The sequence below is a fragment of the Macrotis lagotis genome, chromosome X, assembly GCF_037893015.1.
Source record: "Macrotis lagotis isolate mMagLag1 chromosome X, bilby.v1.9.chrom.fasta, whole genome shotgun sequence".
Taxonomy (NCBI): Eukaryota; Metazoa; Chordata; class Mammalia; order Peramelemorphia; family Peramelidae; genus Macrotis; species Macrotis lagotis.
Genome location: NC_133666.1, coordinates 10,639,137 through 10,783,315, shown reverse-complemented (window position 1 = coordinate 10,783,315; position 144,179 = coordinate 10,639,137). Strand labels below are relative to the sequence as shown.

Genomic DNA, 144,179 nt, shown 5'->3' with positions numbered 1-144,179 from the left:
ACTGTTTCTTCAAACTGGGTAAATCTAGGATAATGTGTAATCCTGTGTACAAAGTTATCTGGATATACATGCAACTGAATTAAGGGATTTGTAAAAAAACAATATTGATTTTTTTGGTTATAATGCTTTTTGGCTCCTCCAGAGTCACAGGAGGAAAAAGAACTTATGGGAATGCTAAAATAGATAGGGTCAGAATGGCCTTGATAGAGGCTGGGAGTATGCCAAAATCTTTGTTAGCATAGACTTCTGAGTTATGTGCTCTTAATCAGGCTCTATAATTGCTAAAACAGGGTTCATGTATTCGAAAAATTTGGGGTGACCGAGGAATGATAAAAATTATAGGTAAAGAATTAGTACATACTATGTTGATATCTCAAAATGTGGGGAATCTCCAATTCCCAGAATATTATTTTGTCAGTGAGGATAGAAAGCTCTTAAGTTAGAGCATTGAGAAATTAGAATAGCACTGATACAGATAAGAATTTGCAAACTTTTATATTTTGAAAAGGAAAATAATTTAAGTTATTTTGAATATGAGTTTTGGAATTTATGAGACTATTTAGAGCACTATAAAGAAAATCTTGTAATCATAAAAATTTTTAGAAACCTCAGGTCTTAAAAAGTTTTTTATTTCTAAGTTCTAGGGAGTAAAGGGAATATACTTTAAATTGAAAATGTGTTATGTATGATTAGTAAACTTTGTATAAAAACAGATCAAACAATTTTTTGAAAATTTAAAATTGTGTTACAATAACAAAATATGACTGAATTGAAGTATCATCCATCACATTTATAAAGATTTGTTATAAGAAAATTAGAGAATACCTTGACAACAGGTTATATCTCTCAAGGTCTTTTTTGGCCCAGAGAGTTTGTGAAAAATTTTGTTTTTCCATCTCATGTTTATGAAATTATTTATATTAGAAATTATATATGCTTTTTGTAACACTGGCTTTGGTTAAAAAAATTACATTGGATTTTTTGAAATTAATATATACATATTTAAAACTAAATTCATGGATAATCTTATTTTCCTTTTGAAAATATTAGTGTTTTTGGAATAAGAGGAAAATAAGCTTATAATACAGAGATGAGAGAGAGATTTGTGTGTGAAAGATATTCAGGTCTAAGGTTAACTTTAAGAGAACTTGTTTTGTTTTTGCTTTAAGATAATGAGATGTCAGCCTGGAGAGCTTATGTTTCATGTAGGTTAAGAGTTAAATGTTCAAATTTTAAAGAAGTGATATGGTAAACTCAAAAGAGTATATAAGAGATTGGGAAGTATATATTCATTACAATTATTTTCAATAATATTGAGCATATTTGAGGGGCTTTGAAAGATGATTGGGAAATTGAAAAATATGTAACCCATAGTTAGATGACTTGCTGATGAGCAAGATATTGAAAAAGTTATGTGATTTAGTTTCGTCTACATAAGCTATTTTACTGTAATAAAATCTAAATTTTGAATTAATAAATGATTGCTTTGTAGAGATAATGAGGGAACATATCAGAAGTTATGACACTCTGAGTTCCCTGAAATTTTTAAACAATATTATGGACCTATTCTAAACCTGTAGGTCCAAGTATATATGCAATAATATAAAAGAAATTATATGCTATATTATTGGTATTAAGAGAAGGACCACATTCCTTAATATTTTTATAGATAGTATGATTATCATGTCACCAGGTGCACAGAAACAGCCTTTATTAATCATAGCACTGATGTAGTATTATATCAACTCTTTAAAGAATTACTAGAAGTTATTAGAAATAGATACAATTCATTTTTTATTGACATATAAATTCCCACCCTGGATTGCTTGGATCTATATGTGTGTGTGTGTGTGTGTGTGTGTGTGTGTGTGTGTGTGTGTGTGTGTGTGTGTGTGTATGTGTGTGTGTGTATGAAAGAAATCATACTGCCTTTTTACTAAGGAAAGAATTTTAAATCACCAGAGAGAAACCTGGAAATACAGTAAAATCCTGTCCACAAAGGGGTATTTACCTACCCCTCCAAATTATTTTAAGAATACTAGAGACCAAACTCTTCATGAATTATGGCAGATAGATGTGACTCATTATGCATCTTTTGGAAAAATGAAATTTATTCATATTACTGTAGATACATTTAGTTCATATTCAATGGCAACAGCGCAGTTTAGAGGCTACTCAAGGTGTGAGTGATCATTTATTCTATTGTTTTGCATGGATACCAAAATCCATAAAAAAAGATAATGGCCCTGAATAGACTTCTATGGCATTTAAACAATTCTGTCTATATGACAATATAAAACATATTACAGGCATTTCTTATAATCCCATGGGTCAAGCTATAGTTGAGAGGAAGAATGGGTCATTAAAAATATTCCTACATAAACAGAAAAGGGGAATGTGGGAGAGCACATACTGGACACACCTAAATAAAGCTTTGTATTCATTAATTATTTGACTCTGGATGATAAGAATAAAACCATGGCTGAAAAACACTTTGGTTACAAAATTACCATAGATAACATAAATATATACCACTAAAGAGTAATGAGGAAGGATACAAAAAATGGACGTTGGAAAGGACTTAATCAATTACTAACCTGGGGTGGAGGGTATGCTTGCATTTTTGTCTACAGATGGAGAAACTGTCTGGATACCAGAAAGAAACATCAGACCATGCAGACCAAATGATCAAATAATACAGAAAATGAATAGCTAACACTTAAGAAATCCAAAAGGAAAGCATAAGAGGAGAAAGAAGGACAGACCACGCAAAAAAGAAAGGACAATGTAGACTATTAGAACAACTTGTGATGCTTATATTAATCATGAACAATTTGGGGACTGCAAAAGGAGCTGAATATTGGACTTATATTCAAAACTATACTATGAAGAGAAAAGTATGACTGAAGTTGTTTTGATAGGGAAAGCTGAAAATTATTTGGGATATAACAAAGTTACTATTGGAAATATCAAAGAAGAGATGCTGAGAAGTTAGGTATAATTTTTCTGGATTAAGTAGTATCACACCCCATATAGAGGAATTTATAATCATTACTGAGATAAAGAGGGGAAATAATATTAAGTCACAATTGCATTATTTGAGCATGTATATATAAAGAAGTTATGAATAAGGAAAAGAGAGAAGCAAAATATACTCAAGAATTGTCAGAAAAGGTTATTAGAGCATTAAAGGCTCGGAAGAAGACTTTATGTGAATTTTTATCATTTGATTAATGCATTACAAACTTCTGTAATGAACAATTTGTGTTAGGGAAGACTATATAGATTTGAACAAAAAATTGTATGATTGTTTGTCTTGCTTACCATGGTTACATGGTTTTATTCCTGTTTTCAGCTTTGTTGTAATTATGATATTGATCATTTGTTGTTTGTCCCAGAGTATTCTACAATTGTGTCTTATATTGACTCTCTTGATGTTTCTACTTTGCTGTTTTCCAAGTTTAATCAAAATATTTTTTTCTGTAACCAAAGCTGCTATATATGCTATCAATAGAATTCAGAATCTATAACTCAGGTTGAGCTTCAGTTGGGCAATTGTGAGCTTGTTGTGTAAACAGAAAAGAGGGAAGTATTGATCGCCATTCGAGCAAGTTTGGGTTAGAGGTCAGTTATGACTAAAAGACCTAAGCTTTGGTGACCCTCGAACTGAAGGCTTTCCACAGAACTCTGATTTGATAACACAACTGCATCATTCATGGCCTCACTTGATAGCCCTGTTCCAGAACTTCTTGACCTGAGTTACATCCTGCTAAGTTACATCCTGCCCAAAATACAGTTACGTCATTGTTTTTATCCTGTATGCTAATTTTGTGGTTTTCTTCTAAAAGAATTATTTGATACTTTCAATAAACTGGCTCTACTAGCTGTCCTTCTAGTACCCCCACCCAAGGGTATGTGTGTTTTTTTTTCTTTCCTGAGCTGAATGAATCTCCTGGTGGACAGGGGAACTCAACAGGAAAGAGTTGTCCTTCCTTGGGCCTTGTGCACATCATCATCACATTTCTACAGAGCTTTAGAGTTTAGAAAACATTTGATTAAATATTAATCATTAGATCCTCACAATAATTTTTTGTGCTATCACCCCCATTTTGTGGATGAGGAAGGTGAGGCACAAAGAAGAAAGTGATTTGCTTAGTCACTCTATGTCTGAGGAGGATTTTGAACTCAAGTCTTCCTGACTCCAAGTGCCATGCTTTGTCCACTATGCTACCTAGCAAGATGTCATGATTCTACAAGTACTCATGCAGGCTATGTTAACTCTGAGATGTTTGGGGCAAACACTAGAGGGGAACCCTATTACGAGATCTTTGGGATTTAGGGTACACAGCTATCTGGAGCTTGAAAAGTAGTTGTTGGTCTACTATTGGGCTTTAGTTGAGACAGAATGTCACAAGCAAAGCAACCTAGTTTAATTCCAACTCTCATCCCCAATAATGTTATGAATATTGAATGATTCCTCATTCAATAAATTGGGAATGACTTTGAATCTATCACTATTATGTGGGAAAAGTACATTAGTAAAATCTGGTCCCAAGAGACCTTTCAGGAGACAATTAGCAACATATATTTAGAGTTTGAAGGGACTTTAGATACCATTGAGTCCATTGACTCAATTGAAATCTGAGGTTAAATGACTTTGCTGGGTCATAAAGTTAGGCTGAAGTAGGATTGGGACCCAAGCCTCCTTGACCCCAACACTGCTTCTCTCTCCCACCAATCTTAGAAAGCAGTCGTGGATAGGACTCTAAGGGTGGTCACCCATTTAGCCCAATGGGGCTCACTATCCCCAAATCAGCAAGCCCCCATTGAGTTTATTGATGGTTTGGTTCATTATGTACAGGGATAATAAAATTAGATTTCTGTGCACTTAATATAGCAATTGGAATGGGACTTTATGACCAGGGCTCAAGGAAATGACACCAATGGACTGAACCTGGAGACTGAGATAATTGTTGTGGGACAGGTAGGGGCACAGCATATGACCAAAGCATGCATCTACACAGACACTTGGATAGCAGCTAATGGGTTAAAGTGGAAAATTCTCTAAAATGGAAGGTAGACTTGGAGCAAGAGACTTGACCTCGGAAGGAGTGTGTTGAGGTTCATGGAAGGTGCTATTATAAGACTGGATTTGAACTTAGGTCTTCTTAATTCCAAGTCCTGTACTCTCTCTGCCTAGCAGCCCTTACAAAGGTCCCACTGAGACCCAGATATACCTAAAATGGTCTTGCTGAGACCCAGATATACCTAAAATGGTCTTGCTGACACCCAGATGCCCCTATAAAGGTCCTACTGATGCCCAGGTGCCCCTATAATGGTCTCACTGATACTCAGATGCCCTACAAAGGTCCCACTGATATCCAGATGCCCCTACAGTGGTCTTGCTGATGCCCAGATGCCCTTACAATGGTCTTGTGTTTTGTGGTCAAGTTGCCAGGAAATTGCATCACCTAAAGAAAAGAAAACACAAAAGGGAGGCAAAGGTAGCTTGAGGCTTGTAGACCAGATATACCTGGTTATTGCCTCCAGCATTAGCCACCATGTGTATGGAATTGCCAAAATACTGAATGGGAGAATGACCCTATTCTTCCCCATCCCTCACTGTAGTCAGGTCTTGCTGTCCAAAGAGTCAGAGCCCAGAGGGCCAAGCAAAAATCTTTAAAAGGTCCACTGAAACTTCCAGCCAAGATGGCAGGCAGAAGAAAGGAACAGTTCTAAAGTCTCCTGATCTTTCCCCATCTATCATATGAAATAAACCTCTTAAAAGAAATTTGACCCACAAAACCCAGAAAGAAAAGCCAGGAGAAAGAACATCCACTTCAGGATTTGTCTCTGGCAGCAGCATTGGCCGAATTCTGGTGGGTGAGTCTTGGCACAGAGGGCAGATCAGCCCTGGATCAACAGATTAGCAGCTGAATTGGAGCCAGGAGTCTGAGGGCCCGAGATGGGGGGGGGGGGGCTTGAGTCAACTAGGGAGTAGAGGCACACTGACCCGCTGGAGCTTGCCAACAGGGCTAGGGGGAGAGTTCCACTGCAGGATAGCTATGGACACACCATCCCTGGGCTCCTCTGGTCTGAGGAACTTTGAATCCATGCCTCCATTGCAGCTGAGGCCTCTTCCTGGAACAAACAATTACAGACTACTTCTACCTCAGGCCCAGGTGTGTGAGCAGAAGAACCAGCCCAGCTGACAATAGGGAAAGAGATGACCTCAGGCCAGGGCAAAGCCCACCACTGATTGAAGGCAAAAGGATTCAATAGCTCCAACTCCTCCCTTCAAGCTAAGGGAGAAGGTCTCAATCAAGGTCACAGACACTCCAGAGAAAGCAACCAGCACCTCCTACTGGCCAGCCAGAAAAAATTTCACTCAGTGAGTAAAGCCTCTATTGATCCCAAGCCCCTGTGAACCTGCCCCTCCCCAACTCAAGGTCTTAGCAAAATGAAGAAGGGTCAGTGGAAAGGTGGATCCATAGAAAAATTCTTGGAAGGGAAAGACCCTAACTCAGAGAGACCTAGAACCTCTGAAGAGAATATGACCTGGTCTTCAACACAGAAAGACTTCCTTGAAGAAATAAGGAAGGAGCTTAAAAATCAACTGGAAAATTTGGGAGAGACAATTAATAACTTGCAACAAGAAAACAAATCCTTAAAAAATACAATTGGACAAATACAAAATGAGAATAAATCTCTCAGATCCTCAATTGGGCAAATGCAAAAAAGAAAATAATTCTCTCAAATGCTCAATTGATCAAATGGAAAGTTCTTTCAAAAGTAGAATGGACCAATTGGAAAAGGAGTTGCAAAAGGTTAATGAAGAAAACTCCTCCCTAAAAAAAAAGAATGGAGTCTGCAGAAACTAATGACTCCATGAGACAGCAAGAGCCAGTTAAACAAAACCAAAAAAAATAGAAAAAAATAGAAGAAAATATAAAATACCTCATCAGCAAACCACTGACCTTGAGAATAGGTCGAGAAGGGGCAACCTGAAAATTATTGGACTTCCTGAAAACATTGAAGAGAAAAAAAAGCCTGGACTTAATATTACGGGATCTAGTGATGGAAAACTGCCCTGATATCATGGAACCAGAGGGCAAAGTAATTGTTGAAAGAATACATCGATCCCCTCCAGAAAAAGATCCTAAAATGAAAACACCGTGGAATGTTGTGGCCAAACTCCAGAACTATCAGATAAAAGAGAAAATCCTGCAAGCAGCCAGAAAGAAACAATTTAAATACCAAGGAGCCACAGTGAGGATTATGTAGGACCTGGCTGCATCAACATTAAGGGATTGAAGGGCCTGGAACAAGATATTTTGAAGAGCAAGGGAGCTTAGAATGCAGCCAAGAATCCACTATCCCACAAAGCCGAGCCTTCCCTTCCAGGGAAAAAGATGGCCATTTAGCGAAATGGAAGAATTCTAAAAATTCCTGATGAAAAGACCAGAGCTAAATAGAAAATTTGGACATCAAACAGAGGTTCAAGAGACACATGAAAAGGTAAAAAAAAAAAGGGGGGGTAAAAAAATTGCTATCCAATAAGTTGAAACTGGCTATATTCCAGCATGAGGGAAAAGATTCTCATAAATCTTGAGAATTGTAATGCTAACAGAGAGAATATACCTAGCCAGAAGTGATGGGCATTCAAGACCTATCCATGAGACTGCTATCAAATGGGAGGTAACTGGCTTTAACCCCACTTGGGAGAAAGACTTTAATAACTCTCAAGAATTTTAACTCTATTAGACAGAATGTACTTAGCTAGAAGTGACAGATACTCAGAATTCTCTATGACTCAGATAGAATGATCTAAAAAACACTACCTCCTTAAAAAGGGGGACAGGAAGGAGATGGGAGGAGGGAGGGGATTGAATGGGGTAAATCTCATTACACTAAGAGGTACAAAGTACCTATGGTAATAGAGGGGAAGAAGGGAGGAGATGAGAAACACCTGAATCTTCTTCTCATCAGACTTGGCTTAAAGTCAACCTACATATACTTAGTTAACTTAAAAAACATCTAACATTTCAAGGATTAAAAGGGGAAAAGGGGAGGGGGGACAGAGAAAGGGAGGGGGAGTGGGGAAAAAAGGGGGAACTAACAAAAGGAAGGGAAGGGAAAAGGGAAAAAGAGAAAGGAGAAAAAAGGGGAGGGGGTGATATACGAGGGCAAACACACTGAAGGGGGTGGTATTCAGAAACAAAATACTGAGGAATACGGATTAAGTGGGGAAGGGGGAAAATACAAACAGAGGGAAGAAAGTATGGAGGGCAATAAAGAATTAGTAATCATAACCTTGAATGTGAATGGGATGAACTCTCCCTTAAAATGTAAGCAAATAGCAGAGTGGATTAAAAACCAGAATTCAACAATATGCTGCTTACAAGTAACTCATTTGAAGCATAGAGATACATGTAGAGTAAAGGTAAAAGGTTACAGCAAAATATATTTTGCTTCAGCTGAAGTAAAATAAGCAGAGGTAGCAATCCTTATCTCAGACAAAGCAGCAGCAAAAATAGATAGTGTTAAAAGAGATAAGGAAGGAAACTTTATCCTCCTAAAAGGTACCATAAACAATAAAGCTATTTCCATACTGAACATATATGCACCCAGTGGGACAACATCCACATTCTTAGAGGAGAAGCAGAAAGAACTACAGGAAGACATAGACAGCAAAACTCTACTGGTGGGAGACCTCAACCTCCCGCTCTCAGATCTAGATAAATCGAATCATAAAATAAATAAGAAAGAAGTTAAGGAGGTAAACAAATTGTTAGAAAAACTAGATATGGTAGACTTGTGGAGGAAATTGAATGGGGATAGAAAGGAATATACCTTTTTCTCTGCAGTACATGGAACTTATACAAAAACTGACCATGTACTAGGACATAAAAACCTAATGATCAACTGCAGAAAGGCAGAAATAGTGAATACATCTTTCTCAGATCACAATGCAATAAAAGTCATAGGCAATATTGGGCCAAGGAGATATAGACCCAGAACAAATTGGAAACTGAATAACCTCATTTTAAAGAATGAGTGGACCAAAAAACAAATTATAGAAAGAATTAACCATTTTATCCTAGATAATGATAATAATGAAACAACATACCAAAACCTATGGGATTCACTCAAAGCGGTTCTCAGGGGATATATTATAGCTTTAAATGCTTACATGAATAAATTGGAGAAAGAGGAAATCAATGAACTAAACATACAACTAAAAAAATTAGAGAAAGAACAAATTAACAATCCCCAATTAAATACCAAATTAGAAATTCTAAAAATTAAAGAAGGGGCGACTAGGTGATGTAGTGGATAAAGCACTGGCTCTGAAGTCAGGAGTACCTGAGTTCAAATCTGGTCTCAAACACTTAATAATGACCTATCTGTGTGGCCTTGGGCAAGCCACGTAACCCAATTTGCCTTGCAAAAACCTAAAAAACAAAAAATTAAAGGAGAAATTAATAAAATCGAAAGCAAAAGAACTATTGAATTAATAAATAAAGCCAAAAGTTGGTATTATGAAAAAACCAATAAAATTGATAAACCCCTGGTCAATTTGATTAAAAAAAAAGAAAGAAGAAAACCAAATTGCTAGTATCATAAATGAAAAAGGTGAACTCACCACCAATGAGGAAGAAATTAAAGTAATAATCTGAAATTATTTTGCCCAGCTCTATGCCAATAAATTTGATATTCTAAGTGAAATGGATGAATATTTACAAAAATGTAAGTTGCCCAGGTTAAATGAAGAGGAGATCAAATACCTAAACAACGCTCAGAAAAAGAAATTCAACAAGCCATCATTGAACTCCCTAAGAAAAAATCTCCAGGGCCTGATGGATTCACAAGTGAACTCTACCAAACATTTAAGGAACAATTGGTTCCAATTCTTTATAAACTCTTTGGAAAAATAGGGAAAGATGGAACTCTGCCTCTTTCTATGAAACCAATATGGTGCTGTTACCTAAACCAGGAAGAGTTAAAAACAGAGAAAGAAAATTATAGACCTATCTTCCTGATGAATATAGAGGAAAAAATCTGAAATAAAATCTTAGCAAAACAATTACAAGTTATCACTAGGATAAGACATTATGATCAAGTAGGATTTATTCCAGGAATGCAGGGTTGGTTCACTATTAGGAAAACTGTTAGTATACTCAATTATATCAACAACAAACCTATCAGAAACCATATGATCATATCAATAGATGCTGAAAAAGCTTTTGACAAAATACAGCATCCATTCCTACTAAAAACACTAGAGAATGTAGCAATAAATGGACTGTTCCTTAGAATAATTAGCAGTATCTATCTGAAACCATCAACAGCATTATATTCAATGGGCAAAGGCTAGAGGCATTCCCAATAAGATCAGGGGTGAAACAAGGGTGCCCATTATCACTACTACTATTCAATATTGTATTAGAAATGTTACCTTCAGCAATTAGGGAAGAATAAGAAATTGGAGGAATTAGAATTGGGAAGGAAGAGACAAAACTCTCACTCTCTGCAGATGACATGATGGTCTACCTAGAGAATCCCAAGGAATCATCCAAAAAACTACTGGAAACAATTAGCAATTTTAGCAAAGTTGCAGGTTATAAAATAAACCCTCATAAATCCTCAACTTTTCTATATATGTCTAGCAAGAAACAGCAGGAAGAGCTAGAAAGAGAAATCCCATTCAAAGTAACCTCAGACAATATAAAATACCTGGGAGTCTATTTGCCAAGACAGACTCAGACACTTTTTGAAAACAATTATAAAACACTTCTCACACAAATTAAATCAGATTTAAATAACTGGGCAAATATCAACTGCTCATGGATAGGTAGAGCTAATATAATAAAAATGACAATCCTACCAAAACTAAACTACCTGTTTAGTGCCCTACCAATCAAAATTCCAAAAAATTACTTTAATGAGTTAGAAAAAATTGTAAGTAAATTCATATGGAGAAATAAAAAATCAAGAATTTCCAGAAGCTTAATGAAAAAAACATGCAAAAGAAGGGTGCTTAGCCCTAACTGATCTAAAATTATATTATAAAGCATCAGTCATCAAAACTGTTTGGTACTGGCTAAGAAATAGAGAAATAATAAGAAATAATAAGTTTATGACTAAGTAAGAGACGGAGAACATCACCAAAAACCAATTAGATGATTTCAATGACATTAAATTAAAAATCTTTTGCACAGATAAAACCACTGTAACCAAGATCAAAAGAAATGTAGTAAATTGGGAAACAATCTTTACAACTAATAAATCTGACAAAGGACTCATTTCTAAAATATGCAGAGAACTGAGTCATATCTTTAAAATGAAAAGGCATTCCCCAATTGACAAATAGTCAAAGGATATGCAAAGGAAATTTACAGATGAGGAGATCAAAGCAATCCATAGCCATATGAAAAATTGCTCTAAATCATTAATTATTAGAGAAATTCAAATTAAAGCTTCTCTGAGGTACCACCTCACACCTCTCAGGCTGGCCAATATGAACAGAAAGGATAATGATCATTGTTGGAAGGGTTGTAGGAAATCTGGGACACTATGACATTGTTGGTGGAGATGTGAACTCATCCAACCTTTCTGGAGAACTATTTGGAACTACGCCCAAAGGGCAACAACAATGTGCATACCCTTTGACCCAGCAATACCACTACTGGGTCTATACCCTGAAGAGATGATGAAAAAGGGTCAAAACATTACTTGTACAAAAATATTTATAGCAGCCCTGTTTGTGGTGGCAAAGAATTGGAAATCCAGTAAATGTCCTTCAACTGGGGAATGGCTTAGCAAACTGTGGTATATGTATGTCATGGAACACTATTGTTCTATTAGAAACCAGGAGGGACGGGATTTCAGGGAAGCCTGGAGGGATTTGCATGAACTGATGCTGAGTGAGATGAGCAGAACCAGAAAAACATTGTACACCCTAACAGCACCATGGGGGTGAGGATCAACCTTGATGGACTCACTCATTCCATCATTGCAACATTCAGGGACAATTTTGGGATGTCTGCAAAGGAGAGTGCCATCTGTATCCAGATAAGGAGCTGTGGAGTTTGAACAAAGTTCAAGGACTATTCCCTTTAATTTAGGAAAAAATACAGATAGCTTATTGTCTGATCTTGTTACCTCTAATACTTTATGTTTTTTCCTTAGGGATATAATTTCTCTCTCATCACACTCAATTTGGATCAATGTACAACATGGAAACAAAGTAAAGAATGAGAGATTGCTTTCCATGGGGGAGGGAAGTAAGATTGGGGGGAAAATGTAAAACTCAAATAATATCTTTAATAAAAAAATTTTAAAGAAAGGTCCACTGAGGGGCAGCTAGGTGGCACAGTGGGTAGAGCACTGGCCCTGTAATCAGGAGGACCTGAGTTCAAATTTGACCTCAGATACTTAATAATTACCTAGCTGTGTGACCTTGGGCAAGTCACTTAACCCCATGGCCTTGAAAGAAGAAAAATAAACTAGAATGCTCATTTTAAAAAGGTCCACTGAGTCATCAGCTTTTCTATATCATCATGCAATATGGGCGAATCTTCTAGTAGTTGGCTCCCAAGCTTCTAATGTGATCTCTTTTGATCAGGAATAGTTATCAGCTTCCTCAGGAGGGGACAGGCCTATATCTGAAAAATTGTGGAAAATGGCACCAGAGAAGTTCAAATGTCACAATTTTCAAAAAAAAAAAGAAAGAGAACACAGTCTATAAATTACAGGCCAGTGAGCTTGACTTTGAGTCCTGGGAAAATCTTAGAACAGATTCTTAAGGAGATGATTAGTGAATATTTTAAAGAGGGAAGCTGAAATTGCAAAGAGTAATCAGGTCTCTGATTCAAGAACAAGTTATACCAGAATAAGCTTATTTCTTTTTTCTTTTGTGATCAGGTGACTAAACCAGAGAAATGTTGTAAATGCAATTAACCTAGATCTTAAAAAGCTTTGGAAAATGGATCTTATGAGGAAACCAGAAGCTAATGGCATCACAAGGCATTTCTTCTGACTGAGTTTCACTTCATTAAAGATGAGCACTTAGACCCAGAGAATTTAAATAGCTTGCTGAACCACAGGTTGTGAGAGGGAAAGAAAAAAATCTGGATTCAAACTCAGCTGGTACCATGGGGCTTCCTGGCTTGTTCAGCCACATCTTGATGGTGTCTTTTGCAGGCCCTGCTCTGTCTGAATGGACTGTGAGAGGAGTAGTGGGCCAATCTGTCACTTTGCCCTATACATATTCAATGCATGATGGTGTCACATCCATGTGCTGGGGTCGGGGATGGTGTCCTCTGACTAAGTGCTTGAATGAAATCATCTGGACAGATGGACACAAGATGACCTTTCAACATTCCAACCGGTACAATTTAAAGGAAAATCTTTCTGAAGGGATTGTGTCTCTGACGATAGAGAACCTGACAGAGGCAGATGCTGGGTTATATTGCTGCCGGGTGGAATTTTCTGGTTGGTTTAATGACCAGAAAGTCACAGTGAAACTGATGATTGATCAGGCCACCACTGTTACTGCTCTAACAACCCCCGCTTCTACTCACCCCACGCTGACAACCCTAACATCCTTTGCTTCTACTTGTCCAATGTTGACAACCACCAAGGATCAAAGCTCAGTTTCTTCCACTCCTGTTTTGGACATAGTGATAATCAGACCCTCAGAAACACCAGATGCAAAAAGCTGGACACAGCCTGCTATCCCAATTGGAGAGAATGACACAGTGACAGAAACTCCAGAAGACTACTTGTATGAAAACAAAACGGTCATCCTATATGAAAAACCAGTGACCACAAAGGACAAAATATTCATTGGAGTTGGTGTCTTTGCTGGAGTGCTTCTCATTCTGATTTTACTTGGCTTTGCTTTGAAAGGACATTTCTATAACAGAAAAAAGTGCCAAGTCTAAGTCTGACTTTCTTGGCAGGTAGTAGAAACGAGGTTGAAAGGACTGCCCCTGAAAATGGCAGTTATGCAGAGGCCAATGTCTACACAATTGAAGATAATGTCTCCACCGTTGAGGATAATATCTATGTGATTGAAGAGGAGAATGAGTATGTCGTACCAACATGCAATGAAAAAAAGGAACCCTCCAAAATTTGGCCATGACATCCTTAACTGACACTTCTCAATTTTTCCACGTTCACCTCCTTTCAAGCTCATGGACTATTCTTTGATGTTATCTCTACCTGACAGGAGCATTTGCAATAAAATGGTGATTCTGAAGATGATGCAACCAGCTTGATACCAAACAATGTTTCCTGTATCAGATTACAGATTGTGCTAGAAAGATGGAAATTAAATTTGGCACTGTTTCTTTTAATTTATGCCATTCTTGTCATGTGTGGACATGGAAGTTAGGATTTTTTAGAAAGTCATGCAATCACTACAGCTTTCAAAAAAACCTATAAAACAAATAAAAGGATATTGTTTTTGTTAATTCCAATTATTACATTTCTCCTTAAGTTTTCCTGTAGGCAACTAGTTTTATATCCTCCATAAATTCAATTACTTTAGCACATGCAGATCCAGTTCCCCTTCTTTGATTTTGCAAATGTGACTTGTTGCCTATTTATTTCCTGGGAACTTGGGCAGCTTATTTCCATAGTTACAAGAAACCACCAGTGCCTCTCATGGCTTATGCTACTATGTGTGCAAAGAAGTTCTATTAATAGGCAGGTGAATATTGCTCAAAACTGAGAACGTGAATCTAAGGTAGAGCAACTGCAACTATTTTGGTCTCCTGCTGCCAAGACTGACGTAAGATACTTATGTCTGAGCCATGAAAGGAAAAACTACATTGAAAAACTGCAGTGAATGAGATGTCCAATAGGACAGGTCTTTTAGAAAGAGACAGAGGCTGTTGCTGTTTGAGGGTATCACTACTTTAGAGTGGCAATCTCCTTCCATCTTTTCCCTAACAAATTCAACATTAAAATGTAATGATTAATGGGAAACGGTCAAAGTTTCTTTTTTTTTTTAATTTTAAATTTTTTTCATGATTGACATTATGGACAGCTTACTATCCTTCCTCCAAAGTTCAATTAGACTTTTTGGTTCACTGAGGGAAATTTGTACAGTTAGAAAAACTGATCCAAGAAACAGGAAAGATATTATGGCTGTTGGGAACAATGGTTTCAAATAAGAACCTTTCTTTTTTCTCTTTCAAGTATTTAGAACATTTTGAAAGCTGACATCACCTGCTAGGTACCTGGGCTGATAATAGGAAATAGAATGATTCCTGAATATAATTTTGAAATGCTTAATTGTCCGAATTTTAAACTAGAGATTTGCTCAGATTTTTGGAAGAGATTTCAGTGGTGATAGCAGCTCCATTACTAAAGGGGGCCAGCATTAAGATATAAGTGATCTGAAAATGGCACTAGTAGCAGGATTACAGGATCAGGAAATCAGACCTAAGCTAGATGACTAATTTGATACATAATCATAATATATGATATGTAAGTTAACCTATAATTCAGTCTTCTCAGTTCATAAATGGGCACTTCAGTGGCATTATCATAATCAACAGGGGATAATAAATGTGAAAACCATTTGAAAACCATTCTGTGAATACAAAGTATTGTCATCCTTATCATTATTATTTGGGGCCAAAATTACTTTTGTTACATTGATCAATAGGGAAAAAAATCTTTTGAACAACCTTGGGGGGGGTCAAAAACATGCTTCATTACTTGATCATCTTGGAATAAAACATTTGTAAAGAAGAAAATGATACATTGAGACATTTGGATTCATGACATTTCACAAACCTATAGCCTTTTTCGTTCTTTCTGAGATAGGACATTGTCTGGAGTTATTAATGCCCGTCTTTAAATTGGTGATTCTTTGAAAAGAAGCTGCTCTTGTTTTTCACTGAAAGATAGATCTAGTTGAACAATTTTTCAAAATTATGTGCTGTAACGTACTTTGAGAAGGGATATTTAAGTTCCGTTATGGTCACTAAACAAAAAATAAAAGGTTTTCCTTTGAAAAAAAGAAGAAAATGGATCTTATAATATTTTGGTGGGAAAGAAGTAAAGAAAGATAAAGGTTAGAGATAACAGAAATAGACTTAGAAGTGGTTGAGTAACAAAGATTATTTTTTAATTGAAAAGAGGTCTCTAGTACAGTGTTCCAGGGATTTGTAATTGGTCTGTGCTAATGTTTTCACTGATGACTAGATAAAGTCCCAGATGGAATGCCTATAAACTGCTATTGACACCAAGCTGGGAGGGAGAGTTAATATAGAGATGCCAAATTCAGGATCCAAAAAAAGAGCAATGGGCTGAATCTATATGAAATTCAGTAGGGATAAATGTGAAGTCTTATACTTGGGAGCAAAAAAATTAACAGTACAGAATAGAGTAGGGAACCATGTTTCATTGGGAAAAAAGTGGTTTCCTTGAAAAAAATCTGGGGGTTATAAAGGCCTGCAAACTCAACGTGAGTCAGAAGTATTGTGTGGCAGTCAGAGAAGTTCTTGGATTGCATGATGAGAGAGTTTTTTTGTTTTCTTTTTTGAATTATAAAGATCTGATTTATTTTGAGTTTTACAATTTTTCCCCGAATCTTACTTCCCTCCCTCCACCCCCCACAGAAGGCAATTTTCAATCTTTGCATTGTTTCCATGGTATTCATTGATCCAAATTGAAAGTGGTGAGAGAGAAAAATCATATCCTTAAGGAAGAAACAAAAAGTATAAGAGATAGTAAGATCAGACAATACAATATCTGGGGTTTTTTCTAAATTAAAGGTAATAATCTTTGAGCTTTGTTCAAACTCCACAATTCTTTCTTTGGATACAGATAGTATTCTCCATTGCAGACAGCCCCAAATTATCCCTGACTGTTGCACTGATTGAATGAGCAAGTCTATCAAGGGTGATCATCTTCCCCAAGATGCTGTTGTTGTGTACAATGCTTTTCTGGTTCTGCTCATCTCACTCAGCATCAGTTCACGCAAATCCCTCCAGGCTTCCCTGAATTCCTGTCCATCCTGGTTTCTAATAGAACAATAGTGCTCCGTGACATATGTATACTACAGTTTGCTAAGGTATTTCCCAATTGAATTTACTGGATTTCCAATTCTTTGCCACCACAAACAAAGCTGCTATGAATATTTTTGTACAAGTGATGTTTTTACCCTTTTTCATCATCTCTCCAGGGTATAGACCCGGTAGTGGTATTGCTGGGTCAAAGGGTATGCACATTTTTGTTGCCCTTTGGGCGTATCAGATGAGTTCACAGCTCCACCAACAATGTAATAGTGTCCCAGATGAGAAAGAGCTTTTTGGAACAAGGTGATATTCCTTTGCTCTTTTCAGTTTAGACCACACTGGGAGTCTTGCATTCAATTCTAGGATCACAATTTAATGAGAACATTGATGAACTGGAGAAAGGTCCAGAGGAGGGTGATCAAGATGGCAAATGGTCTTGAGTGAATGTGTGTGCCTTGTACAAGGGGGGTGCCTTGTACAAGACTTGTTTTGTTTGACCCCAGAAGTTGGATCCTAGAGCAATGGAGACAGGGGGTTTGGGGGGAGAGAAGTCACAGAGAGATCAATTTAGGTCCAAAGTTAGGGAAAATTTCCTAACAATTGGAGCTGTCCCCAAATGGAATGAACTTCCTTGAAAGGGAGTGGCTCCCTCTGTTGGGAAGTCTCCAGAGACTCAATGACCACAGGTACAGTTGGGTAAGGATTCTCTGTGAGGACTAGTTTGTCTGAACTACCACTGAGTTACAGCTTTCAAATTCTGTGACTCTGTTTGGTAATGCAAGCAGTAGTCTGATGGTCTGAAAGATAAAGGCTAGACCCATGACATGAAAATAAATACATAGCTCTAATTTCTTCATCTGAAAACTGCCTGTTCATTTCATTGTCCACTTACCAATTGAGGAATGACTTGCATTCTTATAAATTTGACCCAGTTTTCTATATATTTGAGAAACGAGTCCTTCATCAAAAACACTAGCTGTAAAAATTTTCCCGAGCTTTCTGCTTTCCGTCAAATCTTGATTGCATTAGCTTTGTTTGTGCAAAACCTTTTGAATTTAATATAATCAAATTTATGCATCTTGAATTTCATAATGTCTTCTCTCTCTGATGATAAATTCTTTCTTTCTCCATGTTGGCTTATGGTATCACTCCTTATGTCTAAATCCTGTACCCATTTTGACCATATCTTGGTGTAGGGCATGAAATGTGGGTCTATGTCTATTTTCTGCCACACTATTTTTCAGTTTGCCCAGCAGTTTTTGTCAGAATGAGTTCTGATCACAGAAGATGGAATCTTTGGGTATATCAAATACTACATTACTACAGTCATTTGTTACAATGTCTTATGTATCTAACCTATTCCACTGATCCACCAGTCTATTTGTTTGTTTTTTTATTTTTATTTTTGCTTTTGTAAGGTGACAGGGTTAAGTGCCTCGCCCAAGGTCACACAATTAGGTAATTATTAAGTGTCGGAGGCTGGATTTGAACTCAGGTCCTCTTGACTCCAGGGCCAGCGCTCTAGCCGCTGCACCACCTAGCTGCCCCCTACCACCCTGTTTCTTAGCCAGTACCAAACAGTTTTGATGATTACCACGTTATAATATAGTTTTAGATCTGCTATACAGTTAGGTCACCTTCCTTTGCACTTTTTTTTCATTTAATTTTCTTGATACAGAATCATATATTTTAAAAATTTCGGGGCGGCTAGGTGGCGCAGTGGATAGAGCAGTGGCCCTGGAGTCAAGAGTACCTGAGTTCAAATCCGGGCTCAGACACATAATAATAATTACCTAGCTGTGTGGCCTTGGGCAAGCCACTTAACACCATCTCCCTTGCAAAAATCTAAAAAAAAAAATTCTTATAAAAAAAATTCATAATGGAAGGAAATGCTAAATTTCAGCTAGAGGTGAATGAAAATAAAGGTATAAACTCATCCAAGTTAGTAGACTCCCCTGAAATCTCTCCTTGGACCCCAGATTCAGAACCTTGGGTCTACAGTATTGGTTGGAAGCCTCGGAGCAATTCCATGTGCCCTATGTCATACAGAGACCCAGAGGAATTCTCACAAACCCCTCCCCTCCAGGACTGAACCTTGTATCCGGAGGGAGAGGGAGAGGGCAAGTGCCCCAGGTCAGATCTCTTCTGTCCCACCCTGTCCTCCCTATCCCCCCAACCAAAGTTACTAGTCCCTCTGAAATGTCTTTCTACTTACACTGCATATGCATTTTATGTACATTTTTTTGCTTGATCGCCCCCCCCCCCACCCCCAATTAGAATGGAGGGAAGCTGTGTAGCAGCACCAGGGCTCTCCAGGAATGAGAAAGTAGCAAGGAACTGTTGGGCCAAACTGGAAACTAACGTGATATGAGCTTGCAGCAGGGCACAGCAAAGAACCAGTTCTTGGACCATTCCAAGTTCCAGGAATGAAAGCAGAGCAATCTGCACGAAGTGGGCCTCAGACCTGAGAAACCGCGTGGGATGGACTCCATGAAGTCAAAGACTGCGCCTCTGTTGGGTTCATGCACATTGAATTCTGAGGAAGGAGGTTGACATGTGACCCCCAAGCGTTTTACCCTATCCAGGGGGCCTAGCACGATAGTCTAGAAGGACCTTATAGATTCCTCAGATCCAAACATTTCAGTTGGGAAGGATCTTTAAGGTCACTTTATGCAAAAAAAGAATCTCAATTATGATTAAATATTCCTTAAGAGAAAGAATGGTAGGGCTTTCAAGACTACAATCCCAATAAACACCATTTGTGATGAGAAAGAAAGGGGATCACGGGGACGGAGAGTCCAAAGAGATCAATATGACTACTTGAGAGTTCAACTCAGATTTTAAAAGGCCACGAACAAGGAGAGACATCCGGACAGATAATTGCTGATGAGGATAAAAAGGTTATGTGGTCTCAAAGGAATGATGGGGAGTGCCAGCCCCTTCTAAGAATGATGGAGACAGGGGCAGCTAGGTGGCACAGTGGGTAGAGCACCGGCCCTGGAGTCAGGAGTACCTGAGTTCAAATCCAGCCTCACACACTTAATAATTACCTAGCTGTGTGGCCTTGGGCAAGCCACTTAACCCCATTGCCTTGCAAAAACTAAAAAAAAAAAAAAAAAAGAATGATGGAGGCAACACAAGCCAGATGCCAAGGTGGTTTGTTTTAAAGGAGGGGGGAAAGGGGCAGCTTGGTGGTACAGTGGTTAGAGCAAAAACTCTGGAGACAAGAGGAACTGAATTCAAATGTCTGAGGCTGTCAGACATTTACTAGCTATGGAACCCTGGACAATTCTGATTGCCTCCAAAAAACCAGATAAAGTAAATATCTTCACAGTGGATCAGAATGTGTAAGTGTGTGGTGGGGGAGGATGGTGTATCTCTTTTTCCTTAAATGCCAACTGGATCATGAGCAGCCTATACTTTGATATGGTGCATCTTGTCCCACAAACATGGCAGTGAGAACTGAGCCCCTGAAAAGCATTTCCTGTGACTGCCTTATTCTGTCCTGGGTTCCACATTTTAGCAAGGATGCGATGGGAAGATGGCAAGAGAAATTCTGTCTTTCTCCAGAAGGGAGAAAGAGAAAGTAAGAAAAATTAGAAGTGGGTGGAAGTTGAATCCCTACCCTCCTCCTCCATACAGACAACTAAGGTTAAGGTTAACTGCTGTTTGTGTTAGGCCCCAGGCAGGAAGCTGCTATTTGTAAATCAAGTTCATCTGAGAAAGATGCGTACAGAATAACCTTGGCATCTAGAACAGAGGCGTCCAGTGCTCCATGCCTCCTCCACCTTAGCCCAACACTCTCCAGATATGGAAGGCATGTATAATTTGTCCTGATATGGAGCTATGAAGTCCAATTACAAAGACAAACAATTATAGCAATTCCCATTTCCATGGGGTTTTCGAGTTTTGCAATGTGCTTTCTTCATGTTAACTCATAAGGTAGAGATTCCAAGGCTTACTATTTTTATTTCACAGATGAAGCAAGTGGGACAAAGGGATGAAGTGACATATAGTTATCCTGCCTTCTATCATTAGGAAGCATTTACCTGGGACCTCGATATCATATGAATAATTTACTGTTCATTTATTTACTGCTCCGATTTTTTCCAGTGATTAGAATTCATGTTCTGGTTGATAATGCATTAAACCAAAATCACTGGCTCTCACTGATGGCTCCATAATAGGTCCCAGTCCAAGGCTCACTTAGTCATTGGAACTTAATGGTTAAGAGGAATTGCAAATATGAAATGATTTCTCTCTCATCACACTCAATTTGGATCAATGCACAATACAGAAACAATGTAAGGACTCACAAATTGCTCTCTGTGGGGGATGGGGGAGGAAAGTAAGATTAGGGGAAAAATTGTAAAAGTTAAAATAAATAAAATATTTAATAAAAAAAATTTTAAAAAGAGTGATTGCAAATAGCAATTGTTTCTGTTTTGGACACCTTGGTCTTTTTAAGCTAGGTCTTGCCCAGATCACAGTTTGACTGAGGCAATGCCCGAGAGTGTTATTGCCGTTAGGTAAGACATGAGGCAAAGAGTGGCCTCTTTTACCTAATCAAAAAAAAAAATCTGTCTGGGAGGGGAAGACCCTCAGAATTTCTAGCCACAAAAGAAACAATTGCTATTTGCAATCAGTGAGAGCCAGTGATTTTGGTTTAAGGCATCATCAACCAGAAGATGAATTCTAATCCTAGTGCAAATAATTTATGACTCAATGACTCTAAAAAAGAAATCCGTTCGCTCCCTAGAGGTGTATTAGGTCTATATTTGGTTCAAGGACTGAATATTCCATAGAGGGAGAGCCTTAACAAGAATTGCACAAAACAAGAACGCAAAAGTGGGTTACATTTGTAACACATGGGCAGCTACACCTATGAATTACCTCAGTTAATGCCTTCATTTTATAGGAGCCGAACCTGAAGTCCAGGGAGGTGAAGAGACTTGCTCAGAGTTATGCAGGTGGTAAATAGGACAGAGCATGGATTTGACCCCATGACCCCAAATTCAGAACTCCAAGTTTCTAGCGATTTCTTTGAACAACAGATCACCCTCTTCTCCATGATACTCTTCTTTTTCTTCTCTCTAGGTTAAGATACCCTGTCTCCTGGTTCTTTACCTATCTGACCACTTCTCAGTCTCTTTTGCTGGGTCCTCCTCCAGATCTCACCCACTAATGTGAATGTCCTCCAAGGTTCTTTCCTGGGCTCTCTTTTCCCTCTGTGCTACTTCAGACACATACTTGTCCAGTCATAAGCTCTCTGTTGACTCTTGTCTTGAATCTCCTTTCAGACATCTCAAACTGGATCTAAAATCCAGCATGTATACAACTGAACTCATTAGCTTTCTTAATATCATCCCCTTTTCTGGACTTCCCTGTTACTGTCAGGGGGTACCACCTTTCTTCCAACCCCTCTGGCTCCTAACCTAGGTGTCATCCTAGACTCTTCACTCTCCCCAAGATCTAATATGGTGCCAAGAGCTGTTGATTTCACCTTTGCAACATTTCCTGATCATACCTCCTCTCCTCTAACATGACTAGCTAGCTAGCCCTATGGTATAGGTTCTCATCACCTCACACCTGAATTATTGCAATAACTTGCAATAATTACAAAGATGAGTCTGCCTGCCTTGATTTTCTCTCCACTCCAGTTCATCATCCATTCATCCCCTACTCAATGAACTCTACTGGCTTGCTATTGCCTCTGGGAACAAATACAAAGTGTCCTGTTTGGCATTCAAAGCCTTTCATAGTCCAACCCCTTCCTACCTTTCCAGTCTTCTCGCATCTTAGTCCCTGACTTCAGTCCAGGGATACCACCTTCTTGGCTGAACCACCACCAAGTCCCTCCATCCCTTGGCTCCTGCCATTTTCTCTGGCTGTCCCCTAGGCCAGGAATACTCTCCCTCATCTGTTTTGTCTCCAGGTTTCCTTCAAGTGTCCGTAAAAGTCCACCTTCTATAAGAAGTCTCCCCTGATTTCCCTGAAATCAAAGGCATTTTCTTTCTGTTACATTCAACTCATCCTGTCTAGATCATGCTTGTCCATAGTTGTTCTCATGTTGTCTCCCCATTCAACTGAGAGCGCCTTGAGGGCAGGAACTGGCTTTCGCCTTCTTTGTAACCCAAACGCTCAACACATTGCCTAGCAGACAGTAAGTGTATCATCAGTCTTTATTGACTTGTCAAGCTCAGGTAGCACCCTTGCCACTGAGGAAGGTTCACACGCTTGTCATTTATATATGGAACATCGTTTCTTAGTTAACAAACATAATAGCACTGGCTATTAAATCAAAAGTGCTTTACTGAGTGGAAACCTCTTTCATATAACATTTTACAAACTAGAAAACTGAGGCCCAGGGAGGGGAAGGGACATAGGGTCCTAAATCTAAACCTAGAAGAGACTTCAGATGCCCTGAAGTTCAATCTCCTCATTTAATGGGGAGAAAACTAAAGCTCAAAGAAGGGAAAGGCCTAGAAAAAGCTTATGCAAATAAGCAAATAAGCGAGTTGGAATTTGAATTTCGATCCTCTGACTCCACAGTCTCTTCTCACCGCACTAGACTGCCTCTTTACCATGACAATTTAGGTGTGTGAGGAAGGGCTAGTTATTTGGGTCTACATTTTGCTATTTTTAACAAATTCATGATTTCACCAAGTTAAGATCACTAAGGAACACCATAGCGCATAGAAAGTTGGACCTGAAGTTCAGAAGACACTTCAAATTTGAACTCAGACACTCCCTAGTTGGGTAAGTCACTTTGTCTCTGCTTGCCTCAGTGTCCTTATCTGCAAAATGAGTATCATAGTAATGCCTACCTCCCATGGTTGCTGTGAGGATCAAATGAGACAGTAATTGTTAAAAATACACACAGCACAGTGACTGGCACAAAGTTCAGTTCAGTTGTGTTTCAGTCATGTCCAAATTTCCATGACCCCATTTGGGGTTTTCTGGGCAAATATCTTCAAGTGGTTTGTCATTTCCTTCTCATTTTACAGATGAGGAAATCGAGGCAAACAGGGTGAAGGGACTTGCCCAGGGTCACACAGCTAGAAAGTGTCTGAGGTCATTCATTCTGAGATGAGCCTTCCTGACCCGAGGTCCTGCTTGATCCAGTTATCCCCATATATAAATGTTAACTATTAGTATTATTGTCTGTGTAATTAAAAAAATGTAGAAGCAATTCACATTGAGAAGGGCAGGTCCCAGCAAAGGGGATGGAGGTCGTCAAGCACAGGCCTGGATGATCATTGTGCAATAGTTCGGAGCAATATTCCATTCTCATACTCCTAGTTTTATCCCTGTGCTAGACAGGACCTAATTTCTTGGTTAATGAATCAATTAACAGACTGCTTGAGGCATTGCTGTCGTCATATCTCAAAGGTCTCCTGGCCTACACCACTGATCAACTGACTGTTGTAAATATCAATTGATCTCTCCATCTATCTCTTTCTTTCTCTATCTAGATTTACCAACAATATAGTTTATACATCTCTATTTATATGCTATAAATAGAAACACAGGAAAAAATCGGAGCAGTAAATAAATGAACAGTAAATTATTCATATGATATCGAGGTCCCAGGTAAATGCTTCCTAATGATAGAAGGCAGGATAACTATATGTCACTTCATCCCTTTGTCCCACTTGCTTCATCTGTGAAATAAAAATAGTAAGCCTTGGAATCTCTACCTTATGAGTTAACATGAAGAAAGCACATTGCAAAACTCGAAAAACCCCATGGAAATGGGAATTGCTATAATTGTTTGTCTTTGTAATTGGACTTCATAGCTCCATATCAGGACAAATTATACATGCCTTCCATATCTGGAGAGTGTTGGGCTAAGGTGGAGGAGGCATGGAGCACTGGACGCCTCTGTTCTAGATGCCAAGGTTATTCTGTACGCATCTTTCTCAGATGAACTTGATTTACAAATAGCAGCTTCCTGCCTGGGGCCTAACACAAACAGCAGTTAACCTTAACCTTAGTTGTCTGTATGGAGGAGGAGGGTAGGGATTCAACTTCCACCCACTTCTAATTTTTCTTACTTTCTCTTTCTCCCTTCTGGAGAAAGACAGAATTTCTCTTGCCATCTTCCCATCGCATCCTTGCTAAAATGTGGAACCCAGGACAGAATAAGGCAGTCACAGGAAATGCTTTTCAGGGGCTCAGTTCTCACTGCCATGTTTGTGGGACAAGATGCACCATATCAAAGTATAGGCTGCTCATGATCCAGTTGGCATTTAAGGAAAAAGAGATACACCATCCTCCCCTACCACACACTTACACATTCTGATCCACTGTGAGGATATTTACTTTATCTGGTTTTTTGGAGGCAATCAGAATTGTCCAGGGTTCCATAGCTAGTAAATGTCTGACAGCCTCAGACATTTGAATTCAGTTCCTCTTGTCTCCAGAGTTTTTGCTCTAACCACTGTACCACCAAGCTGCCCCTTTCCCCCCTCCTTTAAAACAAACCACCTTGGCATCTGGCTTGTGTTGCCTCCATCATTCTTTTTTTTTTTTTTTTTTAGTTTTTGCAAGGCAATGGGGTTAAGTGGCTTGCCCAAGGCCACACAGCTAGGTAATTATTAAGTGTGTGAGGCTGGATTTGAACTCAGGTACTCCTGACTCCAGGGCCGGTGCTCTACCCACTGTGCCACCTAGCTGCCCCTGTCTCCATCATTCTTAGAAGGGGCTGGCACTCCCCATCATTCCTTTGAGACCACATAACCTTTTTATCCTCATCAGCAATTATCTGTCCGGATGTCTCTCCTTGTTCGTGGCCTTTTAAAATCTGAGTTGAACTCTCAAGTAGTCATATTGATCTCTTTGGACTCTCCGTCCCCGTGATCCCCTTTCTTTCTCATCACAAATGGTGTTTATTGGGATTGTAGTCTTGAAAGCCCTACCATTCTTTCTCTTAAGGAATATTTAATCATAATTGAGATTCTTTTTTTGCATAAAGTGACCTTAAAGATCCTTCCCAACTGAAATGTTTGGATCTGAGGAATCTATAAGGTCCTTCTAGACTATCGTGCTAGGCCCCCTGGATAGGGTAAAACGCTTGGGGGTCACATGTCAACCTCCTTCCTCAGAATTCAATGTGCATGAACCCAACAGAGGCGCAGTCTTTGACTTCATGGAGTCCATCCCACGCGGTTTCTCAGGTCTGAGGCCCACTTCGTGCAGATTGCTCTGCTTTCATTCCTGGAACTTGGAATGGTCCAAGAACTGGTTCTTTGCTGTGCCCTGCTGCAAGCTCATATCACGTTAGTTTCCAGTTTGGCCCAACAGTTCCTTGCTACTTTCTCATTCCTGGAGAGCCCTGGTGCTGCTACACAGCTTCCCTCCATTCTAATTGGGGGTGGGGGGGGGCGATCAAGCAAAAAAATGTACATAAAATGCATATGCAGTGTAAGTAGAAAGACATTTCAGAGGGACTAGTAACTTTGGTTGGGGGGATAGGGAGGACAGGGTGGGACAGAAGAGATCTGACCTGGGGCACTTGCCCTCTCCCTCTCCCTCCGGATACAAGGTTCAGTCCTGGAGGGGAGGGGTTTGTGAGAATTCCTCTGGGTCTCTGTATGACATAGGGCACATGGAATTGCTCCGAGGCTTCCAACCAATACTGTAGACCCAAGGTTCTGAATCTGGGGTCCAAGGAGAGATTTCAGGGGAGTCTACTAACTTGGATGAGTTTATACCTTTATTTTCATTCACCTCTAGCTGAAATTTAGCATTTCCTTCCATTATGAATTTTTTAAAAATATATGATTCTGTATCAAGAAAATTAAATGAAAAAAAGTGCAAAGGAAGGTGACCTGACTGTATAGCAGAACTAAAACTATGTTATAAAGTGGTAATCATCAAAACTGTTTGGTACTGGCTAAGAAACAGGGTGGTAGGGGGCAGCTAGGTGGTGCAGCAGCTAGAGCGCTGGCCCTGGAGTCAAGAGGACCTGAGTTCAAATCCAGCCTCTGACAATAATTATCTAGCTGTGTAACCTTGGGCAAGGCACTTAAGCCTGTCACCTTACCAAAGCAAAAATAAAATAAAAAGAAACAGAAATACTGGTACTGAATGCAGATGGCGCCAGAGGAGGAAAATCCAATTCACTTGCAAGATTAGAGGGCTGCCCCATTCTAGGGTCTCTTTACATTTCCCAGATAGCAGCTGTTACCCCTCTCTCTGACTACATGACTGAACTATTTCTTTCTCCTATCATGTGTATCTCTGAGGCTGTCATCTGTGCCACCTTTCGCCCAGAAATTAACCTTGGGAACTTGATACAGTCTTGCTCACACTACCATAAGTCTCTCCTTTGCCCTCTGGGTTACTTCTGCTTCTGAAGTAGGGGGTGGGGCAGAAGGGTCCCTTAAACTCTGACATAGTATCTTTGACTTTCCTTAAGATATGCATAAAGATGTTTGCTTTTTAGAATTTTGAGGCTAATTCTTATCTGTCTTTTGGAAAAAGTGGATTAATTGAGAATGCCTGCTACAGACTATATACAATACAATACAACTTGATGCACATTCAAGCATAATTATACCCATAGTTGGGACCTTTTCCTCCTTTTTGTGCTTCCCACAGAATTCCCACAGAATATGTAGAATAATCCCCAGGACAAAACTAGAAATATCTCTATTAGAGGACATTTTATCCTCACTTGAGAGAACAGCCCAAGGCCAACCAGCTGGCATGAAGACTCAGACCCCTAGTAATTGGCTACTATCCTTTATGCCAACATAGTTTTCATTAGTTCTTGCTCTCTTTTATTGTTCATCCCTGAAACTAGCCAAAAAGCCTCTGCTTCCCCACTTGAAGGGTATCAACCAGTTAGGGTACTCAAAGAGTCCCTCCACCTGGGAATTAGTTGTTTTTGTTCCCCACCTCACCAATCGCCATCCTGGAAGGAGGCAGTATTCCTACTCATGGCACCAATGGCACTTTTCCTGTTTAAAAAAAAAAGAGAAAGGAATGGAACCACCTTTGGAGCTGATGACCACCCTCAGTTTGAAAGTCTTCCCTCTCCAGTGAGCTGGAAAATCTATCTCTCCTTTCATAGATCTCTCTTGCCCACATATATCTCTTCTGAGGATTTTCTCTTTTTTCCTTCCCAAGTGAGGATGCTGGTGTGCCCCATGGCTTATTTGGTGAGAAAGGGGAATGGCTTTTGCAGGGAGCCCTGGGCTAGAGAGAGACAACAACTTAGATGATATGTGGGCATAGGGCATTACTGAGGCCAAAGAGACATGCTCTACAAATTGGAACTATGCCCAAAGGGCAATAAAACTGGGCATACTCTTTAATCTAGAAATACCACTACTAGACCTGTCTCCCCAAAACCTACATGGACAAAATAATTATAGTAGCTCTTTTTGTAGTGAGCAAGGATTGGAAATTGAGAGGATGCCTGTCCATTGGGAAACGTCTGAGTAAGTCATGGTATATGAATGTGATGAGTACTGGTTCTCTGTAAGAAACCATGAATGGTTGCATTCCAGAGAAGCATGGAATGGATTACAGGAACTGATGCTGAGGGAAGGGAACTTCTTCCCAAGGGAACATTGCACACATTAACCACACTGTATGTAGTGCAATAATCAAAGACAATTCTAAAGGGCTTGTGATGGAAAATATCCACATTCAGAGAAGAAAAAATAGTCTGAATGCAGACCAAAGCTTACTTTTTATAATTTGCTTTATGTTTTTTCTTCTCATGCTTTTTTGTTCTATTTTGTTCTGATTATACTTTCATAACATGAGTAACATAGGAATATGTTTAACATAGTTACACATGTATAACCTGTATCAGATTACTCACTGTGAAGGGGAAGGGGGAGGGAAGGAAGGGATGGAAATGTGGAATTTAAAAGCTTACCAAAAATGAATGTTGAAAAGTATCTTTTCATGTAGTTGGAATAAGAGAGAGAGAGAGACAGACAGACAGACAGACAGACAGACGTATTCTGCTGGGAGACCATACTAGATAGAACATGCTAAATGGAAAAGACCCAAGATACAATTGGAGGTCTGAGGAAAGGAAGATCAGATCTGACTTAAAGAGACAACTTGTATTCTGGCTCTGGAGTGAGAGAACCTGAGTTAAATCTGTGCTTCTATGTGTGACCTTGACCCAGGACCTAGACCCTTGGGCCCAGCTTCTTCCTCTGTGAAATGGATTTGAGGGCATTTGACAGCCAATTCTTGTAACTTTATTACCTTTCTGGACCTATTTCCTTCTCTGAAAATTGACTTCTCTATGTTGGGCAAGATAGCCTCTGACATTCCTTCTAGCTCTAAATCTAGGACCTTGGTCATCACAACCTTTTGGGGGCTAAGTTTCTTCTTCTGTAAAATAATTAGCTGGCTAATCACAGCCCCATGCTAACTCTTCATCTGTGTTCTCCCAGACACAGAGGGCAAGTGGGCAAGTCACTTCTTCCTGGACTTGTTTTCTCTGGAAAATTACACTAGATGGCCCTGACAGCTTATCCATACCGGTGATCCACGAGCTTATAGTGAATGAAGAGAGGGAAACCCAGAAAGGTAGGTGGAGGAGCTGAGGTTTGATCTGGGTATAGACTAAGGGGTGAGATTTCTAGTAGAGATTAGCTGCAGGGCAGGTAGCGAGAAAACAAAACTGGAGCAAAAGTCTGGGAAAGGACTAGACATCCTCTGTGTCTTGGTGAGTGGGCGAGGAGGGGCAGGATTGTACCAGACTGTGGAGGGAGAAGGCAGAGCCTTACTGAAGTCCTCTGATCTAAAGGGTGGAGTAAGGAGGAACAGGTTTGGGGGGGGGGGGAAGAAAGTGAGGTTGGACAAGTAGAGGCAGGCCCAGCAGATGTTTCTCCTCTTCTAAGTGATTAGAAATGTAAAGCCTTGCTCAGGAGAAAGGTGGGGTTCAGGTAGGAGTTAGCAGATCTTAAGAGCAGAAGGATGGGACCTTCAGGAAGTCTGAAACCAACTGCCCATTCAGATCTCTGTTCCTTTTTACATAGCAGCTCATTTCCCCCAGACAGAGACTTTGGGTGACTCAGTCCTAGGGAATCCAATGCTCTTTAACATTTTCTTTAAGAATGACTTGGAATAGGGGGCGGCTAGGTGGCACAGTGGATAGAGCACCAGCCCTGGAGTCAGGAGGACCTGAGTTCAAATCCTGCCTCAGTCACATAATAATTACCTAGCTGTGTGGCCTTGGGCAAGCCACGTAACCCCCACTGCCTTGCAAAAACTAAAAAAAAAAAAAAAAGACTTGGAATGGGGGCGGCTAGGTGGCACATTGGATAGAGCACCAGCCCTGGAGTCAGGAGAGAACCAGAGTTCAAATCTGGCCTCAGACACTTAATAATTACCTAGCTGTGTGGCCTTGGGCAAGTCACTTAACCCCATTTACCTTGTAAAAACTTTAAAAAAATGACTTGGAACAAATAAGTTATCTTGATTATTATTATTAAACATAAAGGCTATATTTCTTTTTTTTGTTTTTTGTTTTTTAGGATTTTGCAAGGCAAATGGGGTTAAGTGGCTTGCCCAAGGCCACACAGCTAGGTAATTATTAAGTGTCTGAGGTCAGATTTGAACCCAGGTACTTCTGACTCCAGAACTGGTGCTCTATCCACTGTGCCACCTAGCCGCCCCCTATTCCAAGTCATTCTTAAAGACAATGTTAAAGAGCACTGGATTCCCTAGGACTGAGGTCTTGATGGATGGAACATTGGGATGGATCTAATGAGATGATGCTAAACAGAGAAAAATGTAAACTCCCAGGAGCTCTTCACATGCCCTTAATAAATGCTCGGTGATTGATTGATGAACAACTTCTCGGTGTCCACTCTCCAAGGCTATAAGTTACAAGACAACTGCATTTGGAGAAGGAATTTCCCTACTGGCAGTTCTCTACATCAAGGAAAGTATACAGCCTGTGATTCTTCAGTTCCTTTACACTCAGATTCAAAAACACAACCAGTTCAAGATGGGAGAGGCATGGTTAGGCAGCAGCTTATTTGGAAAAGAGCTGGGAGCTTTAGAAGATTATAAACTCAATGTGTCAACAGTGTGTTGGAAGAGTCAGAGAAACTACTGCTGTCTGGGGGGCTGCCCTGGCAAGGCCAGAGCTTCTAGGAATAGGGAGGCGCTTGTTCCACTGAACCATCCCCTCATCTGGAGGGCTGGGCACCAGGAGGTAAAGTTATAAGGAGGGCAGCCAGGAGTGTGAAGGAACTATCTGGAGAAGAAAAAAGAACTGGAAATAGAGCTAGGGGAGAACAGATCCAGGAATAAGATTTAGAAGATGCAAAGTACATTTGGGATCAAAGTCAGGAAAACTTCCCTAACAATTCAGATGGGAATTGGGAACTCCAGAGTAAGGAAAGCCCTAGTGTAGGTTGTTAGGTTCTTTGTAATTTATCATTTCAGAGTCTCTTGAGAGGTTAAGGGACTTGCCCAGGGTCATACAGTCAGATTAAGGTCAGATCACAGAACAATTTGGAAAGGGTTGCATCTAGAGGGAGCATCTTCTCCCCCACTGAAGGTCTTTAAGCAGTAGCTGCATACCACTAAATATATCCACTAAAGATGTTCTCTGCAGGGTTGGGCTGGATGGTCCTCTCCTAACTCTGAAATTCTGTGATTACTATGTGCAAGAAAAGTCCCAGCACTACAAAATGAAATCAGATCATCTCTGTCTCATAGGGAAAATAGACACTGGACCTGTTGTATTGGATTGGCAAAGGCTTAGCAACACTTGGAAGAGTCCACTCTGTCTACAATGCAAATTGGCTTTAACTCTACAATGTAGAATCAGAAGCAAGCCTTTCTGGACTAGGACTTCCTGGACTATCAGACACAATAAGGCACAAGGATACTGTATTAAGTTCAAATGAGATAGCTAGACAAAATGCTCTAAGAACTCTAAAGACAGATGAGTTTTCCTACCATTGGTAGGAAAAAAAAAAAGCTTCATGAAGGCAGCCTGAAGGGCTTTTCTCAATGGAGCTGATACTGACAGGGTCATTTCCATCCCCATACAAAGAAGAACTGAGAAGGGTGGGGCTCAGTAGATGCAGCACTGCAGTCAAGAAGTCCTGAGTTCAAATCCAGTCTCAGACACTTACTAGCTGGGTGACCTTGCCTAAGTCACTTAACCCCGGGTTGCCACAGAACTATCTTTGCCAAGAAAATTCAGTGGAAAGTAGTCAGATGTGACTGAACAATTATGTGTGGAACGGTTCATTCTAAACACAGGAAATGGCAGGATGAAAGTAGTATACTGAGCTAAGTCCAGTTGACCAGAGGCAGAGTACTAGATACAGTTGGTTAAATTATGGAAATATAAGTAATGGGGAAGGAAGATTTTTGTGGAAGAGGAGTGATGTAAGATCAGAGAGGCAGGAGGCTGGTGAAAGCGGAGAACTGAACTTGCGATTGCAGCAAGAGTGGAAAGGAAGACATAGGTATTGTGGAGGGGGAGACAGCCCTTGGTAACTATCTGGATGGAGAAAGAAGGTGGTGAGAGATGTCAAAGGTGATTCTGTAGCTTTCATTTTCACAGTACCAATAGTGAAAAGCTAGAGACATAGGCTTGGGAAATATTAAGTGGCTATCCAGGTGAAATTGTCCAAGATTAGATGTCACAAGAAGGTAAGAATAAAAATGGAGATGGCGGAGTCATATGCAAAGAGCTCACTGAAGCCATGGGAGTGACAGAAGAACTAAGAGAGAATGTGGGAAAAGAAGTTGTGAAATGAGGTACATGAGACAGAGCCTGGGCTCGAGTCAAAGGTACACAGTTCAAATAGTGTCTCTGTCATTTACTATCTCCTCTGGCTATGTATCATCCTGGTTGGTTGCCCTATCTCTAAGGTCCTCAGGAAATAGCTAAGGACTTAGCACCTCTGATAACTTTTCTCATGGAGTTTATACTGACAGGGTCATTTCCATCCCCACACAATGAGCTGGTATACTAGTTGGGAATACCAAGAGGTCCTCCCTTCCCTTACTACCCTGACTTGTATGGACTCCTAACAATTTCTGAGTACCAAATTGGTGCCATGTTGCTTTAGGAGGGAAGTATCCAAGGAGAAAGAGGACAAAGCAAGAAATATGCTCCAGCAGAGGGGCTAGCCGAGATCTATCAATGTCTATATAGCTCATTCCAAGAACTTTGGTGTGGGCTCAGGAAGCGGAAAACATCTCTCAATAGCTCATCTATGGACAATTTCTTCCAATTTAGGAGATATGCACATGTTCCTCATTTAATTAAAAAAAAAAAAAGCCTTGGCAACCTGTCCTTTGCATGTAGTGACAGAACTTAGACAAGAAGTCAGGCACCTTTCCTCCTAGGCCAGTGACCTTTCCCCTTGAAGCTTCAGGAATCACACCTGCATCTCTCAGTGCATTAGATCCCCTGGAATTTTCAAAGATGTATACTGTTAATGGTGATGGTGGTGGGAGTAGTGGAGCCAAAATGGTGCCAGAACAACCTCTTTTAGGTGCTCTCCAAAATATTTCAAAAAACTTAGTATTATGACTCTAACTAAATTTTCAAGAGATAGAACCCACAGAAAGATCCAGTGAGGCAATTCTCCAGTCCAAAGTAACCTGGAAAATAGTGGGAAGGCTCTGTTCCACTGGGTTGGAGGAGCAGCAGCATGCCAGAGAGAAAGAGCTTCAGCCTTCCAGGAACAGCCCCAGGGAGTTTGGGTCCCTGTAAGCCCCAACTCCTGGCAGCAGAAGCGATTTCCTGACCTGTCACCCAAGGGAGCACCAAGCACAACCTGGAAGATCAGCAGGGAGACCTCTGCCAGAACGAGCATGAAGCCCAGGCCAGTGTGGACCTCCTCAGTGTGGCTGAAGCCCTCAGCATAGCCCAGATCCCAGAAAATGGAAGCAGGCCCATGGAGCTGCCCAGCAGCTACTCCCTGAGTACTCAGCCCACCAAAGGTAAGGGAGTGGAGGCAGACTACTGAGGTTTGTCCTCTGTCCCTGGGACAGGATTCTGTGGATTTGACCATATTCAGACCCTGCTTACAGTCTGGGCCCCTCATAGAACAGTGACGCCCCCCCCTTTAGCCCTGGGACATAGGGGTGCACTTGTGGCCATTCAACAGACCAAGCAGTCAGAGCCTCACATACTGAGAGGTCCTTGTGGGGGTGGCCCAATAATAGTCAAAAGCTCAGGAAGCACCCCAAAACCAGGCAAAGGCTGGGCAAATGAGTAAACAGAAAAAAAAAGTAACCTGACCATAGACCTTGGTCCCATAGAGGACCAAAATACACAATTTGAAGATGAGAAAGTCCAAGCTTCTGCATCTAAAGACTCCAAGAAATAGAGAAGTTGGGCTTGGGCTATGATAGAGCTCAAAAAAGATTTTGAAAATCAAGTAAGGGAGATAAAAGAAAAATAGGGAAAAGAGATGAGAGAGATGAAGGAAAAAATGAAAACAAAGTCAGCAGCTTAGTCAAGGAGATCCAAAAAAAAGTGCTGAAGAAAATAACATGTTTTAACATGTAAGCAACCAGCTTAGGTCAAATGGATAAAACAGTTCAAAAAGTGAGAAGAATTCTTTAAAAAGCAGAATTGGCCAGATGGAAAAGGAGATAAGAAAGCTCTCTGAGGAAAACAAATCCTTCAGATGTAGAATGGAGCCAAAGGAAGCTGATGACTGCGAGAAATTAAGACACAATACTTCAACACCAAAAGAATAAAAAACTAGAAGAAAATGTGAAATATCTGATCTGGAAAACAGATCCAGAAAATAATTTTAAAATTATTGATCAGGAAAAGAGCCTTGACCTCATCTTTAAAGAATTTCTACAGGAAAATTGTCCTGATATCCGAAAAACAGAGGGCAAAATAGAAATTGAGAGAATCCACTGATCTCCCCTGGAAAGAGATCCAAAAAAAAAAAAAAAACCCAAACCCCAGGAACTCTCAAGTCAAAGAGAAAGTATTACAAGCAGCCAGAAGGACACAATTCAAATATTGTGGAGCTGCAGTCAGGATTACACAGGACTTAGCAGAATCCACATTAAGGGCTTGTAGGGCTTGGAATATAATATTCTGTAAGGCATAAGAACTTGGAATGCAACTGAGAATCAATTACCCAACAAAATTAAAATCCTCTTTCAGAGGAAAAGATGGACTTTCAATGAAACAAGGGAATTTCAAATGTTCCTGTTGAAACGACCAGAACTGAACAGAAAGTTCGACCTTCAAGTAAAGGACTCAGGTGAAGCATAAAATGGATGAGAAGGGTAAATTATGTGGGACTAAATGATGATGAACTGCATGTATTCCTGCATGCAAACTGTGCCACTTGGTTGCCCCACAACACATTTTAGAAGAGGGACAGAGTGAAAAGAGAAAGAAAATATAATATACGGTAGTGGGGAGAGATAGACAGAGGGAATTACAATCAGCATCAGCAACTGTGGAAAAATATGGAAGTAACTTCTATGATGGACTTATGATAAAGATTGTGATCCACCCAAGACAGAGTTTGTGAACACAGACAGAAACACATTTTCTTCTCTTTCTTTCACTTTATTTCTCAAGAGGTTTTATATTTTTGTGAGGGAGGGGGTACTATGTTTACTCTTAAACAAGAATATTTTAATAATGTGTAAATAAATTAAGAAAATTTTTTAAAAAAGTATACTATTGAATGTGTGAGTCAGATATGGTGTAGACTAAAGAGCTTCCAGGAATAAACTGATTGATCTATCTGCAGCTGGACAAAATGAATGGAAGCATACATAAACTTGAGTTTTGTGGAGTTTTAAAAAATAAGTTCTGTTTTGTTACAAAACTGCAACACAAATTCATTTGGTACTATGGATGGATTTATTTCTTAAGATTTGAGTGCAAACTTTAAAAATACAACAAAACTTTCCATTAGGAACACCACACCCAATAATGATTTTGCAATCATGCATTTTAACAGAAAATACAAATAGACGCATATTTGAAAATTAAACATTTCCCCTTAAACCAAGAAAACAACACAATCCTCTCTGTCCCTATTTTTCTAATTCAGAAACATGTTACATATTCTATGGAGACAATATCAACTAAGTAATCTAACCCTTCTCAGTGATCAAAGGAATGAACACTGACTTTGTGAACCATTTAATTATATTTAGTCTCTGGAAAAATATGCAATTATACTTTCACATATGACGAAGGTCATGACAATAAACAGTAGAAACTGAGGCAAGACCAGATATTTCAAGTGTAGAAAGCAAATATCACTAAGGTTCAGTTTAGAATCATGTTTATGGAATTGGGTTTTGTTATTTTAAATTATAGCTTTTGTGAAATGGCTGACACAAAAATCAACAGTAAGCAATTTAAACAAGTATAAAAATACGTGGGGTCAATCTCTAAGATCAAATCTCTGAAAAGCCACTATTCATATGGAAAAAGATTTTTCTGTGTATGTAAACAAATACGTATTTAGATTAAAAAAAAAGTGGGGTGTAGTGGCATCTCCCTGGTCCCTTAAAACAATATTTGGATTTTCATAAAGAATTAGCAGCACCTAAGTGTTAATTTACTCAATCTAAAGGGTCTACACAATAGATTAGTTGGCAGTGTTCCAGCTTTAGGGAGATGAGAATTAGGGAAACGAAAATCTGAGAGAAAACATCACACACAATTAGTCAAAGTCATCTTTCCAAAGGTGATTTTAAAATGGAAAGAAAAATCATTAAGTTAAAAATTCTAAGAAAAAAGTCCCTAAAGGTCAGTTCCAAAACAGTAGGCCATGAACAGTAAAGGTTGCTGTCCACTTAGTAATGATGGTTGATTTTTACAGATCAAAGGAGAGCTGGGGATAGGGAGAATATCCACATACATTTATCATTGCACGAACAATTTGCCCAGCAGTTTACATCCCTGAACACTAAACAGATAAATCTTTACAAAAACCTTCATTCCAGATTATTTTCCTTTTTACCACCATATACATAACATTTAAATATTTAGGAATAGAAGAATCTCTTTTCTTTATAATATAAATATTTTAGAGCAAGGAAAACTATCTTGTAGTGGTGGCCAACATTTTTCAAAAAAGAAATGTAAGCAACGCACATGCACGCAACATAAAATGATTAAGAAAAAAAAGTGCAAAGTATAACAGAATGTTCACTTTAAAAAAATTAACTATAGTTTAAGTGTGAATAGCTAGCAGAGAAAAGGGACCAAAATTTTTTTAAAGGGTTTAAAAAACAAAAACACACACACAATAAATTACAGCACAAACAATAAATGAACCCTTACACAATGGTCTCACATCCAATTTCCAGTTTCTAACGTCTTCCACAAAGAGGAAAAAATAGGATGACAGTGCTTTTTTCCCTTTTAAACCAACTTCTAACAACAGAACCAAGTTATTCCAACAGAACCAAGTTATTCACCCAGAGGACACAGACAAGATAGTTAAGGAGTTTTGTATTTGTTTGTAGGGTGAACTTTCCAAAATGAAAAATCCTAAGAATCCAAACCAGCAACAGAAAAAAACCTTTTTAAGAAAACCCTAAAAAATAGAAATGGAAAGACATCTTGATTCTTCACAGCTGTTAAAACAAACTGCAAACACGAGCTCTTCTTAATGTTGGGTGTCAGTCACCATTCTAGGGATGTTGATACCATTGTCTTTCACATGAGATGCAACCTTCCCATTTTGTTTTTGATTCTGTGTTTTCAAATTAAATGTGTGGGTAGGCATTTTGCCAGAAACCTTAAAAAAAATGTACTTGCCACATGAGAATGTCAAAGGAACATGATTATTGAATTCGGATCTCAAACAGTGATAAAAAGCAATCCAGTTCCCCTTTTACTTAGTAACATGGTTTTTTTTGTCTTGATTCAAACTTCAGGCACTGTAAATATTTACAATATTATGATGGACAGATGATGATAATATATAATGCATATCTGCAACCATAATTCTTTATCTTTCCAAGAATTCATTATTTTGTTTATCTGTCTATGAGGCTATAGCTAGGAGTTGGTTTCTGATATCTATTTAACTTATATGTATATACATACACACATATATATGTATGTATGTATGTATGTATAAAAAACAGTTGGAAAAGGATGTCAAAGCCCCCAGGCGGTGCTCCACTGAGTAGTGAGATCATAGCTCTGTTGGTCAAGTCTGGCAAGTAAGGAAGCTTCTAAGTTAGGAAGACAACTGAACCTGGAAAGTGCAAATTTTATCCTCTACTCCAACTCTATTTTGCTTCAATTTTAGCTAGGTTAAGGAACCAGAAATGAACCTTAGGCAGATCCCAGGAGTTACATTTTTGCTCTGTAACTCAGATGGGGTCAAGAATCACAATTCAATAAAATAGCTAGACTAAAGGCAAATGTTTAGGTTTCATTGCAAAGAAAAGTTAAAGGAGACTCAACAGCCATTTGAATTGGTTTTTCTTTTTGTTTGATTTGATTAACTTGAGATTGTAACAGTTAAAGGCTAACTGCCAGAGGCATAAGAATTTTGAATTGGAAAGGGTATGGCCCAACTACTTTTGAGAAAAGGCCCAACTTTCATTTGCCTCCATACATTCTCTCAATGTCGTTGAGGTAATGGTTCCTCAGCTCTTTCCTTTTCAATTTGAAAGCATCAGTTACCAAGCCGGTTTCAGGAGTCCAAGGTTCTGGGCTTAAGCAGACTTTGATTGGAATTTCAAAATGCTCCAACTTCACTAAAAGGAAAAGAGAGTCAATTAAAGTGTTTTTGAATTTCATAGGAGTAAGGGAAAAAACTAGAGAGAATGCTTCATGTTTGATGCTACATGGCGATATAGGAGAAATTAACTCAATGGAAATGCTAATTACTTTAAGAATAATAATTCTACCAATAATTCTAGCAACAAGGTAGTTTCATCCATTCCCAAATAGGATGGGATTTTTGTCTGTACAGGCTTATATTTATGTGCACCTCAAACATACTCCTTCTGGGCCTTATGGTAGCTCACGTACTAAATCCCAGGTCTTCCAAAATTGAATTATGGAAAAATGGGCTCTTGACAGTATGGATTTCATACAAGTAGGAAAGTCCATAAATTAACATAGGAAGTTTTTGTTTTTGATCTTCAATGACATCAGGACTTGCAAGTGAACTAGATTTGTGTGTGTTTGTGTGTGTGTGTGTGTGTGTGTGTGTGTGGAGTAGGGGCCTGCAAAGTCACCAGTCACAGTCTCTTCTCCGGAGAGGTCCAGTGGCCAGATTATAGATCGGGATGACTGGAGATGGACCTGGATGCAGGAGAGATCTTGACCTTTTGGTCTTTCCAAGGTGTCAGTCTGTCTAATGTCTGATGCAGTTAGTGACTAAGCATTTACTTTTTATTAATAAAAATTAATTAAAGTTTAATTAAACTAAGGTTTAACTCATTAATTTGCAGGTGACACATTTTATATATTAATAATATAATATATAAATTTTTTCAAAACAATTTTTTTCAAAAATTTCCTTGAAGTTGTGAACTCATCCAACTTTTCTGGGGAGCAATTTGGAATTATGCCCAAAGGGCAATAAAAATGTGCATACCCTTTGATCCAGCAATATCAATTCTGGGTCTATGAGATCATGAAAAATGATAAAAATGTCAAAAAAGTATTCATAGCAGCTCTCTTTGTGATGGCAAAGAATTGGAAATTGAGTGAACCGAGTGAATGTCTATCAATTGGGGAATGACTGAACAAATTGTAGTATATGTTCATTATGGAACATTATTGTTCTGTTAGAAAGGAGGGATGGGAATTCAGAGAAGCCTGGAAGGATTTGCATGAACTGATGCTGAGCAAGATGAGAACCAGAAAAACACTGTATACCCTAACAGCAACATGCGGGTGATGATCAACCTTGATGGACTCGCTCATTCCATCAGTGCAACAATCAGGGACAACTTGGGGGTATCTGCGATGGAGAATACCAGAGAACAAATTGTGGAATTTGAACAAAGACCGAAGATTACCTTTAATTTAAAAAAAACCTGTTATCTTATTATGTAATTTTGCTATCTCTTATTTTATTTTTTTTTCCCTTAAGGATATTATTTCTCTCAACACATTCAACTTAGATCAGTGGAAACAATGGAAAGACTGTCTTCTGTGGGGGGTGGGGGGAGAGAAGCGAGATTAGAGGAAAAATTGTAAAATTGAAAAAATAAATAAATTAGTAACAAAAAATTTCCTTGAAAATACAGCTGTTACGGAGCAGTTAGGTGGTGCAGTGGATAGAGTACCAGCCCTGCAGTCAGGAGGACCTGAGTTCAAATCTGATCTCAGACATTATGAATACTTGCTTAGCTGTGTGTGACCTTGGGTTAGTCACTTAACCCCATTGCCTTGGGAAAACCAAAAAAAGAAAGCATGTAAACATGGAACTTTCATTCACGTAACTTCATACTTTGCATATATTTCTTTGAAACTTGTCATCTATCAATGGGGAAAATATAAAGATATCTTGGAGAGTGAAATATACTTTTAGTATAAACTAAAGCTAACTTCTGAAAAATAATCCAAGTTTGAAAACACAATAAAGAAAAGTACCCCAACTGAGCATCTCCTCTAACTATAATAATATAATAACCACAACCACCACCAAGTACTTCTATGGTGCTTTATGAAACCTTAAGCATTTTGCATATAGCATCTTATTTGATCCTGACTACAATCCCGGCAGGTAGGTGCTGTTATTTTCATTTTACAGATAAAGAAACTGAGACAGATGGCGAAGTATCTTTCCAGATGTTTTCCTAGCTTTCTATAAGCCTAGCTGTCAAATATCCAGAGTCCACTCAACTAGGGACAAGATTCCATTTTTACCCTGTCCAGAAGGTATGATGCCACACACTTCTCCATACTGTCTCCTAAATCCTCCCTCCCCCCCCAACTCACTATACTAGCATAGTTCCAGAAACATGAATCATCAGTCTGGGGCAAGTCAGGAATAAAGGACCTCAGAGTGAGAAGGGACCTCTGGAGTGAATCTGAAGGAATCTGCCCATTAAAGCATTCCCAAAAAGCATTTCCTTAAGATACATGCTGATGGGGAATGACCTACCAAATGAGCTTTTATCTATCTTCTATCCAGGGGTTTTAGTGCCATTCTCTTAGGCAAAAACAGCAATTCAATACCTGACTGCAGCAGTGTCTCCCCAGCCCAGTGGTTACAACTGAGAACAAAGAGAATGTGCAAAAAGGAGAGGGACCAGGCTAGAGCCCTGGAGGACACCAACACAGAAGGAAGAATAGAGGATGAACCTGGGAAGATTTAGGAGGAAAATACCTTCAATTTTCTTCTTGAAAGACAGGAAATTTTAAGAAGATGATGTACTACTCCAATTATTTAAATAATTTGACATCCCTTGAATTTTAAAGAGCCCCACAATGAGAAAGAATAATGTATCTTTTATAAGCTCAAGTTAGGAGTGGCCAGCTACCAATGTCATCATCATACTTACTGGTATTTGCAGCCTCTTTAATCTCCTTGAGTATCTCTGCTTCCATGGTAGGGTTGTTGCAGATGTCTACCCAAGATCCCTCTACTCCTTTCTGCTGGGCCAAAGTCATCAGTCTCTTCTGATTAGGAACCACAAAACTGATCACATATGACTGGTCACTGAAAGATTGGAAAAGTATGTGTCATACCAAGAAGCATGATAAATGGTCAAAACATTTCCAAAGCAGTTCTTTTCTATGTTATTAACAGTCTATGTTATTAACAGGCCCACAAAAATAAATACATGAATGTATGTAAATTTTAAGTCACAATTTTCTCCATCTCAAAATTAAATATTAAATTGACAATTTCAGGATGCTCCTGATGCATGAAATTCTCTGACAGTTCAGTTCTGGTCTGCCATGGAGCAACTGAGTGAGATTTCCTTCTGTGGGATTTTTCTTCTGAAGGGGGTGTACAATTGGGCTATTATTATTATTATTATTATTATTATCATCAGGCAGTCCCATTAAAGTATTCATTTCAGAATTATTTCAGAATAAGAAAAAGTTAGAAACAACTGGGTAATAGCTGAAAAATCTGGGTTATATTTACTAATGTTTCACACTTTGTAGGATGTACCAGCCCTGCAGTCAGGAGGACCTGAGTTCAAACCTTGGGCAAGTCATTTAACCCTTGACTTGCCGAAAACAAAAACAAAAAACCCACTTCCTTAAGTAAAGATAAAACTCTAAGAGGGGAAAAATACAATACAAATCAAACAGAAGTTCCTTCCATGCATGTGCACACACCCCTTGCCTAATAACCTATGCTTCTCTCAGAAAGAAGAGCAGACTGCTCTGTGAGAAACTGACCTTTTGGCATAGGCGCAAATGTTGTCTATGAGTGGGCAGTTTTTCAAGGCAGCTTCCACTTTGCCCAGAGACACATATTCCCCAGCTTGTAGCTTCACCAAATCCTTCTTGCGATCTAGAAGTCATGGAAAAAAACTTTGACTCACAATTTAGCTAAAGTCCGAATTTTACTTCAATTTTTCTGCCTTAATGTTATAGAGACAATCCTTCAAAATTTGAATGCTTAATACTTTGCCTCACATCATTTTACTTTACCTTTATTTTAAGATCTGCTAGAAACATAAAAATTTCATTCTAAATAGTCATATCTTATACTCCTGAAAGATACTATGATGAAATTTCCTCCTACTTGATAATGCTGAGAAAAAAAAATTTCAATGGGCCCAGGGAGCCTGTGCTTTTAAGTGTTTAAACAGGTTGGAGTTACAGACTATACAATATCAGAGCTCACTGGCACGTGAGAGGGACCAGTAGAGGCTTTACAACCAATTATACACTCATGCCCAAAGGCCCAGTCATAGCCTGGAAATCCCTTGAGAGCTCCAATGTAGCCTCCAGGTAACCTCCAAGGCCCCCCTACTGTTCTGCTCCAAAGGGGATTTGAGAAAGGTCTTAGGAATTATGTTCCTGGGAAATTTTCCCAAGCAGCTTGTGAAAGGATCAAAATACCTTTCCAGGAATTTTCTGAACTGGGTTAAAGCACAAAAAATATAATGTTGCTATTGGTGTCATTTCCCAATGACTAAATCTGATCAGAACTACAGAAGCTGAAATCCTAGACCAAAACCGTGTCTGTGCTGCCCCTTATTATCAATTTGACAATCAAAGGGGAAAGAGAGGTGATGTTGGCTGCGTGAGTGGAGGAGAGAGGAGCCCAAATGCATGCTAGTGGCCAAATTCTGTGTCCCCTCCTGTCCCTTCTTTCCTTCCCCCTTCAACACCCACACATACACCACACCACACCCTCTCTTGTCTCTGTCTATCTGTCTCTCTCTTTCTCTCGCCTGCTATTTTCTCCACCTAGGGCAGCGTTCTGCAGACAATAATTCAATCAATAAGAATTTTCCCATTACTAACTTTACAGATACTTAAGATACCAAAAGCAAATTCAATCTGCAGAAAGAAAAAAATTCTGACCTATGATCTGTAAACATCCATCAGGGTGGAATTCTCCAATATCTCCAGTACAAAACCATCTTTGTCCATTTTCATCCACAGAATAATCTTCGGCCGTTTTTTCTTCATTTTTAAAATAGCCCATGGAAATATTCTGCCCACCAATTACAATTTCGCCCCTGGGGTTTGGCTTGTCATGGATAGTATAGCCTCCTGGAAATCATAAAAGCAAACTGGTTCTAAAAATACAATGACTTTTCTAATCGTTAAGATGATTTTTCTGGTCAGAGGATCAGTATGCTAGAGAACATTCTGAATGGGAATAGGTTTCCAGATCATTCTTTCAAGGAGCTGTGGATGAAGATTTGGGGGCAGTGTGGGGAGAGAGAAGACTGTCTTCAAATACTGGAATGGCCACCACATGAAAGAGAAAGAAGGATGTTCTAGTCAACCCTTAGTCTAGTCTGGACAGATAATTAGGAGGAATGAATGTGAAATCTGCTTAACAGAAAGATGTCCTTGTGGGGGAAGATTTTCCATGGGAAGTGGAAGTCAGTTACAGGATAACAGGGGCAAAGCCAGCAGAGAAAACATGCAAAAATGGACGGGTCCTAAGTTTAGCAGTACAAGTAACAAGTACAAGTAACAAGAAAAACAGTCAAGAGAGGGGCAGCTAGGTGGCACAGTGGATAGAGCACCAGCCCTGGAGTCAGGAGGACCTGAGTTCAAATCCAGCCTCAGACACTTAGAAATCACCTAGCTTTGTGACCTTGGGCAAATCACTTAACCCCACTGCCTTGCAAAAACAAAACAACAACAAAAGCCAAGTGCACAGTATACCTTGGAATCTGTCACATACCAATTATGTGACTCTCAGAAAGTCACAGAATCTCTCTGTATTCTAAAATATAGCAAAACTTATACGGTAGGACTAAATTCCCCAAACTGATGAAGTGATAGGTTGGGGAGTTTCCTCCCCAACAACAGCAACAACATAGAGGGCTTCTACCAGTTCATCTTTACAGAGCACTAGAGGCCTTAGGAATCATAATGATTTTGAGGCAAAGAGTATTCATACTGTTATTGTCATTTTACAGATATGGAAACTGTCAAGTCACATGATTTGCCCAAGTGTCACATCATGCTGGGAGTGTCAGTACTTTTTATCAATACATATTTAGCAAAAGCTCTTTCTTTATTTGTACTTTGAATAGGTTGAATTTTTGATGTCTTGCACAACAATCTGACTTCTATTTGCTTCATAAGCTTCCATTAGAAAACAATTCACATGCTCCCTCAGAAAACCTATGTGGTCTTGGATGGAACTGAACCATTCAGATTTGAAACCATCATTTAAATCGTACTTGTGATGCTTCCTCACACTGGATGGCAGGCTTAATCCAGATGCTTGAAGGCAGTGCCTGAAGCTGAAAAGGCCTGGCAATGGACTTTGTGTCTGCTATTGCACATGGTCTATGGCCACAGAGGGCTATTCTTCTGGTGATAACCCTACCCCCCCCCCCAACTGGTAGTCACTATGTCCTAAAATTTGGAAAGATCTGAGCAATGTAGTAGTATTGACAAATCAGAGACTCCCTGAGGAATATTAAAATAAAATGATTTGATGGCAGCATGGTGGCAGGAAGTGGTGGGATTTAGAACTCAAGGGCCTGCAAGGAGACTGTTGCTAATTGCCAGGAGAGTTAAACATCCCTGGAAGCTAGGATGTTAATGTTTAGTATCTTTTTAAAAATTATTATTATTATTATTTAATGATGATTACCTTTCCCTTCAAGGGGCAAAATCAAAAAATAATCAGTAAAAGGAATGTCAGAAAAGTAGGGATTTAACCCCCAGACAGTACAGCTGAATCACAAATTACCAAAGGAATATTCTTATTTGTCTGTCAAGGTTTTCCAAGTCCAGAGTAGGCCTGAATACAATGAAACTTTTCTTCTGGGGAATCCTGAGGTAGTGGTTCAACCTCAAAGAAGAAGCTTATAAAAACCATCCGCATAAAGTAAAGGGTGTCACCTCAAAGAACCTGGCACTATGAACATTCTGGGGTCTCACTATTACCAACTCCATGACTGTTGGGTTAACCCATCATACACCAACCATTATTTGTATGCCTCTGGTCCCTTTTCTATTTCTCTACCACCTTTGCCAAGGGACAATAAAAGGACCAACATGGAACTTTTGGTGTTTGATTTGTCTCATGGGCCACTAGTCCAACTTAACAGACTGACTAACTTGACAGACTATTCCTCAGACAGCTTCAATTCATCAACCGCTATTGTTTATTAAGAATTACATGCTCTGAGACGTGCAGAACCAGAAGAACATTATACACCGTAACAGAAACATGGGGTTGATGATCAATCTTAATAACCTTGCTCATTCCATCAATCAGGGACAATCAGGGGTGGGGGGAGGGAAGAGAGATTGGAGAAAAATTGTGAAATTCAAAATAAATTAATTAATCAAATTTTTAAAAAAAGAATTACATTACTTATGCTGGATCCTGGGGAGACAAAGAAGTCTTGCCCCCAAGCTCCTTATATTCTACTGGAAGAAGGGGCCTCTGTAGTAATCCCAGATGAGGCCTGAGTTTTGCCCTGAAGGCAGGCAGTCTTCCTTACATGGGGGGCAGTCTTACAGAGGCACTGAGGTGGGAGATGAACATCAAGTATGGAAAAGGCCAAACAGATCCCAGAATCTCTAAGGCAGAATAGGGTAGTTACCTGCAGCTCCCTGAAAGTATCTGGGTTGAGCTCTGAGCATTGCCAGAGACACTCCCCACTTTCTATGAGATCTGCAGTGGGTACCATCCAGTGGGCATTAAAATAGTATCAAATTCTTACCTTCTTGCCAGTCTTTCAGTTTAATTTCACAGCAAATAAGAGGAGCTCCAACTCGGCCAGTGCTATAGTCAGTAACTATAAGAGAGAGAGAGAGAACAAAAGAGAACAAAAGCATTGACTATGACATTCTAGACTATACATGAGTGAAGACTCTGAGAGGAAAAAAAGGAAAGGAAATTAGCAGGAAAAGAGAATGAATTAGATTCCTCTTTGCACAAGGTATTTGGTATCTGTTCTGAGCAGGCACTGTGGCAAGTGCTGTTCTGAGCAGGCACTGTGGCAAGTGCTGCAGAAGCATAGTGATAGTCTCGTAGTCAACCTTCTTCTAGGGGTTTAATATGTGTGCAGAGAAGCATAAAAGGACCAAATTGTACAAACTAAAGACAGGGGGTATCATACAGAAGCTTCCACCTGAGAGGAACTTTGCAGGAAGATGCTGATGCTAAGAGGGAGAGGGTTCCAAGATGGAGCAGTGGAATAAGAAAGTGCATAAGGAAGGAGAAGACAAAGAAAACTGAGGCAAGTACCAGGTGGAGGAAGTTTTATCCTAAAATTCTATGGGGAGCTATATTGGAACAGGAGAACAACATATTTGCCAGTTGTGTGGACAGCAGATTAAAGAGAAAAGTATGAAATGCAGAGGGGGAAGGAGAGGGAGAGAGAGAGAGAGAGAGAGAGAGAGAGAGAGAGAGAGAGAGAGAGAGACTGAGACTATTGCACTTGTTCAGATGAGAAAAAGGCAGGCAGAGGTTATATGAAAGAGGAGCTGAGGATGTAAAAATGGGACTTGATAAAAATGGCAAATGATAGGCCAAGAGGAGGAGAAAGAAAGAAGAAGGATGGTGGTACCCACAATAGCAATAGAGAAATTGGTAGGAAGGGTGGATAATTTTAGATATGCTGAGTTTGAGATACCCATGAGGTATTCAGGTAAAGATGTCCATTGGGCAGGTAGTGACTGAGATGACTGAGTTGTCACCTAAGGCAACAGCCACATTTACTCTCAGGGGCAGGGGCATGTCCTAGCAAAGAACACTGAAGAATGACAAGTGTCACAGGAACAAAGGAGTGCTTGACTGCCAAAAGCTGCTTGGGAAATCGAGAATAAGGAGGAGTGAGGAAAGATCAATAATTGGGCAGATACAAGATCGTTCTACATTGTAACATGCGTGGAAATTTAATGACTGAATTGAAAAAAATAATATTAAATTCGTAAACTAAAATGTTAAAAGATAAAACAAAATATTTCAATAGCACCTTTTTATATAAGAATTTAAGCAAATATAGGTCAAAAAGAGTCAACCTGACTGCTAGAGACACTAGAAAATGCTTTGGTCAGCAGGGTGGAGGAGGACTGAAGAGTGGAGAGATTGGAGGTAGTGAAATGATAAGGAGACCATTATAGTGATCCAGTAATTTAGCCTAGTGTAGTTGCAGTGGAAAAGAATAAGGTAATACAAGAGATAGGAATATAAGGAAGAAATGGCAAGACTAAGTGACAGATTAGGATAAGGAATTACAATAGAGAGGAAATTTGAAGGAAATTTGAAGGTTTCTAGCCTGAGTTGCTTGAAGAATGGTGAGAAGATAAAACAAAATAGTTATTGTTCATAAACTTGGTTTTTGATGTGTTGTGTGTATAACAGTATAACCAGGTGGCAGATGTGATGCTGGTGGTTGGAGACATGAGACAAGAATGTGGATCACAGACTTAGGAGAACATAGATTTAGAACTCAAAGGGAACCTTGCCATTTTACTGCAGGGAAATTAAGGCCCACATAAGTCAAAAGACCCACCTAGTATCACTTATTACATAGGACACAGAGAGCCATCATTATCTCCCACAGAAGCCCCAGTTCAAAGACTTTAACATTTGCAAACTTATGAGCTTTAAGGTCTGATTCCTATCCCACAGGAGGTGTACCTTTTATAAGAGACAACCCCCCCCCCCCGAGTTTTTCTAGTTTATACTCATGTTTATGGATCAGTGGAAATACCTAGGGGGCAGAGTACATATTAGCATCATTAGTCATACAAAAACAACACTGACCTTCAGTAACTGTTCCAGCCCCACAAGATTCTGTCAATCCATAACCCTGGCCAATTGGGCAGCAGAAACAGACGTTCATAAATCGGTGTGTTTGTGGTGAGAGTGGTGCCCCTCCAGAGAGCATCATACGAACATTCCCACCTAATAGGGCCTTGACCTTTTTAAAGAGCAGGCTTTATAAAAGGAAGCAGAAATAGTTTAACATTTTTGCTGACAGAGTTATGTAAAGAGTAAATCAGTGAGAAACTGTCAAAAGACATGCTTCCTTTTAAAAAGAAGCTAGGATAGATTTTATGATCTTAGCACAAATAAAAGAAAAAAATCATATTTATAGTTATATCCAGAAAGGTAAATACTTGACTGGACACACGTATCGCTAGAAACAATGACCAATGTTACAGATTTATAATTCATAATTCATAGGATGGAGTGCTAGAAGAGAACTTGGGGGGAGGGAGGGACATTTTATAGATGAAAATAAAGTCCCCCAAAGGACTTTTGAGTTGCCTGATATTATGTCTAAATCCAGGACTTTTTCTAATGAGCTTTGGAAACAAAATGATGATATTGGAATCAAGAAATGTACTCACACATTGCACAGAGGAGCATCATATCCCTTTTTTATCTGTTCCAGCTTATAGTCATAGCCTATCTTGAAGAGAGTTTTTTGAAAATAGTTCATCTCTTGAACTTTGCTCATGACATTCTTATAAATTCTGTCCATGATTTCCTAAATGTGAAGAGAAGATTACAATGACTTTTATGCAATACACATACGCAGACACTCACATGTTTCACTGAGGACTGTTGACAACACTTGGTGAAAATTTTTGTCTTATCATATATGCAATTAATTTTACTGACTTTTTTCAATTAATGGTTTAAAATGACTCAAATATGAGTTTAGAGTTTCTCCTCTTTGAAAAGAAACCTTTCAGTTTCTCATCTGAATATTTAAATACATGCTCAGGCTAAAAATTAAACTTTTCAAGTTTCAAATCTTTTCAAATTTTTAAGTTTCAAATCTTTATATTAACAACTGCATTGGTTACCCACATTTGAAAGGTTGAGATATCTTAGACTGTTCTCTCTTCCTCATTTTTCAAGTTGTCAAGTACTTTTCTCATTTCTTCTCTTCTTTGACCTCTCCCCTCGCAGAATTTAAAATTCTTCTGTTTCTATGATTCTGCTCTTTCTCTTCCTTAACCTACCTGGTTTTTCCTTTTTAGTCTCATTTGGTAGTTCGTCATTTATCTTTTGCTCCTTCATTCTGAGTTGTCTCCTTTCCAACTACAATATCTCGCTTGACTGAAGCAGCTTCTAGTTCCAATCAATACATCCCAATTCAACAGATTCAAAATGAAGTTCATTACCCTTTCTAATAATTACTCTTTCTCGATCACCGAGGCATAATCACCAGGTGGTGGTCATTCTTGATTTCTCCCTTGCTCTCAATCCATCCCCACATATGTAATTTGTGGACAAATCTTAGCAACAAACTTCTTTCTTTCTAGTACCCTAATTGAAGCCCTCATTACCTCTACTTTGGACTATTGCCTTCTCAAGGGCACCCTTCCTCAATCCTCCCCCAACTATTCCAATCCATCCTCCAGTTAGTTGCCAAAGTGCAAGTCTGACATTTCACCTTCCCTACTTGGCTTCAGAAGATGTGAGGCAGTTCATTAGAAAACAGCAGTGTGCCAGGATCAACAGAAAGTCTTTTTGTATGACAGTGAAAGTTTGCTCATCCAGTCTCCTTCCTGCCCCACACCTCCCAGCTGCCCAATGTCTCCACCATCCTCTTTCTATGCCATCTCCTTGCAGGCAGACTATTTTTACCTTTATTTGTATTCTCAGTGCTTGGTACAGTGGAAGAAGTTAATAAATGCTTTTTGATTGACTGATTATCCTGTCGCATAAGCAAGTTTCTCTCTCTGCTCCTTCTGGGCTCTTTCCATTCACACTCTTCCCTAGCCATCGTGGATACTTTTGACTTCTTTTTCAATGCTTCCCTCAGGCTGATACTCCTTAGCCAGTCTCTACTCCTCCTTCCTAGTCACCTCATACTTATTAACCTCCATGTGTGTTATGCTCCAATGAAACTCTGTCATCAATTTCTTCCTTCCATTTGGTCTCTACTCCTAGCCCAGAAATGCATGTGCTGAAATCCTTTAAGGTCCATCTCAAAAACCAATTCTTCCACTGAATTAAAAAAAAAACCCAAAAGACTGTTAGGTTTTCTTTAAACTGACTTGTATAAAGATCTCTATAAATAGTCTTATAAATCTTATGTCTCAGAAGATTAAGTAGTCTTTATTCCAATTCAAGAAGAACTCAAAGGTCTTACACATGGGGTCTTTTAGATTATCAATGGTAGAATTGTGATTAAGATACACCCAGCCCAATCTATGGTTTACTAATAAAGATGAAAAATGAGGGAAAACTATTAAGCAAAAAAATCTTCAGTTTTTGAAATTATAAAGATAATATCTATTAATAATAATAATAATAATAATAATATCTAATGAAACAGGTTTCAAAAAGCAGCAATTAATCATGGTCTAAGTTTGGTACTAAAAAAAAAATTACTTTCCTCCCCTCCCACCCTGTGGAACCACACACAAGTTCAGAGATACAGGGAGAACAAATCTGCCTTCTTGTCACCCAATAGATACAAATCTTTCTATATTTCTGTAACTGAAAGGAATGACTACCATGCTTGCAATGCCCTCTGTCTAAGATTCAAAAGAGTTCACTAGGTGTCTGGCCTTTGGCAAATCACTTCTGTTCCATACTCCTAAACTTCAGTTACTTCCTCTGGAAATCAGAGTGAAAGGATAACTGTTAAAGTCCCTTCCAGCTTTAGAGATGATGTGGTACTCAATTACTCATTTGAGCTACTTTACTATTCATTGGTTTTAGTTGGAATAAGATTGTATGTGGTCTTTTGCCCTAGAAGATGAAAAGCAGATGAGAAAATAAAATTATATCTGATACAGATTGTAAATGAAATAACTTATTTCTGCATACTGCAATTCCTTGGCAAAGGACTTGAATTCTAAACACCTCTAAAAAGAGCTTCTACGATATTATATAAATGCAAGTTTTATTATCAGAGAGGTTAAAAAATTTCACAAGAAAGAAACTCAGAACTTGGATCAGGAAATTCAGGGCCCTGGCCCTCATGAGTGTCTTCAAACCTCAGTTTCCTCAGTTGTAAAATGGATCCCCATTTTTGCATAACATTTGCACTATCAATCATACAAGGTTGTTGGAGAGAGAAGTACTTTGTAAAGATTAAAAAGCACTGGAGAACTGTGAATTTTTATGGTTACAAAGAAAGATTCCACCATGTAAAACAAGTTTTATTATCTCTCTTACTGAAGTCATTTTGTAGTCTAAATTTAAGACCACCTATCACATAGATTTCTTGGAATAGTAGATGAGCTTCAATTTTCTGAGAAAAAACTCATATTGCAAGAGATATGGATAAAAGTAACACTGAAATCATAAGAGTGATAGTTTACCTATCCAAGAAACATAGATGCAAATATATTCCACTTCAGGCTGAGCAGATAGTCCTGTTTTAGTCAAACTGGCAATTAGCTAGCAGTTTCAGCTATGTTTAAAATCAAAATTTTCATCTCAGAAAGGTCAACATTCCCCTTGTGAAGAACAGCAGCATGTAAAAGGATAGTACTGAATCCTTAGGCTGCTCCAACTTGGGATCATTTATGCTGGTAATGACTTGCCAAGCCAGTGGCAAAAGCTCTCATTCCAGCTGTGTGATCCAGGGAAACCTTCAGAACCTCAATTTCCCCATTTGTAAAAAGGCAAGGTTGGTTTCCAGCTGGACAATCACAGAACACTTGAGCTGGGAGGGGCTTCTGAGGTCCAACTCCAGCCCAAAGCAGCCAGGGCCTTCTATTCTGGCCTGTCCCCCCCAGGTTTCTTTCTATAGGTTCTTAGACTACTGGTTGTTAACTATGGCAAAGTCCTCTCCCTTGGCTATTTGAAAAAATAGCCTTTTAATCTAGTTTCCAGGTATATATTTAGGAAGTTTGCATTTCTTTTTCTCAAATGTTTGAATGACTTTAAACTACTCAACTGAGAAACTTATTTTTCTTAGGCACTGAAAAAAAGCCTAGCTCTGGAAATGAAGCTATTTTAAAAATGCTATTTTTTTAAAAAGCATGTGATGCTTTCATTGCAAACAATTCATGATCAAAACTAATTGTTTGTATTGGAAATCTGATCTGATTTTGAATCAGAAGACCCGGGCTCAAACCCAGATGCTGTCACCTAGACTAGCAGGATGGTCTTGGGAAAGTCAAATATTGGGGGGGCTAGGTGGTGCAGTGGAAAGAGCACCAGCCCTGAAGTCAGGAGAACCTGAGTTCAAATCTGGCCTCAGACTCTTAATTACCTAGCTGTGTGACTTTTGGGCATTTTTGCCTTGCAAAAAAGCAAAAAAAAAAAAAAAAAAATTCCACTTTGGAGTTCTAGTTTCCTTTCTGCTACAGAGTGTCTTTGGGAGGAAAGTACTCTGTAAACCTTAAGTGCTGCCAAAATAGTAGCATCAGGATTCATTGCTGATGTTATCTTGTACTTACCGGCACAGCTGCCATAAGTGTAGGTTTCAGAACACTACAGTCGCCTTTGCTTCCTTTTTTAATTTTGCTGGACTATAACCAAAAAAAAAAACATTATGTAAACAAATTGCAAAAAAGCTTTAATATAATTTAGTAAAAAATAACAGTCTTAGTAAAAAAAAAGTGTTCAAGTATTATGTGAGCTGACCAACAAGAGATCCCAATGCAAAACTGTTAGTATACCAGTTCTATGTTGATAGATGTGGGCTTCTTGTTCAAGTGATTTATATCTATCTTTCCATCAATCTCTCATAGAATCCAAGGCCCCACCCATCGATCTAATGTTCCCCAAGGCTCTGTCCTAGGACCTCTTCTTTTCTCTTTATGATCTCATCAGCTCCCATGGGTTCAATTCTTTTCTCCATGTAGATGATTCCCATATCTCTATTTTAGTCCTAGTCTCCTGAGTTTCAGTTCCACATCAAATTGGGTTTCTGGGTGGTATCTCAAACTCGACAAGCCCCAAATTCTCATCCTCTAAACTTTGGACTAATTCCTAAATTTCTTCTTTTTACTGAGGGTACCACCATTCTCACCTCCTCCATCTCACAACCAATTTCCAAGACTTGTTTCTACCTCCGCATTATGTCTTGTATTCTTCTCCTTATAGTTGCCAAAGCACATATGACTCCCCTTTTCAATAAAACTTCAATCATATAAAGCCCTTTTTCAAAAATAGTTCCAACCTAAGTCTATACTGCTTCACACTTGGGGGTCTAGCCAACCTGACCTTCTTGCTCACTCTTCCAACATTCAACAGGCCTGAGGAATGTATTCCCTTTTGTCTTCCTTATCTTAGAATCCCTGGCTTTCTTTCAAGTGCAGCTGCTATGGCACCTCTATCCTGAACAACCCAAAAGCTATTGCTTTTCATCCAATAGAATGCCCTCCTTGAGGGCAGGGAGTATTTCACTGTTGTTTTTGTATCCATGAGGCACAATGTCTGGCAGATACCATGTGCTTAATAAATCTGCACTGAATAGCATATGAAGATATCCAACATTTTGAGTGCTTAGACCCGTGTGCCGGATTCTCTGAATATCTCACAAGTGCTCAGGCAACACAGCCTATTCATGACTCCTTACTTCAATGGCCCACCTCTGCCTGATAATGATGTCTTCTCAGGCACAGTCATCTACCCACCATGCATCTTATCACTCTTTTATAGTTTGAACTTGACAGAGATCATGGCATTCCCTAATTTGAAGCCATCTATCCCTTCATGAACATCCTCTCAGATTGTCTTATTGTGGTGCTGAGCACATTTTGTTAAGATGAAAATCCTGGGAATTTGTTAAAATGCAAATGTTTAAAACTCAATCATAAAGAATTACTTTTATTCATCAAGCCTAAAAATTAACCTTTTAAATTAACAATTAAATTTCAAAATAGGAATTTAATTAAAAATGGGATGCGAAATATTTTAAGAATAATAATTATATATAGTTTAGGAACACGTAAGTGAGAACCTCTTCTGGGTTGTCTTTTTTGGGTGGAAGGTTCATCTATGATCTCTATCTCCTTCTCAAATTTTCCCTTTGAAATAGCCTAAAAGTCTTGTCTAAGTCTGTCCTACAGAAATTGCATCTGATACCATCTTGAGTACCATTGCTTCATCATATGGTACACTAACTATTGTGTGGTGGGAGCCAAATCTGAATTTGATACTTCTATGACTGTTGCTAATGTTACCATTGACAAATAATCCCAGGCAGATCTGGCTTAGCTGGCTTTCAAGTTTGCCTGTTATAAAGAAACTTGTTATTCTACCACGTCCAATAAGAGAAACAGGAAATCCAGGCAGGCAGGCTCCTTTCAAAGTCTGATTTTTCTATAAGTTTTGTTGGTGGAAAATGAACAACTCTTGGGCTACTTTGATTCTGTCAAGTTTCAGAAGGATTATGAGATGAGGCGGGGGGAGGTCCTTAGAAGGAGGAAAAAAAAAGATGACTATAACAGGAAAATGCAAAGACTTGGCTATTGGGAAATGTGCACTGGAAAGAAAATGATGGCTTCTGTTCAGTCTCTCCCAGAACTTGAGGACTGGACTGCCGTTGAAGAGCAGCTGCCAACACTGACCCAGGGAGCTCTAGCTTCCATCAGGCAAAAGCTCCCCATTCTGTTATTAGTCCAAGTATTATCACTAGTTTTTCATCTTACTCTTGCAGTTATTAAAAAGTACTGTTCAGTCTGCCAGCAAAGCAGCACACATTAACCAAGAAGGAAGGTCAGCTTTAGTAACTTACTTTTCAAACAGGCTGAGGGAGGATCTGGGGGAGGATCTGCCTCCATAGTTTTGTTTCTTAGGGAACTTGGGCTTTCTAGATGGATTAAGGATTTAGACAGTTAACCAACAAGATAAGTTCCTTGCCTTCTTTATAAAAGGCTTCTACTGTCATACTTCAATTACTGAATGGAAAAAGCCAGGCCAACAACAATCTCAAATTTCTTTGCATTTCCCAGACTGGAGTTATTCTTTCCAGGAAGGAACAGAAGAAATGGGTTGCTTATGACTAGTTTCCAAACTTCCTATGAGAGACATTTTCTTCCTTCCAATAATTGTAAAACATTATAGGCATTTTCCCTTTACATTCAGTTTAATTTAAAACTTGGAAGAATTTTAATAACAAAAGACCCCAAAGAAAATATCGAATCGTCAATAACTTGGCTCCCAGACCATCCATCAATACTTTAGTTTCACCATATGAAGTTAAGTTTTGTTTGATAATATACATAATAAAACTAATCTATCTTGCTCTCCATTAATACTGGAACAGGTTTTAAATTAACTTAATAATGCATCTAACTATAATAATATATCCCCATAAGGGTAATCCCTAACACATACACAGGTTGTATTCCATAATTTCATTTTTATGTTACTTTCAAGTCAGAACACATTTCCATACCATAAGAAAGTCACTTTGGCTAGCCCATAGCAAACTATAGAACCCATAATATAAACTGCACTTCAATTCTTTTTATCAGTATAAGTACCTTGGTTCCATAGAACTACAGACTTTAACCCTTTCAAAACCATTTTATAAGGGAATGGTCATCAAGACTTGTTAGTCTAAAAGTACATTACTGATGAAGACAAGCAGTTCATCTGAAAAAAATCAAGGGCACTCAGTGGACTGTTAATTCCCTGAGAATCAGCAGTGTGAAACGGCAACTCTCATAGCCAATACAATCTTAGGCTACGGTGATAAGCTTCACAACATGCTGTCTTTGTCAGACCAAACCTAAGATATGTCCAGTTTGGGATGCCATATTGCAGAAAGGTCATTGATTAGTTGCAGAGAATCCAAAGGGAGACAATCAGTATGCTGATGGGCCTGGAGATAAGAGAAGACAATGTGACAGTTGTCTTCAAGTATTTGAAGGACAGTCACATGGCAGAAGTATGTGACTTGTTTGATTTGGCCTTTGAGGGTCATACTTGATACTTCTTTGATACTTCTATAATTGTTCTTCATTCTTGAAGAAGACCAAGACATCAGGGAGGTGACATCGTGACAAGCTCACGAATTGGATTTGAGTGGAGGAGTGCTGTGCCAGCCTCACTTTCTCCTTCAGAGCCATCTGGGTCCAGTGGTCAAATATGAATCAGGATGACTGGAGAAGGCCCTGGATGCAAGGCAATCAAGGCCTTCTTGGGCCCTGATAGATGGATGCATTATTAAGGTCATACAGCTAGTAAGAATCAAATGTCTGAGGCTGGATTTGAACTCTTATCCTCTTGACTCCAAGGTCTGTGCTCTATTTGGCTCTAAAGAAGGAAAAAAATGACTTACAAAAAAAAAGTGATAGGTTTTCCCTCACTCTTCTTAGCAATGGCTGATTATACATGTCAGGAGAGTGAGGGAATTTGTGTCTGAGTATGGGTTTGGAATGACTGGCCACAGGGGTCTATTTCAACTCTAAAATTCTATGATTAGTTCTTTGAAATTAGCCAGGTCAAATCCTTGAAAAATAGGCTGTTCATCACTGGGGGAAAAAACTGGGCAATGAACAGAACTATAGAAATAACCACAGAAATAACATGGAACCATAGAAACAACAGTGGTGTCTTAAAGGCTTCCATATGGATCTTCAAGGAATCCATACATGAAGAGTTATGAAAGATAAGAAGGTATGGATAGAGTTCAGTTAGACCAATGGAAAGAATAACAATACGTTGATGAAATCATGGAAACATCAAAATACTGAAAGATAGAAATGTTATTATAGAGAAGTTCCATTGGCAAAATGGTTTCTGAGTTCCAACTCAGGAACTATCTTATATTTAACCCACTGGGGTCACACCCTGGTCCCTGGCCAGGAGGAAAGAGCAAGAAGAAAGAAGTTCTTGCCACTAGAGAAGGGAGAGTCATTCCTCTTGCGCGGCAGCACCACTTTGGACCTAAGTGAAGTAAGCCAGAACTGTGTGTGATGAGTTTTCTAAATGCAGATTAAACATTTCCTGCCTTTTCAGTTCTTTCTAGAATTAATACTTATCTATAATAATGTTTTCTCTAAAGGGAAAAAAAGAGAATACCAGATTATATGTGTAGGTAACCAGCAGGGTGGCTATGTGGTACAATGGATAGAGTGGCAGATTCATCTTCCTGAGTTCAAATCCAGCTGTGTGACCCAGTTTTTTTTTTTTTAATTTAATCCTATTTGCCTCAATTTCTTCATCTGTAAAGTGATGCTAGAGAAGGAAATGGCAAACCACTCCAGTATCTTTGCCAAGAAAGCCCAAAAGGGGGTCACAAAGAGTTAGACATGACTGAAAAAACCCAAGTCACTAAAAGTGATTTGAGATGTTCTTAAAACTGATGAACCAACCCTTTCAGATAGTTGGGATCAAGGAACAGCAATTACAAGTTAGGAGTTTTCAAGCCTGGTGCAACCAATAGCTTAGGTGGGTAGGAAGTAGGGGTGGGGGGTGGGGGAAGCTGCTCTATCTCTGAGCAAGTGAAAGCATCTTCCAAGGTCCTGTCTTGAAATGACACAAAGATGTGACCCCCAAAATGTGTCCATGTGAGAAATGCCTAAAAAGTCCAACTGCTCTTGTTCTCTATAACCTTGGTTATTTAAGGAAAGAGAATTTTATTAGTTTTGAAATAATCTGAACATTCAGGGGCAAAATCACTTATATAAGCCACTTATCACAGACTTATCACAGACCACAAAACTCATGAGAATTAGTCAAAATTGTTGTTGAATTAAAGTATCTATTGTTTTCAAGTAATGTGTTATTAAAAAAACCCAGCTCAGTAGTCAATGGACTGAAAAGGTTAGTCACCTGATCTGACAATGTTAGAGGAGAAGAATATCCAATCCTGCAGCCATAGGTAAAGCAGGAAATTTCTGCTGTCAATTCTAACACGTGAGCCAAAGGCAAGTAGCCAATGTAGGTGTCCTTTGGTCTGAAAGGGAAAAATGACTTGAATTAAATTTTTTCAAGGCATTTAAAATTAGCAAAGAAATGAAAATAAATGTCATAATATTATATTAATAATATATTGTTAAGTATTATCAATACTTACATTATTACAATGACTTTATCATAAATAAAATTATTTTGAAACTATAAATACCAGGTCTAGTAAATGGGGGAGAGAGAGAGAGAGAGAGAGAGAGAGAGAGAGAGAGAGAGAGAGAGTCCTTACCCCAGTCCAGGAATTCTTTCACACTGGCCTGTCATTCCAGCTATCAAGTTGCTGTGATGCATCATTACTCCTTTAGGTCTGCCCGTGGAACCACTGGTATACATGACAATAGCCAGATCAGATGGAGTTGGTCTATTTGGAATAATGTTTGCTATAAGAGAGAAAAAAAAAAAGAAACTTTCTTCAGTTTAAGGAGATTATTATTCAACAGGAAGAGCTAAATGGCACCCGCCAGTTCCAGGCCCGGCCTAGTCAATACACTATCACAGGATATCCATTAAGGCATTGAGGCAATCCACAAAGCTTAGATCTTTCCTTTAGAGAGGACTGAGAAAGGATTGGATATATGAACGTTCGGCTGGGTTTATAATCTGGAACAATTGGCTTCTTTCTCTTGTTCCCCAACTTTTTAACCATCTATTTTTGGATACTGCAAATAACAATATGACAGGTCATTGGATCCCATTCTCAAGGATGTATGGGCCAAAATATGTTACCAAGTTCATTGAAATGTCTGAGGCCTCAAAGGAAATCAAAGTGATCCACAGTCATATGAAAAACTGCTCTAAATCATTACTTATTAGAGAAATGTAAATTAAAGCATCTCTGAGGTACCCACCTCACACCTCTCAGACTGGCCAATATGACCAGAAAGGAAAATGATCATTATTGGAAGGGATGTGGGAAATCTGAGACACTATATTGTTGGTGGAGCTGTGAACTCATTCAACCTTTCTGGAGGAATTTGGAATTATGTCCAAAGGGCAATAAAAATGTGCAAGCCCTTTGATCCAGCAATACTACTTACTGGGTCTATACCCTGAAAAGATGATGAAAAAGAGTAAAAAAAATCACTTGTACAAAAATATTCCACAGCAGCTCTGTTTGTATAGGCAAAGAATTGGAAATCAAGTCCTGAGCAGATCCAGAAGAACATGGGGATGATGACCAATCTTAATGGACTAGCTCATTTCATCAAGGACAATTTTATGGTATCTGTGACGGAGAATGCCATCTGTATCCAAAGAAGAAATTGTGGAGTTTAAACAAAGACCAAAAACCATTACCTTTAATTTAAAAAAGTTATGTATTATTTAATTATGCTATCTCATTTTATTTTTTCCTTAATGATATGATTTCTCTCTCAACACATTCTATTTTGAGGGGCGGCTAGGTGGCGCAGTGGATAGAGCACCGGCCTTGGAGTCAGGAGTACCTGAGTTCAAATCTGGCCTCAGACACTTAATAATTACCTAGCTGTGTGGCTTTCGGCAAGCCACTTAACCCCACTGCCTTACAAAAACCTAAAAAACACCTTCAATTTTGATCAATGTATAGCATGGAAAAGACTATCAGACTGCCTTCCGTAGGGGGTGGGGGGAGGGAAGCTAGATTGAGAGGAAAATTGTAAAATTTAAAAATAAGAAATATCTGAGGCCTCCCACCTCAAATTAGCCCAGCTGTCTACCTAGGCTCCAGACACCATATCTGTTCTACCTCAAAACAAAAAGATTCCAAAGTATTCAAAGCAAACTACTTCCTGGGACCTCAACAAAATAAAATAAGTTTCTCTTTCAAGAGGGAGCAGTGTTTCATAATATTTCATGTATTATCCTGTGGAGAGAGCTTTGAAAAGCATAAAGTCTACAGTATTATGTATACACATACTTCTCAGCGTTAAGATAGGTTTATGGGAGTTTTTGATTTTGCCCCCAAATACTCTGCAGAACCAAACTACTCCTCTCCTCCCTTTCTATTATATATTAGTTATCTAATATTATATAATAAAATGTATATAGTTGCTTATATTAGGCCTTATTATTTTGGTAGTACAAATTCCAGGAGGGGATGTGGCACAAAGTAGACTCTATATGCTTTTTGGATTTAATGAACTGTCGCCTAGGAAGTCAGGGTGAGTGAAATGTAAGAAAAGAGAGTCTTGCTACTAACTCTTTTCTGTTTGCTTGAGACCTTTCCAAGGAAGACAGCCAAGGGCAGCTGCTCTTTCCTTAGCAGGAACTGTTACTTGCCTATTCAAGTCAGTTGAGCAAGCTGCTACAGGGAAACCCCAATAAATGAGGCCTTTCTCAGGGAGGGACTGCTGCTTACCTAGGTCATCCCCAAGAGCCAGTAGCTTGTTTTCTGGAAGGCTAGGGGAATCTGGCAGATATCACCAGAGAACGAAAAGAAGCAAAGCCAAGATGACCTTGGAGCCAGCAGGACCTGAGTTCAAGTCTCAGCTCTGATGCAACCTGGCTGTGAAACTCTAGGCCAGTCACATCTCCTGTGGGTGCTCCAAATAAGTCCCTGAGGCAGCAGATGCCAGAGAAAGTACTGACCTGCATCAAGAGAAGGAGCTCCTTCTCCACGAGTTTCACATATCGGTGAAACCACAGACTCAGGCCCTCTCCCCAGCAGAGAGGGTCCAGTTTTATGTTTCTGACAGTACTAAGTTATAGCCAGATGGGAACCAAACATGATGAGAAGAAGAAGGTGCAGGGGGGCTTGAGAAACCTCCCTCTACCCAGGTTACTAGGGAGAATTATGTATTCTTCCTTTGAAAAGAGAGGAGCTTGGCCTCATCATGAAAGCTGTATTCAATTGGTCCAGGGTCCAAGGATATTGGACCTCAGGCCAAAGGCTGAAAAAGAAAAAAAAAAAGAAAAAGAAAGCTCAAGATGGGGCCTCCCTGACCAAGGAGATGGAGAAAGGTCTTTGTTGCCTGGGCTGTCTTCCCAGCCTGAACTGGGTTGTGACTGAGAGCTGAGACTCAATCATTTGAAGACCATGTCTGGCAGGGAATGTGGGAATCATTTTTATCACTAAAACAAAACTAGGAATGTTGTCTGGGTCCACCTGGTCGTAGCTGGTTCTGGCTTTAGAAGGTTTGGGCCTGGAACAACTAACACGGCAAATAAAAGCTGGAAAGGGGAGGAGAAGGGTAAAAGAGAGGGAGGGGGCATAGAGGGGATTAGGGGAGAGGAGAGCAACCTTGAGAGCTAAATGTGCAAGGAGACAGAGCAGATTACAAATGAAGGTTACAGAACACCCATGTTGTCTACAAAACATGTTTTAAAAGAGGCTAGAATAAATAACTTTTTTTAAAAACGGAAGAAGAGTTTCTTTGCTTTTATTTTCTTTTAGCCAGGAGCTGTGATTTCCTCATATAGGGAGCTCTTGGTGAGGAAATGCCTTCTACCTACATGTCCTAGAGCTGTGTGGACAAATTCTGGCCCCTGAGACCGCTCAACGCAGTACCCGATTTTCCAATGCTCCCAGGCCACCTAAAAAGCAGATACTGGACTGGATATGGCCTGAAAGGCCAGAATTTTGCTGAGTCCTGTCCTAAAGGGTTGTCTAGAATCCCAAGTTCGGCACCTGAACCCAGCTCTGGTAATGCCTTGGATGGTTCCTTCGCCACTTTGTCCTGCTTACTCTCCCTGTGAGGATATTGTTTCAGTTTGAACCTGAGACATTATGACCACACTGGGAGTTTTCTTGGCAAAGATACTTGCCATATCTTTTTTCAGCTAGGCACACAGGGTGAAATGACTTGTCCAGGGTCACACTGGACAAATGGCTGAAGTTGGGTTCCTTATTCAAAAGGGACAGATCAAATAAAAGGAATGATTGAAAAGATGTGGAGAAATCCAGGAAGCAAGCACAGAAGAGTACATTTGGATGAGACCCAACAAAGAGAGAAGCAGGTAACATCATCATGCTCCAGGCCACCTAGGAGAAAATACAAAGATCCCAAGATGTGTGCTTTGGTCCTAATAAGGAACTTCTGCTGTCCTCTTAGAGCTTTCTCCGCTTTGTTCAAAGACACTCTGGCTTAAAAAGAGAGAAGTGTAGAGGGGGGAAAATGATTTGTTATTCTAGGTGGGGAGTGGAGGTGGAAGTGGAGCCCTGTATCCTAGCTTTGGGGAAAGTAGATTTCAAATGATTAGAAAGATTGGTAGAATTCTGAAGTCTAAATTCCTGTAGATGATAGATATCAGCCCAAGAGGGATGAGGGACTCATGAAATCCTGAAAACAGCATCAGAAAGAAGAAACTAATGTGGCTACTCAGTTCCAACTGGGATTTGAAAAAAGGCACATGAGAGAATGGGAGAGGGAGAGCTAAGGGGCAGTTAAGGTCAGCTAAGCAGAGCTAACTGCCCAAAGAGTGGCACCAGTGTCCAGTAGGAATAGTAACGGGATCACTAAAGCATCCAAGGAGCCAGGGTTTGTGACAAAATGTCAAGGAGCACAAATAAGACTGGTAAAAAGCTGTGGGTGGGTAGGGAAGAGTATGCTCAAAGAAGGAAGAGAACTTCTCCCTGGGGTGAGTGGGTCAAACTATTTGACTCGATTTTACTTGTCTTCTCTGCCAAGGTCTTTGGGTTTAAAAGGACAGAACAAAAATAGTTAAGAGGGATTAAAAACCCAAAATGTGTAAAGATGAAAGAACCTAGCAGCCCTAAATTACTTCAAGTAACCAATTTATCATATAAATGTTGAGCTATTTTGTCATCCCCCCCCCCAAAAAAAAATCAGAAATCTTATTTTTGATGAGATCATCAGCTATGAGACTTTTCTGATTAATTCACTGGGGTCCTATTAAGATTGTTTTTCCCCCCAGCTAGGAACTTTACTTCCTTAACTGTCTGCTACTGGCCTATCAGTTTTTGCCTATGCAAATAAAATATACCCTATATTAATCAAGTTTTTACTTTTAAATCTTGTGGTATTTTTTTATCAAAGGGGAGAAAAAAGTGAAAACCCTAAAATCTTCTTAGAATCAGAGATAACAAATAACTTTATTTTAGATTAGTAGAAAAAGAAAGGTGACATAAAAAAGACATAATCAACATTGCTACTTGATTAAAAATTTAAAATTATTTTTGAAATGTGATTTATAGAGCATGCTGGGCAGGTGTGGGGGTACAAATTGAAAAAGTCTGCCAAATGGATAAAGGGTAATGGAGAAAGCAATTTTTACCTTTGTCTCAAAAAGAATGAGTTCTGAAAGAAGCAAAAGTTAATGAGCAACTAACTATCTGAAACTGGTTTTTTTCTTCTTCCTTTAAGAAAAGGGCAGTTATCTTTTTGAAAGAAGAAAAACAGTAATTCCCACAACTTTGCATAATGCTAATTAATTTTAAAAGGGAAGGAAGTGATTATTGCAGTGATCCAAGACAATTCCAAAGGACTCTAAGATGAAAAATGCTCTCCACCTCCAGAGAGAGAACTGATGGACTCTGAGTGCAGACTGAAGCAGAATTTTCTTTCTTTTTCTTCAATAGGGCCAATATGAAAATGTGTTTTACATGCTTGGGGGTAGGAGGGAGGGAAGGAATTTGGAACTCAAGATTTATAAAGAATAATAAATGAAAAAAGGGAGGAAGAAAATCCAATGGTCGTTTTAAAGTCTGACCACTTTCTGTGTATTTTATACAAAGTACAAACTGTGAAAAAGCCCCATTAATTAGATTAAGAAAACTTACCATTTTCTGGCATGGATCCCAACTCTTCCACTGAATTCATGCTATGAATCTCAAATCCTTTAGGGTATTCTGATTTGTCAACAGTTTTATTGCCCACATAGATGATGTGCTGAACACAACTGATGTCTACCAGGGCAGTCTATGAAATGGAAAGAAACATTGGCATTACTTTAGGTACAAGTCAAAATCCTATCTCAGACATTTATTAACTCTGTGACCCCAGGTAAGTCACTTAACCTCTATGAACCTCAGTATCCCCATCTGTAAAATGGGAATAATGAAGTGTTTTGCAAGCATTAACACCCCCTTAACTAAATGTCTATGAGCCTCAAATTTCCCCATCTGAAAAATGGGGACAGTAAAGAGATAAGGTATGTAAGAATTGGTACACATTTCAAAGCTGCTGTTAGACACTAATCTTGTGCCTTTGAACAAGTCTCTAGGGTCCTTCCTAGCTCTAAATCCATACATGAGCCTATGAATTGCACATTAAAACCTATATCACTAATAACATCATTAGCTAATCTCATACATTTTGATGATGTCGCTGCTTTCCCTGTGACTTTCTGAATTGCGTGAATTATTGGGACCAAAAACTTCAGTGTGGACAGCCCAATGATAAGCAAGAGCCTTTCACATGGGGAGGAGATGCTGCCAGATTTAGAACAGAAGGTATAGGAGTGAAGTTTCTAATGAAGGCAGATAATACCACCGGGAAGAAAAACTTGGAAAGAATAAGTAGATTTCTCACTTACCTTAAGTTTACTTTCTAGAAGTTCAACACTAGTAATCAGATAGGATGCTTCCGATTCATTCAGCCCATGGATTACGGCCTCTTTGCCAAGAGTTGCATATAGAGTTACAACTGACCAATAAACATAGGGGAAAATAATCAAGAATCAGAATGTTGACTTTTATAAAGTGCCAATCATGTGGAGGGAGATGTTAAAATTAGATAAGCTCTTCAGCAATATTATTGGATATAAATCAAAATGTTCTGTAACAGTTGAGAGGGAATCTTACTATTATTGCATGGGGTAGGGGGATATCAAGTCAAGTTTCTTGAAGAAGGGAGCCATGCTTTAAAGGAAGAATAGGAATTCACCAGGTCAAAAGGCAAAGGAGGGTATTCCAAGTAAAGACTTGGAATATCATGAGAAAGGACATGCAGCATTTTGTGTGTGTGTGTGTGTGTGTGTGTGTGTGTGTGTGTGTGTGTGTGTGTGTGTATGTCTGAATTCACCTAATGCAAATGTAGACAAAGACATAAGGCTTAAAAAGATAGAATGTGGGCAGATTAAGGGGGCTTGAATGACCGAATTAATATTCATTCTAGCAGAAGGGACAAAATGAGTGAGGAAGAAAACAGAGGTAGATGTGGAATAGTTTAGTGGAGGTATGATAAGGACCTATGATAACAAGAAATATCATACCAAGAAGGAATATCTTGCCTATAGTATAGATTTGGAGTTTTGGCTCTATAGGCCTGGGTTTGGAATCTTACTTTCAAGTCCCTGAATGCGTCTGCAATATCTACACTGATTGGGTCTGCTCGAAATGTTATCCTACCTAAAATGACCCTCACTGCTACATGGCAATTCTTTTATTCTGCCTTGGGGGACTCTACTGTATTGCCTAAAGTAGCCATTCTAAATTTCCATCTACTTTACTGAGAAAGGAGGCCAAGTGCTCTCCCCCATATTACATCTCAAAATCCCTCTATAATCTCCAATTCCCTTCTCCTTTTGCTCCAATATTTAAAGTGGCCCTTTTCTTTAGTAACAAAGGTAATTCCTCTGCTTATGCTTTTGTTCCTTCAAACATCCTCTAGAAGCTTGCCTCTTCAGTCATAATAGTTTGAGCAGCTTTGCCCCTTCTTTTTTCCTTACCATTCACAGCCCTGCTCAGGTCTCTTCCATCCTCAAAAAAAATTCATTTGACTTTGCTGACCCCACCAAGTTAGCTTCTCCTATCTCTTCTCTATTTCAGTCAAATTCATAGGAAAAAGTTGCTTATACTCAGGGTCTCACTTTCTCACCCCCTTTTTCAGTCCCCAAAATCTGGCTTGAAGCTCTACCCTTCTACTGTAACTGCTCTCACTAAGGTCAAATGTACCCATGACCTTGGCCTTAGGTAATCTCATTCTCTATGATGTAGAGCTCTTGACTTTCCCCCTTTGACTACTCTCTTCTCTATCCCTTTAGTTAGGCTTCCTCAACTTCTTACTCCTATCCCTGAAATGTCTCAAGGCTTTATCTTGGCCCCTCTCCCCTCATACAGTATAGTGTCAATATATATACTGTACACAGGTACATATGTAGGCTCATATACATAAGCATATAAAGATAATTGTGTGTATACACACACACACACACACACACACACACACACACACACACAAAATATCCCCTCTCTTGGTAATTTTGTTCATTCACCTCTAAGCAGAAGACTCCCAGATCTACAAATACAGCCCTGATCTCATCCATGAATTCCAATTCCTCAATATCAGTTGTCTGTTCCACCAGGATGTCTCAGCCTGTCAAATCAACATATCTAAAATGAACCTATGTTTGCCCCTCCTCCAAACTCCTATTTCTGTTCAAGAATCTAGGACTCATCTAGTTAGCCAGGTTTGCACCATCTGAGATAATCCTTGACTTAGGCCATGACTGCTTTTTCACAAACTTTGCCCTCAGCATGTTTTAAAGTGTGCTTGCTTAATTGGTGCTGAAGTCTCAGAGAGACCAATAACAAATAATGGAGGTTGCCCCCCAATTGGCAAGAACAGAACTGGGGAGATTACAGAAAATTCTAGGAAAGTTCCTCTACTAGCCACCAGGTCAAAGCGCCATAAGAGCCCCAAGGTGCGACTGCTGAGCTATAGAGAAGGGGAGAGCTACAGGGTCGGACAGAGCACACTCTTATTCAAGAGAAGATGAATGAAAGAATGAGCATGATTGAATTGAAAGATTGAGCATGAATCATACAGATCAGGACAGACTAACCATCCTTTCTCTGTTGAAAGAGATACTAGACTTTTAGATTATAGGTTCAGCCAGACCTTAAACCAAGTATGTGACAAAGATTCCCATGTTATTCTTGTGGGCAAGGGGAAATGTTGTATCGAGTTAAGAGCATTGAAAGTGGTAGAAAGACAGAAAGAAAGACAAACAGACAGAAAGAAAGACAGAAAGACAGATGGAAGGAAGGAAGGAAGGAAAGAAAGAGAGAGAGAGAGAGAGAGAAAGAAAGAAAGAAAAAGAAAGAAAGAAAGAAAGAAAGAAAGAAAGAAAGAAAGAAAGAAAGAAAGAAAGAAAGAAAGAAAGAAAGAAAGAAGTCAAGATGTCAGCATCTTTTAAAAAGTAAAAACTGATACTTTCATTTATTTTCTCCCTTTAGTGCTGGGACCTGGAGAAAGGTATAGACAACATACTTGTCAAATATGTGAGTGGGCTCAAGGCTGCATTCTAGGCAACAGAGTCAGGATCCCAAAGGACTCAACTGACAGTCTGGCTTAGCAAAAATGAAACTGAATAGGGTTGTAAAAGTAGTTTTACACTTAGGCTCAAAATTCACCTCTAAGAATAAGCTGTTAGGCAGTAGGCTTGGCAATCTTGTGAACAAGCATGATACAAGTGTGACATGAAAGCTAATAAAGATTCCATTTAGAGAGGCAGAGTGTCTAGGCACATTATAGTCCCCCACCCCAAGCCTCCATCCTCTGTCTGCCCTGGGCAAAGGGTATCACTGTTCAACTCAGAGGGCTATACTGCAAGAAGAACAACCAGAACAGAGTGTTGAGGATGGTGAAAGGACATCTGAGAACTGGTTCAAAAAAGAGGATGGGTGGATGCAGTAGAGATGTAGATTTTAAAAAACTTCCTAATTAGGGGTAGCTAGGTAGCACAGTGCTGGGCCTGGAATCAGGAAGACCCAAGTTCAAACCTGGCCTCAGACATTTACCAGCTGTATGACCCTAGGCAAGGTACTTTAATTCCATTTGTCTTAGTTTCCTCATCTGTAAAAGAATCTGGAGAAGGAAATGGCAAAACTACTCCAGTTTGCCTAGAAACCCTCACCCCCCCAAAAAGGGGGTTTCAAAGAGTTAGGCACAGCTAAAAAAAAATAAAAAAATTAAAAAGTGAACAGAGCTGTCAAGAGGCAGACTAGATTAGATGATCCCTCATCAGTATAGATGTGATTTTCATTCATGTATGAATGGGGTAAAAAAAAAAAAAAGGTCTCTTTCCTGCCTTCCCTCTCCAGCATTCTTTCCCTTCACAGAACCACCTTGACCATTCAGGCCCTACTTATCTCTCATTGGACAATTCTAATAGGCCCCTAAATAGTATCCCTGCCTCCAGTCTTTCCCCTCTCCAATTCATCCTTCATATAGCTACCCAAAAGAAGCTTCTTCTGTTTAAATATCTGTTCCCTGTTTATCCCTGTTTAAATATCTCTTCCTTCTTCACTGTTTAGTAAATTCCTATTATGAGTCAGGCACAAAACCTCAACATTTCCAGCTCTCTTAAGTGCTTAGAGATCTATTTGGGTGTGGAGGAAAGCAACATACACATCAAAAATTCAGTCCTAAGGTCTTTGCCAGGGAAGACACTGGCAGTGGAGAGGGCAGGAGAAGCTTTCTGCAGGAGATGCCAATTGAACTGAGCTGTGAGGGAAGTTGGAAACTTCATTAAGTAGAGTTGAGTCAGAAAGGAAGGTCCGTGGAAGACAGCTCAGAAAGCACAGTATTATTCGGGAATAACCTATTTCTTTCCATGTTCAAGTTGCATTGCAGTGCTTCATCAGAAGACACCTGAGGTGCCCCTGGCTTCTCGTACACTATGCCGGTGGGGTGTAAGTTCTAGCAAGTCTTATAAAGTTCTGGGGGCCTTTGATCTGAGGCCCAGTCTCATTAAGATCAGAAAGTTGCAGCAGCAGCATTTCTGCAAGCTGACCATGAAAATGTTCAAGTATTTGGATCATAATGTCACTAAGTCATGAAGAACATTTCCTAAGGCTCGGAGGGAGGGGAGACACAATTGGCATCCATGAACTAAGTGCCTATGCCACCAAAACCACAGGAATTTTGGAAGTCATGAAGGAAACTGAGAGCTCACTGTACAACTGGGAGGAGTGTTTTAGAAGCTGTTTAAAGCTTTGTAAGCTTTACGGTTCTCCTGGTCTAACTTATCTGCTGTATACAGAAAGAGAAAGTTTGTGAATAGTTGCTGTGGGGACTGAGTTAACCAGTTAATAAGACTTGGGGTCTTGTAGCTTTCGAGAGCAGATCAATCACCCTTCCTGACAATTACTACCTTGCATCTAGAATCTTAGAAATGCTAGCCTCATACTTAGTTTTCATTTAGGGTGTTCATGTTTTACTTTCCCTCATCTCCCTTTTTCCTCTCTTCTCTACTATCCCTCTTCTTGCTCTCTCTTTATCTCATTTTCTCTCTTCATTCCCTCCTCTTTCTCTTCTTTTCTCTCCTTACCTTCTTTTCCCTATCTCTCTCTCCTCCTCTGTGCTTTCTTTTCCATCATTTTTCTCTTTCCCTCATTCCCACCTCCCTCCTCCCTTCTCCCCATCCCCATCTCTCTTACCCTCTATTTTTTTTTTGGATTTTTGTAAGGCAAATGGAGTTAGGTGGCTTGCCCAAGGCCACACAGCTAAGTCATATTAGTGTCTGAGGCCGGATTTAAACTCAGGTCCTCCTGACTCCAGGGTCAGTGCTCTGTCCACTGTGCCACCTAGCCAACCTGTTCTATTGTTTTTCAACTAAGAAATCTGGATTTCTTGCCAGTGTCAGAGATGACTAAATGCTGCCAGTCCATGTTCTCAGTTATTTTCATTCTAGGTGAAGCCTGCAGTTTTAGCCCAGATGTGCTCATGCTCCCCTTGGAGCTCAACCCAAGAAGATCCCAGGATAATTCAGATTCATTCATTCCTTTGGGGTACTATCAAGCTTAGGAGTCAACTCCATGGCAGGTATTAGAAATCTTTAACTTTAATACTTTTCTGTAATATAAACTAGCTGTCACCAGAGAATCATTTTATCTTGTATATGAATTGTACAAAGATAATTTAGGATCACAAGACTATTTTTTAAAATTTCCTAATACATTTCAAGTCAAGTTTTATGACATGTATAAGTTACATGTATGCGTGAATTGAAGTCTTCTGAAAGATTCAAACCAAATAAACAAATTAGTGCCTTCCATGTACCAGGCAGCATGATCCAAAGGAATTAACAAAACCAAAAACTGTTTTGATTACAACTTGGTAAAAGGAATTCAGGTAAAGGCTCCAAACCTCCAAGAAAACATAAATCATGAATTTAGTCATGAGAAGAATAGGATTAGCTTCTTAGGGAATTCATGGACTCTACTCAACAATTTAATGCTATTAAATCAATATGATTCTGGAGAAAGGAATATGCCAAACATAAATTGAAAAACAGGAAATAGAAAGACTGATACAATTGTGCCTTTACAAAAAAGAACACAAGAACACTCACGAGGAAAGTTATACTTAAAACAGGTCTGTGCTGCAATCATCCATTCTGCCCTGGTCTCACAGAAGATGGCAATTGTGCTCTTTGGTTTCAGGCCTAATGCAGTAAGTCCGTTGCCAAAATTATTCACTCTCTGGTTCACTTCGACATAGTTCATCCATTTATAGTTTCCTAGGATTAACTGTTGAAGCAAAACTCTTATATTGGAACAGTCATTAAGGCAAGCAAAAAACAAACAATGCAAAGTAAGGAATATTAAAAATTGAACTATAAACATTACTAACATTTCTAAAGGATCATGCTTTCTTCACCCAAAGGACAAGGAACAAAGTTCTGTAACAAAATACCAGCATGCTTAAAGGTAAGGAAAAAATACTTTCCTCCAAAGGTGAGGGAACAATGTAAAACTAGCCTTGGTTGAAATGGGGGTTCATTTTTTTCTGAATTACTTCACCCTACCTTTTCAAATTCTTTGTTACAATGGATGACTCCCAGAGTAGGATCTATCCATAAATGAAGATGATAACAATAAAAATTAAAGCCCTTACCTGTTTAAAAAAATCATCACCTAAGCTTTTAAAAACACAAAATAGAAGTTTACCTTTTTAAATACTTTTCCATTTGGTTGCATTTCATTCTCTTCACTTAACAGCTCCCTGGTCCCAAGGCAGTCCTTCTTCCCAAACTTAGCTACAGCATGATCAAACAATTTGTCCAGGGTGTCTGCTCCAGGGATGTCAATCACAGCTAGTGAGTCGAAGTGGGTGATAGACCGATATGGACTTCCAGGCTTGTTTGAGGTTGGCTTAGCTTTTATTCGTTTTGCCATAGTGTTTTTCTTCTTGGCATTGGTAAAAAAATACCATGGAATAAATATAAGGGCACTGTACATGTATATTAACAAATGGATAGGGAGCAAAATAATGGTAAGCACATCTAGCTTAAGTTTCATTGTGGAAAGACTTCTAAAAATGGTGTTTGTCTTTTGTTATTCTTTGGATTTTGAGTGTTCTTTGAAGAAGGCAATAATGGAAGCAGCAATAGGAACAGCAGGATAGCCAAGGCAGTTCAATTTTAAAGTTATAGATATTAGTTAGTAATCTTTGGAAGCCGACAATAAAATACACCTGTAGGTGAAGATGAGGACCAAGGCAGAGAGCAGGGAAAACAAAAATAAAAGAAAGTTAACAAGGTAACAGGACCATAAATTTCACTGCTTTAGTCCTAGCCACCTCTATCTTATAATGAAATTCAATAGAGAAAGCTGAAATAACTGGTATGAAAAAAGCATTCCGTGGTCATTCATTATTGCAAAAAACTTAAATTACTTTAACTAATTTCAACATTTGCCTTTAATTTTTTACTAGGTTTTTAGGCTACATCAATTTTTTTTAATTGTTTCATTTTGCAAGGTAGTCGAGTAATCCTAAAGAAATGTTTTCATGAGTAAACATATGGCCAAAGGTCAAGATTTGACTCATAAATAATTGCCCTACAACCAGAACTCTTAAAACAGTCATGGGGGGGGGGAAGCTAGGTGGTACATTGAATAGAGTACTAGCCCTGTCCTTAGGAGAACCTGAGTTCAAATGTGACCTTAGACACCTAATAATTACCTAGCTGTGCTGACTTTTCTCCAGTTACTTAACCCCATTGCCTTTGGAAAACAAAAAAACCCCCCAAAATATAGATATCCAAACAAAAAAAATTCTATTCAAGGTCTAGTGATCCTTCTATGCACTGTTCTTTCAAGTGATTTTCCCTTGAGGACCTATTATTTCAGTACTGTCCTGGGGGAGAGAGCAAATACTGAAGTTGTGTAATATAAGCTAGTGTCTGAAACACATGAAACAAAAATCACATAATACACAATGGTGCAGACTCAGTTGTTATATTACTCTAAAGGAGGGTAAAGATCACTTAAGGGCTAGAGAGTCAGGGAGAAACTTCAAGGAAGAAGGTGGGCTCTAAAAACTGGGTCAAAACTTTGGATAGGGATTGAGATGGCTTTCAAAACAGAGACCTAGTCTAGGCAAATGAGCAAACTGCTTCAAGGAGCCTAACAGGAGAGGGAGAGGGGAGAAAGTCCTGGGTGGGGGGGGGGAGAGAAGAAACTGGTCTGATAAGAACAGAGGCTATGTGTTGGGGAGTAGTGAAAAACAAGACTGGAGAGGTATTGTAAGTCCTCAAGTCAGGTAAATAATATGATAAATGATAATAAATCTGAAGCCACTGAGGCTCAGAGAAACAAAGAGTAGCAACAGGAGAATCATTAATGTCAAAACATGGTAGTACTTCTGCTAAAATAAGTTTCTCAAGCAAGGAAGGCAAACTTCTACTATCACTTTAAGAATTTAATCTTCACACATAAATGCTTTTTCTATCTCACGGTCCCTACCCCCCCCACCTCTCATCTGAAATGTCCTCTTGACCTTCTCTAAAGTCTTAATTAACTTCAAGGCAGTTAGGTAGACAAAGGGCTAGGTCTGAAGTCAGAAGACCTAGCTTCAAATACAGCTTTAGAAACTCCCTAGCTGTGCGATACTGGGCAAGTCACTTCACTTAGCTACTTCAGTTTCCTCAACTGTACATTAGAACAGCACCTACCTGCCTGGGGTGTTGTGATGATCAAGTGAGCTAATTTTTATAAAGCACTTGACCCAGGGTTTGGCCCAGAGTAGGTTCTATCAAAATGCTTACCCCCATCCCTTCCAAGGCCCACCTCTTCAGGAAACATCCCGAAATACTCCTTCCCTTCCTGGAGTTTTAGTCCTTCCTTAGTCTACTGGACATTCTATTTTTTTTTTTAGGTTTTTGCAAGGCAATGGGGTTAAGTGACTTGCCCAAGGCCACACAGCTAGGTAGTTATTAAGTGTCTGAGACCAGCTTTGAACCCAGGTACTCCTGACTCCAAGGCCGATGCTTTATCCACTACACCACCTAGCCGCCCCCTCTACTGGACATTCTAGAAGGTGATTATGATGTTACCAAAGTGTCAAGCATTTCCAGGGTGCCATGGTTAACACCAATGGATGCCTCCCAACCCTTAACATTTTATCATGTTAGGTGGGTCTACAGACTCCCTTGGGTAGTTTCTGGATTCAGGAGAGCTTTTACTAAGCACATTTTAAGTTCCATAAAGACAAACCAATCAATGCCTTTTGTGTTTTAGTGTTAAAAACCTAAGAGGTCCTTTTTTTTTCTTGAACACACACAAACATGACAATGACCCAAACAGCCATAACTTGACTTGAATATTTTAAATAAGTGATGCCTTTCCCAGGACAAAGAAATGGACCCAAAGAGGGAAGGGTTTTGCTAGAAGTAGTCAGAGTGCTGGGACCCTCAACTGAGGTGATGAAAGACATTCTAAGGAATGAAATTAGTCTCTGATGAGTGGGAAGAGTAACAAAAGAAGCAATAATAGGCAGGGAGGGAAAACTGCTCTAGGGCATGTACTGCAGGGAACTGCCCACTCCTACTATCTTAACCTTTTCCAGGTTTTTTCCCATCTACTAGTATGGAGATTATTCCATGATATATATATCTCTGGGAAGGAAATCAATAAAAAGATAAGATTGACTTTACAAAGTCTATTCCAGAAAGTAAAGAGTACATGAAAATTTCACAGTTCAGTGAAAACTTCCAAAATCCTATTGATAGACTGAAGTCAATAAAAGAAAATACTTCTGTCTCAGTTTCCTTTTCTAAGAGTTATAGATGATGATAATACTACACTAATCTAATTCATAGGGTTATTGAAAACAAGGTGGGTGTGTGTGTGTGTGTGTGTGTGTGTGTGTGTGTGTGTGTGTCTGTGTGTTGTTCAAATGAACTGAAATGCACAGAACTGATCCAAGGACATGGAATCCAATTGTGTATTAAAACCCTATGGATGGGTTTTATCTATCTTGACTTATACTTTTTTTCTTCATGCCAATGTTACATAGACTCCCATTTAACATCTCTGGTTATGCAGGTGAACACATTATATTGCTACATAAAGTTGGAAAATCTGTTTTGCAGAGAAAGTTATAAAAATATGGGGATTATATAGGTCACATGATATGTAAAACTTTAATCCTCTCCCTCACTTTAGATTTATAAATAATTACCCTTTCTATTTAAGATGGGGATAGTAATCACTCCTGTTCTTGGGCCCAAGGGATGCACTTGTGACTCAGGTGGCTAGGGGCAGGTAGGCATGTCATGTAAGACATGCTTAGGAAGTTGTTCTCACAGTAAGGCCGTAAATGTAGTCATACTGACATGTCCAGGAGTGAAGGAGATTTTTGCCTGAAGCTGCTTTAGCATAAATTTTGAATATTGGTCTTTGTCCTTCCTACTTGCCTTACCTACTTATCTCAAAACAAATCTCTTATTTTCCTATGAAAGAGATCCCTAAATGTTTATTTAATCCTCATTTATTTTCTGGTCTTAAAGGTAAGTCTGATAGCTAATTCATTCCAGTTACTTCCAATATTGCTTCTGAGGGAGTTTATTAAGGCCACAAAGAAAACAAGCATTAGTACTTACTACATGAAGATCTAGTTAACAGATAACAGATTGATCAAAGTTTGGATTTCAAACAGGAAACCATCTCCCCACAAGCATGCAACACACCACCAGTGAAGGATGAGAGAGAAATTGAAGAAACTCAACTGGGTTAACAAAGAAATTATATCCTCAAAGGCAAGAAAATGTTATGCTGTTAAATCTAGGAAATGGCAGTGTTGGTTGCAATCTAACTTTAATCCATTTTCCCAGAATATGACATTTTACAAGCATGCAAATGATTTTAAAACCAAGAGCTGAGGACAAAAATGTTAAGTTTGGAAAATCTTTCTATATCATATGATCTAAAGTTTATAGTTGATATCCACTAAATTTGAAATGAAATATTATGAGAGGTTCTGAGAGATGAAATAGACAATGATACTTAAACAAATTATGTTGGTAAGTAGATGTTGCATCACCAAGAATTCTGTAAAGGGGTAGAGCGCTCAGTAAAAAACAAAATATATCATTTTCTTTTACAATAGAGTTAAAGATTTTCAAAGGACCCCAGAATATTCAAGAGAAAATTCAACTGCTACATTCAAGAGAAGGTTTGTTCTTTCGACATACATTAAAACATAGGTATTGTTTGCAAATGACCAAACATCTCTCCAGAAAATCAGCAGTGACAATGCCAAAGTAATGAAAGCATTAAGACTAATAGATCTCAGGCCATCAGCCCCACTGTCTAACTGAACTGGTCATTTAGTCAGTCATTTTGGGCTACTCAGAAATTATAAGACTATAAGGAAATATTAGACTACAATCTACATACAAATACCTTAAACCATTCAACATTCTCTCCAACAAAGAACATCATTTTTCTTTTTAAATAAGAAAGAAAATAACTTAGGAGGGATTACCACAGTGGGACTGGAATCATTCCACCACCACACCACTTCTGCCTAGCTAGTTCAGACTAAAATCTTCTTACAACTTTGATCTTTGGGTGGGTCTCCCACAAAATTAACATTGCCAGTTTCCTTCATCACCTTGAGAGATGTTAATTCCTGAAGTCGCCATCCTGCAAGCCTCTTTCCAGCCTTTCCCAACAATGAAAGCACTTCAGCAGCCATGTCAAAGATAGTCTGTCATGCTCTAGTCCTATTCCAGAATGCCTAAGAATGTCCTCAGGATGCAACAGATAATGGGGTGTGTGGGGTGTGTGGGTGTGTGTGTGTGTGTGTGTGTGTGTGTGTGTGTGTGTGTGGTGTTTTCTAGGTCAGAGTGGTATAACGAGGAACCTAATGTTGAAATATTGTGGGATATGGATATGTAAAATAATATTGGTGCCTACATGTTCTACCTGTTTTGTTTACAAGTACATACAGGTATTCCTCCTTCTAGATAAAGTCAATATAAAGAATGTCAATATTGCAAAATTTATTAACATATATTTTATTTTATATATGAAGCTTTGCTTCTGAAAAAATTTAAAACTTGAGAGTGAGGCAAGGTCTATTACACTTAGTCCTTCTTGGGCTCAAGGGATGCACTTGTGACTCAGGTGGCTAAGGGCAGGCAGGCATGTCATGGAAGAGAGATCCTGTTTGGGAAGTTGTTCTCACAATAAGACTGTGAATGTAGCCATACTGACACCTCCAGGACTGAAGTTATTTTACCATAAATTTTAGCATCATTTAGCAAGCATTTATTATATTATTCATTAAATATTTATTAGGTATATAATATGTACAATTTACAATGCAAGGCACCAAGAGTTACAAATATCTTGTAACTGTTAGATCCAATGGCCTTTTCTCATTGGTCACCCTGCTTGTAGGTGACCTCCCACCTCTCTCTTTCCTTGGCTTTCAGGACTCTTGTCTTTCTTGGGTATCCTATGCTATATAACCACCAGCCACCCTCTAACAGTAGTGAGTATCACCCAGGGCTTTCTCCTGAGCACTTCTCTCTGTGTGCCTGTTGTGTGTCGATATGTGTCTGTCTATCTCTCAATTATCTGCCCCATGGGCATCAATGACCCTAGATATATAGATTCTACTAAATCTTTCTGCTTTATTCCGTGTTAACGATACTGTCTGCTGGCCATTTCTGCTTGAAGATCTTATTAATATCTCAAACTCAACATGTTCAAAACAGAACTTATCTTTCTGCTCAACTTGTTCTCCCACAAAATGTGAATAATTTCATTGAGTACCATCATCTTCTAGCCATTTAAATTTGCTCTCCTCCTTACCTTCCTGTAATCATCAATCTAAGACCAGAAGCCACTTAGGTCAACTCCTTCGTTTTAAATAAGGAAACTGAGTCCCTAGGAAGCTAAATGACTGACCCTTGGTCACACAGGTAGTAAGTGGAAGAGGCTGGTGTGGAATTCCTGAGGCAATGTTGTTCCCACTTTACCACTCTGCCTCCTTTATCCCCTAGAGTCAATCAGTAGCCTGGTTTTATTGTGACAAGCCATCTATTATATCTCCATTCACATGGACACCATCCTAGGTCATCATCACCTCTTGCTTAGAGTATTTGCTGTTGTTTCATCATTTCAGTCACGTCTGACTCTCTGTGACCTCATTTGGGATTTTCTTGGCAAAGATTCTGGAGTGATTTGCCATTTCTTTCTTCCAGCTCATTTTACAGATGAGGAATCTGTGCAGAGTGAAGTGACTTGCTCAGGGTCGCTCAGCTAGTACATCTCTGAGGCCAGATTGGAACTCACAAATGAATCTTCCTCACTCCCGGCACTCTAGCCACTGAGTCACCTAGCTGCCTACCTTGCAGATGAGATGCAGTCAGTCCACTTCCAACACTATCACAAGATACTCATTGCAAGCTACTTGAGTAACCCAAAAGGTCAGTTCCTCATTTTTCAGAAGAAGGATACTTGATTCTCCCTAGTAACCTCAGTAAAGGAAGGTTTCCCAAGCTCCTGTTCCTTCTTCTCTAGAAGGGAAACCATCATGTCCTTCATTCCAATCTAGGTATAATGTAGGACTGGTATTCTCTGTTGGGAGAGGGCATGGATCTGAAAATTTCATTGGTATGAGGAACTCCAGGAGAAGAAGCTCCTTTCTCAAAGCAGGTCAGCACTTTCACTGCTATCTGTAGCCTCAGGGTCCCATCTAGAGCACCCACAGGGGATGTGACTGGTCTAGGGTTTCACAGTTAGGCTGGATCAGAGCGGAAACTTGAATTCAGGTCTTGCTGGCTCCAAGGCTATCTCTCCTTTCACTCAACTTTGCCTCTTCTAATGAGAAGATGGTGATGCTTGCCAGATTCCCCTTGACTTCCAGACATGCTAGAACCAAGAGCCTCTGCTGCTGGTTCTTGGGGCTGACCTTGGTGAGTGAGTAGTGACTTGCCTAGTATTACATATCTACTAAGTGTCTGCGAATAGATTTGAACTTAGGAAGATGAATCTTCCTGTTCTTCAGGCCCAGTGCTCTATGTACTGGCATTCTATCCACTGAGCCACCTAACTGCCCTATTATAAATAGTCTAATTGCCTCCTTGTTTTTAATCTCTTACTTCTACGTTTCATCCTCCTCTTGGAAGACCAAAATAAGTCTCAGTCAACTCAATAATCTTCAGTGGTTGCCTCTTGCTTCTATGTTAAAGCAAAGTAAATACTTCAGCAGGGCACAGAAAGCTCTTCATAGTGATTTCAACCTAATTTTCCAAATTTCAGATAATTCCTTTTCATATGCTCTACATTTCAGCCCAAATGGACCTGCAGTTTTGTGTCTTGTGTTGTCTTCCTACCTTAGACTGTCCCTCATGCCCAAGATGTGCTCCTTCCTCACCCCTGACTACTAGTAGCTTTAAACTTTCAGCCAAAGCCAGCATAGGTACTATAGAAAGCCTTTCCTAATCTTCTTCAGCTGTTTCTTTGTGTTCGCTCCTTTTTCATAATATCTTGATCTAACCTGTGTATGTGTAACCTCACAAAGCTTCTTGAGAAAAGGAATTATCTCCCTTTTTTCCCCTTTTATATCACCAGGACCAAGCATGACATATAGGGTAGAAGCTTAATACATTTGAGTTAAAGTGAAAGATGTCTACTGGTGACACCTACAGGGAATTTGAGCCATTACAGCCCAACTCTATTAAACCAGTTTTAAAATTAAAAGAGAAAAAAAGAGGGGAAACAAAGTACTGACATTTAAAAGTATGGATTCTGGGAATGTGTAGGCACTGAAGTAGAGAAGGAAGATGAATTATGGTGGAAAGGAGATACAAGATACAAGATACAAGAACTGGGAAAATGCTAAAAAGAAAAATGAACTGATGAGACCCCCCCCCCACCCCGGACACACACTCTCTCACTACTATATTCAGAATGCCATGGTGATAGATCTTCACCTCTCGTCCTACTAAAAGTAGGTTCTTTATTGCCACAGGAGCAAGTTGAATATTATCATGAGAGGAACAGGAAAACTTGGGCAATAGAAATTATCTTTATAGGCAACTGTACATATTAAGCTTAATTTCTAGTCATTACCTAAGAGGTAAGGTTCTCTGTTAGTCCTATTCTCCCCAAAATCATAATTATTTAAACTCTTTCTTGCAAATCATCCACTTTGGCTCATCTGGGCATACAAGATACATAGCACCAGGCCTGGGTTAGAAGACTGGAGTTCAAATTCAAGCCTTGACACTCACCAGTTATGAGACTCTGGGCATTTAACTCACTTCCTCATCTGTAAAATGAGGAGAATAATTACAAATACCTCCCAGGGTTGTTAAGAATCAAATGAGATAATAATTTTAAAGACTTTAGCACAATGCCTAGCATATTTTAAGAACTATATAAATATCAACTATAATTATTATTGATATCATTATTGTTGTTGTTATATGCTCAGTCCTGAGAAGAAATGTTATGAGAAGTATGTCAGCTGATTTTGCATTTTCCTCTAATGTAAAAACATGTCTAGTAGTAAGAGCCATTCCCCAATTGATAAATGGTCAAAGTATGTAATATATAGGCAGGAAAGAAACCCAATTTAAAGCCCTATATAAAAAAAAGTTCTGACTAATAATTAGAGGAATATAATAAATCAAAGCAATATTATGGTTCTACCTCTAGCCCATTAGTTTAACACTGTTAATGAATTGAAAACGGTAAATGCTTGAGGGGCTGTAGGAAAACACACTTTGGGTGGAGTTGTGCATTGGTCCAGTCATTCTGGAAAGCAATCCCCTCCAAAAATTACTACCCAACAAAACCTATTACTCAAAGCAATCAAAGAGTAAAAGAATGCCATGTGCACAAAAATATGTAGTGGCAAATAACTGTAAATAACTGGTTGAAAAATTATGATATATGAATGGTATGCTAACGTCATAAGAACTGATGAAAGAGATTTATTTAAGAGACTTATATAAACTGATACAGAGGGCACTGAGCAGAAGCAGAACGATTTAAATAACAATCATAACACAGCAAAAGATATAACAACTTTGAAATACATAAGAACTCTAATTAATAGTGATTTAGATGACAAATCACAATTTTAGAGGACTGAGTGAAGAAGCATGTCACTTACCCCCCCTACTACAGTGGAGATGGTTTCAGGGTATAGAAGGAGGTGTACATTTTTTAGCCATGGCAAATGTAGAAATTTATTTTGCTTGATTTGCATGTTACAAGGTTTGTTTTTTTCCCAAATGAAGACCAACTTTGGAGAATTCAGTTATCTAGAGTCTCTCCAGTCTTCTTTTGAAATTGCTGATCACCCAAGGCCTGAAGAGATGTTTTCTCTTTAAGTTCATTGCCTGTCTGGTTCCAATCTTCCCTAACTGAAGAAAGAGGCCTCCACTGAGGGAAGAGGGATGGGTAATAAATAGTGTGGTTTCATTTAAAAGGTTTCTTGGGGAGGTGGCTGAGACAAAGGGGAAGATGAAATCTGCCTGTTCATCATATACTACCTTGTTTGGCCATTCCCCAATTGATGGGCATCCCTCAATTTCTAATTCTTTGCTACCATAAAAAGAACTGCTATAAATATTCTTGTACATGTGGATCCTTTTCCCTTTGGGCACAGTTCCAAATTGTTCTCCAAAATGATTAGATCAGTTCACAACTCCACCAACAATGCATTAATGTTCCAATATTTCCTCCATTTATCATTTTATTTTTCTGTCATATTAATTAATATGATATGTGAAGTGGTACTTCAGTTGTTTTAATTTGCATATCTCTAATTAGTAGTGATTAAGAGTATTTCTTTATCAATTTGAACAATTGGGGAATGACTTGTATTCTTAGAAACTTGACTCAGTTCTCTATATGATTGAGAAATGAGTTGGCTAAGCTTTTTGCTCTGTAACACCATAAAAGTAAAGAGATATTTCACTCTTAGAAATGTCAAATGGACAAGCTATTGGAGAAACTGGAAGAAACACAAACTCCCCAATGATCTCAGCACATACTTACCTTCAGCACCAGGTAAGGTGTAAGACTCCTACTGCCGGGTGGCTAGGTGGCGTAGTGGATAAAGCACTGGCCTTGGAGTCAGGAGTACCTGGGTTCAAATCCAGTCTCAGACACTTAATAATTACCTAGCTGTGTGGCCTTGGGCAAGCCACTTAACCCCACTTGCCTCACAAAAACCTAAAAAAAAAAAAAAAAAAAAAAAAAAAAAAGACCCCTACTGTCTCCAGCAGCAGTCGCCCCCCGCCCCATTCCCTCAACAAAGTACCAGTCAGGAGTTTCAGGGTAACATCAGTGAAGAACCAGGTAAATAGCCAGGGCCTAAGACAGTGCTCCTTCTATCCCAGAAGCAGAACTCAAATTTTAAAGATAGGAAAAAGGTCAAAAGATAAGCAAAAAACCAACAAAAAAGAATCTGACCATGGAAAATTATTATGGTGGCAGGAAGATCAAGACACAAACTCAGAAAAGGATAAGAATGTCAAAACACCAAAGAAAAATGTGATGTGGTCTCAAGCCCAGAAAGAACTCATCAAAAAATTCAAAAAGGAATATAAAAATCATGAGAGGCAGAAAAAAAATTGGGAAAAGAAATGAGAGTGATGCAAAAGAATTATGAAAAGAGCCAATAGCTTGGAAAAAGAAAAAAGTTGAATTGGTCAAAGAGAAAAGGATAAAATCCACTGAAGAAAACAACTCCTTAAAAAATACAATTGGTCAAATAGGAGAGTACAAAAGATAATCAAGGAAAACAATTTCTTAAAAGTTAGAATTGAGAAAGCAGAAGCTAATGACTCTATGAGACACTAAGAATCAATTAAACAAAAGAAGGGGGAGGAATTGAAGAAAATGTGATATACATCATGGGAAAAACAACTGATCTGGAAAATAGGAGAGACAATATCAGAATCACTGGACTATCTGACCCTGGACAGCATCTTTCAAGACATTATCAAGGAAAACTAGTGATATTCTGGAACCAGAGGGCAAAATAGGCATTGAAAGGATTTATCAGTCACCTCAGGAAAGAAATCCTAAAATAAAAACTTTAAGGAACATTATAGCAAAAGTTCAGAACTATCAGGACAAGGAAAAAATGATGCAAGTGGACAGAAAGAAATAATTCAAATATCAGGAAGCCACAATCAGGATTACACAGGACTTAAAGTCACAGCATTAAAAGATCAGATCATGAAAGATGATATTCTGGAAGGCAAATAAGCTAGGATTACAAGCAAGAATCTTACACAGCAAAATTAAGCATACTGTATATCAATGCACCAAAAAAAAGGTTATTCAAGGAAATCGAAGAGTTTCAAGTTTTCACTAGCAGAAGACCATAATTAACCCTAAAATTTGATCCAATATCAAAACCCAAGAGGAGAATAAACAGGCAGATATTTCATAAAAACCTGGAATGATTTACAGGAGAGTTGTCCTACCTTACTTTTAAAAGTTTTTATTGAAACAATGGACAATATATTTTTGATTTGCTATTTTAGTGAGAACTTTGCGGTAGCTTGGTTTGTTTATTAAAACATTTAGTAAACCTACAGGTGGCCACAAACTGATACAAAATGATATTAGCAGAACCAGGGAAACATTGTACAGAATCATCAGCAACATTGTGTGATGATCAACAATGAATGATATATGAATGAATGATCCAAGACAAGTACAACCAGATGAAAACAGATGGACAAATTGAAGCATACTTTCTTTTACTTTACTTTTCTTAGTTTTTTTTTGAAGGGGAAGTTTGGCTTTCTCTCACAACTAACACAGAAATGTTTGAACATTAGATTGGCTTCTCAATGGGGGAGAGTGGAAGAAGGAATGGAGGGTATTTGGAATGCAGATTTTTTTTAATGAAAGTTAAAAATTGTTATTAGATGTAATTGAAAAATAAAATATATTAAAAATAAAAAGGGTTTTGAAATTCTTAATTTGTAATTTTAAAAGGCAAACAAAACATTTAAATAATTTCAATACTTACAGGTCTTCTATTTTAAGATGAAGATATATTTCTTCTGTGATTGAAATCTGCAACAAAAGACAACATGAGTCAACTTAATAACATAACTGCTTTTGAAAAACTCAAATGTAAATGAATATCTCAAGTGATGAATAGACAATAAAGGAGAGACAAAGAAGAAATGACTAAACACATAACTATGAGTATAACTATTAGCATTATAAATAAATAAAAAGTATTAAGACTCCAAAAAAAAGTCAACTGAAGACATTCTCTAAATAGCAGATCAAACTCTGAAGAGGTAGAAAGTAGTTCTAGTGGGTCTGTTTCTACCTTCAACCCTCATACCTACCCCAGGAGAGTAGAATAGTAATAGACAATAAGGGGGGGGGGGGGGTGGCTAGGTGGTACAGTGGATAAAGCACTGACCCTGGAGTCAGGAGTACCTGGGTTCAAATCCGGTCTCAGACACTTAATAATTATCTAGCTGTGTGGCCTTGGGCAAGCCACTTAACCCCATTTGCCTTGCAAAAACCTAAAAAAAAAAAAAAAAAAAAAAGACAATAAAAGGGAGGAACAGAAACTATTACAGTATCTTGAAAGGTCATCTTGCCCAGATTGTACCTAAACAGGAGTAAACTTCAATAATCATTCTGAAGAACTGGTCATCCATCCTTTACTGAAGACCCAGCACACTGTAGTTATTGTTTAGTCAATTAGTCATGCCTGACTCTTTGTGACCACAGGTACTAGAATGGTTTGCCATTTCCTTCTGCCCTGTATTAACGAACCTCAATAAAATGACTTATCCAAGGTCACACAAACTACTAAGTATCTGAGGTCACATTTGAATTCCGGTCTTCTTGACCTGAATTGACCCTTGCTCTATCCACTGAAGCCACCTACCTGCCTCAGAGAATTCACACATTCGCATTCTGTTATGAGAATGAAGTTGTATTTACAAATGAATGTTAGCTATATTCTTTATGGAAGACTCATGAGAGGATAAGAGGATATACATGACAGAAGGCATGAATAGGGCGCAATCTAGACTGCCAGGAGGACCTCCATTAGGGAGGTCACCAAGTCAATGAGGTATCACAAATATCTCAGGGGCTAATGGGGCAGGTGAATTGTTCTACTTTATAACTGAGTAACTTGGTCCTCCTAAGAGTTGATAGTGAAAACGTTTTTGACTCTGAAAAATGTCAGTTCTGGCATAGTGTAGCCAATGAAGGGAATCAATGAATTCAGAGGCAGTGGATAGTGTGTCCTGATAAATCAAATCTCTAGCCAAGAACTTCAGCTGAAAAATAAGGGCTGCATTGATGGCTTCGGAATTACCTTCTAGATATAAATCTATCTGACAAACTGATGAAAGCAGTGACCAAGAAAGAACAAACAAAATCTAGATGCTGTCAATGGCAGAGTATGATGTCTGTGGAAAGCTCTAGGACAAATCCAGTGTTGGATTCTTTGTTAATCCAAGATCAAGGAGACAAATCAATTGATGACTGAGAATATCCATTCATATATTGGCAACAATTCTATTTGGTGACAAACACTGATCCTTTGGGTCTTTGCCCCGAGGGCTCATCATGGCTATGGAAGTACCTGGGGATTCTCAAAGGGCTTGGTTCACAAGAGGTTAACTTTGCAAGGTCCTCCTCCCAAATTAAAGAGGCTTAGATGATATATTTGCTGATTAACTGCTAACTGAAGAACAGTGTAACAAAACTAGAAGGGCCCAAGCAGCAAGCTGGCTGCAAGGTCATGAAATGGCTGGTCACTGCCACTTCCAAAGACCAGCTACTAGAAACAATATAACATGTGTCTGAATTCTAAAAGGCCCCTCTAAATGTAAGCTACATTACCTTTAAAGTTCAAGAAACAGCATAGCACAGTGTAAAGTGAATGGGGTTTGGACTAAGGACCTAGATTCAAATACTACCTCTGACACATCTTAGCTATATGACCAGTTAACTGCTATGCCCCAGGAAACTCTCTAAAATGAAATGAGAGAACTCATCTATATCATCAGTGGAGCAAAAGAGACATAGCGTGAGAATAGGTGATAAACTTTTAAGGGTGAGAACAGAGGAGGGGTGTGTGTGTGTGTGTGTGTGTAATTGATTTAAGACCTTCATTTTGAAGTTTGAAAAGAAAATATTGAAATGCTTTAGAACTCATTGAATACTTTAGTACAAAAGACTATTGAGGAATTTGTTTTTTGGATTGGACTTTTAAAAAATTAGCTCAATGTAGGGGCAGGAGTAGTGGGAGGGGCAGATTCATTTACAAAAATACTTATGTCTTAGTCCTGATTAAGATGAGTGGTAAAGGGGCGGCTAGGTGACATAGTAGGGGGAGCTAGGTGGCGTGGTTAATAAAGCACCGGGGCTTGGAGTCAGGAGTACCTGGGTTCAAATCCGGTCTCAGACACTTAATAATGACCTAGCTGTGTGACCTTGGGCAAACCACTTAACCCCATTTGCCTTGCAAAAAAACTAAAACAAACAAAAAAAAGATGAGTGGTAATTAGTAACTTCCTGGTTCTGAGAAGGGAGTATGGTGTTATAAAATGCACTTGAAGTAATCAAGGGTTTAATAAATTCAGAGAAAATATGGATTTTGGAGTTTTTGAAGGAAAATATGACAAAAACTGCTGGGAAAATTGGAAAGCAGTCTGGAAAAACTAGACACTTATACCATATACCATAAAACAAAATAGGTGAACATGGAGGAAAAAATTATCTGTTAGAGCTATAAAGTAAGAGTTTATGACTGAACAAGAGACTGACAGGATAATGGGAGGCAAAATGGATAATTTTTATTACATGAAATTTAAAAGGTTTTGAACAAACAAAACTAATGTAGCCAAAATTAGAATGAAAGGAGGAACCTGGGGGAAAGTTTTTATTGCAAGTTTCTCTGATAAAGGCCTCATTTCTCAAGTAAGATCCATTCAATTGACAAATGGTTAAAGGATATGAACAGGCAGTTTTCAGAGAAAATGCAAATTAAAATAACTCTGAGGTACCATCTCATACATATTAGAGTGGCTAAAATGATCAAAAAGGAAAATAACAAATGCTGAAGGGGATGTGGGAATACAGGTACACTAACACACTGTTGGTGGAATTGTGAACTGATCATTTGGAACTGAGCTCAAAAAGCTATAAAAATCTGCATACCCTTTGATCCAGCAATACCACTACAATGTCTGTATCCTAAAGAGATCAAGGGAAAAGGAAAAGGTTACAAAAATATTTATAGTAGTTGGTTTCTTTTTTTTTTTTGTGGTGGCAAGAAATTGGAAATCTAGAGAATATCCATCAACTGGGGAATGACTAAACAAGTTAGGGTGTATGACTGTGATGGAATACTGTTGTGTTATAAGAAATGATGAAGACAATTTCAGAAAAACCTGGGAAAGTTTAAATTGATATAAAATGAAGTCAAAACATTGTTACAAAAGATAAGCAAAAACTCCGAAAAGACTTAGCTACTCTGATCACTACAATGATCCAAGATGGTTCCAAACGAATCATGATGAAAAATACTATCCACCTCCAAAGAGAAACCTAATGTACTGAGTACACATTTGTTTTTCTTTATTTTTCTTACTTTTTTTTTCAACTTAGCTAAAATAGAATTTGGTTTTGTTTTGTTTTTGCAAGGCAAGGCCACACAGCTAGGTAATTTTTAAGTGCCTGAGGTTGGATTTGAACTCAGGTCCTCCTGACTCCAGGGCCAATGCTCTATCCACTTGGCACAACCAATCCGCTCCATAAAATGGAAATGTTTTGAATGACTTTATATGTATAATAAGCCTCATGTTGCTTGCTTTCTTCAATGGGAGAGGAAAGGGACTGGGGGGGAGGGAAAATTTTTTAAAAAACATTTTAAAAAATTAAATTTAAAAATACGGACCTGAGGAAACATCTTGTTTTGTACAGCCGAGAAAGTCAAAGGGGCTATTACAGTTAACCAATCTAGATAAGAGGTAAATTTAGGACCAGGGAGTAGATATTGTCTTAAAGAATCAACAGTATTTAGTGACAAATGATAATAAAGGACAAAGAAACAGGAAGAACTGGAAGAAACTGAGAGGCATGCTACTACTGAAGAAAAAGCCTCCACATATTTGAATATATTTTTATGTTCTAGAGAAAATCATGTGTGCTCTGTCATTCAGGTAGGTCTCAATCCTCCTCCTTGATATTCACCAACTATGGAACACTGAGTTAAGTGCCTCAAAGGAAATAAGAGAGCCTTTGTCATGCTTCTTTTTAAGGCACTGCCAGAATTTCTTAGTTGGAAAACAAGACATGCAAGGCTGCTTCTCAAAGATTCCAGGTCAACATACTACTACTAAAAAACAAAACCAAAATCCAGTTTCTAAGGTGTGAATTTACCCAGGTGAGGGGGAAAAGAGGGAGGGCTAAGGGTGAAGGGGAGAGAATGGCAGTCCCGAGGGCATGTTAAGCATTAATAGCAAAATAACCTGAATTGCTGAATAGGAAGAGGGAAATATAAAATGACTGAAGCACCAATGACATGTAACAGCAAAAAGTCATAGAGAACATATAGTCAAATAGGAAAATATTAATATAAAATTCAGGAGACTAATGTATAAAAAGTCTTCAGTTTACACATTTTAATGATGAAACTACGGATGTGGGAATCTCCTTTTAACAAGATGTTCAGCATCCTAGCTTAAAATGAAAATGTCCATCATAAAATATCATCATAAAGTCTGTATTCTAGCCTCATTTTTCCCCTCAGGAGGAAAAAAAAGATCAAAGCAACTTGGCTCTGAAAATCAATCTTAGGGGCAGGTAGGTAGCATAGTGCATAGAGCACTGGTCCTGGAGTCAGGAGGACCTGAGTTCAAATATGGACTCAGATACTTAATTGCCTAGCTGTGGGACCTTGGCAAGTCACTTAACCCCATCACCTTAAATAAATAAATTTTTTTAAAAAAGAAAATCATTCTTTTTTTATCTCCCCAATACCTATATTTTCAATTTCTGTATCCTCAGTAGCACACTGTTCCTGGGCTTCAAAATCTGGAAATTAAGAATCTTCTATTCCTCCTGTTCCATACTATTTAATCTGCCATCAAGTCCCACTGAATCCTCTCCTTCAGTATTTTTCAGATCTGCTCTTTACCTGGATCATAAATCCTGGTCCTAATCCTATTTCCTACTTAGATGACCAAGGCCCTGGGTTTCTCTTAACCACATTATTCCCCTTCTCAGAATCAGGAATTGGTTCCCTGCCACTTAATCAGAATTAAGATTCCTAATAGTAAACTTTAAGACTGGAAATCAATTATGCCACCCCTCCCCCAGTCTCCACAACCTCTCCACAATAGGCAAATAAATTTTAATCCTACTTAATTCTGACAATAGATGATTCTTTCACCTCTGAGTCATTAGATTCTCCAGGAAGAAGTTGGTTGTGTTTGTTTCTGGCACTATTCTTTAAGGTGAAGAGAGTCTGAGAGACCTGTCTAAAGGCTGAGGAGGAGGGAGAAGTCAATTCAATGTCTGAGAAGGGCCTTGGCCCAAGTCCGGACTGCTACTTTGAGTTGACTTTCTAGACAACAATTTCCCTCCCAGGGGGTTCAACTGGGTGATCTTACTATCATTTTATCATCTGCAAAGATAGTATTGATTGACAAGGACAAAAAATAACGGAGAATTATGAGTCTTTAATGAACTCCATTATTAATTACTCTAGGCAATAATAAAATAAGTGACCTGCTCAATAGGCTTAGACATTTGTTTTTTTAATTAGGAACACCATCACAAAAATCTGGGAGACAGATATTGGCTGATGTAATGGACTGCTGCTTGGCGAATTTTGTCATTGGGGCCAAGACCACAGGTTTGATTGGGCAGTTATATGAGTAGAGTTATACTGTTCTCCTAAACAAATTTGGAACTGGAAGAAACCTTGGACATCATGGAAGGAGTATAACTCAGTCCTGCTTGAGGAAACTGAAACTTGCATAGGGTCAAAAAGATAGTAAATAATAGCGCTAAGATTCTGACTCCCAATCATATATATGATCTAAAGATATCCAAATCCAGGCCTAGATGGCTGACCTTTGCCTTCTGTGTCCAATCACGAACAGCTAAGATCTGAAAAAGGAGGTGGTGCTTTCAGGATCTTTGCAGAAAGACGGCTGGAAGGAGCTTTCTATCTTAGTTCAGGAAGGATTAGGCTTGCTCTGTTTGGCACAGAAGGGCAGAATGAGGAACAATGGATCTACAAAAAAGTGATTATCTTGATGTAAGGAAAACCCTTTAAACAATGAGAGCTAACTGAGGCAGGTAGTACAGTGGATAGAGCACAGGCCCTGGAGTCTGGAGGACCTGAGTTCAAATCCAGACGCAGAACAATAATTGCCTAGCTGTGTGACCTTGGGCAAGTCACTTAATCCCACTGCCTTAAATAAATTTTAAAAAAGAAAATCAACAATGAGAGCTAACAGTACAATGGGACTGCCTTGGGAGAACAGAATTTCTCCTATGAGGTCTACAAATAGATTAATGCTAGATCAGGTCTTATAGGATCTTTGAAGTCTCTTCTAGCTCTCAGATACTGTGAGCTATTTCACAAAGTCACACTAAGAATTTGAGATCTCAAACTTACGTAAGGGACTTGAGTCCAGCTAGTCCAATTGCCTCATTTTAAGGTGGAGGAAACTGAGGCCCAGGGAAGGGAAGGGACTGAATCATAGGTATGTGGGTAATGACAGGAGGATCTGAATTCGGTCAGGATTCTTTCCCCATGGTGCTTCTCTATTCCCACTAGTCATCGCAAAGAGGACCATAAAAAAAGAAGTTCAATGATACTTCCACTATTGTGATCAAATGCTTTGCTGGCAGATATATCAGAATCTCAGTGATGTAAGTGGCCTAAAGAGGGCACCTAGTTAAATTCATCCCCCTTCTGCAGAGTACTCAACTTTACGTTTTTCTTTCTATCTTAACTGGCAACCTGCCTATGGGCACTTTACACCTGTTCCAGCTAGCCAGGAAGAACAAGTAGAAATTCCAGGGAAGGAGTCAGAAGGGGCCTCAGAGCCCAGACCCCCCCCAAAAGCTTCCCACTCCAGCAGACGCTATACATAATCAGGCAATGAGGGGGGTTTCCCTCTATCCTGAGGGAGCCTAGTCTTCTGACCTAAATAAATAAATGAATGAATGAATGAATAAATGAATAAATAAATCAATTTAGGGCAGCTAGGTGGTTCAGTGAATGTACAGCAGGCCCTGGAGTTAGGAGGACCGGAGTTCAAATCCATATCAGACACATGATAGTATGACCTTGGGCAAGACACAACCTCCATTTTCTCCCTCCTCCCCAAATCCTTCCATTTGTTTCTCTGATTTTCAAGCTCCTGGCTTTACCCTGTGGGGCAAAGTAGGACAAATTATTCTTCTTCCAAAAACTAGTCATAGTACTTGAAGATGAGTCGTTGCCCCCTCCAAGGATTCTCTTCTCTGGGCTTGAAGCAGCAACTCATCTTGGACTTGATAAAAGGAAGACCACTCCAAGAGCGGGAACCTACTAAGAGCCTGTTATGTTGCCGACTGTGCTAGAGGAAGGGGCTAAACTACAAGATGACAGTCCGTGCCCTAAGGACCTTACAGTCTGGGGGGAGGGAGGGTGGTCACAAACTCACACATATCTGTTTCTATTTGGTAAATTCCTTGAGGGCAGAGACTACTTCACTTTGGAGTTCCTATGTACAAAATAAACTAATTTCAGGAGGGGCTTTGTTCTAGCAGTTGGGTAGGAGGGAAATCAGTAAAGGTTTCATCTAAGAGATAGCACCTGAGCTGACCTCTGAGGAGTGAATACATTCCAGGCACTGAGGACAGCCTAAGCAAATGGATGGAGATGGAAGGGCATGTGTGAGGAACAGCAAGAGGAACAGTCTGGCTGCACTGAAGAATGAATCAAAGAAGGGCAATAATATATAATAAAACTGGAAAGGCAGCCAGAGCTAGACTACAGATCACCTTCAATGCTCAGTAGAAGATTTGGTAGTTGTTCCTAGAATTGGAAGCCAGTGGAGATTACTGAGCAGGGAGAGACAATGACAGACTTGCTTTAGGAAAAACACTTTGGCAGCTATGTCCAATTGTCTAAGGAGGAAATTCATTTGGGGAGGAGTAAATTAGGCTATTGCTCTAAATCTAAGCTCAAACTGATGAAGTCCTGCAATTAGAGTACTGGCTATATGAATGAGTTGAACAAGGGGTTAATTCTGTAGATATTATGTAAGCAACCATCCTTGGCATCTGAGCAGATATGTGGAGTGCATGAGAATAATGAATACAGGATGACTTCAAGGTTTATGAACCTGGGTAACCAGAATGCTGTCCCTGAACAAAAGTGAATTAGCATCTTTTCTTGGCTTGGGGGAAAAAAGATCATAAACTATAGGAATTACAGAGAAGGATTAAATGGAAATTACTAACTAATAAAAGTTCTCCTTTGAAATCAGAGTACAGGGGCAGCTAGGTGGCACAGTGGACAGAGCACAGGCCCTGGAGTCAGGGGTACCTGAGTTCAAATTCGACCTCAGACACTTGATAATGACCTAGCTGTGTGGCCTTGGGCAAGCCACTTAACCCCATTGCCTTGAAAAAAAAATCTAAAAAAAAAAGAAAAAGAAAAAAAAGAAATCAGAGTACAATTATTCCTTGATATATATTGAGAGTTGGCATAAGAAATTACTGTAAATGGGAATTTGGGGGGAGTTATACAGAAGTTGTAGATGATGTGAGAAGGTTAGCGGATGACACAGAAAAGGTTTAGAAATTCAAATGCATAATATATGTATATATTATTACACAATATAAACATTTTATCTTTTAATACTGAAATGTTCCATAAAAGAAAAAGAAAAAAATCGGATTTTTCTGATATGAAGGGAGGGCCAAAATTTTTTACACAGATTTTCTAGCTTGTGGGGACACTGTGCCCCTCACCCCCACGGTGTTGTAAGAATAATTCATGGAATACCGCACACACAAAAAAACCCAACTTTATATTTCTTGTTAGTCTACTTGGATATTCCTCACTTTTCCCATCTGAGTATTTCTCTAATAACTTGTTAACCAAAGACAGTATTCTCTATACTGTCTTTCCTAGAGCAGAAGCTAGAAAAAAATCAAGTGATCACAAAAGAATCCAGGAACATATTCAATGATATTGGCATGAGCATAATATTGTGCTGAAGAGCTCATTTCTTTTCACCACCAGAAAAACATTAAAGTTTGCAAAAAGAGAGACAATGTGGGCATCCATCATTTTAATGGCATCCACATATTCTATCCGTTGTCCAAGCCTAGCAGAGGGAATTTTGGGGGCAGCTAGGTGGCACAGTGGATAGAGCACCGGCCCTGGAGTCAGGAGTACCTGAGTTCAAATCCGGCCTCAGACACTTCATAATGACCTAGCTGTGTGGCCTTGGGCAAGCCACTTAACCCCATTGCTTTGCAGAAAAAAGAAAAAAGAATGAAAGAAAGTAAAAATGAGGGCATTCTGGTGAGCCACAGTGAAGGCTATTGACCTGGAATAACATTTTAGACTAGCAGCTCAACAGAAGGAATAAGAAACTTAGGGGTCATAAAGCAAGGAGGATGATATATGTAATTGAACACTTACTTGCAACTGGAGGAATTGAATTCATGGAATTCACTCTCTAAATTCATCACTTATTAAACATTTACTGACCTTTCAATCTAAGCAGAGTCTCTTCAAAGAAGGGAATCAACTGAGCTGTGTCTTGGAAGGAAGAGCTAGAAGGGGAGGATATTTCAAGGAGAAGGGTTGGCAAGTGGTCCCCACTGTTTGAATAAAGGAAACTAATGGGGGATAATGATAAAAATAAATAAGAGATTATGACCTTGAATAGCAACCTAAGAAATGTAGATTTTTGAGTCACTGAATTTTTGAGTAGAGTTGGGCTTTAGCAAGAGTAGTCTGAAAAGAAATCCACTTATGAAACATAGCCTGTCCCATGTCCATTCCCTCCCTGCCCCCACCTCTACACATAGTCTACCCTAGGGGGCTAGCCACTTACCTACCTCTCAAGAACTGTGTACACACTGACTTTTTAGACAGTATATAACTACTGTGTTTAATAAAGTCATGGAGCAAATACCTGTAATATCTTCTATTATTATTATGCAATCTTTCTTATATGAGAATATCTTTCTAGTAATTCTGTGGCCTCAAGCTGAGAATAACAACTAGAATCACTATAGAATCACAGAGCCACATATTTGGAGCTGGAAGGAACTTTAGATGTCCTGTTAATCTTAATAAGGAAATGGAGGATCTAGTACATACATAGAATAGGGAGGAAGTACAGCATCGTACATAGAGCCCTGGACCTGAAATGATGATAACTGGAGTTCAAATCCTACTTTAGATATTTCCGAGCTATATGACTTAACTTCTCAGTTTTTGTTTGTTTCTGGGATAACAGTATTTAACCTTACAAGGTAAAAAAAGCATGATACAAATGTTAGTCATTATCAATATTATTATTACAACATCACAACGACTCAGTTATCTGTCCAAAGCAGACTCCCTTTTAGGTCTGACCACTAACGTATTCACTTCTTGTTTAAGGAATGTTTTTAGTTCTCAGTTTATTCACACACCAGAGAAAGACTTTATTACAAACTCAAGGAGTAGTCAGAGAAGGATGTGGTGGTTACAAAGACTCAGTATGATTTCATTATGGTCATGCCAGTCCAAATAGTCTAAACCTTTGTGACATATTTATCAAATGATTTGCTATATTCTAGGTAAAGTAAATCATAATATTCACGTAAGAAAATGCAAAGATGTGGCCTAAAGAATATAACTAAATGGATTCATAATTGGTTAAATGGGTGCGCTCAAGAGTAATTAATGGTTCAATGTTCACTTGAAAAGAAGCTTCTGATATAGGGGCAGCTAGATGGAGCAGTGGATAGAGCACTGGCCCTGGAGTCAGGAGGACCTGAGTTCAAACACAGCCTCAGGTATTTGACACTTACTAGTTGTGTAACCCTGCCTCACATTCAGGACCATATCTGACCAGTGGATCCAGATTGCTCCAGAGAAGAAAGTGAGACTGGTGACTTTGCACAGCACTCCTTCACTCAAATCCAATTCACATGTGTGTCATGGTATTACCTCCCTGATGTCATGGTATTCTTCATGAACAAAGGACAAATAACCACAGGGATTGGCTGGTGAACCTAAAAAGATCCTCATGGAGTACAAAGCCTTTTACATTATAAGTCTTCAAGAAATGCTTGCTGATTGTTAATTAAATATATCAGAGATAAGTGTTTAAAAATACAGGAGAGGGGGCAGCTAGGTGGCACAGTGGATGGAGCACCGGCCCTAGAGTCAGGAGGACCTGAGTTCAAATCCAGCCTCAGACACTTAATAATTACCTAGCTGTGTGGCCTTGGGCAAGTCACTTAACCCCCACTGCCTCGCAAAAACCTAAAATAACAAGATTTGGCAACTGATTATAGCTAGGTGGGGTCATAGGAAAAAAGTTGAAGCTAACTCAGGTGGTGGGGGGTGCCAAATGAAATTCTGTTTTGGTCAAGTCCAGTTTGAGATGCTAATGGAGCATAAAGTTGGAGCTATCCAATGGCAGTGATGGGGAAATGGAATTCAGGGAAGAGATTGGGACTAGATAGAAATATCTAGTTGTTGTCTGCATAGAAGTGAAGTTAAATCAGAAGGAATCAATGAGGATACTGAGAGCAGAGAAAAGAATACCTAAGAGAACCCTGGGATACCTATACCATGCGTAAGAGGTGAGGAAAAGGAGAAGAAACAAGTGAAGGAAATTGAGAATGAGTAGGAGGAAGAGAAACCACCTCTTTAGGAACAGTCTGGAATTCTGTAGTTTTATAATAACAAAATACCGTATGATAATAGCTCATTATTGGTAGCAGCCAATTTAAAAAAGAAAAAGGAGGCATTTCACCACATGCTAAATAGTCATCACTGGAATTTCCCAGGAAATTGTAACTAAACCAGAAAGACAATAGGGAGATTCTTAATGGACAAACATGGGTAGCAGCAGATTTCTAAGGATAACCAATGCCCAAAACTGTTACAAAAGATAGCTTCTAAAAAAGGAGATTAGAAGAAGTGGTTTGGTCATGCCTTGAGAGATCCAGGTAAGGAATGAATAAAAAAGGTAATCATTAAGCACTTACTATGGGCCAGGTCCTGCTCTAGCATTCACAAAACATAAAAAGAAGCAGACCTTCAACGTGCTGGATAGATCTTCTATGGAGAGCTAGGGAAGAACATGGAGGAGACAATCAGACAGAAGGTATCGATGAGTTACGCCAGTGGATGCAATACAGAAAAGATCACAAATGTTTCACCTATGTTACAGTTTCCAAAAGATCCTCTCCAGGGTCCTGAGATCACCTGTCCCACTCAGCCCTCAAGTGAGAAATAGGAAAAAAAAATCCACCTCACCAACACTTTTAGGAAAATGCAATGCTACAACTAGGTGGCGCAAAGTGGCTAGAGCACCAACCTTGGAGTCAAAATCCTCTGAATTCTAGAATCTGAAAAAAGAATGAAACCAAGTAAGAGTCACAAGTCTCTTCCATTAGACTCTAAGTTGCCTGAGAGCAGGAATAGTCTTTTGTCCTTTTTTTTCCATCCTCAACAACTGTAGCTGCCATTTAGAAAGCTCAAAATAAATGTAGATTGACTCATCCCCCCCCCAGTGCTATTTTGCTACTTTAGACCTGTGTGGCCCCAGGCAGTTCACTTAATCCTTAAGCATCCCTTTTACCTTTTTTTAAACCCTAGGGTGAGGTTTAGGGTTCAATGCTTACTTGGGTATAGGTCTATAGGAGAAATGTCCCAGGAGTCTGTGGTTGGTCCTGAGCTGTTTCATAGTTTTTGCAAATAACTTACATAATGGCATCCTTATGAAATTGGCAGATGTCACAAAGTTGGAGGGACAGCTAACAGAGACGACAGAATCCAAAGACTTTGAGAGCAATGGGCCAAACTGACTAGGATGAAATTTAACAGCACTAAATGTTTGGGCTAAAAAAAAAATCAACTTCACAAATATAAGATGGGGAAAACTTAACTAGATAGCAACTTGAGGAAAAAAAAACAAACTGGGGGTTTAAGTGGACTGTATATTCAATATGACTCAACAGTATTATATGGTGGCCAAGACCAGCCCCATCTGGAGTATTTGGGGTTCAGTTCTGAGTGCCACAGTTAAGAAGGGCATAGATAAGCTGGATAGTGCCTAGAAGAGAGGAATGAATCCAATGAGGATTGGCTGGGGGAACTAGGGATATTTTGCCTGGAGAAGAAAAGACAATGAGGAACCTGGAAGAGGAGTTACCCTTGTTTATGGCACCAGGGGTGCAGAACTAAGAATGGTAAGGGGAGTGGAGGGAGGGGGCAGAGAGGAGTTTCAAAGAGGCAAATTTAGGCTTGATCCAAAGAAAAAAACTTAAAAGCTATGTCAAAATAGAATGTGCTGCCTTGTCAGATTGTAGTTTTCCTATCATTGCATGTAGTTAGGCCAAGGCTACATTGACCACCTGTCAGGGTAATGTTGCAAGAGCTGGGGTTCTTATCTGTTTTTGTGCATGGACCCTTTTGGCAGGCTAGTTAAATGAATAGAACCCTTCTCAGAATCATGTTTTCAAAGTCATAAAACAAAAAGACAGGATTAAAAAGGAAATCAATTACATTAAAAAAAATTATTCTATACTCAATCTAAGTTCCTGGACAAAAACTCAAGTTATCAAGCAAAGGTATTAAATAAATAAAAATAGAAAAGAGCATAATGTTAATGTGGTTTTTGAAGTCAATCTACAACCTGCAGGACTTCCATTTCTATTTGAATATGACTGTAATGGAGTAGAGGGTCTTCTTTTTCAGGTGTGAAATGGGTTGACCTAGGTCACATTCTCCTCACAGTAATTCTGGAATTCTGTGTTCTTGTTCTGAATGCTGGTTTCACATCACTACTTAAGAACTTGGACAAGGCAATTAATCGCTCTGGAGAGCTAGCTTCCTCCTTTGTAAAACCGGAGAGGGGGGATTGGAGGAATCCTTTAGAGTTGGGTCTAAAGTTGATATCTCCTAAGAAGACTGCATTTTCTGACTATGCCTTTTGCTTAGATATGGGTTGGTTCAATATGTCTTTTCTGGGGCTGCGATTCTATGAGCCATTATTTTTTATAGTCAACCTACTAATACCAGTGGAATATTAAAAATTCACTCTTAACTGTAATAAGAGTATTTTAAAATAAATTCGGTGATATTTAAGGTATCCCTAATACTCCTAGTGTCAAAAATGCCGTTTGATCTAATTAAAACTTAGAAAATAGGGGCGGCTAGGTGTAGTAGTGGATAAAGCACCGGCCCTGGAGTCAGGAGTACCTGGGTTCAAATCCGGTCTCAGACATTTAATAATGACCTAGCCGTGTGGCCTTGGGCAAGCCACTTAACCCCGTTTGCCTTGCAAAAAAAAAAATTAGAAAATAGAACATCTGCTTTTTCATCTTTTTCTCATAGCATCTGTACTTTTGAAAATAAGAAATTTAAAGTCACCTTAAGGAATTTCTTTTTAAAAGCAAGGTAGAGTGAACAGTAGTTATCCACCTTTGTGTGAAATGTATGAAGAAAAACAATTTTTCATTATCTCATTAATGAAAAAAAGATAAGTTTGGTACCCATTGTTTCTTTGTTCAAAATTTTTTGAAAAAAATTCACTGCATATCTTGTCAGAATTTACTACTTTAATTTTTTATCTCATTTGTAAGTGAGATTATACTGTTACGCTTCAAACTGTTGTCGGAAAAACCCTGTTAACCAAAGCTCTAGTTTTTGCTAAAATAATTTAAATTCAGAAAGTGAAACAAAACCCCCAAAATCCAACTCCACTGTTTGTGTCTTCATTTATTAAGACAGCCTAATCAATATTATATTTTAAAAGTATAACAGACACACCCATTTAACAAAAGCACATACATAGATAGCTGTGAAAACAGTCTTGAGGTCTGGGCTTGCTAAAATAAAGAATGATTATTTGGGATATTATATTATTATTGATATTAAAGACCACAGAACCATCTGAACCTGAACCGTTCTAAAGGTAAACCCTTTCAGATAACCCAGACTTAGAGGTCAAAGTATCCTAAAAATCATGAGAAAAATTATGCAGTTAAGTCAGTTACAGGTATTAAATAGAAGGATTTGAATCTGAGTCTTCAGATCCCAATCAGTAACGTAGGTCTTAATAGGGCTAAAAAGTCCATATTGTGCTATAATTGAAACAACTAAAAATCAAAGGGTAAAAATCTTCCAGGAATTGTGATTTTAATCGTTCTTGCATATTCCCTCCCTTAATGGAGATTGCCACCCCTTAGTAGTGGGATGTTTGAGAATTGCTATTTCTCCCCCTCCCTCTACCCCCCCCAAAACATCAACCTGAGATTTTCCAAATTTAGTTAAGCTGGTAGTCAGATGATAGATGAATCACCGGAACCTCAGTTAGGTATGGATCAATGTCTTCCCCCTGCTTCCCAGGAAGTCCCATTTTACATGAGATTACTAGCTAACTGATAAAATCAAGAGTAGAACTTGGGTCTGCAGATACATTGGTCAATGCTCACTTTTCTAAGAGTTTTTCCATTTCCTCCTAAATTCTTTCCAGTTTCCTGAGAACCTCCCTCCCCCTTCACAAAACCACCCCTCATTCTTAAACAATTAAGTTTTATTACATATTAAAGATTTTAAATCAACAGGATTTATTCAAAGTTTATATTATGTTACAACACCTATAAGGTTCTTGGGTTTCAAATTGTTTCTCTAATCAGGGCAAATAATAGCCTATTTCTATGTCCAAATCCCGGTTTTTTATCTGATGGTTTAATAATGCTATCAGTTCCATTATATCAAGTGGCGTGGAGTGTGTTAAGTATGGCAGTGCTATCTCTTACAAGTTATTAGCTTCCTTAGTCCCCACAAGTCCCAGTGTTTCTTTTATTTAAAGTCTCCTTTGCCACGATTATGATAAAGTTCTAGTAATTTTACTTAAAATCCTGGTCCTCAATCTGTAGCCAAACCCGTATGTATAGGTAGGACCTTATACTTTCTTTTCTAGAGCAACATTAAGAAAAAAATGAAATGTTCTCTCCCATGTGGTGCCTCTTGCTAGGTTCTTCATGTCTCCATCTCAAGGAGTTTCTCTCCATTCTTTTAAGGTTCAACCTAAATGCCACTTCAAGGAGGGTTTTTTGACCCCTTCCCGTCCCCTCATAGAAACATAAACTAAGCTTACATTTGCTTGCCATTTCTTCTTTGTATTCATCATTTTGCACTTTCTATTATACCCGCTGTTTACTTTCTCCCCTATTTTTAAGTATGACCTTTGAGGTAAGAGGTTGTTTCATTTTTCATTTTTTGTGATCTTAGCTGCCTAGCATTCTGTCATGCACATGGGATCACTTATTATTCACAGAATAAAATTCCTGGATGCTTTAACTAGGAGATAAAAAGCAACGATTCCAAGAGTATGAATTGCCTCTGGAGGTGATGGCAACAATCATTCAATGATCTGAGGATGAGTAACATTTCCTCATAACCACCTTCCAAGGAGTAATGCAAGTCTCATCAGTTCTATTTTACTGTGAGGAAAACTGAGTTTAACGGAGTGAAAGTAGTTTACATGCCTTCTAGTGGGCTATTTCCTTTTGCTTAAAACCTGGTTATTTTGAATTGCTATGTCGTCAAGTTGCAGTGTATTGGGGGTTTAGAGAGTCATAGGATCATTAAGAGTTTGAGAGGATCTCAAGATGTCATATGGTTGGATCCAGTTCATTTTGCAGTTGAGGAAACTGAGGCTCACGATTACAGAGCTAGTTAAGAGCAGAACTTTGGACCTTAAAGGCAGCGTTTTTTACATAGACATCATACTGGGAGCCATAAAAAGTCAGATCTAATTCAAAGACGTTCACGTTTCCTTGAAGTTAGGCAAATAGGATTTTCCTAGGGTGGCTTTAAAAAAAAATGTATGGAAAGAGGAAGTATTGAGAGGAGAATGAGCAGCATTGTATGAAAGGGAATGAGCAAATTCGGGTTTCGCTTGGTCCAGTGTTTTCTAGTCCTGGCTAAGGTGGGGTAAGGCACTGGTTCTGGGGGGGGCAGAAGAGCTGGGTTCCAATCATCCTGTGGCCTTGCTCTGTATGACCTGGGGAGGCCTTTTCTTCCCCCTGCTCGATGGACTGAGGTCTCTTTCAGCTCTAAGGGCCTCGGGTTCGGAGATCTGGAGCTCAAGGAGCCATGGTCCCGGAATCCAACCTCCTCATTTTACAGAGGAGGAAACGGAGGCCCAGAGAGGGGCGGGCTTTTGAGTCCCAGAAAATCCCTGCTTTTACCCCATCCTGGCTTGGCCATTTCCTTCCTTCATGACCTTGGGCAAGTTCGTCTGCTTCCCCCCCTGGGGAGAAGCAGCTGGTTTGGGTGGGCCTTGGCCCTTGCGGATTGATGACCTAATGCGTAACCTTGGCCAAGTCACTTCTCCTTGCTCATGTGCCGCCAGCTCCCGCCCGGGGGGAGATGAAAGGAGCGTCCTGGACAGCATCATTTGGAGCTCAGCTGCCGAGGATGACCTTGGGCCAGTGGCTTGCCCAACCCGGGGCCTCAGTTTCCTTCCCGGTGAAAGGACCGGGCAGCCTTTGGGACGCAGAGCCCAGGCGGCGGCGGCCCTCGGAAGCCTGGGCAGGTGCCAGCGCACCCACGAGGGCCGGGGACCGCCGCCGCCCCATGCCCACCGGGGCTGGGCAGCGCCGGGCACAGAGATCCCCGGGCCATCGAGGCGCGGCTAGCGAGAGGATGATGCTGCGGCGGCGGCGGGGGAGGGGGAGGAAGAGGGAGGGTGAGGCCAGGGGGCCAGGGCCAGGGCCAGGGCCAGGGTCGGCCCGCCGGCCGGGGCCGCGGGCCGGTGGGGCGGAGGGGCGGAGGGGCTGCCGGGCCGGGGCCGCGGCCGCAGCGCCCGGCTCTACTCACCCGAGGCGCTCCCGCTGCGTTCTCCTGGGCGGCCGGCCGCTCTCGCGAAGCTTTAACAGGGAGCCGCGTGCCCGCCACCGGAAAGGGGGGGGCGCCGAGGGGGGCCCGGAGACAGCCGCAGAGGCGCGCGCTCCCGCGGCGCCCCGCCGCCCTGCTGGGGAGGGCGAGGGCGAGGGCGAGGGGGAGGGGGCCGGGCCCGCAGGGCGGGGCACGCGCAGAGCCGGCCCGCCCGCCAGCCTGGGAGCGCGCGCGCGCGCGGCCCGGCCCGCTGCCTGGGGGGGGGCGGGGGGCCCAGGCGGCGGCGCGCGCCGCTCCGGCCGCCGTCGCCTCGCGGGGCCGCCCCTTCTCCCTCCCCCGCCCGCTGGAAAATTCACGCGAAGGGGCGGGGCCGGGGGGGCAGGCAGTTAACGGCCCGCGGGAGTGACTTCATCGCGGCTCTCAGTTCCCGTCCGCGGCCTCGGACCGGCCGGGCAGGCCCCTGGCGCGCCCTCGGCCCCCGCCGCAGGCGCCTGCTGCTCAGCCGCATCCTCAGCCGCATCTGCCTCAACCTCCCCCCAAAGCCGGCGCGCAGCCTCCGCGCCCCTGCCGCGTCACTTACCAGATGCAGGCGGGGGGGGGGGGGGGGCAGGAAGCCAAGGCCCGGCCGGCCATGGGCGCCACCCCCCCCCCCCCCCCGCGCCTGGCCTGCAGGGGCCCAGCTGACGCACACCCCCGGGAAGGCCGCCTTGCTGGGGCCGCAGAAAAAGCAGACAGCAGCAAAGCGGGCCCCTCGGGCGGGCAGCCACAGGAGGGTCAGTTGGCAGTTTGAAAAGGAGCCCGGGCAAGGCAAGCCCTGGCTGAAAGCACCCCGAAACTGGCGTTGCCTTTCCCCAGTCTCCCTGGTAGCTGCAGCACCCCGGGGGGGGGGGGGCTGCCAGGCCGACGTCCAGGGCCACCAAGGCCTGAAGGAGGCAGGACGGGCAAGAGGCGAGCATCTTCATCCTCATCTGCATCCTCCCGGGAGCCGTTGCACGGGAAGCAAACCGAAAAGGACCCGAAAAGCTCAACTCAAACCACTGCCTTCCTCTTCTCCTTTTCAATCAATTGGCTCTTCTCCGGCAATGGAGGAAGACAGGGAAAGGCTCTCCCTTCTATCTAGTGAAATGGCTTTCGGGCTGCCTTACATGATTAGGCTCACTCAAGCAACAAAGCATTGCCAGCTTTTATGCCATATCCCGAAAGGACCCATCCCCGAATGCACACACACAAAAAGGCAAAAACGGCCCGGAATTTTGAGAAAGGTACATAGTGAGGAGGTAAAGAATCTCGGCAATTCAACTTAAGAAAACCAGACAGCGAGGGAAGGAGTGTCACCTTCCTAGTTGCACATATGTCCAGATTGACATCTGTGTCTGCTATGTATGGATATATGCACGTATACCACACACAGAAATGCCTCTGGCTACGTATAGCTAAATAGAAGCCATTAAAATTTTGGGACACCTCATGTAGCTATGGATGCACACACAAACACACACCAACCACATACATACTGATATACATATCAACAACTTACTTCCTAATCTGAGATTGGGACCTTCCTTCATTTTCTAAAGACTTCAAAGAGAATGAAGGAGTGGCTCTCATTCACACCCATCCTGCCTGCTTCATAACAAACTCTTCTTCACTAAAACACAATCTCAGATGACAAACAATTCGATCTGTCAAGACAAGTATGTAAAACAGTGATCAGTACAACTAACTACACAGGATGATACAAGCTTCGCAAACTGCAAGATAGAATCTCAACTCTACCTAGAATAATCCTTCTCCGCAAAATCACCAATATTGTCTCCTCCCCACATGTCTCTGACCCCAAAGAACTCCTTCTGTACATTTAAAGACAAAAAAAAGAGGAGCCTATAGAGGATACTCCTATAAAGATGGTTAAGGGAGTTATACAACCATTTTTCTTTTCCAGGCTTCTCTCAGAAACTTAGGGACTTCAAACAACAAACTTAATTGGCCTGTATTTTTTTATGAGACCTCCTTGTAATGCCAGAAACAGGTAATCATTTCTCAATAAGCATTGTGAGGGTGTCCAGAGTGTTGAAAGCAGTGTTGTAGGCCCTGTGGTTCTAATAAAAAACAAAAGGAAGTCACAGTCCCCTTCCCATCCCCACTCCCACTTTCAAGAGAATATCAAACACAAGCATAAAAATGCCCACTTGTTCAACTAAAAATTGGTAAAATTTGTCTGATGCAAGTATTAATGGATTTCTGTAGCAAATTCATCCCCCCCCCCAAAAAAAAAAACCAGTTCTAGATGACCTGGATTGCAAAAGCAAACAAAAAAATGAACAAAGTAATTGTATGGCCTAGACCAGTACTGAAAATTTCTGGGGATATCACTATGACATATCCCACTTCATGGATCACAAAAGAAACATCTCCATGTCAGGAAGAGTGTTATTTTTATAGCAATAAAAAAGAAAAAATTGGTTTGTAGCAGTTTGAAATTAAAAAAATCTTTCCTTGTTATCTTCCCCCCTCCACTCCCAGCCACTTTCTTTGCTAGGCAATTGCCGAGGTAGTGTTCTGACACCAGAGATTTGGGAAGAAAGAAAAAAGTAACATCCCCAAGAACTCCTTCTTTTTCCCATGGGAAACTGCTCATTTATCAAATGCCTTAGAAGCTCCTCAAGGACTGAGGCTTTCACTTTTCTCTAATGTCCCCAGTGTCTAGTCTACTGGTTGGATGTTTAATAAAATCTTGGTAACCTACTGAAAATGATCCTTTTTATTGCTAAAAATTTGAGGGTATTGATCTTGGTCCCACAAAGATGAGCAAGTTCCCTATAGTGCCTAACTATAAATGCAAAATCAGGGAACACAGATTCAAATCTCACCCCAACCACTTACTACAAATGGATTATGGGCAAGCTAACTCCTTCACACCTCTGGGTCTCAGTTTCTCCAACTACAAAAATGAAGTGATTACATGGTCTCTAAGGATTTTTTTAAATTTTGAATTTTACACTTTTCCCCCCAATCTTGATTCCCTCCCCCACCCTCCACGGACAGCAGTGATAGTCTTTTTTATGTGTAAAATAAATTTATTTATCTATTTTTGAATTTTACAATTTTCCCCCAAATCTCACTGCCCTCCCCCCATTCCCCATAGAAGGCAGTCTGTTAGTTTTTACATTGTTTCCATGCTATACATCCAAGGATCTTTTTGACTTAAATTCTAATATGGGAGCAAAGATCAAGATATCATATTAATCTTGCTCTTTTTCCACTAAAAATTAACTGTAACTTGGAGGAATTTATGTGACTGCACAAATTAATTTGCCTTACTCTAAATTGGCACCATTTTAGAGGAAAAGTGAGAACAAGGAAGAGGAGCAGATGCCCAGGGCATTAATCAATATGAAGGGTTGCCAGTCTGGCATGTGTTGCTTCTCAAGAGTCCTGAAAGCACTTGGAGGTCATTCAACATAATTTTTGGAACTCTCATGACTTGCTGAGAATAATAATACCTTACATTTATAGGATACTTGACAGTTTACAAAGCACTTTTACATGCATCATCTTATTTCATCTTCCCAATAACCCTGGAGAAGATAAGTTCTGTAGATATTAGCTCCATTTTACAGATGAGAAAACTGAGCTTCAAATAGGGGAAGTGAGTTGCCCATGGTAAACTTAGTTGCATCAGATCAGTGAGTTTCTTGGGGATCTTCATCAATTCCATTCTCCCTTAAATCAACACTAGCAGGGACAAAGCCCTGACTTGGAGTAAGTTGGGTGGGAACATACATCTTACCATATAAAACGGACCAGAGCACATTCACAAAGCCCTGACTTGGAGTAAGTCGGGTGGGAACATACATCTTACCATATAAAACGGACCAGAGCGCATTTACAAAGCAGTGGCAAGACTATAGGATGACAAGTAGAGATTGGTTCATTCTTTGTACTTGTTTTCCCAACATTGAACACAGGGCCTAACATATAATAAGTAGTCCATCTAGAAATACTTGTTGATTGGCTGCTTGTCTGGAGTCAGAGGTGCTAGGTTCAGATCTCAGCTCTGCCATTTATTATGTGTGACTTTGGCTTAGTTACTTTAACATCTCTCTACTTAGGCTAGACTAGATGGCCTCCAAGGTCTAAATCCATGATCTTGTGAGTCATCATGGGCTATTCACTTCACTTATGTCTCAGTTTCTTCATCTGTAAAAAAGAAAATCTGGAAATTGGATAGGATAACTTTAAGATGCCTTCCAGCTTTAAATCTTTGTTCCTAAGTACAAACCAATAATGTTCAATCAATGAACATGTACCAAGCACCACAGATTGTACATCAAAGTCCTGAGAGAATACGTGAAATACAGGTCATATGAAACGAATATATTTTCAATAGATCCTAATTACATTTTTGTCCATTTTCTGGAACAGGCAGCCTGGGTACCTCTTGACACTAAGGCAGTAACAACCCATGGCATAGCACTGCCTCTGACAAATTCTTCCATGTTACAAACCTTTCCTAGTTTTTCAAGGAAAAGCTACTTTTGTCAGATTTCCCCATGGATTTCTGAGCATTTAAACTTATGGTATGCTGTTGTTATTTTAGTTACTTTCAATCACGTACAGCTCTTTGTGAACCCATTGGGGGGAGTTTTTTGGCCAAAATACTGGAGAGGTTTGCCATTTCTCCAGCTCATTACAGATAAGGAAACTGAGGCAAAGAAGGTGAAGTGATTTACCAAGGGTGGCACAACTAGGGAGTTTCTGAAGCTGCATTTGAACTCAGGAAGGTGGATCTTCCTGACTCTAGTACTAACACTCTATCCACTGTACCAATCACTTGCCCCTTATTGTGTGTAGCCACTATCAAAAGACGGATCTTACCTTCAATAAAACACCTGGTCCATTCAAACATCAGATAACTGGGACAGTAACAATGGATGGAATTGGGAGATGGGAGAGACCTGCCTTGAGGTCTAACTCTTGACATTTACTTGCTACATGATCGTTGACAAGTCATTTATCCTCAGTTTCTTCACCTGTAAAATGAAGTACCCTACCTCACATCAATAGTATCCTATCTCACAAGGTTGTTAACAAATGAGATCAGATATTAAGGTGCTATATAAATGTCAACTATTACAAGATCCTAATTATCAGATTTCTACTTTTTTCTAATAAACATTCTTTGATTTTTTTAGGAGGAAAAAGCAATGAAGACGTAGAAATTAATGACTCCTTTCACAACACAAAACTTCTCCACCCAAATAAACTAGAAATAGCAATCACTGAGACGGATCTAATTTCTAGGGGACAGCAGAGTTTCATGCCCAAAAGGAATTTGGCACATTCTCAAGACATTTTACCTTGGGCCTTGGACCTTGGGCCATGGGCATCAGGCTCCCTTCCAGACCAAAAAAAAAACAGAGAACAGACCAGAAAAAAAGGTACAGAAAGTACTTGTTATCCCCTTCAGGCCAGTAGGCCACTAGAAGATTCAGGCTTTGTTTATTATTGCCAGCCAGCTGGGAAAAGAACATCATTCAGGCCAAATTCTCCCCTAACATTCTGCACTCAAAACCAGCCCTGTTGTAGTGGTGGGTTGGGGCAAGCCCCCTGCACTATCGCTGGCTATACAGTTTTTCTCTCCATGATTTCTTCTCTTAGGGCGGCTAGGTGGCACAGTAGAAAGAGCATTGGCCCTGGAGTCAGGAGGACCTGAGTTCTAATCCAACCTCAGTCACTTAATAATTACCTAGCTGTGTGACCTTGGGCAAGTGACTTTACCCCATTGCCTTGCAAAAAAACAAAACAAGGGGTGGCTAGGTGGTGCAGTGGATAGAGCACTGGCCCTGGAGTCAGGAGGACCTGAGTTCAAATCTGCCCTCAGACACTTAATAATTACCTACCTGCCTGGCCTTGGGCAAGCCACTTAAGCCCATTTGCCTTGCTAAAACCTTAAAAAAAAACAAACCCGAAACAATCCATAATTACTTCTCTTTCACAGAATAGACATTTTTTTCCAATTCATAAAAGCTCTTTTTTTACTCAGTTCTTTATTATCCTATTCTTTGCTTTCAAACCTAAGGTTCCAAGTGAGAATGTAGCCAACTGTCCATTTTCTCTCAATAAACTCACACTTTGACCATCTTTAAACTTCCAAATCAGCCCCTCCCCTTCCTTTGCATAAAGTGATCCTTTAACAGATAACTGTTTCACATCAAGGGCATTTTCGGGATGCAGTGCCCCCTCAATCTGGAAAATCCAGGGATAATTTTTTGACCCTCCCTTTGTACCTGAAAAGAACTTTGAATTTTTTTCTTTTTCTTTTAGAGAGTGTTTATAGTACCTTAGGATAAAAATGGGGTTAAAAATTTGGTCATAGCCTGTACGTGGGTCAATATTAAGTAAAAATACTTTTCCTGGAGTGGAGCCAAGATGGCGACAAGAGAGGATCCTGTCTTAGGCGCTCTCTCATAAAACTTCTAAACTAAGATGGCGACAAGAATGGATCGTGTCTTAGGTGCGCTCTCATAAAACTCATAAGCTAAAAAAATCTAACTAAACTTTAGAGAGACAGAACCCACAGAGGGATCCAGTGAGGCAGTTCTCCTACTCAAGGTAGCCTGGCAAAGAGTAGAAAGGCTCTGCTCCCCAGGGTTCGAGGAGCAGCCCACCAGAGCGAAAGAACTTCAGCCTCCTGGAGGCAGCCCCAGGGCACTGGGAGCCCGCTCACAGCAGTGGGGGAGTCTCCTGAGCTACACCCAGGGGAGCACTGAGCACAAAGTGGGGGAACAGCGGGGGGACCTCTGCCAGAGAGAGCACATGAAGCCCAGCCCTCAGGGCACACAGCAAGAAACTTGGTCTTTTGGAAGCCCAGATCCCAGAACAGAAGTAGGTGGAGCCCGTAAGCAGGAGCCCCCAGGGCATTAGCCCATTGAACCTATGGAGGGGGGTGAAGAGAGAGAGACTGCAGAGCTCTGTCCTCTGCCCCTGGAACAGGACTCTGGGGCTCTGACCACATTTAGATCCCGATCGCAGTCTAGGCCCCCCAATAGAACAGCAGGGTCCCCTCCACCTCAGCCCTGTAGCAGAGAGGGGCGCTTATAGTCATTCACAGACCAGGAGGGGGGAAGAGTCTCACACACTGAGACCCTTGTGGGAGTGTCCCAAAAGCTTAGGAAGTACCCCAAAACCAGGCTCAGGCTGGGAAAATGAGCAAGCAGAGAAACAAGAGGAACACCATTGAGAAATATTTTGCCTGTGAGCCCAAGAAGGATCAAAATAATCAGTCTGAAGATGAGGAAGCACAAGCTCCTGCATCTAAAGACTCCAAGAAAAACAGAAATTGGGCTCAGGCTATGACAGAGCTCAAAAAAGACTTTGAAAATCGAATAAGGGAGTTAGAAGAAAAACTGGGAAAAGAAATGAGAGAGATGCAGGAAAAACATGAAAATAAAGTCAGCAGCCTAGTCAAGGAAATCCAAAAAAACGCTGAAGAAAATAGCATGCTAAAAACCAGCTTAGGTCAAATGGATAAAACAGTTCAAAAAGTTATTGAGGAGAAGAATTCTTTAAAAAGCAAAATTGGCCAGATGAAAAAAGAGATAAGAAAGCTCTCTGAGGAAAACAAATCCTTCACACAAAGAATAGAACTCAGGGAGATTGATGAATTTATGAGAAACCAGGATTCATTACTTCAAAACCAAAACAATGAAAAATTAGAAGAAAATGTGAAACATCTCATTGAAAAAACAACTGATATGGAAAACAGACTTAGGAAAGATAATCAAAAATTATTGGAATACCTGAAAGTCATTATCAGGAAAAGAGCCTTGACATCATTTTCAACGAATTACTACAGGACAATTGCCCTGATATTCTAGAAGCAGAGGGCAAAATAGAAATGGAGAGAATCCACCGATCCCCCCACCCCCGAGAAAGAGATCCCAAAAAAACAACCCCTAAGAATATTATAGCCAAATTCCAGAACTCCCAAGTCAAAGAGAAAATATTACAAGCATCCAGAAGGACACAATTCAAATATTGTGGAGCTGCCGTCAGGATCACACAGGACTTAGCAGCAACTACATTGGAAGCTCGTAGGGCATGGAATATAATATACCGGAAGGCAAAAGAGCTTAGAATGCAACCGAGAATCAACTACCCAGCAAGGGTGAATGTCCTCTTCAAGGGAAAAAGATGGATTTTCAATGAACCAGGGGAATTTCAAATGTTCCTGTTAGAATGGCCAGAGTTGAACAGAAGGTTTGATCTTCAGATACAGGACTCAGGTGAAGCATAGAGATTGGAGGAGAGGGGGAAAATATGAGAGACTTAATGATGATGAACTGCATGTATTCCTGCATAGAAAAATGATACTGATAATACTCATATGAACCTTCTCATTTAATAGAGCAGGTAGAAGGAGCTTTTATAGATGAAGCACAGGAGAAAGCTGAGTTTGAAGATAAAATATGGTGTAAAAAATGGAGTCAATAGAAAAAAGGGAAATGTAATGGGAGAAAGAAAAAGGAGAGGAGGAATAAGCCAAGATATTTCATATAATAAGATTTGTCTTTATTACAATGAGCTATTGCAATGATATAGAAGGGGGGAAAGCAAGGGGGAATGAGGGAATCTTCACTCTCATCAGAGGTGGCTAGGAGAGGAAACAGCATATATACTCAATGGGGTATAGACATCTGGAGTAAGAAGGAGAGAGGGGGGACAGGGGGAAGGGGGGGGATGTGAGTGATGGAGGAGAGGATGGACCATGGGGGGGAGAGTGGTCAGATATAACACATTTTCTTTTTTACTTCCTGCAAGGGGCTGGGATTGTATGGCCTGTCTGGGACCATAGGGCCAGGTGGATGCTGGGCCTAAGGGGTGGTAGGGTGGCTCAGGGCCTCTTGGCCCCAGGGCCAGCCAGGGATCTGTCTGCTGCACCACTCGGCTACCCTACAGCAGAGTCAGAGTGAAAGGAGAGAGAAAATATAGTACATGGTAGTGGAGAAATGCAAAAGGAGGGAGTTGTGATCAGCAATAGCAATGGTGGAAAAATATGGAAATAACTTTTGTGATGGACTTATCCTAAAGAATGTGATCCACCCACAACAGAGCTGGTGGTGTTGGAACACAGACTGAAGCACATTCTTTATTATTATTATTTTTTTTAGGGGGGGTGCAAGGCAATTGGGGCTGGGTGGCCTGCCTGGGGCCTCATAGCAGGGTGACCTTTGGGTGTCTGAGGCTGGATTTGGACCCGGGTGCTCCTGGCTCAAGGGCCAGTGCTCTGTCCACCACCCAGCCACCCCTACTATTATTACTATTTTATTTTATTTTAGGTCTTTTTTTTCTTTTTTTTGGTTTATGCAGGGCAGTGGAGTTGGGGTGGCTTTCATGTCATCCAGCTGGGTGATTGCTGGGTGTACAGTGCTGGATATGGGCTCCAGTGCTCCTCCTCCAGGGCTGGTGCTCTGTTCACTGCGCCACCTGGTCATACCTACAATTATTACTATTATTTTTTAATTTTAATTTTTTTCTCTCCCCTTTACTTTATTGCTCAAGTGCGTCTATATTTTTTGGGGGGAGGGGGTATTTTGTTTCCTCTTAAACAAGAATATTTTATTAATGTATATAAAAATCAGTATTTGTACAAAATAAGAATATATTTTAAATGATAAAAATACTTTTCCTGTGTCATCTGCAACTTCTATAAAATCCGCCCCGCAAATCCCCATTTAGTTTCTAATGTTGACCTGCGATATATCGAGACCATGGTGGGAAAAGTTGCAATGTGAAAGGGTTAACTGTAAATGCATTTTCAAGGGTGATGTCAGTGAAGCCTGAGAAGTCTTATGCAAGTTGATACAGAATGAAGTGAGAAAGTTAGTCCTAAAAACTAACAACATTGATAGATTTAAGAACCCTGATCAAAGCAACAACCAACCATGATTCCAGAGGTCAATGGCAAAGCACATTACGCACCTCCTGACAGAGAGGGGATAGCTTCAGTATGCAGAATGAGAACTCAATATTTTGTACATGGACAGTGCGGTAATTTGTTTTGCTTGACTATGCATATTTGTTTCAAGGGCTTGGTTTTCCTTTCTCTTTTTTCCAATGGAGTGTTAGGTGAGTAAAAAAAAAATTAATAACTGAAAAATAAAATTTATTTTGCAAATTAAATTATTTTGCTTTCATTCTTTCCTTAGTATATTGTCTTTCTCTATTAGAATATAAGAGAGAGAGAAAGGGAGGAGAGGATGGAGAGAAATATAGAATTAGTAATCTTAATTATAAATATGAATGAGATTAACTCACCCATAAAAGGAAAGCAGAGAGTAGAGTGTATTAAAAATTAGAATCCTACAATATGTTTTTTTTTAATTAAATATTTTATTTATTTTTCCAACTACATGAAATGGTAGCTTTCAACAAATATTTTTTCAAGGTTTTGAACTTTACATTTTTCTCCCTCCCTTCCTTTCCCTGAAAGAAATCAAATCTAATAGAAGCTATACATGTATATTCATGCTAAATATAGATCCATATTAATCATGTTATGAAAGAAGAATCAAATCCAGAAAGGAAAAAACAAAGACACAATTAGAGAGGGGGAAAAATATAACATACAAGACAATTTTTCAAAAATGAAGATAGTAAACTTTGGTCTACATTTAAACTTTACAGTTCCTTTTCTGATTATGGATGGTATTTTCTATCACATGTCTTTTAGAATTGTCTTTGATTACTATACTGTTGAAATGTGCAAGTCCATAGTTGATCATTACTCAATGTTGCTGTTAGTGTGCATCACGTTAGTGTGTATAATGATTCTGCTTACTTCACTCTACATCAATTCATGTAAGTCTTTCCAGGCTACTCTAAAGTCCTGTCCCTCATAGAACAATAGTGTTCTATCACATTTTTACAACACAATTTGTTCAGCCATTTCCTTAATTGACGCGTATCACCTCAATTTCCAATTCTTTGCTACTAAAAAAAAGTATATATACATATATCTATATATATCTATAAATATTTTTTTACATGTAGATTTTTTTACCCTTTCTGGTGATCCCTTTGGGATACAGATCTAGTAGTGGTATTGCTGGACCAAAGGATATACACAGTTTTATGAATATGTCATGCATAAGAAACACATTTGAAGCCGAGAGATACCCACAAGTTAAAGATAAAAGGCTAGAGAAGAATATATCAACTTGCATGAACTGAGCATCAGTTAAGTGAAGTGAGTTGAAGCAAAAGAACATTGTACACATTAACAGCAAAATTATGTGATGATTAATTCTATTGAACTTGGTCTTCTCAGCAGTAAAATGATCAATGACAATTCTAAAGGACTTGGGGTGGAAAATACTATTCACATCCAGAGAAAGAACTATGGAGTCTGAAAGCAGACCAAAGTTTACTGTTTTCACATTTTCAAATTTGTTCTATGCTTTATGATTTTCCCTTCTTTTGTTCTGATTCTTCTTTCACAACATGATTAATATGGAAATATGTTTAACATAGTTATGGGTGGGGGGAGGGAGGAAGAAAAATGTGGAACTCAAAATTTTACCGAAAAATGATTGTTGAAAACTATCTTTGCCTGTAGTTGGAAAAATAAATAACATTTTTTAAAATGTAAAAATAAAACCCAGAATATAAGCTCCTTGAGGTCAGGGACTTTCTTCCTTTAAAGAAAATCATATCTCCATCACTTAGGAACTTAAGACCTGTTTGTTGAATTGGTCATTTCATACTTTTAAGAAGATACTGATCTCCTTAAAATAATAAAGGAATAAAGATAGGTTTGCCAAAAATTATTAATGATACTCAGTATTCACTGCTTTACCAAAATTCCGAGGAGATAATATATAAGCCCTAGGCAAAATAATAACAAAATTCACTTGGAGGAGCAAAATGTCTAGAATCTCTAGAGAAATAGGAAAAATAAAGTAGGAGTGAAGGGGAACTAGTGTTTTCAGATCTCAAAGTCTTTTAAAGTAGTAGCCATCACAGCTAGTTGATATTGGTTTAAAAATCAAAAAGTGAGCCAGAAGAAGGATATTGATAATGATGAATCAAGAAAAGCTAAATGCAGCAACCCTGAGTTTGATAAGCCAGAGTTCTCATAAGCTGAGAACTCCCTATTTGATAAAAACTGCTGGGAAAATGAGAAAGCAATTTGGCAGAAATTAGATTTAGAGCAACATATGCCACAATAAACTCAAAATGGATACATAAATCCAGAGAAAGAACTGTGGAGTTTGAACAAAGAGGAAAGACTATTAACTTTAATTTAAAAAAAAACAAACAAACTGATATCTTATTGTCTAATTGTCTGATCTTGCTATCTTTTAGACTTTATGTTTCTTCCTTAAGGATATGAGTTCTCTCTCATCACATTCAATTTGGATCAAGGTATACCATGGAAACAATGTAAAGACTGACAGATTGCCTTCTGTGGGGGTGGGGGGAAGGAAGTAAGATTAGAAGAAAAATTGTAAAACTCAAAATAAATAAAATCTTTCAAGTAAAAAAATAGATACATGAACTGAATACTAACAATCATGCTGTTAGAAAGTTAGAAGAGAACAAGGTCAGATACTTTTCATACAGCTGGCTAGAAAAAGAATTCTTCATCAAACAAGTGATAGAAGCCAATACACAATACACAATACACAATAATCAATTGTTTTCATTGCATGAAACTGAAAAGTCTTTGCATCAACAAAATCAATAAATGAGGATAAGAAGAAAAGCAGGTGATGGGATGGGGGAATAAGGAGACAAAAGAGGAGTAGGGGGAAACCTGCAATCAAACATACCTGATACCTGATACCTGACCAGTATCAAAGCTATTTAGGAAGTAACACAAACATGAAACATCAAAAGCCATTCTTCAGTGGAAAAGTGGTTAAAGAGTAACAAACAACTCTCAAAAGAATTATAAACTCTTAGCAACCACATAAAAGACTGACCCAAACTACCAATAACTAGAAATACAGCAAACTTGGAGGCTTCACCTCAAGAGCAACAAATGGCAAAGATGATAAAAACTTGAAAAGTCGATATAAGAGAAATCATGGAAAGACAGACATCTTCAACCACGCTAGAAAGCAATTTGGAATTATGCTAATAAAGTAGTTGAAATTATTCTTAGCTTGGATCCCCAGAGTCCTCTATTAGCCATAGATAGACCACTTATTCTGGGAGCAAAAAATTAGAAACACAGTTGATATTTGTTGATTGAAGAATAGTGAAACACATTGTTATACTTGAATGTATTAGGATACTACAATGCTGTAAGAAATGATCATTGTAGGGGCAGCTAGGTTGCGCAGTGGATAAAGCCCTGGAGTCAGGAGTACCTGGGTTCAAATCCTGTCTCAGACACCTAATAATGACCTAGCTGTGTGGCCTTGGGCAGGCCGCTTAGCCCCGTTTGCCTTGCAAAAAAAAAAAAAAGAAATGATTATTGTAAAAGTTACAGAGAAGCAAGAAAAATTGAAGTGATTGTGATTGATGCAAAGTAAAGCTAGCAAAAGCAGGAAAGCTGTAATATAGCAGGTACTAAAACAGTGTAAATGGAAAGAAGAAAAGCAAAGAAAAATTAAATTTACTAATGTTGGTTCTAAAGATATGAGAATTTGCCTTCCTCCCTTTTCTGTAGAGGTGGAAGACTCTGAATGTGGAGCCCTCTATGTAAGACTTGGTTGATGTAGTACTCTGTAGAGGAGTAGGTTGGAATATATAGTGGAAAATGAAAATGTTGTAAAAACAAAATATATCAATAGAATATTTTTTTAAATAACAGCATTCAAAATAAGTCACTAGGTCCAAAGCAGCCAGAGTTGTTTGGATATTTGGTACAAAAATTATGAGCAATTTAACCAAATTTCATTCCCTGAATTTAAACAGCTCCTGTTGTTCTCCTTTACTACTCTTCAGGTACTCTCTTTGATTTTTCACAACTTGTTTCTGGGCATTTTGTAAAAGCTGTTATAAGATTGAATTTGGGTACATCTGATCTCTGTAAATTTCACACACCCTTTATTAATTCAAGGATTTAGGAATTTGAAGGTTTGAGTAAATTTGACACTTCATTGAGCTGAGGGCACTGCCATCTTTCCAACCACCCAGGTTTATAACTTTGTTGGGTTTTTTTTAGGTTTTTGCAAGGCAAACGGGGCTAAGCGGCCTGCCCAAGGCCACACAGCTAGGTCATTATTAGGTGTCTGAGACAGGATTTGAACCCAGGTACTCCTGACTCCAGGGCTGGTGCTTTATCCACTACGCCACCTAGCCGCCCGGTTTATAACTTTGGATTGCACCTTGGCTCTTCCTTAACCTTCATCCTTCCCCTTCTATCCATGACCAGTCTTGATGATTCTGCCTCCACAACACCTCTTGGGTCTTCTCTCCATTGACCTAACCACCTTTCTATAGTTATCCCTTCCCATTGTAGGATTTTAGGGGTAAGGTGTCCCCATGATCTAGAAAATTGGAGTTAAAATTTTTGGCCCTCCCTTCACACTAGAGAAGTCTGAATTTTTTTCTTTTTCTTTTTATGGGGTATATTTACCTTATTGTAAAATTTGAGTTAAGCATTGCTGAGTTTCTAAATTTTTTCAGTGTCACCTGTGACTTCCACAAACTCCCACAAAATTCCCATTTATAGTTTCTTATGCTGACTCTTGAAGTATCAAAATGTAGAAGGGATAACTCTAGTTCATTGCCCCGATAGCCTTTGAATTGATCTTACTGCTTCCAGTTTCTCTTCTCTTTAAGGCCTTCTCCAAATAGATGTCAGAAGGATATTCCAAAAGCCCAGGTTAGACCATATTGTCCTTTACTTAGAAATATAGGGTGGCTCCACTTTGCCTCTAAAAGAAATTTCTTAACCTTCTTTTTTGGTTTCCCATACCCTTGGCCGCCTATGGATGCTTTCTTAGAATTCTGTTTTCAAATGTATAAAAATAAAATTGAGGATTACAAAGAAAACCACTTATAATGAAATTCAATTACCAAAATATTTTTTAAAATAAGTTCACAGTCCCCTAATCTAGGATGAAATAGAAACCCCTTCTGCTTGACTGCTGAAGTTCTTCACAAACTACCTCCAGCTTACTTTTTCAGAGTTATTATACAAAATTTCCTTTCATGAACTCTATGTTCCAGCTAAACTAACTTAATAGCTGTTCTTAGAATTCTCCCACCACTCTGCCTCTGCTTTGAAAAAATTTCCTTTGTCCCTTCCTATCTTAGAACCATTAGTTTCTTTCAAGACTCAGCATAGCCTAAAGTTCTTATTTTGCATGATAAAGCTCTCTGAACTTAACTAGGTGGATCATTTGACAAACACATACAACTATTTAATAAACATTTATGTTTTAGGGGCTAGGTGGCACAGTGGATAAAGCACCTGAGTCAGGAGTACCTGGGTTCAAATCCGGTCTCAGACACTTAATAATGACCTAGCTGTGTGGCCTTGGGCAAGCCACTCAACCCCATTTGCCTTGCAAAAACCTAAAAAAATTTATGTTTTAGACATTGTGCTGAACATAAAAATGCAAAGCAACACACTATCTGCTCTCCAGGGACTCACTCTCTACTAGGTAGATATAATACAGAGGGAGTTATGGAGGGGGGAAGTAGAGAAGAGAGTAATTGTGATACCAAAAAACCCAAAACAAACAAAAAAATAAATAAGATAACATCAATGAAACATTTTTAAAATGTTTAAAAAAAGAATTTCCTCTATGTACATCAAAATAGATAGAGCAGCACTTTGTTGTTGTTGTATCAAAGAGCCAGACATAATGTAGATGCCTATCAATTGGGGAATGGGTGGTGCATGAATACAAAGGAATATTACAATCCTATCTCAATGAAAGCACAGATCAGTCTGTATCCCTAACCTTTCTGGTGATGAAGATTGTAAAATCTTCCTAAAGTTTTTAAATAGAGATTTAAAGTGGTTTCATTACAAGGATATTGCTTCCCCATTGCCACCATTACCTATTTCTCCAGCCTAGTGCATTGGTTACTCTTTTTTTTTTTTAGGCTTTTGCAAGACAGTGGGATTAAGTGGCTTGCCCAAGGCCACACAGCTAGGTCATTATTAAGTGTCTGAGACCGGATTTGAACCCAGGTACTCCTGACTCCCGGCCTGTGCTTTATCGTCTATGCCACCCAGCTGCCCCTTGGTTACTCTTCTTGGAGAGTAAAATTGATGATTTCATAATCTGTTGCTTTCTGACTCACACAAAGGAGTTGGTTGCAAAACAAAAAGATAGGGACCTTGAAAGACAGTGATCACTTCTTCTTTGAGCTCATAATAGATAAGGAAAAGGTAGAACTTACATAGATGTACTTTAGTCTATAAGAGTAGATCTCAAAAAGTTTTCTAAAGCTGTCAGCTTTAGTTGAGATTCTGAAGAAGCAAGGGTGAACAGTCCAAGATAGAAAATAAAGGAAGTTTCAAGGCAATGGATATACTTTTATCAGCACATTTCTCAAATATCTTATTGAAATTGGAGATGACAAAATTGCCTAAGAATTACAGAAATTCCCAAATGGAGATGGAATTTACCCAAACTAGTATGGTTCTAGGCACCATAAAAGACTAAGAAATTTATCTAAGAGATGGAGATAAACTTGCTTCCAAAATGTGGGTACTCAACAGATCAAAAATCTCATAAAGTCAGAACCATCATATAAAGCAATTGGCTGCAGCAAAAGGAAGATAGATTGTGTCTTTAAAAAATTTTTTAAAATACATTTTATTTTTTAAATTATATGAAAATCATACATAAAATAATTACATTTAAAATAATAAATGAATTGTATGCAAATGACATATAAAACAATATATTACACCTACAAACATTTTTAAGCATTCGTTTTTTAAAGTTGTGAGTTCTAAATTCATTCTGTCCTCCACATCTTCATAAGGCAAATGATAGGACATTGATTGAACTGTGAAGTCATGCAAAACATATTCCCATTTTTACCAAGGACATATTATGTCTTAAAGGGATTTTTAAGTTGCAAAATGCTGTAAAAGTCAATGATTTTAACTGTGATAAAATCCCAGTGAATATGCTCATCACTTTAAGAGGCTGTAACTGGGACTCTTACCCTGAAATCCGTAAATTAAACTAACAAACAAGTTCTTTTAAAAAAAATTGATCACTATATTTCAATATGATCAGTTTCCATGGTAATCCTATGTAGTTTCTTTTATGTATTTAAAATCATCATTTGCAGGAAAGGTCCATAGGAATCACCCAATTGCGCAAGGGATGGTAGACGAAACCAAAAAGCTTAAAAATTCCTGTACTAGATGGTCTTTCATTCTACTGGGCACATTCTTTCATCTCCTTAGACCTCAGTTTCTCTCTCTGTAAAATGAGGAAGATTGAACTAAATAGTCTTCTGCAGTCCTTTCTAGCTCTAGCCTTATGTGATGATCTTTGTCCTTTGGGTTTTTTTTTTAAGGTTTTTGCAAGGCAAATGGGGTTAAGTGGCTTGCCAAAGGCCACAGAGCAAGGTAATTATTAAATGTCTGAGATTGGATTTGAACCCATGTACTCCTGACTCCAGGGCCAGTGCTTTATCCACTGTGCCACCTAGCCACCCCTGTCCTACTTTCTTGAAGAAGACCATGACATCAGGGAGATGATGCTATGACATGCAAATGAATTAAATTTAAGTGAGGGGGTACAGTATTAAGTCACCAGCCTCATTTTCTCCTCCAGAGCCATCTGGGTCCAGTGGTCAGATATGGATCAGGAGAGTTAGAGATGGCACTGGAGGCAAGACAATCAGGGTTAAAAGATTTGCCCAAGGTAACATAGTAAATGTCAAATATCTAAAGTCAGATTTGAATTCAAGTTCTCCTGATTCCAGGGCTGGTGATCTATCCAATGCCCCAGCTAGCTATCCTTAGGCAAGTCCATTTCCCTCCTTGTGCCTCAGTTTCCTCTTCTGCAAAACTAGGGGGTTGGACCTGATGGGCTGCTGGATTCCAGCTTAGAGCCATGACCTTATTTGTGACGTTGGGCAAATTGCCTCACCTTCCTTGGTCTCAGTTTCTTTCTCTGGTTGAAAGTAACAGTCTTAGAAAAGGGATGGCTAGATGGTGCAGTGGATAAAGCACCGGCCCTGGAGTCAGGAGTACCTGGGTTCAAATCCGGTCTCAGACACTTAATAATTACATAGCTGTGTGGCCTTGGGCAAGCCACTTAACCCCATTTGCCTTGCAAAAACCTAAAAAAAAAAGAGTCTTAGAAAAGGAAGGCAGGTTTAGGATATGAATAGTTCAATAGTTCATTAAGAAGATGGTGGCTGGTGGGGGCAGAGCCAAGATGGCAACAAGAGAGGATCCTTTCGTAGGCGCTCTCTCATAAAACTTATAAACTAAGGACTCTAAATTTTTCGAGAGACAGAACCCACAGAGGGACCCAGTGAGGCAGTTCTGCTACTCAATTTAACCTGGAAAAGCTCTGCTCCCTGGGGTTGGAGGGGCCGCCCACCAGAGCTAAAGAAGTTCAGCCTCCTGGAGGCAGCCCCAGGGCGCTGGGAGCCTTGGCTCACAGCCACAGAGGAGTTTCCTGAGCTACAATCAGGGGAGCACTGAGCACAACCTGGGGAAACAGCTGGGGGACCTCTGCCAGAGAAAGCACAAGAAGCCCAGCCCTCAGGGCACACAGCAAGCAAATTGGTCTTGCAGCAGCCCAGATCCAGAAAACAGAAGCAGGCAGAGCCGGTAAGCAGGAACCCCCAAGGGGATGAGCCCATTGAACCTAGGGAGGGGAGTGAAGAGAGAGACTGCCGAGCTCTGTCCTCTGTCACTGGAATAGGACTCTGGGGTTCTGACCACATTCAGATCCTGATCGAGTCTAGGCCCCCCCATAGAACAGCAGGCCCCCCCCACCTCAGCCCTGTGGCAGAGGGGGGGCGCATATGGTCATTCACAGACCAGGAGGGAGGACAGAGCCTCACACACTAAGATCCTTGTGGGAGTGTCCCAAAAGCTCAGGAAGCACCCCAAAACAGGCTAAGGCTGGGAAAATGAGCAAGCAGAGAAACAAGAGGAACACCATTGAGAAATATTTAGCCTGTGAGCCCAGGAAGGATCAAAATACTCTGTCTGAAGATGAGGAAACACAAGCTCCTGCATCTAAAGACTCCAAGAAAAACAGAAATTGGGCTCAGGCTATGACAGAGTTCAAAACAGACTTTGAAAATCAAATGAGGGAGATAGAAGAAAAACTCGAAAAGAAATGAGAGAGATGCAGGAAAAACATGCAAATGAAGTCAGCAGCTTAGTTAAGGAGATCCAAAAAATGCTGAAGAAAATAACATGCTAAAACCCAGCTTAGGTCAAATGGATAAAACAGTTCAAAAATTATTGAGGAGAAGAATGCTTTAAAAAGCAGAATTGGCCAGATGGAAAAAGAGATAAGAAAACTCTCTGAGGAGAACAAATCCTTCAGACAAAGAATAGAATTCAAGGAGATTGATGAATTTACGAGAAACCAGGATTCAATACTTCAAAACCAAAAGAATGAAAAATTAGAAGAAAATTTGAAACATCTCATTGAAAAAACAACTGATGTGGAAAACAGATTTAGAAAAGATAATCTAAAAATTATTGGAATACCTGAATGTCATGATAAGGAAAAGAGCCTTGACATCATTTTCAAAGAATCACTACAGGAAAATTGCCCTGATATTCTAGAAGCAGAGGGCAAAATAGAAATGGAGAGAATCCACCGATCCCCCCACCCCCGAGAAAGAGATCCCAAAAAACCAACTCCCAGGAATATTATAGCCAAATTCCAGAACTCCCAAGTCAAAGAGAAAATATTACAAGCAGCCAGAAGAACACAATTCAAATACTGTGGAGCTGCAGTCAGGATCACACAGGACTTAGCAGCAACTACATTGGAAGCTCATAGGGCATGGAATATAATATACCAGAAGGCAAAAGAAGTTAGAATGCAACCGAGAATCAACTGCCCAGCAAAACTAAATGTCCTCTTCCAGGGAAAAAGATGGACTTTCAAGGACTTAGGGGAATTTCAAATGTTCCTGTTGGAATGGCCAGAGCTGAACAGAAGGTTTGATCTTCAAATACAGGATTCAGGTGAAGCATAGAGAGTGGAGGAGAAGGGGAAAATATGAGGGACTTAATGAGGATGAACGGCATGTATTCCTGTATAGAAAAACGGCACTGATAATACTCATATGAACCTTCTCAATTAATAGAGCAGGTAGAAGGAGCTTTTATAGATGAAGCACAGGAGAAAGCTGAATTTGAAGATAAAATATGGTGTAAAAATGGAGGCAAAAGATAAAAGGGAAATGTAATGGGAGAAAAATGAGAGGAGGAATAGGCCAAGATATTTCATATAATAAGATTTTTCTTTATTACAATGAGTTATTGTAATGATATGGAAGGGGGGAGGCAAGGGGGAATGAGGGAACCTTTGCTGTCATCAGAGATGGCTAGGAGAGGAAACAGCATATATACTCAATGGGGTATAGCCATCTGGAGTAAGAAGGAGGGGGGACAAGGGGAAGGTGGGGATGTGAATGAAGGAGGAGAGGATGGACCATGGGGGGAGAGTGGTCAGATATAACACATTTTCTTTTTTACTTCCTGCAAGGGGCTGGGACTGGATGGCCTGTCTGGGACCATAGGGCCAGGTGGATGCTGGGCCTAAGGGGTGGTAGGGTGGCTCAGGGCCTCTTGGCCCCAGGGCCAGCCAGGGATCTGTCTGCTGCACCACTCGGCTACCCTACAGCAGAGTCAGAGTGAAAGGAGAGAGAAAATATAGTACATGGTAGTGGAGAAATACAAAAGGAGTGAGTTGTGATCAGCAATGGCAATGGTGGAAAAATATGGAAGTAACTTTTGTGATGGACTTATCCTAAAGAATGTGATCCACCCGCGACAGAGCTGGTGGTGTTGAAACACAGACTGAAGCACATTTTTTATTATTATTATTTTGAGGGGGAGGTGCAGGGCAAGTGGGGCTGGGTGGCCTGCCTGGGGCCTCATAGCAGGGTGACCTTTGGGTGTCTGAGGCTGGATTTGGACCCCGGTGCTCCTGGCTCAAGTGCCAGTACTCTGTCCACCACCCAGCCACCCCTACTATTATTACTATTTATATTTTATTTTGGGTCTTTTGTTTTTCTTGTTTTGGTTTTTGCAGGGCAATGGGGTTGGGGTGGCTTGTATGTCACATGGCTGGGTGATTGTTGGGTGTATGGGGCCAGATATGGGCTCGGGTGCTCCTGGCTCCAGGGTTGGTGCTCCGTCCACTGCACCACCTGGCCATACCTACAATTATTACTATTATTTTTTTTATTTTAATTTTAATTTTTTTCTCTCCCCTTTATCACTCAAGCAAGTCTATATTTTTTTTGGGACAGGGGGTATTTTGTTTACTCTTAAAAGAGAATATTTTATTAATGTATAAGAATCATTATTTGTATAAAATGAGCATAAATAAATATTAAATTAAAAGTAAAAAAGAAGATGGTGGCTTAGAACAGGATTTGCATTTTGGACTAGACTTTAAAAAAGAAGCTAGTTGGACTCTTAGTCATGAAGGGCAGTGTACCTAAAAGGAGATGTTAAAGGTATCTTTGCAAATCTAATCAACAAAGCTTGAAACAGAAAAGGGGGACAAGGGGCTGTGAAAACTGCTCATGATTTCTAAGCAAGTGAGTTATGTTCAACTAGGGTTTCTGAACCTTGTGCCAATGGAAGTCTGGTGAAGCTTATGAAGCCCTTCTCAGAATAATGGTTTAAATGCATAAAATAAACTATGTGAAATTATAAAAGAAGGCACTTACATCAAAATAGTTTTTAAAATGCATTTTTTAAAAAAAACAGTTCGTGGACCCCAATTTAAGAATCTCTGATCAAGTCCAAGTTTGGAAGGGGAAGATACTTGTCCAAGGTCACACATTCGATCATAGATCTAAAACCAGGCAGGATCCCAGAAACTATCAAGTCCAGGGGTTCTTAGCCTTTTTTGTGTCCTGGATCCCTTTGTCAGTCTTGGAAATTCTATGGAGTCCTTCTCAGAACCATATTTTTAAATGCATAAAATAAAGTATATCGGGTCCCAAAGAAAGTCAAAGATAAGTGACAATAAGTATTTGACTTTTTTCCCATCCAAATTCATGCACACCTTGAAATCTATTCATGGACATGAAAGTCCAGAGTCTCCAGACTAAGAACTCTTGCCATCTAGTTTACCTATAATATAAGAACAGCTACATAAATGTAAGTTTTCATTAATAATGTTATCCTTCAAAATGTGGAAGAAGTAGAGAGAGGAACTGTCATTCTGGACTGGATTATAATCAGAAGGAGGAACTGGTTGCTAGAAGTAGAGATAATAGGAACTGGGGGTGGGGGGGGGGGAAGAGGAGGGGTGGAAGGATGACTGTCCAGAAGAGATACAACCAAGATAGTGAAGAGAATGGAGTCCATGCCATCTGATCTGCTAAAGGAACAAAAAAACATGACATGGGGGTGGCTAGGTGGCGCAGTGGATAGAGTTCAAATCCGGCCTCAGACACTTAATAGTTACCTAGCTGTGTGACCTTAGGCAAGTCATTTAACCCCAGAACCTTGTAAAAAAAACTTTTAAAAATGATCAAGAGGAACTTGATACCCAAGATAAAGAAACTGAAAATAAAAGAGCATTTAGCTGTCTTCAGGGTTTGAAGAATACTATTGCTATTATTGTTATCATTATTATTCAAAGAACACCCAAGATCCTGCTACAATCTTTAGTTTCCCTGGGGCAGGTATTGCTAACCTGGGGTTGATGAAATTGGTGTGTTTTTTTTAATCCTTTGATAAAGTATATTTTAATAAAATTGGTTTGCTTGGTAATCCTCCATATTTTTATAAATGTATATTTTATGTATTTAATCAAATGATCCTGAGAAGGAGGCTAGAGAGTTCACCAACTGGTGAAAATTAAGAACTTCTTACCCAAATCTCCAGTTTGGACCCAAACAAATCCAAGGGTATTCCAGTAGACTTCCAGGGTAAGTAAGTTGTCTAGATCCACTCTAGAAGGGTCTCAGAATAATTTAAAGCCAATTTTCCTTGGGTGTGTGAGCGAAAGTCATAAGAATTCATTTGTGCTTTTTGCTATTCACTGATATCTCATAGTAAAAAAAGTCTCCTTGTTGTCTCCACATTTTTCTTCAGAATGGCCCTTTTTTGTGCCTTTATCTGGCTTTTGTTGTTTACTATCTTGATCAATTATGGATGGCTATCCATCAAATTGTATAAAGATCCCTGGATAGAGTACTTATATAGCTAAAATCATTACTGTTTTAAGTATTAAAGGAGTCTTTGTTCTATTGTACAATCATAGGCAATGGGGCTGGTCTTTTACTTTTGCTTTCTTATCTCTGCCTCACTTCACACAGATCTAATTTGTCTTCCTCTACCTTGTGCTTGTACCCCCTCCTACTGACACACTAATGAAGTGATCACCTGGTAGAAGGATCAAGCCTAGAGGTGCATGCATCATCAGACTGGCAAAACTAGACTTCCTCCTATTTCTGTTGGTCTTGAAAAAGACTTCTGAGAAGTCAGGTAGCCATGTTGACTACATCTCTAGAGGAGAAGTTACATGTGACTAAAAAACTGGTTTAGGGGAAAGGCAATAGATGATTATCACAAACCCAAAGACTCCAGTTTCTGGGCTAAGAACTCATTATTTGAAAAAAATGCTGAGGAAAAATGGAAAATAGTTGGGAAGAAACTTGGTATAGACCAATATTTCACACCTTATACTAAGATAGTCAAAATGGGGACATGATTTAAACATAAAAGGTGATACCATAAGTCAATGAGGAGAACAAGGAATAGTTTGTCACATCAATGAAGGGGGAGAAGTTTATGACCAAACAGGAGATAGAGAATTTTAAAATGCAAAATGGATAATTTTGATTATAATAAATTAAAAAGCTTTTGCACAAATAAAATAAACGCAACTGAGATAAGAAGGAACATAGAAAGTTGGGAAACAATTTTTACAGCTAGTATTTCTGATAAATCACTCATTTCTAAATTATATAGAGAACTGAATCAAATTTATAAGAATACAAGTCATTCCCCAAATGATAAATGGTCAAAGGATATGAACAAGCAGTTTTTAGATGAAGAAATTAAAGCTATCTATATGGGATTTTTTTTTTTGAGGCAATGGGGTTAAGTGGCTTACCCAAGGCCACACAGCTAGGTAATTACTAAGCATCAGAGTTGGATTGGAACTCAGGTACTCCTGACTCCAGGGCCAGTGCTCTATCCACTGTGCCACCTAATGCCCTCTAAAGCTATCCATATGGAAAAGTGCTCTAAATCATTGTTGATCGAGAGAAATGCACATTAAAACAACTCTGAGGTACCCATCAGATTGGTTAATGTGACAAAAAAGGGAAATGATCAATATTGGAGGGGTTGAAGGAAAACTGGGACACTAATGTACTTTTTTTTTTTGGCAAGGCAATGGGGTTAAGTGGCTTGCCCAGAGCCACACAGGTAAATATTAAGTGTCTGAGGCCAGATTTGGACCCGGGTCCTCCTGACTATAGGGCCAGTGCTCTATCAACTGTGCAACCTAGCCCCCCACACACACAACACACCCCACAATGCACTTTTGATGGAGTTGTGAACTGATGCAAACACTCTGGAGAGCACTTTGGAACTATGCTCAAAGGGCTATAAAACTTTGCATACCCTTTGAACCATCAATATCACTACTAGGTCTCTATCCTAAAGAATTCATCAAAAAATCCACATATCCAAAAATATTTATAGCAACTATTTTTTTAATTATAAAGATTTTATTTATTTTGAGTTTTATAATTTCCCCCTTAATCTTACTTACCTTCCACCACCCCCCCCAAGGCAATTTGCCAGTCTTTATATTGTTTCCGTGGTATACATTGATCTCAGTTGAATGTGATAAGAGAGAAATCATATCCTTAAGAAAGAAACATAAAGTATAAGAAATAGCAAGATCAGACAATAAGATATCAGGTTTTTTGCCTAAATTGAAGGTAATAGTCCTTGGTCTTTGTTCAAACTCCACAGTTCTTTCTCTGGATACAGATGGAATTCTCCATTGCAGACAGTCCCAAATTGTCCCTGATTGTTGCACTGATGGAATGAGCAAGTCCATCAAGATTGATCATCACCCCCATGTTGCTGTTAGGGTGTACAGTGTTTTTCTGGTTCTGCTCATCTCACTCAGCATCAGTTCATGCAAATCCCTCCAGGCTTCCCTGAGTTCCCATCCCTCCTGGTTTCTAATAGAACAATAATGGTCCATGACATACATATCCCACAGTTTGCTAAGCCATTCCCCAATTGAAGGACATTCACTTGATTTCCAATTCTTTGCCACCACAAACAGGGCTGCTATGAGTATTTTTGTACAAGTGATGTTTTTACCCTTTTTCATCACCTCTTCAGGGTATAGACCCAATAGTGGTATTGCTGGGTCAAAAGGTATGCACATTTTTGTTGCCCTTTGGATATAATCCCAAATTGCCCTCCAGAAAGGTTGAATAAGTTCACAGCTCCACCAAAAGTGTAATAGTGTCCCAGATTTCTCACAACCCTTCCAACAATGATCATTATCCTTTCTGGTCTTATTGGTCAGTCTGAGAGGTGTGAGGTGGTACCTCAGAGAAGCTTTAATTTGCATTTCTCTAATAAGTATTGATTTAGAGCAATTTTTCATATGACTGTGGATTGCTTTGATCTCCTCATCTGCAAATTGCCTTTGCATATCCTTTGACTATTTGTCAATTGGGGAACGGCTTTTTTTTTTTTGACTCAGTTCTCTGTATATTTTAGAAATGTGTCCTTTGTCAGAAACATTAGTTGTAAAGATTTTTTCCCAGTTTACTACATTTCTTTTGATCTTGGTTACAGTGGTTTTATCTGTGCAAAAAGCTTTTTAATTGAATGTAATCAAAATCATCTAGTTTGTTTTTAGTGATGTTCTCCATCTCTTCCTTAGTCATGAGCTGCTTCCCTTTCCATAGATCTGACAGGTAAACTACTCCTTGATCTTCTAGTTTGCTTATAATATTGTTTTTTTTTTGTTAGGTTTTTTTTTTTTGCAAGGCAATGGGATTAAGTGGCTTGCCCAAGGCCACACAGCTAGATCATTATTAAGTGTCTGAGGCAGGATTTGAACTCAGGTACTCCTGACTCCAGGGCCAGTGCTCTATCCACTGTGCAACCTAGCAGCCCCTAATATTGTATTTTATGTTTAAATCCTGTATCTATTTTGATCTTATCTTGGTATAGGGTGTGAGGTGTTGGTCTAATCTCAGTTTCTTCCATACTAACTTCCAATTTTCCCAGCAGATTTTATGGAAGAGAAAGTTTTTATCCCACTAGCTGGATTCTTTGGGTTTATCAAACAGCAGATTACTGTAATCCTTTCTTGCTATTGCACCTAGTCCATTCCACTGGTCCATCACTCTATTTCTTAGCCAATATCAGATAGTTTTGATGACGGATGTTTTATAATATACTTTTAAATAGGGTAGGGCTAAACCATCTTCTTTTACACTATTTTTTCATTGAATTCCAGGAAATTCTTGACTTTTTATTTCTTCTTATGAATTTGCTTACAACTTTTTCTAACTCATTAAAGTAATTTTTTGGAATTTTGATTGATAGGGCACTAAACAGGTAGTTTAGTTTTGGTAGAATTGTCTTTTTTATTATATTAGCTCTACCTATCCATGAGCAGTTGATGTTTGACCAGTTATTTAAATCTGATTTTATTTGTGTGAGAAGTGTTTTGTAATTGTTTTCAAAAAGTTTCTGAGGGGGCTGCTAGGTTGCACAGTGGATAGAGCACTGGCCCTGGAGTCAGGAGTACCTGGATTCAAATCTGGCCTCAGACACTTAATAATTACCTAGCTGTGTGGCCTTGGGCAAGCCACTTAATCCCATTTGCCTTGCAAAAAAGTTTCTGAGTCTGTCTTAGCAAATAGACTTCCACTTATTTTATGTTGTTTGAGGTTATGAATGGGAATTCTCTTTCTAGCTCTTCCTGCTGTATCTTGCTAGTCATATATAGAAAAGTTGAGGATTTATGAGGGTTTATTTTATGTCCTGCAACTTTGCTAAAATTGATAATTGTTTCCAGTAGTTTTTTGGATGATTTCTTGGGATTCTTTAGGTATACCATAATGTCATCTGCAGTCTTTTTTTTTTTTAATTAAGGTAATAGTCTTTTTTTCTTTGTTCAAACTCCACAATTCTTTCTCTGGATACAGATGGTATTCCCCGTCTCAGAAACCCCAAAATTGTGCCTGATTGTAGCACTAATGGAATGAGCAAGTATAATCTAAGTTTCTTCCATACTAACTTCCAATTTTCCCAGCAGTTTTTATTGAAGAGAAAGTTTTTATCCCAATAGCTGTACTCTTTGGGTTTATCAAACAGCAGATTACTATTGCACCTAGTCCATTCCACTGGTCCACCACTCTATTTCTTAGCCAATACCAAACAGTTTTGATGACTGATGTATAGCAACTCTTTTTGCAGTGACAAAGAACTGGAAATGGAGGGGATGCCTATCAATTGGGGAATGACTGAACAAATTGTGGTATAGGAATGTGATGGAGTACTATTATTCTGTAAGAAATCATGAGTGGTTGATTTCTGAAAAACCTGGCAAGACTTTTATAAAGTGATGTTGAGTGAAATGAGCAGAACCAGAAGAACATTCTACCCATTAACATCAACATTGTATGATGATCAACTATGATAGACATGGCTCTTCTCAGCAGTACAGTGATCAATGACAATTCTAAAAGACTTGTAATGTAAAACACTATCCACCTTCAGAGAGAGAACTATGGAGTCTGAATGTAGACCAAAGCATACTATTTTCACATTTTAAAATTTGTTTTATTTTGTTTGTTCTCATGGTTCCCCCCCCTTTTATTCTGATTCTTCTTTTACAACATGACTAATATGGAAATATGTTTAACATGATTATAAATGTAAAACCTATTTAGATTACTCACTGTAAAGGAGAGGTGGGAGGGAAGGGAGGAAGAAAAATATGGCACTCAAAAGCTTACAGAAAGATAAATATTGAAAACTATCTTTGAATGTAATTTTAAAAAATAAAGTTAAATTTTAAAAAGAGAAAAAAAATGAACATCACCAAGTGTCCTGTTGTGAGGATCAAAAGACATAGTGTATATAAAATGCTTAGTAATTCATAAAACACAATATAAATACAAACTAATTACTATTATTAATTATTATTATTGTTAGTGGGAGTAGTTGGTATAGTGGATAGAGAATTAACCTTGGAATCAGAGAGAAAAACCACAGTACAAATCTTACTTCTGAGGCACAACTGAATGTGAGATTGGGCAAGTCTCTTAGTTCTACTGCCTTCCTCCTGAGATTTGCTTCAATTTATTGACTAACTGATTATCCTCTCTGCCCCAAGGCAGGTCTGTATTTGAAATTCCCTATACTAGGACCCTCAGGATTCCTTTATGCTTTGGGAAATTATTGTGGACTACAAAGAATTTTAGTTTCTATGGATTATCTCAATTGGTATTTCCCATATTAATATATTTTTCATTAATTATATTTATAATAGATAATTTCTATTGCCTTATTATATTATTAGAATTTCTTTATATTATTTCAAATCTATAGTATATTCATGTATAATTGAAAATTAAAACATCTTAGTATTATTATGAAAATAATTTTGACCATTTGGACCTCATCCTCAGACCATACTTTAAGAACCTTTGCCCTATACTAATGAAATCACAAGACTATTTAAGCAATCCATTATCAATTCAATATATTACTGTGATATGAAAGCAAAAGACACCACTAAGACTTTTGAAACAATTTTGCTATGAATCTGAGAGAGCAAGATACCATATTCCATGGTGGAGTCTAGATTCAAAAATATTACAAGCTAGAAAGGTTAGGCTAAATCTAATAACATGAAATTTAATAGGGATCAAGACCAACAACTGCCTCCATAGTGTGGAACGAGTGGCAAGTGAAGTGTGACAAGTGGCAGAAACTTAAGACTAGAGAAATGTAGTCGATATACCAAGGATTTATTCTTGCAAGTGCTTCCTGAGATTTGAACAACTCTCTTTCATTATTCAAATTCCAGTTTTTGTTTCCATATATCTCTTCCTTCCAAAACATTAAAGATAGGGCCAAGATCTGGGCCCCTAGAATTTCCAGGTGAGGAAACACCCTCCCCCAACAATTTTTCTGCATTGTAGAGCTGAAAATCCATTTGAATATCCTTTTTTTAAATTTTCTCTGTTTTATATATGTATATATGTATATATGTATATACATATATATAAAATGATGCATATAAATATAAGAACCATTCAGGTACTGGGAAAACCACATAGCTAGCATTTATATATGCTTATTAGGTGCCAGAGTTCCTTGAACAGGAAGGAAATCTAATTAATCACTACTTAAAGAAATTAACTCTTACTGTTGCTAAAAAAAAAGCTTATATACTTCCACCATATCATAGAAAGCCAGAACTTCTAGGAAAACATCCTGATGTTGGGAAAGATAGAAGGCAAAAGGAGAATGGGATGGCAGATTAAAAGATAGTGTCATGGAAGCAACAGGCATGATCGTGGACAGACTTTGGGAGGTAGTAGAGAATGGGAGGGCCTGCTGTGCTGTGTAGTCCAGGGATCATGAAAAGTTGGACATGACTGAAAAACAAGGTGTCAGACACTGTCCTAAGCCCTTTATAAATATTATCTTATTTTGATTCTCATAGCAACCCTGAGAGGTAGGTATTTTTATGGTCCTCATTTTATAGATGAGGAAATTGAGGCAGACTGGTGAAGTGATTTGCTAGTCAGAGTCTGAGGCAGTATTTGAACTCAGGTCTTCCTATATATAGTGCTCTATCTACTTGGCCACCTAGCTGAGTTGAGAAAATAATTAAAAAGAGATCCTTGCATCCAAACCCGTCAATTTTCAGGTTAGAGGCCCAATTTGGTTAAATGACTTGCTCAAGGTCACACATCCAGAGTGTTGGGCTCTAGTTATCTCATTCTTTGACCAATACTCTTCCCATTCTATCAGGTTGCCTCTCCCTGAAAAATTAATTCCTAATTTGAATTCTGAAAATAAATTTTACAGGTCAAACATGGGGGAGGCATGGTTGGATAAGAGTTCTAAATCCTTCCAGGTCAAAATTGAATCTAATGGTGTGACATGACAGACTTAGCTGACATGCTCATTTGAGGTTTTCAGTCTGATTCAGTTTCCTCAACTATAAAATAGCATCTACTTTCCAGGGTTGTTTGTAAGGATCGAGTGAGATAGTTTTAAAGCACTTAGCACAGTGCTGCCACATAGTAGGTACTATGTAAAGGCTAGCTATTATAATAATGAATAACAAAGTTATTGATGATGATGATGATGATGGCAAGGTGGTATGGTGGATAGAGTGCTGGACCTGGAGTCAGAAGGATCTGAGTTCAAATATGTCCTCAGACACTTATTAGTTGGGTGACCTTGGGCAAATCATTTCACTCTGCTTGCCTCAATTTCCTTATCTCGAAAATGAACTGGAGAAGGAAATGTCAAACCACTCCAGTAGCTTTTGCCAAGAAAACCTCAAACAAGGTCACAAAGAGTAGGGCAGGACTAACTGACAAATATAAATTTATATATGTATACATATACATATATGACCTTGCTGGATATTCATCACCTCACTGTTTCAGAGTAATTCTAGAATGGGGACAAGAGTGGGGCATTTCACAAACCTAGAAATCCCCTCACTCCAAGTAAAAAGAAAGGGAAGGGTGAAGAATTTCTTTCTTACCCCAGAGTTGGTTGATTTGAGTGGGACCAGTCTATCTAGGGTGGGACTGATTGGATTGTTTAGCTAAATGCTTCAATCCTGGTTTAGGAAAACACCTTAGTTTGAGCAGAAGGCTAGATTCCAGTCCTTCCTAGGGCTACCTTAGAGGCAGTTCAAGTATTGCTTGGGTATGGTCCAGTTTACAAAGCTGAACCTTTTGTTTGCTGGGCAGCTTTCAGGGATCCTTAAAGCAACGGCCTGTGAACACACTTAACCCTTTGTGCTTCAGGGATCATTGGTTTCTTCTTCTCCCAATGTAGACAATAAGAACCACTGTAGTAGATGGTCCTTATATATCCCTATGGCTGAAAAATTCATCACTTAGTGGCCACCTTCTAAGTGATGAGGAGTTTCTATGTTAGCTACAACAGCCCTTAGATAGCAGACACACAATTGCCAGTTGTCATCATCCTTCAACTATTTCAAGTTTATTAGGGACTGGGAAACCCTATGTAGTCTGTGGTTTTTTCCTATAATTTTCTTTTAGATTTTTGCAAGGCAAATGGGGTTAAGTGGCTTGCCCAAGGCCACACAGCTAGGTCATTATTAAGTGTCTGAGGCCAGATTTAAACCCAGGTACTCCTGACTCCAGAGCCGGTGCACTATCCACTGCGCCACCTAGCCACCCCTTCTTCCTATAATTTTTGTATTACTTGATTATTGGGAATAATTGCTTTAGGACAGTGTGGTATGGTGACTAGAACTTGGGATTTGAAGTCAGAGGAGAAGGTGTTTAACCTCTTGCAGTCTTAGTTTTCTTTTCTGTAAAATGAGGATGACAATAATAACCTGAAACCCAGGATTGTTGTGCGAATCTGAGATCATGTAAAGCATTTTAAGGTGCATTGTTGCTGTTGAGTCAATTCCATCTACATGAATTGTGGATGAATCTGAGCAGCTAGGTGGTCCCAAGAGGACTGATGTCATGGTTTTCTTTGAGAATGAAGGACAAACAGCATCAATCAGTTCAATCCTATCAACTCTCTGTAACCCCATTTGAGATTTTTGTACAAAGATACTGGCCTGGTTTGCCATTTTCTTTTCCAGATCATTTCACAGATGAAAAAACTGAGGCAAACAGGATAAAGTGACTCACCAGGGGCTAGGGAGAAGATACATAGTTCTATCTTATATTTATTCTTTTGGGAGAATGTGTTGTTGTTCATTTTCTAGGTATGTCTGACTTTGTGACCCTGCTTTTTTTGGGGAAGAGATACTGGAAGAGTTTGCCATTTTTCTCTTCAGCTGATTTGACAGATGAGGAAACTGAGGCAAACAGGGTGAAGGGACTTGCCCAGGGTCACACAACTAGTAAGTATCTGAGGTCAGATTTGAACTCAGGAAGATGAAGTCTTCCTTGCTCCAAGTTTAGTGCTCTATTCTTTACAGTATCATCAAAGACTTTTGTAAAATGTACCAAAAAAAAAATCTTAGTGCAGTCTTAAGCTTTGAAAACTTAAGGCTGTACCAAAGGTTTTGGAATACCTTCTATCCATTACTGGCTACTCACTGACATTTGGATTTTAACAGAAGCTTTGAGTATAACAGCTGTGAAACCTAAGGCGCAGCCTTAATGGTGGGAATGTCAGCCATTGTAGCCAGCTGCTGAAGACATTTGGGTACAGGCAGGCTTTTGGTGCCCTTCTAACACCACACAGATGGCTGCCTCCTACTCACAAGGTCAAACTTATATGCTTAGATTACCGTCTATAAGCATTTAATTATCTTTTTTAAAAAAAGATTTTATTTATTTTGAGTTTTACAATTTTTCTCTAATCTTACTTCCTTCCCCCCACCCCTCACAGAAGGCAATTTATCAGTCTTTACATTGTTTCCCTGGTATACATTGATCCAAATTGAATGCAATAAGACAGAAATCATATCCTTAAGGAAGACACATAAAGTATAAAAGATAGCCAGATCAGACAATAAGATAGCAGTTTTTTTCCTAAATTAAAAGTAATAGTCCTTGGTCTTTGTTCAAACTCCACAGTTCTTTCTCTGGATACAGATGGTATTCTCCACTGCAGAGAGCCCCAAACTGTCCCTGATTGTTGCATTGGTGGAATGAGCAAGTCCATCACGGTTGGTCATCACCCCCATGTTGCTGTTAGGGTGTACAGTGTTTTATCTGGTTCTGCTCATCTCACTCAGCATCAGTTCATGCAAATCCCTCCAGGCTTCCCTGAAATCCCATCCCTTCTGGTTTCTAATAGAACAATAGTGTTCCATGACATACATATACCACAGTTTGCTAAGCCATTCCCCAATGGAAGGACATTTACTTGATTTCCAGTTCTTTGCCACCACAAACAGGGCTGCTGTGAATATTTTTGTACACGTGATGTTTTTACCCTTTTTCATCATCTCTTCAAGCATTTAATTATCTTGAAAGCTGAACCAAACACTCATCAGCTTGATTGTATGGATCCAGTTTCCCCAGCAAATGTGTGTACAGACTGCTTATTAAAACAGCAATAAACCTCTTTCCCTTCTGACATAGTAACCTTAGTTTCTCTTTATAGAGTTGGATTATTCATGCTGGCCTCACTCCCGTGAATTTTCTCTAGTTTTGTTGACTTTGGAAGGAAGATAGAGAAGAGAAGGTAGTTGTGTGTTTTGCTGTGGGGGAGAAAACACATACTTTCAATCAGAACTGGGGTCTTGTCCCTTTCCTGCAATTTAATTCTGCTATAATCTTGAGCAAATCCTTTCTCAGTTTCGGACAGTTTGTCATCCTAAAGGTGGGGGATGGGAGGGGGTGGTGCAGAACCAAGGCGGTTTCCTTATCTTTTCTGTTGTTTTGGTTCCCATTCCTTTGGAGGTCTTTTCTCTTTCTTAACTTTACTCTGAATGATAATCAGATCCTTAGAATTGACAACAGTCACCCAGCACTGTCAGTCTCTCCTTCCACTCTCCAAAGACTTGGACCTCAGATTTAAGAGCTGGAAAGAATGTCAGAGGTCAGTCAGTTGATAAGCATTTATTAACCCTTTATAAGGTGCCAGGCAGCCAGGAGGTACAGTGGATTCAGGAAGATTCAAATCAGGTCTCAGATACTCACTAAGCTATGTAGCCCTAGCCTAGTCACTTCACCTCAGTTTGCTTCAATCCACTGAAGAAGAAAATGACAAAGCATTCCCAGGATCTTTTTTTTTTAAGGTTTTTGCAAGGCAATGGGGTTAAGTGGCTTGCCCAAGGCCACACAGCTAGGTCATTATTAAGTGTCTGAGGTCACATTTGAACTCAGGTCCTCCTGACTCCAGGGCTGGTGCTCTATCCACTGTGCCACCTAGCTGCCCCCCCCCCCCATCCCCAGTATCTTTACCAAGAAAACGTCATGGACAGTATGATCATGAAAAGTTGGGCATGACTGAACGACTGAATGTTGACAGTCACACATGCCAAGCTGGGGATATAAAGAAAGACAAAGGAAAGTCACTGGAAAATCTTCCTGTTGATGATGAAGCATTGTGCAGTTGTATCTGACTCTCCATGACCCCAGCTGAGGTTTTCTTGGCAAAGATACTGGCATGGTTTGCCATGTCCTTCCCCAGCTTATTTTATAGATGAAGAAACTAAGGCAGACAGGATTGTGACTTGTCTGGGGCCACAAAGCTAGTAAGTGTGTATCTGAGACCAGATTTGAACTCAGGAAGTTGAGTCTTCCGACTCCAGGCCTCCAACTCTATTCATTGTAATCTACATCTAAATTAGATAGGGAAAGGGTCTTTGATCTCTACCTGACCCCTAAGGTAATGATAAAGTATGGGGTGATTCAGTTTTAGCCTGGAACATTCAGTCTGGTTTCTGTAACCTGGTGAAAAAAAATCTGTTCTCCTGCTCCAGGAGAGGAGCAGCCCTAAAGAAATAGATTGGGGGTTGGGGGGAAGGTAGAGCAAAGAGCAAGCTTTTATTCAACTTCGATTATTTGCCAGATTCTGTAGTGTTTTACAGATATTATCTGATTTTTAGTCTCAGGACAACCCTGCAAAGTAGATGCTATTATAATCCCTGTTTTTACAGATGGGGAAACTGAGGCATGTACCATTTAAGTGACTTGCCCAGTGTCACCTCGAGCTGAACACAAGGAAGTGATATCTGGAAGCAATGTCCAGCAGTTATTTCCCACCTGAACACTGGAGAGCTGTCCAGCAGAGACTTCATGTCCAAGGGGACTGGAGTTACCTCCCAGTTGTGAAGAGAATCAATAATAGGGGGTGAGGGAAACTTGAAAACTACCCCCTTCCATGATTTGTTACCTCTGCAATCTACATGGATATTGGGAAAGAGACAGACATTAAAAGCTAAAAGTCTGCCTTGAATGTTCTGCTTAAGTAATCATAAACTGAACAGGAAGGAACCTCAGAGATCATCTGGTCTAACCGTTTCACTTTACAGAGGAAGAAGCCAAGGAAGGTAGAAAGGCTAAAAAGGCTTATCCCAAGGACACACAGCCAGTAAGGTGAGGGAGTTTATCTGACTCCTAAGATTTTTCCCCACTGTCATTAATTTCCTTTTGACCAAAGTTGAACACATTGGTGCCTATAATCATAGTAGGTCCTTAATGAATTCTTTTTTTGTTGTTTTTGTTTTTTTTAGTTTTTGCAAGGCAATGGGGTTAAGTGGCTTGCCCAAGGCCACACAGCTAGGTCATTATTAAGTGTCTGAGGCCAGATTTGAACTCAGGTACTCCTGACTCCAGGGCCAGTGCTCTATCCACTGCACCACCTAGCCACCTAGCCACCCCCTCCTTAATGAATTCTTGACTGACCTGTTGATACTCAAAAAATCTACAATTATCCATTCAGCAAGTATAGAAAAATCACTATATTGAGGCAGTTTTGGACCTGTTTTGTACAATTCCTTCCCCATCACAATTTCAATATATTGCTGGTCAGTATAAAAAATAAAATGGGAATTTTGGGGGAGTTTTGCAGAAGCCATAGTTGACACATTAAAGGCCAGTAGATAACACAGAAAAAGTTGAGAAATTCAGAAGTTCATAAAATATATGTAGAGTATTGTATAACATCAATGTATAGATAGATGGTGCAGTGGATAGAACACCGGCCCTGGAGTCAGGAGGATCTGAGTTCAAAGTCACTTGGGACTGAACTAACTGTGTAACCTAGCCCTGATTGCCTCACTTCCAGGGCCATCTCCAGTCATCCTGATTCATATTGGGTTGTTGTAGCTGATAACTTAGCATAGTACCCCCTCCCTCAAATAAATGCACCATTTTTTAATAGCATAATAATTCAGACTACTTCTCTGGTGCAAATGGAGGGTCAAAAATTTCTTCATGGATTTTCCAGATCATAGGGGTGCCATACTCCTAGCCCCCGAGATGTGAAGGAATAATTGTTCTTTGGCCATTTCATTTGCCAAAGCTAATATAAGAGCTTTTCTATGATTTTTGCTACCCTGAACTCATTACTGCCTTCCTGGTTTCAATTCTACCCCCTCCCATCCTCCAACAAATACTCCTCCCAGGTTAAGATCATCATCTCTGATTTCATCACACCCACCCACCCCCATCCCCAACTTAAGCTTTGATTGACCGAGTCACCTCCCTCAGCTTCTTCTGTTTAGAGGGTGGAGTACCAAACTCCTCCCAATATTTTGTTGTTGAGTAGCTCACTCACTGTGACCCCATTTGGGGTTTTCTTGACAGAGATATTGGAGTTTTTGCCATTTCTTTCTCCAGCTCATTTTACAGATAGAGAAACTGAGGCAAATAGGGTGAAGTGATCTACCCAAGGTCACACAGCTAGTAAATGTCTGAGGCCAGATTTGAACTCATGAAGAGGACTGTTCCTAACTCCAGCCCAGGCACTCTGGGTACTTACTATGGCCCTACTTAGTTGCCCTTTATAGAGGGCTCTCTCCATTCCCCATCTGCTGCTCTGCCTAGTTTCAACTTTATGGAATCACATAAGACAAAAAAAAAGATAAAAATAAATCCTTCCCTTTAAGGATGCTTACAATCAAATGTGGGAAGAGAATACCAAAAAGGAAGCTGAAAAGAAGTAGGGGTACCTGGCACAGGGTAGGGGCCTGCCTATGAAAATATCCTATCACAACATTAGAAGAGATCAAGTCCTTAGACGGCACTTAAGGTCTTCCATAGACTAAGATCTAACGTTAAGTCTTCTTTTCTTTATTTTCTTCTACTCTATGTTCCAATGTGGTAGAGTGAAGAGATAGCTGGTCTTATAGCCAGGAAGACCTGGCTTTAAGTCTAGTCACAGATCCATACTAACTGTGTGACCCCGGACAAGTCCCTTAGTCTCTCCAGGACTAAGAGTTTCAGATGAACCACCAGCTTCAATCCCAAAGATTTCATCTCTGCAGGACAGTTTGCTATTCCCTTCTGCATCTCCTGAGCTCATACAGAGGACACCAGCAACATGAGCTTGTCAAATCAGACTGAGCAAGTCAGAGTTTGTAGGACCTTGCTCTGGGCATCTCTTTATCTCTCTCTGGCTGTCTGTTTACTACAGAAAGTATGTTACCTTCAGCTATCAGTGGATTTCAAAGCCAAAGTCTATAGCTCCAGGGTCCCGGAAAAGTTCCCATCTTCTTGAGAATAGTTTTGCATAATCCTTTGTTCTTAAAGTACTTTGCCTGTACACATCTGGGAATGCTGAATGCTTTGTTCGAGTTGCTGTTCAGCTTAAAGTCATCTAAATTAAACCCACTCATCTTCAGATTGAAAAGATGAAAGCCAAAGATTTGCTGAAAGTCCCAATTTAGATTGGGAAGCCTCCTTTCCCAATCCCCATCCCTCCAGTCTCTCAAATCAGACTTCTGGGACTGATTGGTGCCCATCTTCCCAAATACTTCTGATTGTTTTAGAGTATTCAAATTTTTTAAAAAGATTGTCTAAAAGTCCATTTAAAAACCCACCTAGGGATGAAAAGCATGCCATAACGCAAGTATCCCAGGCCTTAACTGAAATTATGGGTCCCCACACCTAGGACCTATAGGTCATCTTGTCCAATTCCCTTTTGTTCCTAAGGCCCAAGAAGGAAAAAAAAAGCTAGGAACTTGTCCAGGTTACACAGGTAGTTGGCATTAGAGGCAGTATTTATTTTTTCTGTTTTCTGTGGAGCCTGAAGCAAAAGATCTTTATTACTTTGCATATCATATAAGTGAAGCCTCAGGACCTAACTAAGGGTTAGGGTTAGGTTGAGTTCCCCAAGGCCTCCAAGATAAAATAGGAAAAAACTCCTCTGTTTACCTTATAAACTCCTGCTCTTACTGGTTGCCTTTTTTTTTTTTTTTTAGTTTTTGCAAGACAATGGGATTAAGTGACTTGCCCAAGGCCACACAGCTAGGTAATTAAGTGTCTGAGGTCAGATTTGAACTCAGGTACTCCTGACTCCAGGGCCGGTGCTTTATCCACTGCTCCACCTAGCTGCCCTCCAGATATATTCTAGTCAAAATAATGTCTCTCCGTCTTTTTTGCCCAAGGGCTTACTCACTCAACTCATCACCTCTTGGAAAATTTAGCTCCTTATCAGGACTCAGCTCAGGCACCACCCTCCAGCAACCCTTTCTGGATCCCATTCCCTTTCTAGGTTGTGCAATCAATCTCTCCACTTCTTTTCACTCAGTTGTATGTAAGGCCTCCCTTCAGTTGCTCTATGGGAGCAAGCCAATGAAAGTTTCCCAATATGTGTGTGATCAAGGGGTCCTCCCCCCACCCCTACCAACCTTTAGCATTGCCACTGAACTTCTGTGGTCAAAAATAGCCTCTGAAGTTCCAAATGTGGAGTAAGTCACAGGTAGAGAACATATCTACACTCAACATGAAAAGAAGCCTAGAGAGGGGGTGAAAGGTCCCCTAAGAGGGCACCACTTATGTATAGGAAACAATACAGGTATCATTATAATAGGTTGTAAGCTCCTTGAAGACAGGTCCTGGATTTGTTTGCACTTATCCTGAACAGGTAGTGTGGGAGGATCTGTTGTTGGATTTTGTCCTTCTCAGAATAACACCATGGCATCAGGTAGGTGATACCAGGAGAGTCATGTGAATTGGATTTTAGTCACTAGCCTCACTTTCTCCTCCAGAATCATCTGGGTCTAGTAGCCAGATATGAATCAGGATGTCTAGAGATGGGCCAAGATGCGAGGCAATCAGGGTGAAGTGACTTGCCCAAGGTCACATAGCTAATAAGTGTCAAATGTTTGAGGTACATCTAAATTGGGGGAACTGGACCTAGAGCCTGACAGGAGGAGGAAGAAGGGGGAATGGTAGAGTCTGACAAAGTCTTGAGAGAGATCATCCTCAGGCTAAGCCATAGAGCTCTTCATAACCTCCTCCCAGTCAGCCAGAAGGCATCTTGCCTTGTAATGACTTCCTGCCAATGAGAGCTTTCAGAGGCCATTGAAAGTCATGACTTTCAGAGGGAGGGAACTTACTGAGGTCAGTCCAGGGGCTTTCCTGTTTCATTGCTTAGATATTGGCTAATGCAATAGGTCAAGCTGAACCAAATAAGGAGATTGAGCAAAGGGTACACAAATAACCAGAAGAAAGCAGAAGCAGAGGAAACTGGACTGCAAGAAGGGACAGGCTTGTTGTCTAGAGGAGAGAGATAATCAGCCTCAAGTCAGCCTTCTGGATCTCAGAGTGAACCATACCCTGGCTATTTGGAAATTATTATAATTGAACTCTTGCCCTTTGAAGTAAGCTTGGGAGGAAGGAGTCTGTCTTTCAAGATAGTCTATGGTCAAAAAATAAACCTCAAGTTCTGATGGATCATGTATAGAAAGGGATCTTTCAAAGAAACCATTTAGTTATATTTAATCAAAGTGCAAATCTAGGGTTAATTGAGAAGAGACTTTTCTCCCTGCTGTAAGGCCCCTTGACATTCAGGACTGGTGCCACATACTACTAGTCAGTGAGGTGGTACAATGGTTAGAGCACTGCATCTGGAGTCAGGAAGACTCATCTTCCTAAGTTCCAATTTGGTCTCAGACACTTCCTAGTTGTATGAGCACAGACAAAGTCACTTAGCCTTTTTCTCATTTGTCAGAAGAGCTAGAGAAGGAAATGTCAAGAAAACCCCAAATGGGGTCACAAAGAGTCAGACATGGCTGAAAAAAATAACAAAACCAAATACTACTACAATGCTACATGGCGCTAGATAGATCCCTGGAGAAGGAACTCACAGATGCACAGCTCTCTTCCATCGTGTTCTCTGCAGGTCAGTCTACCCCACACAAGAACACACCTATTTCTGGACACTTCTTTGCAGCAAACTCAGCCATGGAGCACTACCATACACCAGAAGCTTGACCTGGTTTTTATTTTTTCTACAGGATCATTAATCAACAATCAAGTATTTATTAATAATGTTATGCAGTAGTATGCCAGACACAGTGACAGACATTGGAACCATCTGAATATAATAATAATAATAACCCTTATATAGTGCTATAGAAAGAAACTATAGAAAAAAACACTTTATAAATATTATCTCATTTAATCCTCACACCATCCCTTGAGAGGTAAGGGCTATTATTATTCTGATTTTACAGATGAAGAAACTGAGGCAGGATTCCTTGCCCAGGGTCACAAGATTATCAAGGATTTGAGATAATTTGAACTCAAGACTTGATTCCAAGTCTAATTAATCTGCACCATCCTTATGGTGTAACTGTTAACCAAAATAGTTAAGCCTGCTAGAGTTGATAACTGTCCTTCCTTCTTCATAAATATCCTGGGAAATCAGTCTTCACATTAACAACCCAGCCTTCCACCTGCAGTGGCTCCCTGGTTTCTTCCCAACCTTCTTGCTCATTACAAGAGTTGCTCATCCCAAGTGCTGACCACTTCGATAACAGTTCTGACAGGCAATGTAGGGAGAGTGATGGTGGCCATAGAGCCTGGAGTTGATCCAGAGTAGAGACAGAGACAGGTAATAAAAACTCAGAGCCACGAAATGAGTAAGTACTACATATGCTCAGAAAAGGCATAAGAATATGAAGACATCCCAAGTGAGGGCAGGTCATGGCAAAGATAGTATGCACAGAAGAGAATACAGAATATTGGAACCATAGAATCCCCGAGAGAGTTCAAAAATGTAAAATCCCACTAGATGGAACATCAGAAATCATCTAGTTTGTCACCTGAGAAACAAATCCATTGGACAAATGACCACCTAGCTTTCACCCGAGGACTTTTCTATACGGAAGAACCCATGACCTCTTGAGGCAACCCATCTATTCTGCTTTTGAACAGTTCGAATTTTTAGGATGTTTATCCTTCCAATAAATACAAAATCTGCCTCCCTGACCCCAAAATGTGACATCTAAAATGGTATACAATGTACCATAGACGCTCTAACCAGGACAGAGGACAGAATTCTGGTTATCATCATCTTCATTTTAGCTTTTTTGTTCAGCTCTTTTTCAGTTATCTCTGACTCTTTGTGATCCCATTTGAGGTTTTCTTGACAAAGATACTGGAGTAGATTGCTTTTTCCCTTCTCCAGCTATTTTGATAGATGAGGAAACTGAGGTAAAAAGGATAAAGTACCTTGCCCAGGTTCACACAGCTAGTATATATCTGAGGCTAACTAACTTTGAACTTACTTTGGATACAATCCTCCATTTAGGGATACAGGTTAGGATCACTTTTTTTTTTAACTGAGATCTTACACCATGACTGTGAGGGGCAAAAGTGCTGACTTTTCAGAAACATAGTGCTAAATTAGTCTAAGCCATAGGTCTCAGTTTCTATTTCTCAAGAATCAGGTGAGTGTGAGAACCTGGATCTCTGGCTAGAAAAATTGTCACCCTAACCATATAAGATGTAAACAAAGACAGACCCTCCTGGGAACACTCAGTTCTCTTCGGAACATCAACTTTGACCAATTGTTGTAAGGGTCAGCAGAAAAGAGGAGGGGGAATGGGTTGTGGTTTTTGTGGTTTTTTTAAACCCTGCTTCAGCTTCTGTAATTCGGTTTTTCCTGCTCTCTCTCTCCTAGAGAGTTAGGAACTGCCCCACTTCTTACAAGAACCGAATTAAATTTTAACTCTTTGCTGCCACTTTGAGAGGACTCTGAGCAGTCATTTGGGATTAGGATCTCAATACCCCGCACATGACCTTGAAGTTCATTAAACTACTCAGGTCTCTTTTATAAGACTGGTATCTAACCATAATTCCCCTATCCTGTAATGAGAAATTAATTTTTTTGGAATCCAAGTGTTCATAATTTAAATTTCATTACTTCTCAGCAATACTTCTGTTCATGTGAGACATCACTGATGTGGGCATTCCACCTTATAATACAAATTGCATCCCTACTGTTGTTTCTCAGCTGGTGAGATTTTTGTTCCTATCCTCCCAATACATTCTCCAGA

General features: G+C 39.5%; 2 protein-coding genes across 13 annotated transcripts; one reads left to right on the top strand and one right to left on the bottom strand.

Annotated features, from left to right (window-relative positions):
• The first annotated feature begins 13,157 nt into the window (after positions 1–13,157).
• LOC141502379 (hepatitis A virus cellular receptor 1 homolog) lies at positions 13,158–14,149 on the top strand. The gene is given in 2 exon segments (XM_074207088.1): positions 13,158–13,941; positions 13,944–14,149. Coding segments are annotated over 2 exon segments (990 nt in total).
• A 21,471-nt stretch (positions 14,150–35,620) lies between these two features.
• On the bottom strand, positions 35,621–101,928 carry ACSL4 (acyl-CoA synthetase long chain family member 4). 12 transcript variants are annotated; one of them, XM_074206696.1, is made up of 18 exons: positions 101,788–101,928; positions 95,940–96,022; positions 84,117–84,205; positions 83,692–83,738; positions 71,340–71,865; positions 70,742–70,919; positions 64,979–65,088; positions 64,224–64,362; positions 58,734–58,884; positions 58,367–58,490; positions 53,035–53,106; positions 49,012–49,151; positions 48,422–48,594; positions 46,371–46,445; positions 43,528–43,719; positions 42,391–42,505; positions 41,538–41,695; positions 35,621–38,771 (listed from the first exon to the last, which is right to left on the bottom strand). In XM_074206696.1, the coding sequence occupies exons 5-18, from the start codon at positions 71,688–71,690 to the stop codon at positions 38,614–38,616; spliced, it is 2,136 nt and encodes a 711-aa protein (XP_074062797.1). In that variant the 5' UTR covers positions 71,691–71,865; positions 83,692–83,738; positions 84,117–84,205; positions 95,940–96,022; positions 101,788–101,928; the 3' UTR covers positions 35,621–38,613. The 12 variants fall into 12 exon arrangements, with proteins under 12 accessions (XP_074062797.1, XP_074062794.1, XP_074062798.1 ...); XM_074206700.1 differs by having other exon boundaries at positions 35,622–38,771; positions 71,340–71,579; positions 101,788–101,926; XM_074206703.1 differs by having other exon boundaries at positions 35,622–38,771; positions 71,340–71,576; positions 101,788–101,926.
• Positions 101,929–144,179: the final 42,251 nt, after the last annotated feature.

Excerpts from the sequence above, each read along its gene's own strand:
- ACSL4 (XM_074206696.1), bottom strand. The coding sequence starts at position 71,690 with ATGAAACTTAAGCTAGATGTGCTTACCATTATTTTGCTCCCTATCCAT. Across the intron at positions 49,152-53,034 it reads CACTTATGGCAGCTGTGCCG|GAAATCATGGACAGAATTTA; the intron begins GTAAGTACAAGA and ends CTTCACATTTAG. Across the intron at positions 46,446-48,421 it reads GGCTGGAACAGTTACTGAAG|TTACTGACTATAGCACTGGC; the intron begins GTCAGTGTTGTT and ends TCTCTCTTATAG.